Raw genomic sequence first — 144,179 nt, 5'->3', positions numbered from 1 at the left:
AAATATCTAATACTCCCGTCTTGTATGATATAGTGCTTTATAATGGTTAGTAAAAGGGGCTACAGCAAGTAAGTTGGCTGTATTTCACTATGAGCATCTGTAGCCATCAACTCTTTGCTTTCAGCTCAGGGATCTAACCATTTTACCCTTCCAAGCCATGCATCTCTACTTTCATTCCAGGGCACTGAAGGAAAAAGGCTTGTCACTTTATTATTACTGTGGCAAATAACCAGCCAAAAAGAAAAAAAAAATTAAAGTACTAGCATTTAGACATCAGCAAAAGGGGTTGTCTGAACTAGTCTAGCTGTTCTGTTTGCTCAGCCCTCTATTTTAAAGTTCTTCATTCACTACAAAATATCTTGTAGTCCCTTTGTATCTCAAATATGATATAGATTCCAAATGACTGTAATTAGGCAGAAAAGATATTTCTTAGGGGATTTTGAACATGAACATGAGTAATGGTGGCTTTTCTTGTTGTGTGCTAGGATCATGAGGAGGTGCTATTTGAGTGATGTGGTTCAAACATTACTGTGCATGTTGAATCCAATCTTCCTTGGCAGTCTTATTGTCTTATACTTTCTTAATCCCCATATAGCCACCTTTTTGTGCTTGCTGAGTGTGGGGATCTTTAATTCAGTATAACCTGGTAAAGACTGTTCAGGTGTCAGTATAAGCACAGGATATCTTAATGTAGAAGAATTGCCTCAATTGCAGAATTTTTCTTGCTAATGGTAAAGTAGAATAGATCACAAAGGCCATTAAGAAGCTGATGATCCTGGAGGCGATTAGCTGAAAAAGCCAAAGAAAAAGACAGAGTATATTTCTCAGTCACTGTGATTTTCACACACTGGAGTCCCAAAAAGCAAATATTCTCCTTGCAGATCTGTGTATCTATTTTGTATATGTAATTTATGTATGTATATAATATATTAAACAAGCCATTTACAATGTAAAAGTGATGCTGAATTTTATTTCCCACTGTAGTCCATAGGCATGCACACATGTATTGGAGCAGTTTGTCTAATGTTTTCCTTAGTACATACGGTCTCTGTGCAGGGGAAAAGTATGTTAAAGGAAGAGCAAGATTTGCCCAGTCTCATGGGCTGACCTTAAGTCTCACTAACTTGAAGCTTCTTTCATGTTCAATAGATGCTGTGCCTGCACTGAATGTACATAAAGTACATGATGATCTTGCCTGTTTCATGGCTTCATGTGCCAAATATATTTGACAAAATCCATGGTTAGTTACATCTAGCAAATATATAGGTGATTTCTGTTAATGGGGTTCCCTGTTTATCCTGCTATTAAAATGTGTTCTCCATGACCAACAGTCTCCTTCCATGCTGCCTCTCAAAATTACTTGCTTTGCTTAAGTATGTGCTATTACATAACTCCATCAACTGTCAAAATTCACTCAGTATCTATCCCATCGTATATCAAGCTTCAGTAAACCAAGCAGTTAATCAGTAATAACTCTTGAGGTGATGCTAATTTTCTTCAGAAAAGATTGGCCATAAAGGGAGATGTCTTCATTCTAGATTCCTTATTTAAATAAGGGTATGCTACATCCAGTCACATGTCTGTGAGGTTAACTCACATCAGAATAAAAGATGGAAATTACAGACCCTAGGATATACACCCAAGAATAATATAGGGCCCATCAGCAATCGCACTGAAGCTGATGAATATTTGCTGTTGACTTCAGTGGGAGTAAGACAAGGGGACCCGTGTAATTTATAGCGAGATTCTTAATGCGTGCAGTTTCCTTTCATCTTGCTCAGTGCAATTACATTGATCCAGACATTAGATTGTGGCATGCTCTCCTTTATTAATGAGTAGCTGACCTCAGCAAAGATTTATTTTTAGCCTATTTTGACTTCAAAAATGCCATTTTATACAGCCTATAATGTGTCTGCTCTATCTTCTCCTATGAATGCTTTGCAGTATTAGAAAAATCAGTAATAGTAACCTTTTTGCCCTGTGGTTCTCATCTGCTTAATACTATTGAATTTGGAAGGAGACAAGACTATTATAAATTTAGAATTTGAAACAGTACTGTGCCTCTATTTTTCCATAAGATGGACTGTGATTCATCATTATGCAATGTCTAACATAATTAATAGTTATTATAGTCTTTATTATGGATCTGTAGATATATCTAAATAATAATAATGCCCCGAACACACCTTTCTATTTTGACTTGCTAATTGTTAGTGTTGTGCTATTGCTCTGACTGGCTTTATAAACCAACCCTGTAAGAACACAGGGAAATTGCATATAGTGGCTATCTAATATGTAATTTTCTTCAAGCACCCATGTTTTTTACAGCAGATTTTGCTTAAGGGAGTAACTTCAAACTGTTCTTCAGATTTAAGTGCTGTGTGGAAAGGATTACTTTGGATTACTGTTCCATTTTTCAGGATATTGATTTAAAGCTTTTATTAGATTGATTAATGATGTATCACTAGTATCTGCAGGAGACTTAAGACCTGGTCTTGATAACAGAATTTGTTTTCATTTCTGAAGCCTTAATTTAAAGCATTAAATAACATATCATACTTCTGAATGAAGCCTGTTCAGAAGAATGTCTGAATATGGTCCAACACCTTAAAAGACGGAGGAGTTAGAACACAAGCAAAGGCTGGAGTATTCATGTCCCTGTCTAAAACAAAGGCCTGGGTAGTCTCATCTAAGGTCTAAATTGCAACACTTTGATAAAATTCTCCCATTAACGACCCTATGGCCTAGAGTCTTGTAGTCATTCTATATTCCATATTTTCTATATTCATGTTCTAGTGGAACAGATTAAAATTCTTTTCCTTAAAATATTCTTTTTAGGTAGTTAGTAGACACTTTTGTGTGAAGATCCAGGAATTATAGGGCCACAATTTTATTGACATCACAGAGATGTGGTGGGATGGCTCCTATGACTGGAGTCTTGGAATGGAAGGATACAAGCTCTTTAGGAAGGACAGGAAGGGGAGATGAGGAGATAAGGGGAGATGAATGGAGAGTCGCCCTCTGTCAATGACCAGCTGGAGTGCATGGAGCTCTGCCTGGGGATGGATAAGGAGCTGAGCAAGACCTCTACTGCAGGTGGGGTCTCACAAGAGCAGAGGAGCAGAATTACCCCCCCCTTGACCTGCTGGCCACACTCCTCTTGCTGCACCTCAGGATACAGCTGCCTCCTCCCTGGCAGTGTTCAAGGCCAGGCTGGTTGAGGCTTTGGATGACCTTGTCTAGTAGAAGGTGTCCCTGCCCATGGCAGGGCAGTTGGAACTAGATGATTTTTAAGGTCCTTTTCAGCCCAAACGATGCTATGATTCTGTGGTATAATCAAACAGTTTAGTGCATACCTTTTCAAACTGCTCATAGCAGAGCATTTGCAGTTTTAACCAGAAAACAAATGTATTCACAAAGATGAATACATCCAGTATTACAAAGATGAATACATTACAAATTACAAAGATGAATACATCCAGTGTTACAAACATGTAACTCTGGACAGAAACAAATCAATCTATCTGTTGTAAGATACTCACCAAATGATAATGTAAAAATTCTTTTTTCTTCACTTATTCATTTTTAAGTTAAACATAGTTGAATATATTGGATAATGTTACAATTTAAATGTTCTGCCTGACCTTGCACACTTATTAAGATAAGACATCCACTCTGTTTTTAATGAGCACTTTGCAGGAATGATCCCTTTGGGATTAACAACTTGGAGGACATGTAAGGAGTAGTGCAGGATAGAAAAAGACTATGTTTGTGTCCAAATTAATGTTAAATGATAGAAGCAGAAACCAAATTCAAATTTCAGTTAAATGGAGTTAATTGATATTGGCTATTTATATGTCAGATGTCACACTGAACATTTGGAAGCTGTGGTGCATATGGCCCATTATGAGCCACGTAGTCAATATGGTTAAAGTAGGTACACATCTGACAGCTGACATTTCTTTTTTTTGGGGGGGGGGGGGAAGCTCTGTATTGTGGAATTTCATTTTCAGGTCTCATTATGTTAACTTGGAAAAATCTGGGTTTGAGGTATGCATTTGGAAGATGCTTCCCCTTGAGTTACATGGCTTTTTCGAATTTTTAGTTTCACTTGGCATATGTAGGAAGGTAGTATAAGGCCAGGATCATCAGCATCTGGCACAGATGCCAAAAATAGATGGATTTGTATTTTAAGAGGAATATAGCTCACCCAACACACTTCTCCCTGATCGGTGCTATGAATGCAAATAGCGTCAGGCCTCTGTGCACTCTCCTTCTGTGAGCTGTGAGGAACAGCAGGAACCATGTGCTGGTTCCTGTCGTGCTCTAGATTTGGTGGAAGTCAAGACCCCCTGTCTGTTTTAGAGGCACAGCAATGATAACTGACAGTATCTTGCTTCTCCCAAGCCCTGCTGAATTTCTACAGATGTAATAATCTCTAAACTAAAAAAAGAATATGATCTGGCACGGCGTCCTGATTTGCTGATGATCCTTGTTTCAGAAGGGTGGATTGTTTCCTGAGTTAATGATATTTTTCTCTCCATTTGGTCCCCACAAGCACTTTTATGATAACCCTGCTACAATTTAACTCTACCTTCTATATTGTCATAGTAGGGTTCATTAATAAGGGTAAGGCCTTGGATCTACTGTATACTGTAAAATATCTCCTAGAGATCAGTTTAATTATAGTCATATAAAATGTAGTGAAACAGCTGTGGTGAAGCTTGTTATTACTGTCACATATTAGTGTTTCCAGGCCTCCTGCTTCATGTGGAAAAGTAGCCAACTTTTGGTTGGAGTTTTTACATTCCAAATGTTTTCTTAGCATAAAATCCACTCATGTGAAGGATTGCTTGGGTGTGACAGATGGCATATTCTGCATGATGTAAAAGGATTTTGGGGGCAGAATTTTTTTTTTTAAAGACAACTTTTTTAATCTATTAAGTGATTGGCAGATTATTTTTGTCCACTTTTTTCCCCCTTCTGAATTTTTATGCTTTTAACACAGGTCTTTGTATTTATTTTCATTCTTCTCTGAAAATATTAATGGTTGACATCTTGCGGGTTTTTTTCCCCATTGTTGAGTGCAGTTCTGTTTGGATTTTATTATTTAGCTTGTGGACAGTGTGAATAGTTTTTCAGGCTGTGTCTAACTTCTGCCCAAAATTAAACACACCAGGCCAGAGAGAGTCAGAGCAAGTAGATCTGAAGTTGTAATAAGTGCTGTTATAGAAACAAACAGCAATTCTGAGGGATCTGACAAGGTTGATTACTCTACTTACCTGTGCAATACAGAACAAGCTATGCCTATTGATGTCAAATGATTGCCGAACTTGTTCCTAAATATACTAGCCATGAAGATTTCACACTGCTTGAAGGAAATCTATTCCATTGCTTTGATATTCTTATCATTAGAAAGATTTTCCTACTTACAAACATAAATCTTTCTTGCTGAAATCTAAAGAGTGTTGCTTCTTTTCTGTAATGGGAATAAAGATTATTTTTTTTTTAAGCCATCTTTTATGTACTCAATGCACATTATTTGCGGATTGCAATCACAAAAGACTTAATGGTTAGGGAGACTTGGTTTGAATTCTTCAGAGCCACCCCATGCTAACTGCATTCATGCAGCATTCAGACACAATATTATAGTACTGCTGTTGAAATTTATCAACTCAGACTTATAACCAAGTTTTTGTTTTAGGCCTTCACAGTGTCAAGACTATTTTTAAGCATATATATGTAGAGTAGCAGTAATACCATTTGTTAGACCAAACAAAGCGGTTGACAGAAAACATTTGAGTGTTGTGGTTCCACAAGCTCTCTTCAGGTTTGAAATAAAAGCTGCAAGCGTCAAAGCTAAATGAAAAATGAGAAAACTGTTTTTGTTCTGACTGTTTAATATATCTAGTTTAACTACCTCAGAGAAGAAGCTATTGCTATCCATGGAGCAGACAGGCCACCTTGGTGTGGAAAGGTATTTCAGGGTGATTTCCTTCTCTTGTAGAACATGAAAAAGTTACTGTCAGAAACAAATGGTTTAATGGATTAAAATGTGATTAAACTCAGCACACACATTCTGATCTTTAATTTAACTTTCAGGTTTATATTTTTATATCTGAAGGAGGAGCCAGGTGAGACTCAGTTATATTTTTCCAAATAACCCAGTTAATGTAATAAAATGTTACTTCTAGTCTCCAAACTTGTCTGTCTTACCTGCTTAAAGTGTCAGAGTTATAGTAACTGACCTTGGAAGTATTCAGGCTTTTGTCTAGTTGAAGATGTCTTTAATTCATTTGTTAAACTAGCACTTGTTTTGAAGAAAGTAAGGATTTATCTAATGTGGTTTTATTGCTAGTACATAATCCTAGCCAGTGTCACCTAATCCCAGCTCAGTTGTCTAGTATTGAAATTTATGCCCTCCTGCAAAACTTTATACACCATAGTGTAGGCTCTTATCTCAAAGATGGTATGTCCAGCCACATACTTCCAAGAAAAGCAAGCCTGTTGAATTTATTGATTTGTCCTGTTACTCCATCGCAGGTGGCTGCACACTCATGATTGTGTGAAGCACTAAGTGTATTTCAGTGTATTATTTATAGCTGCTCTGTTGTTAAACTCTGGGTTGACAAATCTCAATAAATAATCATGAGTGTTCAGTGATAATTACAGCTCCAACAATAGACTCTTAAACAGGCATATATATCTGTCATACTTTATAATAAGGTGCTATTTTAAGTGGTTAATTCGTGATTAGGAGATATTAATAATAAATAATATTTCCCAATAGGGTGCACAGGTCATTAGTTACATAAGTCATGGCTGTAGCTTATTCTCATAAATCACTAACTCCTACAGTCATTCTTTTAAATGTATATGCAGCATACTATCTATGATAATAACAAGAGGACTTAAAACGTCTCTTAATGACCTACTAACCATCTATAAATGAACCCTTAATCCAAAGGAGGCCTCAATCACCCATCATTTATTTATCTATAGTTTGTTCTTTATACCATTACCATTTCTTATTTTCTGTAACATACATTTCGCTGAATGGTTGTAAAGCAGTATTGAATGATTTGACTTAGATTTGTAGGCCTATTGCAGTCTTGGGAATATGACTTAGCAAAACACTCTCCAAAAAGTGATCTATTACTTTCATTGTTCTTTTTTGTAACTCAGCTAGTTTTTATTGGTTATGGATTATATTTCTAGAATTGAAAGGCCTTCTACCTATCTTAGCTACTTACACTAAGGTACATAAGTAATGCTACTTTAAGTACAAGAGGGAATATCTTTGTAATAAATCTCTTTTGCCAGCTGTGAAGAATCTGTGAGGTTATCATGTTTCACTGAATGATAAGCTTTGTACCAGTTTGTTCATTAATAAATGCCATGAATCAGACATCTAAACAATTTGATCTTGTGTTGCTTAACTCTGGCTCTTGTTTGAGGCCAGATACTGTGCAAACTTCAACTTAGGTCAAGTGTAACAGTTGTTTTTTCTGAAAAAGTTATCACTGTAAAAATAAAAGCATTATGGCTTTGAATATCGTACCAAATGTTCTTAGTAGATACACCGGTGACAAAGGCTCATTCCAAAGGGAACTCACAAGTTGTAGTTTTATCACATGTTGTTTGGAGGACTGTTGATATCCATAGTTTTCTTTGTATAGCTGCAAACCTCATTTTGAATCTTATCCACCCAGTTGTTAAAATGCTTTCCATTTCCCTTACCAGAAGTACTTTTCCTCAGCTAATGTTGTTTTCTTTGCAGTCATCAGATCACCTGGTTCTGCTCTATTCTTCCCTGAATTGCTCTCTACAGACTTTATTTAATCTACCTGCCAAAGACATTTTTCTCCTTTTATTGATATGGAGGCACTAGACCAGCCTTCAAGAATTAAAGGAAAAAAGAAAAAGCTACTACTGTAAACTGAAAAGGGAACCCAAAATATTAGCTACCTTAAAGTAAGAATAAGATTTGCTTGTGGCATATATCATGTATCTAAATGTGATGATTACCTGGAATTATACAGTTATTTTCTCCTCTGTGATATTGTAGGATTGTATAGATTAGCCTAGCAATGTGTTTTGGGATCCTATTCATGGTGTAAGTCCAGAGACTTCTACAAAATTAAATGGGGAATAATTTGTTGAAATTTTTTTTCTAAATAATGTTGCTTTTTGAGACTGACACTCATCCATCATGGATATTAAGTGGGAAAGGGGAATCTTATCCTAGAAGGAATAGCAAGGGAGAGGCACGGAGAGTCAGATATGGTGTGGGAATTGCTGGGATGCTGCCTTTCGGAGAAATGCTTGTGCTTCTGGGAAGACAGACAAATGTGTGCAGTCTACCTCTTCAGACTAAAATCCTGGGAATAACTATCCCTGTAAAGCCAAGGAGTTATGGTAGAGGTAATAAAGAGACCGTGTCTGACTTCTGTACTGCATAGCAATGCTGTTGTTCTTGAAGGTGGACAAGACTATTATCCAGTGACAGAACTCAAGGGGTGGGATGTGTGTCAAGTGTGATTGTGTGGGGATGTCTTAGTGTTATGTGGGCTCTCCTAACATGGTGAGATTTGGCAGAGGCTAGGAAGCAACGGTGTTGGAGTACACCTGTGTTCCTAATAGTCATACTGTTGAGTTGTCAGCTATATTGATTTTGGGGAGACTTAAAATCAGAATTTCATGAAGACATCCTGATATGGGCCTAAAAGATGAGGGATCTTTAGATTTAGCTTAAGCTATCTGCATTATCCTTGAGGCAACCTTAAATTTAGTTTGAATTTGGGATGCTGCAAATTCCACCTGTACTTGTGGATGGAAGCCCTTGTAGAAAGGATCTCAGGATGATTTGGCTAGCTGTCATTAGTTGTGTGGCAGTGCTGTGAGGACAGATGGCACACATGGAAGGTGAGTGTGCACTCACCAGGAAGGAGGTGTTTGTTCTATCACAACTGTGGTCTCAGAGTTTTTCTAGTAGAAAAGTAATATGCAAAGTTGACAAGTTTATTCTTAAACACAGCATCGAACTTGTTTCTACACTGGAGTCCAGCCATTCTACTACATCCTGGTACTGCCTGTCAGATCTTTAGGACTGCTCAGCACAAGGCTTAGGACTGAGGATGTAACTAGCTTTATGACCGTGCTAAAGGGAGAACATACCTTTGTACATGCTAAAACCTTATCTGAAAATTCTGTGCGGAAAAACGGCCTGCCACGTTGTAGCTGAAATACAACAATGAGGTTAATAAACTAGTGCTAGTAATGAATTAAAATGTGAAGAGACTGTTCTAATCTTTCTCCTTTCCTGAAATTGAAGCTATAACATAAGGCACTGGGTAATGTGAAACTACAGTCACAGTTCTTCAAGGAAGTTCAGTGTTAATTTTGTTCTTGAAGTCTCTGAATTTAAATTGTTGTTGACAACATCTGAGCTGATGAAATATTAAATCTTAGTAATCATAACAGAATATGCACACAAAAAATAAACCATTTTCTTGTCACTTGTAAAACTGCTTCACACCATTCTGGGACTTGTTTTCACCAAAATGGTCAAAAAATTCCATATTTTTATCATTTCTGAGCAGTGTTCTACATTTAGAGCCTAATCCCCAAATCTGCTAACGTCCTGCTAATCTGCTAATTCATGTGAACCATCTTTTAGAGAGGGTATAATACTTTTAGCCATGTACAAGTTGATGGAGAGTTGTACTCGCACAGTGCAGAACAGAGTTAATGAAGCAAATAGAATTTCTGCTTGGGAGTCTGTTTCTCTGGTGTTAGTGGAGAGATCACTATGTGCCATAATATAGAGATGCTTTGGATTCAACAGGCTGAAGTCCCACTTACTTTAGCACTTGAGATTAAACCCCTTGTTTCAGTGCTCAATTATTTCAAGATCGAGCTGAAGAAAGTAGCTTTCTGCTTAAGGACTATGAGCTGAGGCCCTGCTCTGATTTTGAAGGTACTGTTTATCCATTACCTTAAGTGTAATGTGTTATGTCTAAGAGTACTGTTCTGAACATTTGGGAGATTCCTCTGCTGGTATATTGCTATAGTTTTCATCACCAAATAATCTCATAGTATATAATGTACCATATGCATGATGCATATTGCAATATCCTGTCTTTTTTAGAGCATAATGTATGCACATCACCGGATTGGTGTATACTCTACTATGATATATTTATTTCTGAACAGCAATATTTGAAGTATGTTCCCAGCAGACCCTGAATAAACAGTGAACTCGAGTGGCCCTGGAGCAAAGAACTGAGATACAATATCAATGTGCTTGTGTTCACACATTTAGCCTATGAGTGATGAGGGATTTAAAGGCTTTTTGTATTTCTCTGTTGAAAGACTTGGGGGGAAGTGCAGGCAATCCACGTGTATGTTGGTCTAATCTCTGGAGAGCAGGAGAACCTACTAGTAGTGAAGCTCAACTGGGAAAGATGCAGTTCATTTGCTAGACTGGCTGTTTTCTTGGGATGTTCATAAAAAAAGTCACTCTGCCACTTTGTGCTCTTATCCATCTCTGGAATGTATGGATGTTGCTAACCCTGAGCCTTTGACGACTGCTGAATGAACAGGTGACACACTGCTGAGTCACTCCCTAAAACAGAGAGAACAGATCTGATCACACAGTTTGGTGGTGCGGAATATCTTCTCAAAGATCCCCTCCCCAGAAAACCCATCAGATAACGTACCTCTATTTCTGTCTCCAGTGCTGAACTGCATTTTTTGCACCTGTTAAATATTAACAGAGTGCCTTATCCTAGGCTGGCTCATCTCTGTTTATGCAGACACATAGGTAATGGTGCTTTGGAACAGAAAGCTATGTACTCCTCTGTCAGCCTTTTGCTAGGAGTGCTGCAGTAAAATTAATTACTTCATCTCCCTGTTCCAGAAAGGTCATGCGAACTAAGAGTTTTGCTTTACTGAGCTGATTTGATCTGCATTATATGCACTCTTTTGAGGAAGCTTGGTCAGCCTGAAGAGTATGACAGGGTAGCAAGTGCTTTTATGCTAAAATTGCCATCTCTCTGTTGTAATAAAAACCCTCACTTTGTCATGATGACAATGACCAGCAGCTCTGCTGGTTTTCACTGTCATTTCCAGCCTTCATTCTCTTTGTAACTCCTGACTATAAATCATCTTCAGTACTCACTATACACAGCACACGTCAAGACATATAAACTGCTGATTATTAAACTGTTTTCCCCAGTCCCATTCTGCATAAAAGGCCACTGTCTGCTGCCTCTGGTTTAGTAAAATATTTACCTGTCAACAGGAAATTATTCCTTCTTTTGTATAGAGAGAAGATGAGATTACTTTGTCATATTCGTGTAATACTCTGTTCATCTGGGAAATTCTATAGCTCATTGAACTTTGTGTAGCACAGTAATATTTGATGCAAAGAAAATAAATCAGCTTCAAACTATTAGTCTAAGATAGTGATAAGAATGGAGATAGGAATTTCCTGCATCATATAAGGTATTGTGTGATTTTTTGTTTGTTTGTTTCAGGTCCTCGTTACAAGTTCTGCAGCAGTAGTCCTAGCTTCCTCCTGTTCTGTATCCTTCCAGTAACAACTATGGGGTGATGAAATGTAGACACTGGACAGGGTCTGGGCTGTAAATCATATAAACTATTCTGGTTTTCCACACTGTAATTTGTATTCTTGTATTTCTTCCCTTTTTTTGGTCCCCTACCTTACTCCTCACTACAAACTTCCTCTTTCTTTGCTTCATCAGGAGTCTTCACCTGCATAAAGACACTGCCTCATACATACTCTCCACACAGATTTTGGCTTGTATTTTATGAGAAAATTGGCAGAATTCAGCATGACACCACTTACAATAGCTTCTATAATTTTCTTTTTCCCTCTGTTGCCGCTTTTTCCTCTCTGATATTTTCCTTTACCTTTCCCTCAACTTTTTTCCTTGTCTTTCTTCACTCACAGCTGTAAATCTGATCTTTACTCTTGAAACAAAACAAAACAAATCAAATATTGTGCTAACATTATTTAATTTTATTTTTTAAGTTCTGTCTTAGATGGCCTCAACTGTTGTTCTTAAACCATTTTCAGCTGTGTTCTAGTTGAAGAAGCAACAAATCCTGATTTCACCAGCTGTGACCTGTCAGGAAGCTGCCGTCAACATTCCATACATAGTGAAACTTTTCCTCCACTACGCCTTTCTGGCACATCATTTTCTAGGATGGAGTTAACAGCAGCTTTCTTCCCAGGATTTGGGATTTAGTCCATGAGCTTTGTCTTCAGTCCTTTGCTCGTCTTCTACAGCTACTCTTATTCTCCTCTGCCAACCTAAATTAAATTGCAAATTTGTAAGCTGCTTACACATCATAGTTCTGTCCAGCTAAAATTCCTACCAGGTTCTTGATGAAACAACATCCTTGTTTCTAGGCTTGACATTCTTCTCGTATGCATGTGACACAGTGTATTCTGTGCCTGTGATTTTCACCGTATTGCCACTTTGCATTTCCATAATCTGTCCATTTTTGTTGTACTAGAAATACAGGACTTGCTTTACTTTTCACGCCTCAGGAATTAGATCAGCAGCTCCCTATATCCTGTGTATGTATTGAGATGACATCTTCCACCTTCAGTCTCTTGGTGATTATCTTCATTCTTTCACTTTCTCTCATGTTGAGCTTACTTGTTAGTAATTGTTAATTGAGCTTTACACACATTGAAGGAGTTTGACTTGAATATCTTCAGAAGCATGTGATGTATAAAAGGAAGGTTAGACATGTTCTGCTTGGGTGGTGCTAGGTATCCTGTCTGGATAATCTGGAAGTCATGCTATCCCTATTCTTATACATACCTTCTTATGTGAAGACATCAGAGTATAATAATAACACATGTTAATTAGACAATTTATTGCTTTCTTCACCCAGCTAATGGCTGGGTTAACTGAGCAAATAACAGATATCAGATTCTAAGCTAAAAGAAGATTTTCCAGTTTGTTAAGCAACTTTACTAAAATTATAAACTTGTGGTACCCACAGGAACAGATCCAGAAATACTCAACTTCTGGTCCAGTTTTGCAGTGAGATATTACTAACATGAAAAATCATCATGAATAAGTAATGTGACTCAAGTTTTCCCCTGTATGCACAGTGGTGTTTCTAGGTAGTATTGATACTTTGTTCGTTTCCCCATTCCCTTTAGAATTGAATTTCTAATGTCTTAAAAATGTAGGGATTTTTTTCTTTGTTGTGTAACTTCACAAATTCGAAGAGCTGGACATCAAGTATAACTCGTGCCCAGTATATTTGTGCTATTGTAATTAATTCTTGTGAGATGGATTTGCCTAAGAATGACAAACTCTTTGGAAGAGCTGTCTCATGAATGCTATTGTAGTCCTATTAAATCTTGTGTAACAAATCTTTCTTCAGTTAGTTTTAATTATGAGTAATTTAAACAGATAAAATGCAATCTTACGCTACTAATAACTGAACAGTCCTCAGGCTAAATTCTGCTTACCTGGTCTCTGAAGCAGAAAATTTATCCTCCCTTGGTGTGTGGATTTAATTTTTTGTTTGTTCTCTCTTCAGGGTGGAGGAGTTTGTAGTGGACTTTGTGTTGCAATGCTCAAAGACAGTGACCTCACCATGATACCATAACTGTTGTTACACACATGCAGGATATAAAGGCTGTGTATTACAGACATAAGGTGTTTTTCCTTAAGATGTATGGACTGCCTCTTCCACTGTCTCCTTGAGCCTCCCTACCCTTTCTGGTATTTTGATGCTGAGAATGTAGCTTTGCCATTACAAAGCCTCTTCACGGCTTTAATGGCAGCATTCACCTTTGCTTTACAATAAGATCCTGGTGTAAGCAAAGAGCCAGAGATTGATTGAGGTTGGAAGTCGTTGTTGGTGATAGTCCCATTCAATCCCTCTGCTCAAGCAATATTAACTAAAGCAGGTTGCCCAGTACTGTGTCCAGTCTGGTTTTGAATATCTCAAAAGATGGAGACTCCACAAGATCTGTAGGAGACTTGTTCCAGTGTTCAACCACCCTCAGAGTAAAAACCATTTTTTTCCTTTTGCATATGAATAGAACTTCCTGTATTTCAATTTGTGTTAATTGCTTCTTGTCCTGTCACTGAGAAGGTTTGTCTTCATCATTTTAACTTCCCCAAATCAGACATACACACATGGTTAGGATCCCCCTGAGTCGTCTTCTCAGGTTGTACAGTCCCAGTTCTCTCAGTCTCTGCTCATATGTCAGATGTTCCAATCCCTTATTATCACCTTGCACTTCATGTTGGTCAAACTTACTGATGCTCAGATTTTACTTATCTGGGAAGTTATTAACAGTGCTAGGAATACTTGTGTGTAAAAAATTTTTGTCTATGATTACAGTAATCTGAATGGGGCAGCAGGTACAATCTAGTACATATTTGAAGGGAAATACTGAATTGGAACTTTCTCTTCAGTCAGTCCAAAGCATTTAAGGCAGTTCTACTTTGAATGCTGTGTCCTTCTAGCACTCTGATCTGCATTGCACACCAGTTATCCTGATTCTAGACTTCAACTGCCTGCACAGAAATGTTTTAAAGGGGGGAAAAAAAGAAAGATGGTTTTAACGTGCTCGTCCTGGTATCTGACCTCAGTATAGCTCTCACTGTTTAATCATGGCTCTGTGTCTTACTGGAATCCTAACCAAGAAATCAGGTCAGTCAGGTCAGTTCCGATTTTTTTTTTTTCCCAGATTTTTATTCTTAGCATTTACTGCTTTTTTAAATCTGTACATTCATTTCTGTTGTTTCTTCTGTGTTACATTTTTTGTCTTTCCACAATTTTACTACTTGTGTGTTAAATCTAGAGTCTCTTTCCATGTATGTAAGCCCTTCTTCATGCCTTTTTGCATTGATTCCCTCACTAGAGTCCTGCTCCTTCTTGATTTTTTTTTTTCCTTGTCTTTTGTCTTTCTGCTTCTGGCAGTACTACAAACCTCTGCTACCAGTGTAATTAAAGATCTTTTGACCTATCTTTTTTTCTCCCCAAAATTGTTTGGGTGTTTATATTGGAGTACTCAGTTATCTGTCTTTTATTCTTTTCTCTCTACTTTTTTTTTACAGGTAGCAAGAACTTATTCTTGGGTGTTAGAGTTGATACCAAAAGCAAAACATTCTGACACTGAGGTATCTAGATCAGAGGGGTTTGAAAATAAAATCAGACTACAGTAGATCTTCATGCAAGATATCTGTACCACTCCTTGGGGTTAATTTAATTAAAAGATACTCTTAGTGAAAAGATTAATGCTGCAACAGTCATTCCTGTGCCTCAGACTTTACAGTATTAGTGTAGGGACACCAAAATGGCAAAAATGAGACTTAACCGAATCAACTTAGTAGGCAGGACTGAAAAACAAGTAACCCTTAAAGAATGCCTACAATCAATGTGAATTATGATGACCCACCTCTAATGTTACCTTACAACCTGATTCAAAATTATGGAAAGACCATAACTGAGGTTAGGAATACAGTAGGAAATTTCTTTTTAGCATTTTCTTATTCTTTTTCTTAATTATTTTTCTTTTTCATGGCTGTAATGTTAATTGGAGGGACACCACTGAATTAAAACACTGTAAAAAAAGGTATTTCCCAACACAGACTAAAATTAGATCATTTTGAAACAGGTGTCATCTTTTTTTCTATAAAGGTATTGTTCCAAACTCATTATTTATGTAATATTTCACAAAGCAAAGGTCCTGTTTTCTGTGGCAAAAATAAGATTTGGGCTGTTAGCATGTATTGGATTTTGATTCCCTTAGTCACTTGAAAGCTTTGGAACTTTCATCTCACTTAAATGTTGTCAGCTGTGGAATGGGAAGGAATCTTCCATTGACTGTAAGTGTTGGGTGGTGTGTGTGCTTGGGGTGTCAGAATTAAACTCTTAAACCTGACAGAAGCTGACATTCTCTTTTCTCACACAGCCATTCAGTACTTTGTGTGAACTTCTGTTATGTCAGCACAAGTGTTTGTGAAGTTGCTTAATTAACTGAACCAGAGACTTAATGCAGCTTAAAACTACCCTTGGAAAATGTGTTATTTCTAACCTGAATCAGTTTGTTCCATCACTATGCAAATGATTGTGCTGACATGGATTGGGTGTAGCAGAGACAGTTATTGTTTGGTGGCAATGATTGTTTATAGCAGCTTCACCTGTTCATTAAATGTGCATAAGGTGTGTCAGTTCCCTTTTAAAGTCAGAACTTCCCTAACTTACCTTGAATGTGGAAGTAATACCACTGCCTTAACCAATTTCAATATGTGTATTTGCAGAAGAACGGGCTGTGATGAAATGTAAGTTGCTTTGAAGAGCTAGGACACCAATGACCTGTTAGAAGGGAAATACTTAATAGGGTTCATGTTACTTTAGAAACTCAAAAATTTCATGCCATCTCAAGCTGTTCTGAAGTCTTGCATATGCAAAATGAATATATAAAAATAAACATGTTTAATTTTCCCTTGCCCCCCAAACAACAAAAAACTGATAAATAATAAATAACCCTTTGCCATTGTATCTATCATCACGTATTTTGGACATTACTACTCGCATTCATTTACTACTGACAAAGGTTAATCAACCTCAGCAGCATGTTATTTGTTTCCTGCAGGGTAGGAAGAGTATCAGGATCAACAGGTACACCTTTATCTTCTCTCTGTCCCACATGCCCCTCTCTGTTACTAATAAAGCCGAAGAGGTTGTCTGTGTACATGCTAGATGTAAACTTTGAAATCTCAAAGTAGGAACTTCTATTATTGAGACTTTTTTTTTTTTTCAATATTGATATTGTTGTGAGTGTCTGCAGTGTTTTTCTTTTGCAGCAACTGAAAATTAAAGTTCAGTGGAGACCTCTGAAGGCGTTAAGGGAATTATTCTTGGAGGTCTTTATATGCCCTGGGCTTGATTTATCTCATTTGCACCATTCTAACTGAGAATAACACTGACAGAGTGAGAAAAGAATCAGGTCAGAAGATGTTAATTTACATTTTCAGCTTCAGAGCAAAACACAAATATAGTCTTCCAGGCAAATGTTAATAAGCTTCTGGTCTTTAAAAATTTAAATAATTTACTTAGGTTCTACTGCATTTACCACATTTCAGAAGAGTAAACATTAACAACTCTGCAATATAAAATAATTCAAAAGCAGTGAAAATGGGAGCAGCAGTGAATAAAATGTGCATTTTGACCATAAAATATTAGTCAAAATGAATGATACTGCATAATTATTAAATGTAAATCTAAACATAAAAGATATTTCCCACTTCAAATTTAATTTTAAAAAGGCAGCTTCAAGTGACAGACTTTGCTTACCTCTAACTTTCTGCTAAGTCATGCTTTCATTTGCCAATAGTATTGAGAGATATAATGGATGGCAGATTTTGGTCTATTATTATTTCTAGTAAAATACCTTTGAAATAAGCGACTTTGAAATTATATGAGTCTTTGTGGCATTTCAATATTTGAGTTGTTATTATAATCCTATTTATTCTCTAGGTGTAATCCTGTTCTCATTTGAAAGTGTAAAAAAAGTGGAGGAAATTAATCTCATTTGACTAATGTATAAGTAAAATCTGTCTCTTTAGCACTGAAGTCTGACTTGTACCTGCTGTTATGTGCCAAGATGTGTAAGGGTGATGGGTAGCTCTGGGCTACCTCTTTCAACTCTCTCCAAAATGAAATTGAGTGGACTAAATGTTATGGCATTAAACCTTTCTCAAGTTTGGATTCTGGGTTTTGTTACTATTTTATACAGAACAGTTAGTGATTATCTACAAGTAGCTGCTCATTTAAACATGTTATAAAGCATTGACACATTATTTGTCTGAATTCATATGCTGTTTTATTATGAAGATTTTAAACATCTTTTTCTAGTGTCATATTTATGCAATATCAATTTGGCATTCTAGAGTGCGATTGATAATTTTTAGTCTCTTTTCAACAGAATTATTTGGCCTTTCTACTTTCTTATGTCTATCAAATGGGCTTTCTAATAGTAGTAATCTGTGATACACATTTTATGGTGTATGAGACATCAGTAGAGAAGCACAGGGATGTGGAGTGCCAAATTCTCGATGGAATTCTGGAATCTGAATGCAAAAGAAACTGCCTTTAGGCTCACTTGGAAAAACTGGTTTATAGTCTGGTTATAGACTGTGGGTTGTGCTTTACTCCCATTTAAGTTAAAGCTCTCGCATTTTATTTCTGTGTAATCAGGCCTGTAGGATTTTATGTGCTGGAGACTTCTCCATTCATTCCTCACATCTGGTAAAGCTCACAAAGGAAGAAGCACAGACGGGATAGCAGGCAGTGTAAGAAATATAAGTAGCTTAACTGGGTGTTCCTAAAGGTCCTGCTGTTTCTCTTTGCCTCTGACAGGTGTTACTAACAGCTGAGGTATATTACAGTTTCACAATTGTGTGCTAGGTATTTCTGAAGAAAAACCTTCTTTAACAAAATTTTCTGTACATAAAAAAATGCCTTAGACATAGTTGAATCTTACACATTATATATGCACAAGCTAAAATCTTCCATTGTATCAAAATATTCCAGCTCTCCAAAATTGTGGCTTTGGTTTAGTCTGCTTGCTCTTTAGTAGTGTCCTCTGGCAAGATGCCAGTCTGACAAATATCTATCTTATGAACAACCATTTCCCTGAGAAATGCTGATCTAAACTTAAATTATACAACCAGGATTCAATGGATTTAAACTTAATTCTGGTTTTACATTTGGGATTATAAAATTTTTGTTCTAATTTGGAAGAGATTTTATCTAAATTACTGTTTAAAATAATTTAAAATGTTTGTAGAAAGCTCTTGTTAGAAAATAGTATTTTCTAAAGGTTGTAGGTGGAATTTAGATTTGGTTTTTACCGTCAGATATTGTTAATTTTTTTGGAGCGATAGCTTCAAATGGAAATAAACTCTCATTCATGGTTCTTCAATAACAAGTCTGTGTGCTACTCAGCCAGTTTTTACTTGGGTTTATTCCAGTTGATGTAATTTGTTTAATCTAAATGTAATATAATATTGATTATACCTGTAAGCATGTACAGGAAAGAAAATGGGTATGTTCAGCAAGAGTTACCCTGTGCTGAAAGAGGTTAATTATATTTTAGCTAAGAATTAATTCTAATTATTTCCTAAGGTTTTTCCAAAAACATCCTTTTTGTTTTAAGAGGTAAGGATTTGCTTGCAGGTTTTTTTTGGGTTTGGAGAAATACCTATATATTTCTAAATGCATTCTAATTTTTGTGAATCAATGCATTTTACAAGGTTTTCTTGTTTCCACCAATTCCTTTGTTAGTAACTTAGCTTTTGAGAATAATTTACAAAAGAAAGTATAATACACTATTTTATAAATGGAATATCAAGAGATGATATTTCACATTAAGTCTGACTACTTTAACTTCACTTTGATCCTAATGTGCTATTGTAAGTGTTATTTTATTCCTAAACAGAACTGAGTTTAACTGTGATAAAGGCTACAAATATATTCTTCTCAAGTGTACTGAATATAATGCAGTATATAATTTAGTTTAAAATGACAATTTAATAAGGGTTTGTTCTGACAGACTGAACATGTAGTCAGCATGTAGTTTATGATTACAAATTTTATCTATTCTGCCAATACAAAATAAGTATGTCTGCACTATTTTAAACTAAGAACCATATTTAAGATGCATATTGACTCGGAGAATCTCTGTAGGCCTAACACAAAAACTTGCTGTGACAGGATTTCTTCTTTTGTGCTAGAAGAGTAAAGCCATGCCATATAGTATGTGTCTGAATTGTGAAAGTTTAAATTACTTTAATTCTGTGATGTGGACATATGTCATGTGCCTCTCAAGTGTAAGCTTCCCTCTTGGGTAGCAGTTTGCTGCTACTGTGATTGTTATTGTTCCATACCACGAACAGTGCTTTGAAACTTGGGTAAACAATAATTTCATATTTTTCACAGGCTATTAATAGTTACTTATATCGTCAAGAAGCATTGCAATCAGGTTGCGAATTCATGTCAAATATATTGTCTCATCATTTACTGAAGTCAAAAGAAATCAATACCAAAATAAAGTACAGGTTTCTATAGTCATGTAATCAGTGCTGTGGGTATCTGGAGGTCTGGGGTACGGGTGTCACTGAACAGTCAGCTGCCCACAGCACCTGGTAGCCCGCATGTCCTTTGGGATGGTAGCTGAATGAAACAGATCTGTCTGAAATACAAACCACAGCAGTGACTGGGTGGTAATCCATTTTAAGGAGGCCTAATTCCTTATTTTATAGCTTTTGTTACACACTTTATAAATAGTTTGGAACATAGCTTGCAAGGGAGGTTTCCCAGTATGTAGTGTGGAGTGAGCAGCCAACATTAATATTTTTAAAAATACCTTTTCTGATCCAGTACCCTTCTGAAATACTTTAGAAAACGTGGCAACCTTATGGCATTTTTTTGGTAATGCATATATCATGTCAGACTCATAAATTATTCCTTCTTTGGTTTTTGCTCTAGCATTTTTCTTGTTTCCCCATCTGCAACTGTTTACTGAAACAGGCATAGCTGATCAAAGATATTTGGGATTTGGTTGCTTCTGAGTATTTGCACCTCCCTAACTTCTTGTGGATGCAGAACTAATTGTGTTCTTATCTTACAATAATGAGAACACTATTCCTTGTTGATTAGTTCAAAGATTTGAAAGAAAGCTAATAGCCTTTCTTTTTCTTTCTATTTTCTTTCCTTTCCTCTATGAATTCTCAGCATGAATTTAAGGGTTTGGGTCATATCTTTGAAAAAAAGTCTTATTCATAGAACAAACACAATGCGATGCCAGCATGCAACCCTGGTACCTTGCCAGGATGAAATAACCCAGGGGGAGGGGTCCTGGCTCTAGTTTTGGTTATCTTAGATTTAGTATGGGCTCTGACTTCATTTCATTGACTTGTTTGCCAGTTAAGCCCTGATACTACATAATGTTAAATGGACCAAAATTACCTATAAGGGTCTAGTTGCCTTGCATCACCACTCATAGTCTTGCCTGTGGTCTTCAACGTTTTATAGGCTGGATCTGTCATTCCTTTAGTGACAATTTTGTGATAACAAAATATCTGAAGAGTGAAATAACTCAAATTATTTCATGCAAGCACTTTGCTTAATCACAGATTTCACAATGTATTAAACACTCATTTCTTCAATTTCATTTTCTGGTGTATTCTACTTAGTTAACGAGCATCCTGCTGTATTATTTTTCCCCCCAGGGACATACTGAACCATGTAAGGAGAGAGGAAACATTTTCTTTTGTGGAAGTGAGATGGCACAATTGGTGCATCTGTTTATATAGACATACGAGATGACAGCCTGTTTGGGAGTGGGCATTAATGACGCTCATAATAGTCAAAAACAGTTTGAGACAAGAATAGTAAAAACTCCAAGGCTATTCTATCAAGGGCCCCCCCCTCAGTGACTCTGCCTCCCTAACTGTTGCATTGAGTGCAACAGAACTTTGACAAAACAACTCAGTTCTGTGTGGGTTTGGAAGAGTCGAGGATAAGTAAAATTTCCTATGTTTATTAAATTCTGGAGCTTGATTTATTTGAGTCTATTTATATCCATGTAACTAAACAATCATCCAGGGAAAGATAAAGTAACTGCTTCAGACTTCAAGTTCACAGTTAAAATTAATTTTTTCCTAGTTGTTTTTAACTTAATAGCCTACAAGAAAGTTTGAGGGGCTTCTTAATTCTAACTTCAGTATAGACTGGAATGGCATTATGAAGTTTTATGAATAATGATCTCAAGTTAATAGAAATCAATTAAGTTTTCATATGGAGAGGATAAATGATGTCTCTTGATTCCTGGCATTTTAAAGGAAGATTACACAAGCTTCATCCTGGTGAATTTCAAGACATTAATTCTGCTTAGGATCGTGCATGTTTATAATAGCATGCAGCAAAATTTAGATTCAAGAACCATTTTCGTTTTTAAAAAGGTACCTCTGAGGCTGAAAAAATAAGCAGTATGTAGTTGTTGGGTTTTGTTCAGACATACAGCATTTATACTTAGCTGGACTAAAGCTTGAGTCGTGTCTCTTCTGAGAAGGTGATAGCCATCTCACTTAACTTTTCAAGTATTAGTCTTCCTCATGTTCTCAAGTAAAGCAAGTTGAACTTGCCTTTTGAAATACTATCCAAACATGTTGATTCTTTATATTTTTGAACCAAAGGAAAAGAAAGATACCAGAATGATTAGCAGCACAGTATTTCTTAAAACTTTCTGATGTAGGGATACTTCTGAAATAGTATTCTTGAGTTGTCATGGAGGAAGGATTGGTCAGGAACAATAGGCTTTAGATAATAGGTTTGATTTCAGCACCCCTACTTTCTTGTACAAAGTATGTCTGTGTTTGATTTATGGTTCTTTCCTCCCTTAGTAAAATCTACTTGGAGGCTCTTTGGATCATTTAAGCTTTTGGCTTCACTCCAAATAATAGGTTTAAAGTAGTTGGGGGGTGAAAAGTGTGATCTGGTGCTTAAGCACACATGAAACAACCGATGATGACCATGCTCTTTACAAGGTGTTAAATTCCAGTTTAATACTTTTAACCACTATGGGGAATGATGCAAGAGGTCTATTTCTACTCTGACTCAAAATACTGAGGTTCTAGAGGAATCAAGATGCCTGTTTGTCTCCTATTTTTTGTTGCCATCTTTGGCAAAAAAACAAAAAAGTCATGATATGTCCATCTCTTGTAAACCAATATAGAATGTGTTTTGATCTCTCGCAACCTGTGCACAATTTTCCAGCCAGCACTATGTGCCAGTCTGAGCTTATCCTTATCCTTATACCCAAAACTATTTAGAGGGTGTGAATTCTACCTCTAAGTGAAACTGCTGGGGAGGTAAAAACAGTATGTGTTTTGACTCAGTCACACAGTGTGGGTTTCAAATGATGAAAAGGAAGAAGCTTCTGTTGTTCAAAAGCTCTGCAGGGCTGCTGGGGTGCTGGTGAGCAAGTGCAGGCTGAAGTGCAGAGAACTTTCTTGTGTCCTTTTTACAGACTCAACAAAAGCTCAAGAGTGTGTCAGTCCTCAGAGGCTATTAGAGCCATTTTCATGGGTAGAAGGCCATCAAGGAGAAGAAATAAAAGTATGAATAGAACCAAGCATGTTTCTGGTCTAGATGCTTTGACCTTTCACAATCTCTGTTTACCTGAATAACCATAGCCATTCAAAATGCTATTCTAATAGCATCTGACCAAAGTTTTACCATCGCTTTCAGTCATACATGTCTATTATAATCCATGTACTAGCAACCTTCACATCTGGTTACTGCCATTCATTATATCCAGGAAAGATGTCATAACCTGTGGGGGAAAAAACACAGTGATTACAAAGTTAGATATCCTAATACAGCATGGGTTAGTGGAATTATAAAACTGCAAGTTGTAATCTTTGCCCTGGCTATTTATTGAGTATAGCAAGCAGCCCAGGGTGGTGATGTTCAAGTTAGAGCTGATTCAGAAAAACTTAATATGAAAAAAATAATTTCATGCAAAATTTGCTTGTTGAAGAATCTGGTTTTCCCCTGAAAAGCAATTTCAGCTGACAATTTTCAACTAGCTGTATACAGTGCCTAGCAGTGGTAGTCATGCTAGCTAACTAAGCAGCTCATTCCTTGGGACATAGAGATTACCTGACTTGCAGGAGGAAAAGAAAAAGTCACAGTACAGAATATCCTTATGGGGTAGACTGGCTGGCAACAAAGTTGTGTAATCTGGGTTATGCTAAAAATGAAAAACAGCAAAATATTATCCAGGCAACAACAACAACAAAAAAATTACAGACCTTCCATTGCTTCTTTTCAAACCTTACTTCTGGTACTTTTAGTCCTCCATTTAACTAGCGTATTTTTACATGTATATGGCTGTCATTAAGTAAATACTTAATACCTATCTCAGGTTAGATCTCTCTTAGTAACTCTTTAACAATTTTATATCATCTGCAGCCAGATGAATAAATAATTTCACTGCTCTCACACCTAGTGCAATTAAAGCAAGCCACTTACTTCTACCTACAAACAAATATAGATATTTTCTATGATTTAAAAAATATACATAAGTAGGCTGTTAGATGCCATGGAGTTAATGACAGGTCTGTTAAGAGACTGCAGATATCTTAGAGTTTACTTTTATCAGGGCCTCATGTTGATAGACTTATCTCTCTCAAATGTTCAACCTCCTTTCTCCTTCTCAATATTTTTATAGGCTTTCCCAATAAACGTGTTTACAGTGCAAGCTGGTGTCTACACTGCAAAATTAGAAAACAATAATAAGAGATAACAGCAGGGAGTGATTTATCTAATCAATAAAATAATGACCACAGGCTTCATGCAGGGTCAGAAACAATGCTTGGCAAGTAACTTTGCCTTGCAATCAATTCCACAAGAGGATTCCTTATTCCATTCACAGTGGAATAAATCACATCCTCAGCTTTCTCTTACTCTGAATGGTTACCGCTGCTTTATGTATCTATGCAGTTTGCCTTCCATAACCAAAACTTGCTTCCATCAGTCAGTGACAATGACTCCACTGGGAAGCAAATGTAGGTTTTAGGAGATGCATGCTTGATGTGCGGCAAAGAGGACAATTGCGTTAGCTTAGGCTGTTTCCATACTCCTAAAATTTTTAAGAGCAGACTACCAGTCCTGTTTAACTTCCTTATAGTTCTACCTTTCTTCCTATAAAATGGTTTTGGTTGTCCTCCGCAGCACATCAACTTGTAACCTCAAAGAGCATGTTGCCTGCTGTCTTACCGCACTGTCCCTTTCTTCTTGCCCACAATTTATTGTGGTGTAGTAGGTGATTAAGGTGGCAGCAGCTACCAACTCAGTTAAATTAAAGGTTTATTGTCAAAATAGTAATTTAGTAATTTTTTACTTTTTTTTTAATTTGTCATGTCTTTGTTTTCAAAACACAGTGTGTAATCACTTCTTTCCTGTTTGGTAACTTTGCAGGGGGAAAATCATGGTGGTAAACACAATCAACCAAAACTTTAGAGAATTTTTAAGTTTTTTTGGTTTTCTCTGAAAATAAATATTCTTTATGAAGAATTCATATGATACTCCCAATGGAAAAAAAGCAGTAACAAATGAAGAGAAAATAGCATATTTGTACAGCAATGAGACTGGAAAAAAAAGTAATTTCCTGGGGTGGAGGGAATTTTACACCTATTAAACACCACAACCCCTACCCCCAAAAAATCTTGTATAGGAGCAGAGAGACTAGTTTCAAGCAGTTTTTCTTTCACGTGAGCAGTTGTTCTGGATTTACCTTCGGACAGATATTGTGCCCCTGTACATAGTGAAGGTTAGAGCCATGAATGGGTATGAGAATGAGCTCTTCTCGGGTGGAAGGCAACGAAGAATGACTTCATATTTTTTCATCCTGAAAATACTGCTTTGAACAAGGTTCTTAACATGCTAAGTGTTGATCTGAGCAAAATAAAATTGAGATACTTTTAAATGGTGGTAGCTGAATATGCATTGCCTCTGTGCCCAAATAAGCTATAGTTATTCCTATTTATGCAAGCTGCCTTTTGCTGAGCGTAGGCAGTGTTGTTTTTCGGATGGAACTGACACTATTGGTATAAGGAACACTCTTGCTTTCTAGTGCCTCCTGCCTCTGCCATCTCCTGTCTCTTAAGCCATTTAATGCTTTTAAAGAGTTTCTCTGTAACACTGCCAAAGCCAGTGTTTGCATGGATTGTCTGCATTAATAATTGCCAGTCACAGAAAGCTAAAGCTGTTTGGGCTACTGTTCTCTGGCACTTTATCTTTTAATTTCATTTTTTTAACTGCTTTGTTGCATGTGTGAATTGTAATGAGACAAATGAATTTCAAAATTTTGGAGTGGTTTTGTGGCCCATCATTTTTCTTTGGTAGTGGGGTTCCACTTAGTGTCTCATTGGAATGGGACAATGTACATCATCTGTGATAACACAAACAAGACTGAGGAGTTTTATAGCTCAGGGAGCAGAGCAAGCAATGAGTACGCTTGCAAAATCTTATGGGTTTTGGTCTCAATTCTAAAGATCTTATTTCATAAAACCATGTAAAATATGCAAGTTAGGTGAGGTCTGATTTGGTATATCTCTGAAGATACATTACCCAACAGTCATGAGAACTCTGTTTATTAGTTGCAGTAAATACACGAGCTCTCTGGATGTTTCTTGCTTTGTAACCCTTCTGCAAAGACATCTATTTCCCTGTCCCTATCTCTTCACATTAATTTGATGCTCCCCTTTTTATTAAATAGTCTGCCATCTTTTCATACATGATATATAATAAATATAAATTTAGTATCAGAGTTAGGATGAAACGCGCTTAAAACATTTTAGTGACCACAGAATTTGCATTTTGTGCCATTCAAGATTTCTGCTGAAAGTTGATCATCCTTGTAATTGAAAGCTTGTACATTCAGGCTGGGGAGGCAGGAGTAGCTGTAAGACATACCGTTTCCTTCAGCTTTTTGTTCAGAAGATAAATTGCTTTCACTGCATTAGTAAATATATGTAACTATAAATTAAGTTCCATATTTTGGTTCATGTGTGAATAGTTAGTGGTGATGTATATGTGGAGACGGGTGCTGGTTAACTCAAGATGTGTGGTTCAGACAAATACTATTGTTTCAATTAAATACACTTATTTAAATCTGTGGTTGGCTCTTATGGATTCATGTTGCTATTTAGGTGAAAGCATTGCTAAAGCATTCATATTCCTTACTGTAAATAAAAGATTTTTCTGCCTTGCAAATTGCTCTTTAAGATCAGGCTTGGCCAAGTGTTACATGCAGGAAGAGCAGCCTACTCCAACTTGGTGGCTGTCTGCAGAAATAGGTCAATGGACCTCAAGGACTTCTCCAAGTGTTTTGATGATCAAGGATGCCAATTAAACTCATCAGAGTGAAAAGAGCAGGTTTATTTTACTGTTAATAATTAAAGGGTATAACCAAGTCATACAGAAAAGAAACAAGAAGAAAAACACAGAATAGTACACTTGCTTATTTTTTATAATTAACTGTATGTAGTAATAATTAAGTCAGTGCACCTAATCATTACTACACGACGGGGAGAATAGTGATTAAGAAACATACATCATCACTTGCATACGTTACCAACATCCAGACCCACAGATGCTGGGTAGCCCCGGTTGCAGTGAGGATTTGGAGAACCTTTCTCTGCAAGTGGGAAGTCCTACACGATGCGTTCATCCTTGGGTGAGGCATCCAAAGTTGTAGCAAGAGGGTCCAGCCTTATATACCAATAAATCAGCAAGTCACAATGACTTGCACTTTTCTTTGAGCAGAAACATCTGGTTTCATCCTCCTGTTGGATTCCACCCAAAGCCTGGCCAGGGCTTGGAGGAGAGAACCAAAGGGATTTCTAACAAGGCCGATATTTTGTCTAAGCTACATCTTCCATCTATTTCTATTTCATTAATGATCAGATATTATTTAATAAACGCTAATGGTAATACAGATTTTACTAATTACCAGATACTAATAATGGATAATGTTTGGCTGTGAGGTTCATCTAGAGGTGAACTTTGTTTCCGGGCTTATTATTCAGGCCCTAGCACTACACCAAGGTTAAATGTAGATTTTATTATCATATGAATTCTGTGCAGTCAGTGTGTATTGTCATATGACAGTCATTATGAAGAAACAAATCAGGATTTGATACCTAGGTTTGTTCACTTATGATTATATAATAGATTAGATGGGCTGTATTTTTAAAGAACTAGAACAGCTGTACAAGGTTAACTGGATTATTTTAATGACTGAGAGATTTCTGCCCCCACAGTCTAGTCCTGGCTAAAAATATTTATGTAAAATATTCCTTCTATTGTTAACATTTAGTTGTGCAAAGCTTGATAAAAACCAGAATGAGTCAATGTAATAGATGTTTATCAAAAATAGACTTCACAAAAAATGCATGCATCAGTAACATTTAATTTTACCAGGAGCAGATCTATTTTTCATGCAGCATATCAAAATGAAGAATCCTCTGCCACGAGAGAGAAAACATAAACCAGTGTGTCATTCTGTACACATTCCTTTGCAACTAAGTACTATGTAATTTTAAGCTTGAAGTATTGTCCTTTTTAATTCTATTATGAAATTTTTATCAGATTGAAAGAAAAAGAAATTCCAGCACCACAAACATAAACCTATTGCACATCAGGGCAAAGATGAGAATGGCAATAGTTGTTTCTGGAAGCTATGTTCCGGTTGCATGTGTCAAATTAATTGCAGGGAAATTAAAATACTGACATCATTTTTGAGGGTAGATTGTTGTAATAGTTCCTTTGAATTGTATTTGTTGCAAGAGCTGAAAGCCCGATTTGAATACAGGTTTGCAGGGAGAGGAGGAATGGCGCCTTCTTGAGTATCGAGTATCCTGCAATGTGGATACACAATGATATGTTGTGTGTGACCAGAGTTTAACTGGCTTATTTTGGAAGATTTGTTCTGCTGCTCTAAAAGAACAAACTGCAGATCTCCATCATCATTAGGTACTGATTGCTCTCGGTTATATCCCATGAGACGTGATGATGATATCAGAGCCCTTTTCTAGAGGCCACAGTAAAACAAGCAACTATAGGTTACGTACCAGGTAAAAGATTAATGTATGTTGGGAGCAGTGTGGAAATGAGCAATATTAGTCTGTATGCAGTGTCAGGTACAGCAATCTATGTTCCATGTTTCTTGCCCCTTAAATTGTGGTGAACATACAAGTTGCTGTTTATTCACTTGGGTAATAAGGATCTTTAAGAGCATGTCTGGGACTTAAAAATACTGTTCTGTGTGAGAATAAAGATCTTTCTTTGGCAGAGAGAAACCAGCGGCTTCCAACTTTCAGAGACCTAATTATTGGGATACTGAAATGTTTCCTCTTTTGTGTCTTCTTTTTTTTCATTCACTGTTTAAACAGTTAAATATCTATTGTGCTAGAGAGCAGCAGAGAAGCACTAATTTTATAGCTCAGTGGTTATAGTGTTCATGTGGGCTATGGAAAACCTCTGTTTATGTCTGCTGCAATTAATATTTGTTCATATAAAATCAAATCAGGCCAGTAGAAGAGATTGAGAGGGACTAATCCCAAAGCAGTCAATGGCTCATGGAGTGAAACCTGCCTGGCAAATGTAAGGCTAAGCAGCGCTGGGATCTGAATGTGGCTCTCCTACTGTTTAGGTGAGCCCTTTGATCAATAGTTTAGTGATTATTGCAGGGCTAATGCCTCTCCCGTTTTGATGGCCATCTGTAAAAATCAGAATTATTTCTCAGTGGAGTTGTTAACAAAGTTATTTTGTTCATAAGAAAATAACTTTTGGCAAAACCACCTTTTTTTTTTTTTTTTTTTTTTTTTTTTAATTTGAAAACAGTGAAGCTTTATAAGGTTTCCTGGACAGACACCAAGCTGATGTGTGATGAATATTTGAACCAGGGAATATGTGAGTAGTTATTCGATTTATTCAGGGAGGTGTGCAAAATCTTCACTGGGATTGTTCTGTTAAGGATGATATACTTGAGAACTGTGTCACAAAATGTGAAACTCGGTGTTATTCTATCCTAAGGAGCCAACTGAAAAACTGCAAAGTCACAACCCAGCTCTGCAACTATCCATTTTCTGAAGATAAGCAGTATGAACATTGCCTTTCAATGAGGGAGAAGATTATATTTAGCATAAGTGATTATTGTGCCCGAAACAATTGTTAGTGCTGACAATACTGTCAATCTGGTGCATGAATCATCAGAGCATTAAACACATTTAAAACTGCACCAAAACCAAAGCTACTAAGATTGCCCAGTGATGGCTTAATTGGCATTCTGTAACCATAATAAAGCTCTAAAATTATCTAATATTTTATCGAAGTAGCAATTGTAGCCCCTCTGTCTTTTAATTGGTTTTAAATTTTCTGCCATAGTGGTGGAGATATTCATAAATAAAATTTAAAAGTACAAAAAGAAATGTGTAAATTAAATATATAAATGTGCAAAGAGTTGCAATGTGACATGGTAATCATTCGTTTAATAATTTGCACTTTGGCAATAATGAAATTCATAAACAGTCAGGAATAGCTGTATTAAAACATGCCAGAAGAAATGATACTGTGGTTATCAGGTGTTTTAAATTCAGTTTGTCAGCTCCTGGGGGGAAACAGTTCTTGTAGCTGAGGAAGACCAAATGAATAGCAAATCAATATATTTCAGAAATGATCTTTGTAACCTTTACATGAAGTAATAAAATGTACTTAAGGGGAGAATGATGAGTCTCAGATCAAGTGCCTGGCAACTGAACACATGTGAAAATTAATATACTTTGAATATAGATTAGTTCAGTTTTGGTAGCTGAATTTTTGTCAAACCCTAAATTCCAGCGGATGTAGGGTATGTGTGTATGACAAAAATTTTAAGGTTCCTCAATTTGAGAAGCATATCTTGATGTTGAAAACCCTCAAAATGTTGAGGTTCTTCACTTCAGTTTTCCACTTTAATTATGTATACGATATTGTTGCTGTTGCATATATTTTCTTGAAGAATACCCAGAACTTTAAGAATTTGCAGATTCTCAACTGTATTGTTAGAGACAAGCTATTTTTTTGTTTATTTCAGATTTTTTTTTACAGAAATAGGTATGAAGATACTCAGAAGACATTACATGCAACATTGCCAGCAGGGGAAACCAGAACTGGATCTGTAAGCTGTTTTTCTTTCTAAATGGTTAAGTTAAAAACAGGTACCTAAATTTTGTACAGACATGACCAAAATTTCAATGTGGAGGTTTTCTGTTGGTATGACATCAGAAAATGCACTATCTAGTAACGGTGTTAGAGATGTGCCTCCACTTGTGTTACAACTCATGTTAAACAATGCATTAGTATTAGTGGATATTAGTCTTAACAGAAGCACGAGTATCAGAAAATGGCAATTTTGTAGCAGCTTTGGAAAATGGTTTCTTTATTGTTTCAATGTCTCTTGCCACTCTGATGGTGTCTTCTGACTCTATGTTGTTTTAGGAGTGGTGTCATCTACGGAATGTCCAGTTCTATGCTTGGGAGGTGCATTATTTCTCAAAGTGTCTGGACACTGGTCTTGGTTCTGTGTTTTGAGATTAATAAAACAAATCATTAATTGTTTGATTACATTTGGGACGGTGGTGGGCTGACCCTGGCTGGATGCCAGGTGCCTGTCGAAACCACTCTATCACTCCCCTCAACTGGTCAGGAAGAGAGAAAATATAACGCAAGCCTTGTGGCTCGAGATAAGGACAGGGAAAGAGATTATTCAACAATTACTGTCACAGGCAAAACAGACTTCACTTGGGGAAAAATTAATTTAATTTATTACCAGTCAAATCAGAGTAGGTTAATGAGAAATAAAAACTACATCTTAAAATATCTTCCCACCGCCCCTCCTTCCTGGGCTCAGCTTTGCTTGTGATTTCTCTGCCTCCTCCCCACCAGTGGACAGGAATGGGGGTTGTGGTCAGTTCATCACCCGCTGTCTCTGCCACTCCTTCCTCCTCAGGGACAGGACTCCTCAACTCCTCACACTCTTCTCCTGCTCCAGCATGGGGGTCCCTCCCAAAGGAGACAGTCCTTCACGATCTTCTCCAACGTGGGTCCCTCCCACGGGCTGCAGCCCTTCAGGCACAGGCTGCCCCAGCGTGGGCTCCCCACGGGGTCACAGCCTCTTCAGTTGCAATCCTCTGCTCTGGTGTGGGGTCCCCCCGTGGAGCTCCCTGGGCGCAGGGCACAGCTGCCTCCCCACGGGCTGCCCCACGGGCTGCAGGGGAACCTCTGCCCCAGGCCTGGAGCACCTCCTGCCCCTCCTCCTGCACTCACCTTGATGTCTACAGAGTTTTTTCTCTCGCATATTCTCACTCTTTCCTGCTGCAATTGTTGTTGCACAGCACTTTTTCATTTTTTTTCCCCACTTCTAAAATACGTTATCCCAGAGTCGCTACCAGAGCTGCTACTGATGGGCTCAGCCTTGGCCAGCAGTGGATCCATCTGGGAGCCGGCTGGAAGTGACTCTGTCGGACATGGCGGAAGCTTCTGGCAGCTTCTCACAGAAGCCGCCCCTGTAGACACCCCTGCTACCAAAACCTTGCCACACAGATCCAATACAGTGTTTCTTGAGAGGGATGCACACATTCATCCTTCCTGTTCCCAGGGTGCTGGACTTCATAGTACAAATCTAATAATTACCCCAAGACTAGAAGTGCATTGTGAAAGTTCAGATATTTATTTTCAAAACTGTTTATAAGACCTGAGTCCTAGAAGGGGAAAAATATTGTTTAACCTAGAGCGTAAGTATCTTCTTTTATAATGGTGAAATATGCTGTCAGGTCTACTACAACATTTTCACCACAAGCACTGTTATTGCAAAGAGGCCAGTCTCCAAGGATTGCCTTTGATTAGTGTGCGCATACATGCAATAAGACATAAGTGTGATTCCTTTAGAATTAAATTCCAGGAAGAGAAAATAAGGGGTGAGGGGGAGGGAGAAGATTAAACTGTTCATACTTTATCCAAGTTTGATAATTACCTTCTTGGATTAATTTTGTCTAATCCATGTAGCTATTGATTTGGCAATAATTTCTGTTACATCACATAATTAGCCATGCTATACCATCTCTTTCTTCGTTTTTGAATTATATTTCCCAAGGCTTTTTGTACTAAAACATTGCTGATTGCATATAAATTAGAATAATTAGTAGTTTTAGCAGTAGATGGCACTGTAAGGTGTTATCTTAATTTATGTGATTTTCACTGAAGAGCTGAATTCTGTCCAGCTTTCACAATGGAAAATAAATTGTTACTGCACCTTAGGCACCTTTATAGGACAAGTTCTGATAGAAATAGCTAGTTTACTTTTTACTTATGCTTTCAAAAAGACCGAGCTCTGTGACTATTTCATTTGGAGGCACAACATGCTTTTTGGTGAAGGTGGGGAATAATGGTTTCTTGGTTTTCGAATGGTCAATTTACCTTTGTAATTAATTGGTCCTGGTATTGATTTCAAGCATTTATCCACACAAATGGAGCAACTGCGTGAAGAATCTAGAAGCTGAATTGTTGTGATTGCTAGTATTAATTCTTCAATGGCAATATTATAAAAGTTGTATTTTCATGTTATATATTCAAGATATTCGAGTTATTCATATGCATGTTGATGGCATGAATGGATTTGTAGTCTTATCTCTTGCAGCCTAGAAAATCTAGAATGAATTTCTGGGAGAAATAAGAGATTAATAATAGTATTTTATTTGTTTGTTTTTTAAAAAGTCCCAGATGCATGTTTTGAAAGTTGAATGAAAAGACTTCACTTTTTATGTTCAATAGCTATCAAACTTTTCACCATGGAATATTTTTATGGCTCACAAATGCTTTTTTGTGAAATATAAATGTTCAAAATCATTACAAAGTATTAAGGTTTTTGCCTTGTTTAACTTAACCGATAACAAATAAGACTGCTTTCTAGAATACAGTATTCAGTCATTATTTTTACTTGTATGTTCACATGTTTTATGCCGCCTTTTTCCTTAGGTCATATTATCCTTTGTGCTAAGTGAATGCAAGAGAAATTTAAATTTTAGAAAAAGAAATATTTTCGAAAAAACCATTTTGTTTTCTATGTACTGTGCTTTCAAAATATTAATGCCACTGCATCAGCGATCATATCCCTGTGAATGTCACTGCCATAAATAACCATAGTGTATCTGCTGATGGTTCTTCTACATTTCCAGAAGGTATTAAAGCCCCAAAATTTGGAAGATAACAAACAGCAGAATTTAAAAGAAAAAGCGAATAGGAAAACTATTAAGAAGTCTCGACATACATCATGTTTTCTTTTCCAGATAACAACTTACTTTAGACTTTAGCTGAAGGGAGAAGAATTTTAGGTTCTTCTGGTTTTAGCAGCCATAACTTTGAAAGTGTTTGTGGTTTTTGTTATTATTTAAAGGGAGACTGAAACAAACCTTCCATATTAAGTAAGGAATCAGAACTAGCAAAAGTTTATTTTTTTGCCAATTATAACTAAAAATAGCAAAGGAAAATACAGCACTTCTGCAGTACCGTAGATCATATAAACAAATGACATTAGAAGTCTGCTTTAATAGAGACTCTAGGGAACATTTGTCTCCTGGGATGACTTATAGTAAATGATGCAATATTACCTTGTCCTAGTAGAATTATTAAATATTTGAATGATTGACTCAGAACTTTTGTTTATGTTTACTCTGAGCTTGGACCTGTTATTCCACTTCTGAGTTGTATTCCATGCTGCTTCTCCTTACATCTTAATATAAGCTATTAAATTGTGAACGCAGAAGAATCTGACTTTCCTCAGTCCTGAAAAGACCTAGGGAAATTGTTAATTTTATACACAGATGTAGACCTGTTCTTTTCCAACAGAGCTGTTGCAATAAGTAAATTTCAGCACAGGTGTTTTTTACAAGACTGGGAACTTCAGAAATGTGGATCTGTCCCCCATTTATTTATCTTCAGGAGATGAATTCTCTGATGATGTATTATTCTAACACAGACCCAAATAAGGACTTTTGGAAGCTTTTGCTCCTGTAATGTAAATAACAGTTCTCTACTAATGAGATGATAATTTAAAGAAAATACGGAAATGTGGTAATACTCACATTCTTGTTAGTGGTTGGACGCTGATAAATATTAATTTTAAGTGTTTTTTCCTGGTAGATTTAAGGAATGTGAAATTGGCTTTTAAAGCTGTTTTTTATTTCTTTTCAGTGTTCTGGACCTACACTTTAATTTTGATGTTGCAGTTTGTGTGCAGAATAAATGCCACAGCAGATGCATGTTTAACCTATTCATACATGTTCAGGGTTGTTTTTTTTTTTTTTTTTTTTGCTTGTTTCAGGAATTTATTTGGTCCGTGGAGCAATGCATAGTTTGGACTAGTCAAATATGAGTGCAAAAAGTTTCAACATATATTTCGCCCTTGCCATATGAATTGGGCAAACATCATTATTTTCTGCTTGTATGTGCCTAATCCAGTGGTTCAGATGAAACCGCTGTACGCGGTTACGGAAAAGTAACTGTTTATATACTGAGATAGTGTATTCAGCGTACATTATTGTTGCACATCAATGTAGATTGCAATGTTTATCTCAGAACAAGAGTGATGTTACCAATATATACCTTCCCCTTGTGGAATTTTTGCTCTTGGCAGGTTCTTTGATTCTGTTACCTTAGTAATGCTTTCTTTCTTTGCACAATGGGTTTACTGAAGCAAGAGGTGCTGTGACCTGACATGTAAGAATACAAGGTTTTAAAGTTTGTTCGCTGATTCTCTGGAATATTTTTGCTTCATTTTCAGGAGGCTGATTGTCATTTTTGCATGCAAACCTCTTGTGTTCTCTGTTTACTTTGACTGCTCTGTGGCCACACATCACAATATCCGGACACCACACATGAATTGGCTATAGGCAATCCTCTCATTAGTTTTATGGTTTTGCTTCCCATTAATTTCAGTATTCAGCCAGAACAACTCTTTCTGTTTGTTGTCCTTCATTATACACGACCCTAGGTGTCCCCCTTTCTTCATTTCAATGATTATTTCTGGCAGAAAGTTGAAAACCAGCCTATGCTATAGGTGACTGTTGTAGCATTTGGCCATCAGAGGAGAATCTCAAGTGTCATAAATGGAGAATAATGAAGCACTGATTTGATACTTGTTGATTTCAGATGAATCTATGCTGATGCATGACAACTTTTGGTCTCATTAATATGCTAAACATTTACCCATCTAAGACTGTGATCAAGGCTTGTAGGTATATTCCTACATCCCTTCCAAAACTTGAGTTTGAGTAGTGCAAATTCTGCTTCTTCCCGTTAGATTTTGTGCTGGTAACGCTGTTTATGTTGTGATGTATCACAAATACACACAGAGTTTTGCTGCCTTTAAGGCTCATAGTCTATGATCCATATGATCTATCAAATCTGTTACCAAAGCATTTAGCTGGTTTGGGGAGTGTTTAGTACTTTCACAGGCAATTCTTTGACTATCAAGGCATAATGTTGGAAGTGATATCAAAACAGAGAAATCTTTGAGGCATCAGGAGAAAGAATGTAGATTTTTGCAGCTTGTTGTATATATGAAGAAAGTTCAAACAGCATTCCATCAATAGAGCAACTGAAAAAAGAAAACCAAGCAGACACACACAAAAAACCAAACCCAAACAACAAAAAGAACCCCAGCACAGTTATTTTTACAAACAAATATTTGAAAACTTAAAACTTAGATTTAACTTGTTCCTGCCTGAAATTTCCTGGCATGCTTATTAATTGTTCACTGAAATCTATTTGGGGCATTTGCTTTCTTTTATTCCCATACATTGACTTCTTTTTGGACTGGTAAATATGTGAACAATCTGGCTCCTACTAGGTCATGGAATGTGTAAACTGTTTATATATGCCTGTTGTGTGAGACTGAATGATTGACTGATAGACTTCTTCATAAAAGTTTGGCACGATTCCTTGAACTGCTTAGTGATTTGGTTGTACTCACTTGCAGAGTAAAGCACTATGAGACAGTATAAAGCTTATCCCCTTGGAAATTAATTTGTTCTTGACTGTCCAGTCTACAGTCAGAAAAAGCACTTCTCAAACCTGTTCTTGTCTTCCATATATACAAGCTGGATAACTGTTCTAGAAATATCCTTTCTCTACTAGTGCTTCATACTCTTGGTGTATTTTTGTTATTTCTCTAACAGAGAAATGTCTTGTTTTACACAATTATTCAGAATTAAAGTAAAAAATCCCCTACAAACATTGGTTATACTTAAGACCACACAGCCTATATTATTTAGTCTTCCATGTAAAGAAAACAGAGCTTTTCAACAACCGAATGTCACTACAAATGCATCCCTTTTCAGCCCTGCTTCTGTTTAGAAGCCTACCATACAAATAAGGATGAATTTTCTGCATTGGGACAAGAATGTCTCATTCAGTGTCTAATATTTATTTTGAGACATTGTGTATATAAATGTATTTGAATGTACTTATGTATATATTTGTGTTTGCTTCAGAATTCACTAAGACTGAACTTATGTTTAGTGTCATTGGCTTCTTTTCTGAATCCCCAAAGCATCATTTTGCTTCAATAAAGTTTTTTTTTTCAATAAAAAATTAGTCTGTGATAGAGGAATTATGCCCTTACAAGAGCATCTCCTAACTGTCCTCAATTGAACAGTGAAATTTCAAAAGTAAATGTATATCAGTGGGTGACAAAGAGCTGTCACAAACAGCTAATGCAAGGTAGGAAATTACACTGCGTTTCAGTGTTTGTTCAGGTAAATGCAACAGTAAAAAGCTTAAATGCTGTTAGAATCAGGCATACACACGTGAATGTGCCCACACAGAAAGAAAAAAGCTGAGAATAAAGTTAGTCTACAGGTAACTTCCAGATGAAGCTCTTTGCCTCGGTTCTGCTTCTTGTTTTCACCAGACAAGATTTCAGAAACTCAGTAAGAAATAATAAGGAGATTATAGTTAAACTTCAGAGGACTCATACTGACTGTTCACATGCTTCATCCTTTAATGACTGTATCTTCAAAGAAGCAGTGGCATCTTCATCTTAGAAGAGGCTTTATGAAGTCACTTTTTAAGCAGTGCTCACTGGTTTTTGATATGCTGGTCAAGCAGTGACTCTAAATGTACTCATTTAAGATTACAAGCCTAAAATCAAACCATTTCTAAAGTCTTCCCATTGTCTTCAATGAGTTTTGGATTAAACCATTTATCAGGCATTCTTCCCTCATGCTTAAATCATACTCCCGATTTCTGCATTCTAGACTCTGCGCTGTTATGTCCGTGCTTCTTCATCTCTTGCTCTGTGTCTGCCTTTTCTTCACATGGTTTTCTCTCTGTCCTTTTCTTCTGCCAGCCTCTTGCCACTGCAGGCACTTCCAGGGACAGCCTTAGAGGAGTAGACGACTCCTCTTTTCCATTTGCCAGCATTCCTCTACCTTATATCAGATAGATCTGCTAGATAGCTAACTTTTAGACAGCTTGCCAACAAACTTTGAACCTGATCTTTCAGAAGAATAAGAGCTGGCATGCTGCTTATTGCTGGATATCCTTGTATTGAAGTGATGACTTAGGCTTTGATCATACAACAAAGGCCATACAAATACAGTGTCTACGATGTATCTTCAGACTGGAACTTCAGATGTCAAACTCTCTTGCTTTCACTACACTTTCTGAGGCCTCTGTTCTCTGCTTTCAACAGACAGTGAAAAAATAATTACCATTTCCCTAGTGTAGGATGCTTTAAAAGAAATCAGTGTCGTTAAGTGATTGTTTTCTTGGCGTAGTGATGTTTTTCAAGACACTGAATGTGTGTAGTTATGAACATAGGTATATATGTGCTTACTGTCTCTCAAGTACTTCAGTGCAGAGAGACAGATACCACTGTTTGGAATGTGTGAAGTACTTTTAAGAAAAAGTGAGAACTGTACAACTATTGCTTTATAGCAGTCCGATTTCCTACTGACTTACTGTAATCCTAAAACTAACTCACTAAGACGCTTTTTACCTTATCAAAAAAGTCCCAGAAGTACATATCATGCAGTTCTTGCTCTTGCAGTCACATAAATGTATTAAAATGTCTTAGGCATCTCATTCATTTGGCTGTGCACGGTTTTCTTTCTGCTGTTGTGTTTCTCATAGTGCACTTACAATTCAAAACCAAAGAAATGGAATATTTAAAGTTGAATAAGGCCTAACAATTTTTTGTTTAACTGTAATTTATTAAGAGGAAAAGATTTTGATTATTTTTTTTTAAAATGATGTCATGGAAGATGAAAAGGGGGAGCCTGAATCTTCTGTGAGTAGTTCTTCATAGCTGAATCTGTAGTACTGTAAGGGGTTCTAGCACACAGGTTGAACTTGTCTTGGATTCAGCTACTAGAAAAGAAGGTCTGAAGTTCAGAAGGGTTGGTTGTATCTGGCCTATTGATTACATAATTTAATTATTATCTCTCATATACTTTATATGTGGTTAAGATGAATCTGAATCATAGTCTAGGGATTTTGAGTCAGGTTTCTGAGCCAGGAAAGTAATCTCAAACTGAAGCATTGTGTGAAAATAAAATAATTTTAAAATTCCTTTAAAATTTGTCATGGATGAAAATTGATTCCCCCCCCCCCTCCCCTGCTCCTTATAAATCTGTTCTGCTTGACTCTTTGGTGTTTTTTTAGGGTTTTTAGGCAGTCTGAGGATTTACTGATTGAAGAAGCTTAATTGTATATCTGGGAAAGGGTTTTATTAGATATTACATAAAACAGTAAAAATGTGCCTATTCATAAGGTGATTTGTGCAACTAGCAAATATATTTAAGAATGATAGACTCCTAAAATATTCAGCCCTAGAGCATTAATACAGGTAAATATCATAAATAATTATGTTAAATTGGTTCCCAAGGAGGTGTAGCAGTATCAAGTTGCTATGGAAATGTTTGGTCCCTGCTCAGGGATGCCAGCACAGCTAATGCAATCTCTTCCAGTTACATCACTTTAGCCAGATAAAAATCAAGATAGGGTAGAAATATCAGTGATACATGTGGAATACTAATCAGAATTTTTGGAAAAGGACGTGTAGAAAGCATAAAATTGATATGTTTTGAGTTATGTCAACTGCCCAAACTTTACTTCTTATCCAAATTGTTTCACAGAATGGAATAATATTTTCATCTTGACAGCTGGAAAGACAAGAGTCATATTAAGGTGTGTCTAGACCTTTAGTGATCATGTTGCTATAAATCAACTCACCTTATCAATTTTTAACAAATCTTCAAGTATCATTTATTTCATGTGTTATTGTTATGGAATATGTAACTCTCTCTGCAGCGGAAATTTGTGATCTCTTTAGGATTACTTTCTGAATTATGCAATTATACCATGGTACTGAATAGTGAATAGACACTTGTCATGACCCAGGCTGGGATTCCAGAGAGTCATAACAGTTTTATGATCCCCTTGGGTTAAATTAAGGTGGAACAACATCAAATGACCAGTTAAAATATTCTACTTGCAGTAGAAAACAACTTAAAGTTGGAAAAGGATAATAAGCAGTGAGGTCTCATAAATCTAAAAGAAAAGAAAGAAAATAGAGAGAAAGAAAGTCAAAGAAATCCAGTCACCACCCCTAGATCCAACGCTGTCTCAGGTCCGGTAATCTTGGGTGGTGGGTGCACACACAGCAAAGTTTCTGTTGCTTTTTAAGTTCATCTTATCAGCTGATTAGCAAACTAGAAAGACAGGCAGGTATTCCACAAACTCATTTCCATGAGAGACAAGGAAAAAGGTGGAGCGTGGGTTCTGTGCGTGCACTGAGGAAGAATGGGTTGCACCAACCCCCTTTTCCAATTGAGTTGGTGGTCATGCTTGCCCTGCCCATCTCTTTTTTCTCAGTTCCCAGATTTTTGCTGACTTCATGCTTCTTGAGCAATCATCCGGCTTCTGGGGCAGAAATGATCACCTCTTATCAGTTCTTATCACCTCTTCAGTGGTGAAGTCATGAAGACATTAGCGATGCATGCACGGTGTCTGACCTACACAGTAGAGCCACTGAGTGTCAGGCTTACACAGTGGAGCCAGTGATTAGTGGTCCTTGTGCTTAATGAGAAACATTTGGTTTCACTCAGTCCAGGTTTCCCCTCTTTGAGGCCTATCCAAGGAGTTTGTCAATACAACTGCAAGGGAGTGGGGGGTGCATCCTTCAATACATTCCCACTTCTTTGGGTGATTTTCCTTAGACTAATCACAAAGACCACAGCTTGTCCTTGAGGTTTTCTGTGTCAATGAATGCTTGAGGCATTCCTTCCTTCAGTTCCTTACAGCACTGAATGATGTACTACAACAGCCATATAACGTGATGTGTGCCACTCTAGTTTCATAATGGATTTTCTGTCATACAGTTTGAAAATAAAGAAAATATTGAATAGAATCAACATGATGGCCTCAGTTCCCGCAAGTAACATGGAGTCCATAATCTCTGATTGACTGAAGATCGTACTACTGAAATGTTTATCTTGGAGTAGAACAGCCTATTCTTACTGCCCAATCGACCATTCCATCTCTATGTTACTGAAATTTTCCATAATTGCTGTGTGTACTCACAAACTTGTAGCAGATATTTATTTGTTGAGACACTATTGCATTGTATTGTGTTTTCTTCTTCATAAATAAGAATAAATAAAGGCTTTGGAGCAGATGTTAGGTGTAAAAACAGTGACTATTACATAGGTTATGGCCATTTAATTTGTAACAATTGTCTTCAACTTCAAAGAGTGCAAGTAGATTCTTAATTAGGTTGAAATTTGTCATTAGTTAAGATTGCCATAGCTTGACAACAGACTAGTACTAGAAAATGTTTAGTTCCTCGTATACTTGGATGCTTACCATGCATAAAAATGATGCTTTCTATTAGAGGAGAAAAGGTATTATTATTCAATAATATTTTCAATAATTTTACTGTTCTCTTTAGGTCTTGGCTTTCTTGGAATTTGGGAGATTTAGCTTTAGTGGGATTTAAGGTAGTCCAAGCCAATTTCACTTGGAGTATGTGATAAGCGTCTGTGAAGTGCTCCCTGATTATAGATTCAGATTAGAAACTAGAGTTAGTATCAGTAGTGACTTCAGAACTTCTATTCATCACTGTGTTCCTCACAACAGAAGAAGCCTTCCTTCTCTAAGCTGCATTATGTCATCTTCAGTTTCTTAAATTACTTTGTCCAGGTAACCATATCTTTTTCCAGAGAACCGTTTTTATCTATGATTATATTCTGGTGATTCTCCTAAGCTCTTTGACTACCTACTGCAGTTTTCATAAAGTAAAACAAACATGAGATGTTTGCTTAAAATTTGCATAAAGACATTGCAGAGCACAAGATTTACATAATGATGAAATAGGCTGGAGGAAATAGGTGAATCCCAAGGATAGGGATGTATACTGCAGGATAGCATAAGCGTGGTAGAACTCTACTGGGGACTGGGAGCAGTGTTGATCAAAGTAGATAGGTAAGCCAACAGTGGTGTCATTAAATAAATATGCATTAAACTGCTACTAGAACTTCCTGTTCTATCCCAGTACCTATTCCTGAGACTGTTGATCACAATTCAAATTGCAGCTGAGGGGTAAAATGTGCATCTGAGTTATGAATGCAAAATGGCTCCCAGTATTTTTGGGAGCTCCATGGAAGACTCAAAATACATGTGCAGGTTTGGCAAAGCTTGCAAATTTTGTGGGAGCTAGTACTTCTTCTGTTTGAAACACTGGGATGTATGGTTGCAGTACAGATCATCTGTATCTTATTTTGAAGATTGTACAGACTGACTTTATGTAAAACATAGTAGAAAAATAAATTAATTGCATTGTGTACCCAAAGTCTTGAGATGTACAAAACTCAAATTGAGGCGTCAGGATTTTTGCTATCTCTGCAAACAGTACTTCCAGCAAATACAAAGATGTTCCTGAAACATTGTTGTCATTTGTTGGGAAAAAAAAAAAAAAAAAAAAAAAAGAGTGAATTTTGAATCTAGGTAGACTGTAAACGAGACTTAAAGGGATTTTTTTTTTTTTCACTATGCATTTTGTCAAAAGAGGAAAGTGGCATATTTAAAATTTTAGGAGTATCCAAATGCTTATTTATAATGACATTTGAACAAGATGATGGAGAGATTCAGATGGTCAAATAAAAATATTTTCTGCTTTTTAATCACAAAGTTGATAAGAACTATGACCGTGATTTAAAAATAAGAAGTACCCACTTCATGATGCAAAGGCATGTTTCAGTGCCATTTGGTGCCTCTAAATTGAGGTTGTGGTTGGGGGGAAGGGAGACAGGGAGGGGAAAGAGGAAGATAATGGGAAGCGATCTCTGTGTGTCTTCAAATATCTAGAAGATTTGAAAGGCACTTTGTTTCGGTGGATTGATGCAACTTGGTCAGGAATATCAACTACAGTTAAAAGTGCTCATTCCATTCTCAGTCAGAAAAAGGACTGTATGAAAGCATTCAAAAGTAATTTTTCTTTCTTGACTCAAAGTAGTGTGTATGTCACAATCTGTCAAGTGAAAACCTGTGGAAATCAAGTAGTTAGGCTGGCAGATATTATCAGAAAAGTTGTTATTTAATAAAAGAAATACATGAAGTTGTAAGATACAAAAATTATCGCATAACCCTGTTGCTGTTAGCAGATCTTGTAAATCAACCTGTGTAGTATCTGAGGCTATAGCAACAGCAAGAGAGTGTGTTTTTATTTCCACTCTTCAGTAGTAAATAGTGATTAAAGTCAAGCAATGCTAGCAGTTTTTGTTGACTACTCTGCATCAAATGTGGAGGAAAGCACTAGAAGCTTGATATACTAAACCTGACTCAGAAGAAAACATTTGCTGCTTCCTAGCAAGGTTTCTTAAAGAAATGATATAGAAAAGGATGAAGGTCTGTCAGATCTGTAGAAACCTGATGTGGTGGCAAGACAAAGAAATGGTTCTGTCAGGAGAACCCAAGTCTGAAACTTCAAAAGGACCAAGGTACTTTCTATGACAAATACTTTGCATAGCACATTCTCTACTTTTTATTAACTTCTATATTTCTCAGCTGTTATAATGCCACATGCAACTTTGGCAGTTTAATTTTAAGATGCTCTTTGAAGTTCATATGAGAGAGTATATTCTGTATAGGGGGAAAATGGAATCATTAGGACTACTTTGCTGGGAAATGGAATATTCTATCATCACGAGATGAGTGGGAGCGATGTATGTAGCAGTGGGAGGGGAGAAATAAGGATAGGAAAAAAATTACATGCTGCACTACCCAGCTGTACCTTAAGCTTTCTATAATCCAACTACATAGTGCAACTACATGGGAACTGGCTGATACTTTCTGCGTTGCTAGCTGTGCTTTCAAATGGATGCCAAGAAAGAACATTTCTAATGCTGCTTTGTGGGAGAATTTTAAAGATTGTAATAGAAATATGAAAATAAGCAGAGAGAGTGAGAAACTTGACCCTAAAGAAGTTGTCAGTCTGTTACAGTAGAACTGGGATACACTTTGATCTAGAAGAGAAGTTGCAAGTAACAGCAGTTGTGCACTTAAAAAATTAAATACAGAAGATAAGGTGTTTCAAATACAGAAGATAAGGTGTTTCAAGTGCTACTTTAACTTATTGATTTTGGTAATACTGATGTTTTCTATTGCTGATAGTTCATGAAATCAGTTCAAATTAATAAAAAATATAGATTTTAAATAAAGCCTTTGGAAGCAGAACTCTATCACTTTAAAGGAAAAACTAATTTCTTTACACACCTTCCCCCACTCTGATTTTTGATGCAGGATGAAAGCAAATTTTAAAATAAACAACCTCTAATGCTCTTAGAAAAAATAGAATCTTTGACTTCTGGTGTAAGGCCAGCAAGTCTTGCATCCTTTGTGAGATAATTAACTCTCTAATACCTGGAATTAATATAATACTTTGCAAAGTATGCACTTACAGGAACAGATGGGGGTGATTAAATGGTGGCTTATTATTCAGTCCCCTAACACCAAATACCATTGTTTGATTTCCATTTAGTAATGTTGGAGCTGTTTTATTTGTATGTGTTCACTTTTTAATTACCATCATTTCCCATGTCTGATATTTTCTTTCATTTTTAATACATGTGATTAGTGCTTCAGGGCCTACTACCTCACTTTCACCATACAAATGAGGTTTAAATTCTTCAGAGGTTACAGTATTCATTTTTTGATTGTTGAGACTCAGTTCTTTTTTATTGTCTTCATAAGATTATATTATTTTAAATATTCTTTACTAAAGAATTTTTTTAAGATACTGAAGGATACACATGTTAGAACCCTGTGGAAGATTACATACTACCTGCTTCAGAGCTCTGATTTAGAAAATTCATGGGTTTTAGTACCTCATTTTCTGATTTATGGGCTAATACTTGACCTGTGTCTGATTTCTAAAGGTTACTTTTCTGAGTGCTTTTCTCTAGATACTAAATTTATGCTACTTTGCAAAGTATATAGATTTTTAAAAAAAATCTAAGACCTTTGAAAATCAGGCTGCAAGGGTATAATCTTAAATTAATCATTATTTTAGGGTATTAATCATTAATTAATTTTAGTGATAATACTAGCTGGTGGCATGACCATCATAGCTTGGGGAAGACGTTACCTGTTCCACAGCTTCTAACAAAACCTTTAGCAGAGGCACAAGTAAAAAACTGTCCAGAGGCTAATCTCTTGGCAGTCTCTAAATTCAACCGAATGAGTTGGAGCAATCTGGCTCTCAACAATTTATTTGTCTCTAATCGTTTCAGAAAATCTCTACTGTCAGTGTTTGTGTCTTTCCATGTGTCATTATACTTGTATCCAAGATTTCAGAAGAGGTCAGTGTATTGTGACTGAGTTGGGAGCTAAGTGTCCAACTTTACCTGCCTAAGATGTTTATCTCAGGCAGAGGACCTTGTGGTTAACACTGCAAGGAGAAACTCAGCATTTGGGCAATTTAGTTTACTCAGTAATTCTTAAAATTCTGCTTTCCCATCATCTAGCTGCATGGGTGTTGATGATTATCGGTCCTGTTGTTTTAGGTCCCTGAATACCATACAGTTTTCTCTAGTCATTCCAGAACAGAACTCTTGCAATATTTTGCTGTCTAACTCAAACAAAATCTGTAAGTACCAGAGAGATTCTTCAGATAATTCTTATAAATTGATAAGCTTAAACTGGTTAAGCATCAAATGACCAATTTTTTAATTAAAAAAATAAAATTAAGCAAACTCATGCTGTTATCATTTATGAAAGGCTTAATTAAGACCCTTTTTTAATTGTTGCAGTAAGGAGTAGCTGAGAAATTAAAAGCAGTAGCAAACTGGCAAACTCGCAAACATTTTGTAAACGAGCTTCATTTAAGGAACATTATTTGGAATATATTTAGTACTAAAACTTCAGAACAATGGTAACAAAATAAACGTTGCTATGTTTGTATCTATGCAATTTGCATTTCATAAAATATTAAAATACTACTCTGTTGTTATACTATCATAGTTCTGTTTGGCTATATAGGTAACTTTACCTGATTACTTCTGTAATGAGTTGATCAATAGTTGAATACAGTTTTAAAATGTGAGCAAGTGTGATCTCCAGGCTACTTGACAATGCACATTTTGCCTTAAGTATGACCAAAGTGTATTTCATTTTAAGTTAGGACCTTTCCTATAGAGGAAAGATTTAGAACAGCCTGAATACAAATGCTGAAAAGAAAAAAAAAATTTGATGGTTCTTCATCAGTAATATCTTTCAACTTAACCCTACCCTCCCTGCTCCCGGGTCCCATTAAATAAGTGGTAGCCATCTGTTGACCAAATATGTAATGAAAAGCAGTGATCAGGAATGGTTTATTTTGGAAAGCTAGAAAACAATTCCTACACTTCTTCATGTGGAAACTGTCAGTAATCATAAATCAGCAAGATATATCATGACCTGAAAAGAGTCCTCTAGCATGGATCTTGTGAATTGAATTGGGGACAAAGAAATGCCCTCTCTATGCCATCTTTCACTGTAGAGCATGTCAGTAGCTGGAAAAATGCCTATTTTTTTGAGAAATCCCAAACTCAAAAAATCAAATTGCCAATAAAAAGCCATGTAGGCAGCCTTTATAAAGCACAGGAGCGTACGGTATAGGGAGATGGTAAGTGAAAGTAGAAGTCTGACTAAATTATGACATTTTAGTTTCTTATTTTAATGTCCTGTTCCTTAGCAATCTGCATCACATAATTCCCTATTCCCTCTTTCTCATCCCTCCCTCCAGTTTTAAATTTACTGTGCAAGGCCAAATTATTTCAATGACTTCAGTGAGCAGCATTATGTCTTTTTATCACATTGCTATACCTTATATTTGTTCTTAATAGAAAAAGCAGCAAACTTTTCTGCTGAATCACATACCATACCATGAATTGTTTGCAGTTGTTGTTGGTCTGTTTCCATTCAAGGTGAATTTCCATTGGCATTTTTAACACTTTCTGCTGTGTTTCCTGTGCTTATGGGTGGAGGGTCCTCTCAAACCAGATCCCTTGTGCTGTGTGAAAATGCTGGAAAAGCATAAAAGTCTCTTTTGAGCAGGCAAAAGATCTTGGCCTGATGCACACAATCTAACAGATGGCTGTACTGGCTGGCCCAAATAGAAAGATTCCTGTCAAAGCCCAAGCCTGGAAGTGGGAAAGGCAAAATCATAACAGACAGACCTAAGGTAGCTACTGTAATATAATCAGATAAGGATAAAGTTAGCTTAGCGTGATCTCTGTCCCATTTACTGTAAGTGTGGGATTGTTGATATTCTGTTTCTGAAGGGTGAGATTTTTAAGACCCTAATGCCTAGTGATTTAATTACATGGCACCTGGAATTGGAATAAGAATTTTTAGTATTCTTTAGAGAGAGAAAATTATAGGGTCAAACTTCTAAAAGTGCTCAAGACTTCCATGCTCTGTCTCCCTCCTATTCTTAAGATGCTTAATGACAACAAACTGAGCTTACTTCTTAATCTGCAGATTTATTTAGGTGCTAAAATAAGAGCTAAACTCCTTTGAAAAACTGGCCTTAATACCAGCACTGTGAGAACTACTTATGTATTTAAAAAGGCTTAAAAGTCTAAGAATAGAGTTGCAGATTCTTTTGAAGGAAAGTGGTAAAAACCATATTTGCCCTGTTGACTGATGCACTTAGATTATTTTTAAAGGGAGGAAAATTGGATAGAGTATCCACACAATTTAGAGTTTCTTCCTGTACTTCCTAGAGTTTCTTCAGATGACTGGTTAGGGATTTCCTGCTTGTGGGCTCAGTTCTGTGCTACAAGAACAGATAATATACTTGTGCTCATTTTTTGGCAGAATACAAACTATGAGGATATATATGAATTATTTGCTGGTTTGCCTTGACACAATTGTTCAAATTGTTCAGTGCTGCTGATCATTGGTCATCTTATTGATCACACCTGCATATCTCTTAGTATAATTATGCTTTAACTTAACCTGACAAAAAATGAAAAATGATTATATGAAATTCATGAGTGAAACCTATTTTACATTAAAAGTGATCTAAGGCTTTTTGCTGTCAAATTTCTGCACATACACTGTTTTTTTAAAAACATTTTGTTTTGAATCTTGTCAGCAAGATACTTTTTTTAAAAAATACATGTTTCTGCTGGTTATCTCTGCTTCTTTCAGCATTGCTGCTTTTAATTTTCATTGTTAGGAGAAGCAAATCTACCCTAGTAATTGTTGTAGTAGTCTCAGCTACACTTGCAAAAACAGACACACTACCTTCTGAATTAGCATATATGCCTCAAAATGCCTCTGGAGAAACCTGCAATTTAGTCAATATTTATATTTACTCAAACTCATGCCACAATAAAGTGAAATAAATACTGTTTCGTAATCTAAGACAAATATGCTGTCCCCTACAAGGACAGTACTTCAAATATGAGCTTGTTGCGATACCTTCTTGAGTGCATTTAACTGGAGAGAGCACACACACTAATTTTGAAATGTTTAACCAATCTTTATTAAAGAAAAAAAAAGGATATTAGACAGAGTTGACTGGAGAGCAGCAGTTCTGTTTTGTGGAAGACTTTATTTTAAAATGTATTTGCTTTGAGTGACCCAAGTATTTTGAAACTCTCTGGGAAAGAAAATGATGTTCTGGTTTGAAGCTGCTGACCTGGCAGCCTGCCTAGGAGCTGTCGATGTCAGGAGCTCATGCTTAGTCTTCCAGGTCATCCAGGCTTTCAGCCCACCAGGTGAGCTGCCAGGAGCTAAAGAAGCAAGCTAGCGAGAGGAATGGAAGAAGGTTTCTTACAGAAACATGATTTGGCATGTGGATCTGGAAATGTTACTTTGGATGGTTGAACACGTCCAGAATTAAAATGTTTTATGCAACATTTCAATTTTAATAAGTCAGCAAATGCTATGCAGTAATTTTTTTTTTTTTTTTTTAGCCATCTTTAATTTTAGTTTTATCTTGGACTGGGGAAGATTATAGAAGTGATATAGCACTTACAGCATTTATGCAGTTTAGGCCTGGACAGAGTAGCTTTTGATTTTGTGGATTAGCTCTACTTGTAGAACTGATCCAGGGAAAATGCTTGCTTCTTACACATTGTACTTTTACAGCATATAATAGAGGCATAGTAGTAAAACAAAATCCTCATCTGTGTTTACATCCTAATTTTTACAATAAAACTGTGCATCTTCGGTACTGAGTGCAAAATAATTGGTACAGATACAAGGAGGCTGAATACCTGGAAGACCACCACTATTCTCTCTATTAAGTGATGTACAAGATTCTGCCAACCTCTTAATGGAAGGGAAGCTGAAACTTGGTACTGAGTTTGTGGGAGCCCGAAGACAGCTTTTATCTCTTGCATGACAGTTTCTGCCAGATGAATGTTTAAATTCCCTCCTACCCTCTATCCAAGTAATGAGCTGATAGGATGATAGAAAGAGAGTACTAAAGACGACAGGCAAGCAGGCAAAAGGAGAACAATTATACAGATGATGTTGCTGGAGATGAATTAAATTGTAACAGAACTGGGAATTTGCTTCTTTAAAATAGTTTGTTGAAAGCTCTGAGATTTGAGGAAATAGTGTCAGAGGGAATGAAAAGAACTGTCTCAGTGTGGTATGGTCAAATGCAAATTAGCAAGGAAGTAAATGATAAAGTTATAATGCTTGCTCCATACCCCTTGTTATTAATCACTGTAAATATCTGTGTGTATTTTGCATTAAAATAGCCCATTAATGTGTAACTAGTTGACACAATGTACATTTAGGGAGGGCAAAGAGACATTGACCATTTGCAATAAAACTGTAAATCCAGCCTGGTTTCCTAGGCGTTATAACCAATTTGTTTCAACTGCTGGGCAAACATTCAAACTGCAGATCATGAAAAGACTATGGGGTTAAGTCTTTTTCAGTAAGGTAAACCTGAAAAATAGAACAGCAATAGAGACTAAGGTATTTTTTTATCATCACTTAATGTAATGATAAAATAAATAGATAAAATAGATAAATAGATGTGATGCTAAAAATAGAGTTTGGGCATTTATAAAGCGTTGATGGGGTTGAGCTAATGGTGATTGCATTCAGTAAATAAAGGAAAAATTAGTTCCCTCAGCTGTAATTTGAAGACCTTCTGCTAATACTAGAATATATTTACACATTTTAGGAAGATTAAAACTATAAAAAGGAAGTTAATCAGTTTGCATTAATCATAGTCAGAGAGAAACTCCATTGACACTTGTGGGAATGAAAATACGCATCACAATCCATAATTGGTATGGTTTAGTTTGCTTTGCAGAGTTGGCCTTTGATTTAATGTATCAGTTAATTAGGTAAAATAATCACATTTTTGAGTTAAATAGATATCCTAGGCATATGGTAGATGTTAATGGGAAAATATGAAGATGAGTAACCATACTGTAGACAGTACTGCTGCTCAGTGCTAATATGAGGTATAATGTTAGACAGTTACTTTACTGGACCTCAAATTATTGTCATTACTTAGTGTTTTCCTTTTAAGCATGTAGAAATTTTGTCAAGTATGACAGGATTATATGAAGAAATTTGTAAAAGTAAATGTCTAAGAACTAAGCTACAGTCAAATGTATAAAATGTTTCTGTGTTGGTCTTAATAACATTAGTCGATTAAACAGGAGCAGACCTTTGGAAAAAAATGTGGATTCGTTAGCATTGTGTTGTGGTTTAACCCCAGCCAGCAACTAAGCACCATGCAGGCGTTCTCTCACTCCTTCCCTGCTTCCCTGGTGGGATGGGGAGGAGAATTGAAAACAAGCGAAAGTCATGGTTTGAGATGAAAACAGTTTAATAATTGAAATAAAAATAAAATATAGCAATAATAAATAATAATAATAAATAATAATAAAAATAATAGTTGTATAGAATAATTTAAAAATAATAAAGAGAGTGACATGAAACCCAGGAAAGACAAGTGGTGCACAATGCAGTTGCTCACCACCTGCTGACCGATGCTCAGCCCTTCCCCTAGCAGTGATCCACACCTTGTGGCCAGCTCCCCCCAGTTTATATACTGGGCATGACATCATATGGTACGGAATACTCTTTTGACCAGTTTGGGTCAGCTGTCCTTGTTGTGTCCCCTCACAACTTCTTGTGCCCCTCCAGCCTTCTTACTGGCACAGCATGAACAGCTGAAAACCCCTTGACTTAGTTGTTGCTTAGTGTTTATCCTAAAATCATCAGTGTGTTATCAACATTATTCTCATACTAAATGCAAAACACGTTATACCAGCTACTAGGAAGAAAATTAACTCCATCCCAGCCAAAACAGGATCATCACAGACGAAACACCACCACATGGTACATATGATAGAATTTTGCTGAAAGGAAGCAGAACTGAGAAAACCTCTATTCCCTTTGGGCAGCTTATGTTTGAAAGCAGAAAACCAGGGGATCGCATACCTTCAAGATCTAAGGTGTTGTGACTTTTAAAAGGGTATATCTACTTCTGGTGTCATAATTCCATGCTTTGTCAAAAAGGAAATCTACAACTCCTTTTAATGCTTTCCTTTTTGGCTGCCTAAGCCTCATTAAACAGTCAGCTATTTGGATCTAATCTTCCCAGAATAAATTCCTGACTCTGTTGTTCTTAATTGGCAAAATAGTCATCCTTCAGAAGGGTCAGTGATTCTTCTCCCCCAATATTCAGCAACATTAAGACTAATATATGATTTCTAAAACCATTTTGGAATCAGAAACATTTGTTTCTGATTTTTACATGGATAGAGCACAGAAAACAAGTGCAATCTTCAAAGGAAGCATAATTTGCAGGGGTAGCTGCTCTGCAAGGTGTGTAATCCCCACTCAGTAATCAATTTTCTTGTGTGGGACATCTTTCCCTTGTTGATCCTTTTTCACTCTTAGCTGATTTTCTCATCTCCTATCTCAGGGCCCTGAGCAGAACTTTTGTATGCCTTATTGGTGATGGTTTCCTTCAGACATCTCATTACCATGTCCATAGGAAGTAAAATTTTTGTTTGGATGAAACACTTTTAAATATTTTCCTTAGATTCATAACTCCTTAGTGCTGAAGAAGTGTTATCTCTGTGAATTTGACAAAAGTGATATGCCCAGTAAATTTGCAAAATACCCTTTGTGATAAGTAAATGAACACTTGGCTTATAGCACTGATCAGAATATCTTTTGCACACTTATGCCTCTCATACTCTTTATTTTGTTAGTGTGTCTGCTGGGGGTCATATTTAATGAATTTATGTTACCCTGTATCTAGTTCTTGTTTTGTGTTTTTTTTTTTTGTTTGTTTGTTTGTTTGTTTTTTTTGTTTGTTTGTTTGTTTTGTTTTGTTTTTCCTGATCAAAAGCAATATCTGCAAAGAGTATTATTTTTATTGAGATGAATTCTGACTGCCAAGACATTGTATTTGCAAATTGTGTAGCTCTTACAAGTTCTCAACCTGTCAAGTTCTTCTCAAGTACTTTGAATTTAAATCTGATAAGCACAAAAGTATAGGTCCAACTTTTAAGTACAGAAAAAAGTGTTTATTTCAACAGGAAAATATATAACTACAGTGGCTTATACTAATAATATAAGACATCTAGGCACAGTGTATAGATTTACTAGCCCAGAGGTCTTGAGAATGGAGCTCTCAGGTGTATTTGGGTGTCTAATGAAATAATCTTTATGTTACTGCACATATGCGTTTTGCATAGAACAGTAGGTGACTACTTTTTACTATGTCAAGACAAGTAAACAGAAAGTAAATTATAATCCAGCTGTGGGGAAAAGTATATATATATTGGGTTTTGTTAGGAATATTTTCCATGGTACCAATAAAAATTATTTATTTTAATAGAAATGTTTCATGAAATAACTCAATAGATTAACAGGTTTTTTAGTATAGGAAATGATTGATAGTGAAGGCAGGAAAAGCATGCTTTATTTCAGACATATCATTTCAAAGAAAGGAAGAAAGCAAATCAGTAACTGTCATAGTATAAAGGAGGCTGGAGAATTTTATTTAATTATATGTATATATTAAAAACGAGGATTTTCTCTATTGTCAGTACTTCATAAGGCTTCTATTTGACTGAAGTTCTTTTCAGTCTCTCCCTCATTTTACACTAAATTATGCTATGTTTTATAGAATGACTTTTTTAAAAAAAGTCTTTCATTATCAGTGATAACTGCTTAAAACAAAGGTGATAATTGATCTAAAAGTAAAGATCAAAGTGTAGAAATTATTTTGTTTTAAACATAACGGTTCTCATTCTCGGGATCTTTCCTCATTTCTGGACATATTTAAATAAAAATAAAACATGGTTTTCTGTTATATGATTTCAAGATTTGGGATTTAAAAGCATATCAACCAATATAAAACTTTGATAAAATCCAGAGCTGAAAACTGAATTGGATCCTTACCTCATGTTCCAGCACAATATGGATTTGTCTATTCAAATCTGATACCATAAAACATGTTAACATGATCTGGTGAACCCTGATGTAGTATGTCATGTGAATCTTTATCTTCCTAATCTATCACAAGGCACTAATATTCTTGAATATGCTTTCAACCTTAAATTGTTATGCATTATAATATAATGAAGTTAAAAGAATTATCACTATAATTTTTCTGTTTTCCCCCTCCCCCAGCGGCAAATGTGGCCACATGGGGGTAAAACTGAAATTCTTTGCTTTTCCTTTTGGCGAGATGTAAACAATATATTGTATTTTGAGTCAAATCATATCAAATGAAACAATTCATTGAACCAAATCAAGAAGCGTTTCATTATGGATCTGTCTGAACCTAATTAGTGCCTGCCTAATGAGGAGGCACCAAAGTACCTCATGGGAGTTGTGTAGGTGTGTCATGCCCTCCTTTCCCATGATTTTCCTGGCTGGCCTACATTTCTTAAGCATACTGCAGTTTCTCCTTTGGCTAACAGTAGCAGATCACACACATACGTGTGCCCCAGAGAGCAGGTCTCAATGGAAAGCACAGCTCTGCTAACTGTTGACCAGGGGAGAGCAGTACATCTTGAAAGTCAGCAGCTCTTAAAGTACAATTTTTAACTATCTCCATTACACTTTAAACTCTAGTTTCTGATTCTGGAAAACTTTTGTGTTAATGCCACAACTGCATGGAAGACTAGTTCTGAGGCTGTTGCTGTTCTGTGCTTAATAAAAATGGGGCCCGATCTGGTGAATTACCATGTTCCCCCTTGCATGGAAACTCTAAAACTTAACTTGCTGGTTTTTAACCTGCTGGAAATTATGTTGATTCTGATACATTTAGTTCATGTTGACCTTATAGGATCAGAATTTGGACCTTGATGTGATCTCACCTTGGGTACTGTGGGCAGTTCTGGGCCCCACAGGTTAGGAAGGATCTGAAGGTCTTTGAATGTGCCCCGAGGAGGGCAGCCAAGCTGGTGAAGGGCTGGAAGGCAGGTCCTGTGAGGAGCAGCTGAGGACTCCAGGAGTGTCTGGCTTGGAGAAAAGGAGGCTGAGGGGTGACCTCACTGGGGAAGTGAAAAGGTGTTGTTGATCTCTCCTCCCTGGTATTCAGTGATCGGACATGTCGAATGGTTCAAAGCTGCTCCAGGGGAGGTTCAGACTGGACATTAGGCAGCATTTCTTTATTGGGAGTGTGGTCAAACACTGGAACAGGCTTCCCAGAGAGGTGGTCGATGCCCCAGGCCTGTCAGTGTTTGGGAGGCATTTGGACAATGCCCTTAACAACAAGCTTTAACTTTTGATCAATGCTGAATTCGTCAGGCAGTTGGACTAGATGATCACTGTAGGTCCCTTCCAACTGAAACAGTCCAGTCTATAATCTTCAACATATGCATCCTCATTCTGAACGACCAGACCTTGAACAAATACCCTAGGGGGGTGAAAGTATTTATATCTTTTTTCATGATTCTTTCAATTGTTTGGTTTTCTTTACCCCCACAGCAAGATAACATAAGAGGTAACAATTGAAAACCTGATAGGGTTCTATGAGGCTTGAAGTGTGCCTAAATGGACACCTCCATCTGGAAAAGAGGAGCTGTTCAACTAGCTATGACTTGCTTGTAATAGTGCTTACTCCATCTTACCAGTATTGGTTTGCAGTGGGGATAGGAGGTAACTGTTCAACTGAAATCTGACCATAGTGGCAACATTTGTTGTCATATTGGTGAAGTGTTTGAGAACAGCTTGAAAAATAGCATCGTAAGGTATATTGATGTTTTGGAAACTAGGAGAAGTTACAGTTTTCAGAGTTTTAAATCTCTCTTTTTTTCCCCCCCCTCATTCCAATTTGTCTCCACAAATTGGAGTAACACAGTGAAGATAATCACAATATATCTTATCAGACAAAGGAGGGAGAAGAAGCATGTGCCAGATGATTCAATGAGCAAGGAGATGCAGCGGCCAGATGGGAATGTTTAAGTAATGAATGGCTTGGGGGTAGCAGGAGGGAAGCAGACATACTGTACAGATATTTATTGGTTGTGAATAGATTGAAGTGTTGCAGGCTGAAATTATTCATTTCAGTCATTTTACTGAGCAGCCGGAGGTGGTATCCTGAAAATGATAAACATCACATATGTGGAGTTTCTTCAGACATTATGTGAATACTGCAAAATTACCACAAAATTTTACCACCCAAATCACAAAATATGCCCAGCTGTTCTTTGCCAACATGACTAAGAGGGAAAAAAACACAGGTGGTGTAGTTACAGAAATCAAAATAAACACCCTTTCCCTAGAGTACTGGGCAAGAAGAGATATGCAAAACAGAACTTTAATGTTACTATATTAGTGACATTGCCATGTTTTTCTTTGCACTAACTTCTGATTCTCCATATAGTTTGTGGTCTGAGTACTGGGAAAAGGAAGTACAGCAAATAACAATAGTTTTCATTATGAGTAAATATTAGAGCTGGGAAAATATTTTGGAAGGAAAATCTCTGTCAACATTTATTTGAATTTCTAAGTAGCTTTACCTTGATCATATTTGCATTCTTTTTTTCCACTTGCAGAAGGATCAAGTTTTAATGGAGAGGATATCCTCAGAGGTGAATTACAAGGTTGTTTGAACAACTGTTTGAGTTTGGCATAGAAATGCTGTCTTCATAGTAAAGATGGTGTAGTACCATCTCTTCACTTGTTCAAAGATGAACAGCTGTGAACACAGTTTATTTTGGAAGTAGGTGTAGTTGAGTTGGACTCAAAGTAGAGTGCACACAACTGTCAGGTGGTTTGAAATCTAGGTGTCACAGAAAAAATTCTTAATGGAACAAGTCTGAATATGTGGAATTTTTTTTGATTTGGGTAAATTTCTGAGGAATCTGATATTCCTGAGTCTGGTTTTGTGCACCACAACTTAAATTCTCCAAAGAGTTTAAAACTAGAAAAAAAACCCCAAAAAAAACAAACAACCAAACCTTGACCTGCTGGCCACACTGCTCTTGGTGCTCTTCTGTGTATTCCCCCAGTCTTCAACAAAAAGCTTGTATGGGCTGGATAGGAATGCAATGAGGATTAATGTGCAAATTTCTCATCAAATTTTCTTCTGAGTGAACGTCAGATTGATGGATCATAAAGATTAAAGTTCCTTCATCTGTTTATCTTAAGTAAACCACATTTCTTGGTATTACTGAACAAAATTACATGTCTACAACTGTAACTAGGTCTGATTTGGTCCCCTTTCGACTGGGCATACTGAGTAGGCTTCTGCACAAGTAAAGAGCATGACTTAGTCATTTGTCCAAATCTATACCTAAATTCTCTGCCATCAGACTGGAAGATATCACTGGTGGGAAGAGAAGATTAAATAAAAAAGGAAACAATCCTGCACTTTCAAATGTACTTTGTGAGCCTGTCAAGTTTCCAAGCCCTTCTGTGTAGATTTTTTTCACATTTTCAAATATCACTCTTTTGCTGGAATTGTTTGCATAGTTGTATTCAAGTGCATTTTTACCAGAGTTTGATTCTTTGTGTACCAGGTCTCTCTCCCTTTTCCCTTTTCCCTTTTCCCTTTTCCCTTTTCCCTTTTCCCTTTTCCCTTTTCCCTTTCCCCTTTTCCTTCTCTTTCTCTTTCTTTCTCCTTTCCAAGAATCAAGGAGGGAAACCTTGCTTGTGAAGAACTCTCTGGTGTTAATTCCCTGCTGTCTAAATCATACTTCTCAGGTGAGACAAATAATTGCTTGGGAAAATATATGCAATATTAAATTTAAAAATCAGCAAAAAGTGTCCACACTGTGTTAGTACCAGCTACTGGTACTTTCAGGCACTGATTTGACAAAATAAGTATTCTCCTGGTTTAGATCAAGATTCACTAATCTTAAACAGATAGAATGCAGTTGTGTTAGAGAAAATATCAGTAAGCCTGATATGTTACCAAGACTTCTAGCTTGATCCTGATTCTTTGACTGTTTAGCTTTTTTCTTTCTCATGGTGTGGTATTGATGCCAATATTTCAGCTTTTACAAGTCTTTTTTACTGAATGTAATTGTCCCGATACTTATTATTTTTGTTAGAAGGATTTTGCTTATTTGCAATCCCTATTTTTCTAACATTAATAGATTTTTATCATTGTTAATTTTTTTTCTTTCTACATTTCAGATTTTCAGAGTCATAAATCTTAATAAACTCATGCAATGGTTATTTTTAAAGCAACCAGGCTGACTCAGCAAAAAATACTTATAATTGTCAGCAAAAATACTTATAATTGTCAGCTGCATTGATTTTTCTAGGAATGTTAGAGCTTGACCTTCTCTAAAGGAAGAAAAAAACCCACCTCAGTCACTATATTTTTAGCAATTCAGAAGTGGACGTGGCTTTCTATAGCTAAAATTTAAGATATTTTTCTTCACTGAAACATTGGAGGGACAAAAGTTTAAAATACAGGACAATAACAGATTAACGATACTCTGGCTAATTTAAATGAATACATACGAGAATAAGATAGAGAAAGAAAGTCACTGAGATACTGGGGAATATAATTTATAGTATAAAACCAGGGGGAAACTATGTATATGATGGATAAGTAGCATACATTTTAGGAAGGTTAGAAATTTGCATTTTGGACAATCTGAAATGAGATTTGAAAAGATCTGAGACTAGTAAACTTGGACCATAAAATAAATTAATTAGATTAGAGATTAAGGGGTGATCATACAAAGACACTAATGAGGAGTAGAGTTTGTAACTAGGCCAGATATTCACATGGGGACATTTAGGCTATGGACAAGTTTTGAAGCTCAGAACAGCTATAAAGAGTGAGGGATAGGTATCCTAATAGTATAGGGGCTAATCTCTCACCTGAGACAGCTGTGATTCCAAATTTATTTGGTAAAAAAAAAAAAAAATATGAGATTGTCTTGGGACACATAAAGCATTGCAGATCTCCGCTTGACGTGATAGAGAATAACATCGTTAACCATAGCAAAAGTAATTTTTGCAGTCTATTAAATATAACACTGCAAAATTTTATTGGAAACATCTTTAGTTGAAGGTAACATTATTCATATAATTAATTTAAATACATATACATTTTTTTAAATGGATATTACTCATTTTAGTATGACCTTGAGAAACTAAAAGATATGAGAAAACTAAGGTGGATCAAATTTTCTCTTTAGAAGATGTATCTAGGTGAGAATAAAATAACTATGAAAAGCCTATTGCATATCTTCATTTACTAAAATTATTTTAATTTTGTCAGGAGCTCTCTGATGTCAAATACTAATAAAAGGAAAAAAAAAGGAAAAAACCCAATGATAATAATAAATATATCTAAATGAGAAGAAACTTGAAACAATATGTTTTGGAGACATACAAGAGAGCTAAGTGTGAAAATGATTGATTAACAGGGAAGTTTAATGACCCATCACTTTGAAGTGAAGCAACATAGGTGTTCTCATCACCAAGCTGATGTTCTGATATTAGCATGATTTTAATAATGAACTTTGTATCAACCATTTTCTATTCCAGTATAGTCAGGATTTTACTTCTTTCTGCTGGCAAATAAAATACAATGGCAAAATGGGATTCTAGGTGCCTTCCATTCCAGATTTTTGTAATTATTATATCCCTTGTCTAACTGGGACCCCTTTGTTACATAAAAATTAGGTTAAAAAAAAAAAGTGGAATTAAAATAGGTGTCTGAAGGAAAATATATTAAAAGAGAATGAATGGTGAAAAGATAGATTAAAAGAAGAGCATTAATAGCTACCGTAAGAATCCAAGCAAAACCTACTGAGGCAGATCTCTTGAAGGAAAGCAAAAGCAGACATTTATATGAAGATTAAAATTCCCCATGAGTAAGAGTTTTGTGCCTTGGTATTAGTGATGAAAGGAGGGCAAGGAACTCTGCTTGGTATGCAATAACAGTTCAAACAGTCTTATACATTAATCTTCTGTGTCAGGTAGTTTCCTGATACTGCATCTCCAGAGCCATCCTCTGCAGCATGAAGATATATACTCAGAGGAAAACTACAACACAAAAAGGAACAGATCAGAAGGAGGGGAAACCTTAAAAAATCCAAACCCCAAATACCCATGTGACAGAAGTATGTAAGGCAGTAAATAATGAAAGGGAAAATCAGACCCCCCTCTTAGACTGATTTTAAAAAATATTTTCCTTTAATATGAATAAAGCTTCCTGCAAAAACTGAAAGAAGATTAAAAATTAGACATGAGATCAATATTTAATTTCACAGAAGGTCATACATAGGCACAGGATGTCTCTTCCTTAAGATAGTTTGCAAAGCAGCAAAAAAAAAAAAAAAAAAAATCTGTCATTGAAAAATATACATTTCTGTCCTTCAGGGAAAAAAGGGAATTTTATTGTGCAGTTCTGCTTCTATTCAGTTAAAATACTTTTTGGAGATTTTGTTTAACAAAATTGAAGTAAAACTCAGACTTTTTTCCTGCTCCCCGAGGACAGTCTGGTATGGCTGCATCTATTTATGACAGTATTCCTCATCTATATGTGAATCAGGTGGAATTTCTTCCATTTAACTGTAGTGCTTGTTTAGAAAATGGTTTCTTTCCTAATTTTATGGCAAGATATGCAAATATTTTTCTATAGTTTCAACAAAATCTCATGTTTAAAGATCACTCACTATGTAATACAGTGAAATAAAATTAGGGTTAAATTACTGAATTTTCTACTGTTATGTAAGAAAAATGTTTTAAAATGGACCTGGGCAATATATTTTTAAAGTCAGTTCATATAAGAACAGAGCTATAGGGGAGCAACTGAAAGTATTTTGAACTTGGGTCCAATTATTGAATATATTTTTTCTGAGACAAAAATGACTATTCCTACTTGAAACACTGGAGTGAAATTAATAAAAGTTGAGGAAATAAGGAAGTGGAGTCCCTTCAGGGTCATGCTGAAAAATAATTTATTAGTACGCAAGTCCTAACGAAAAGGTATAATTACTTTTAACACTATGAGTGATATTGTACTATGAATACAAAAGGCAAACAAACAAAGTGTAGTATTCCCTATTTTAGGTACAATGGAAAAAGAAGATGATGTTTGAGTTTCGCACCACAATGATATAGCTCAAATCCAAAGAATACCTCAGGAGCTAGCAGAAATCATAGTTGTTGATTGAAAGGTGCTGAGACATCACATGGTTCTTGAGATAGGTTCAGCCTTGTTCAGCTAGATGATATTATATATAATGATAAAATTTTGCACCTACTACTCTCCACCTGGCAACTTCGGCTTGAGTCTTACAAGACTAGGAATCTCCTTAAACAGCAAAAATACATAAAATTAATATACTGGGCACTATCCCATCCATTCTTTCTGGAGTTGAAAGAAAATCTTTTGTGGTTCTCAGCATTTTGCAGGACTTGGACTTGAATACAGAATGTGCCTTACTGAAATAATGTAGAGTGTGAGTTTGATAAATATGCTGAACTGGACTGTATACCTACTGAAGCATATTTTGAATACTCCTCCCAGAAATGTCACATATAAATAGAACTGCTTTAAAATATTGCAGGCATCTGGTTATGTAGAAAATCTTTGTGCCTCTCTGGTTTCTTGTATGTTAAAAAGTCAATTATTGTGAACTATCTCTGTAATTTCTGGATCATTACCCATTTTTCCTTAAGCAAAAATATCCTTGTTCAGAGATTTCTTAGTGTATAATCTGGTTATTCTATATTTGTAACGCTTTCATGAGATTTGAAGTATATGTTACCATGCCAGTAATTATTATTGAGGTGTCATAAGTTGTTCATTTTATTGTCTACAGAAGATACTCCCTTTTTTGTGTATGGATAAGGTTGAGTTGTTCTCTAGAATAAAGGCAGCTTTGGTATCTGGTAATGATATTAATGAGACTATATCGGGAATTTGATGAAGAGGTCGCTGAATCTGTGTATAGAATTTAACAGTCAAGGGTATTCAGAAAATATGGTAGTAATACTGCACTTCTTACAGAATAAAACCATCCTCTGAGATCATGATTTTATACTTGACAGAAAAGTTTAGTGACACAGCATAATTTTCTCGCATTGCTGAGAGTTTTCCCCTTGGTCATTGCAAGATGGTCTTTCTGCAGGTGAAGTACAATGACATGCTTTAAAATGTAGCTGTTCTTTTGGAAAATATGCATGTTTTCTCCACTGAAGAACTGAGGTAATTTCATAAATTTGTTTTTGTATTTCAATTAGAAAAATTTTATTCTCTTGGACATATAACAGTTACAGCTATTGTCAAATGAAATAAACTTACTGAGGATGATAGATAATAAACCAAAGAGGCTTCTCTGTAGGTAGCATTCTTTTTTGAGTTCACTTTCAAAATAGTTGGCAGGGTTTGTAAAAACAAATACTGATTAATGCATTTAGTAAATACAATGTACACATAATAAGCAATGCCAAGGAATATTTTTTGACTGCATGAATATCAGATAATTAGGGTTAAAGATCATATCTAAATGCTTGTTTCTTGTAGAAGACATTTTTCTCAGATGTATTAATTTGAGCTGATATTACGTTGCAGCTCCTAAAAATTAGTTTTGTAATACATTGACATTTCAAATTGCCGCCTTTCACATGTCTTACATTATATTACGGGTAGTGAACAATATAATAAAATCTGATTTCTTTTTCTTTGTTTGATTTGTCAGACACCTTTTTTCTTTTTTTCTTTTTTTTTTTTTTTTTTTAAGAAGCAATTCATGGATGTGTTTCTTTTCTTCTGGATAATGTTTCGTATTTTCTCTGACAACTTTGTTTTTCAGCTTTTAAAGTATTTAAAACATTACTGAGGCATATACATACTTCTTATGGGTGGATCCCTGCTCTGGTTTATTGTTCATTAGTGGATATGAAGAAGAAATAAGTTTTAATTTCTGTTTGTCTATCTTAGTTTCTGTACCTCAGTTTATCAGGTCAGGTGGAGACTAATTATCTTGCTTGTAAAGTGCTTTATGAAATGCTGATGACCAGTGTTAGTGATTAGAATTAATAATTGCTAACACTATTATTGAAGTGTTTTTCTTTGCTTCTGTTAGCAAAGAGAATATTTTATTTTATTTCCATGTTTAGTACTGAAGGCTGAATTATGACATTTTCTAAAATGAACAGTCATCTCCAAGATATCTAGAAGCTATGTTTCCTCTCCTAAAGTTATTTGGTATACAGAGTGCTTCTACTTTTTCCATTTCTGTTCCCTGCAGCACTTTATAGTAGACATTAATTCTCAATTTTGGAGCTCCCTTCAGTCATCCACATACTTCTGATATTTGCCCACTGATAATGAATATGAATGAAATGAAGAGAAATCCCTCATAACTTAAAATAATTATTGCAGAGTCTGATAGAAATGGGCAGGTTTACATAAAACACTGTAAAGTATATTTTTTAAGAACTCTCTCTGTAATTCTTTGAAGAACAGATGTCAAAATGTGCTGTAGTAATTTCTCTGAGAAAGGAAATTGTATTATATTAGAGGCATAAAATCACACAAGAGGCAAATACTTAAATTCTTAAATTAAATTTTATACAGTACTGTGCATATGAATAGAGCTGCTTGAATTATTCATTGTGCATAACTCATTGGCCAAATTTAAGCCTTTTATGTTGAGGCACATCATGGTTTTGATAGCTTTATTTTTTTGGTTATTTATAGTGCTTCAATGAAGTCTTTGTAAGAATAAATGTACACTGTATCTTGCTCTCAAAAATACTTGTACAAAATGATGGTCTAGAAATTCGATGTGGTTTAGAGGTCCATTATTAATCCCCCTTCTTAGAAAAAAAAAAAAATCTTCATATGCCTCATAATTAGCAATGGAAAAATTTGCATAATGATCAACGGCACACCTACATCTGCTCTTGGGTTAAAACATTTACACACAGGTGTACGAGGAGGATAGATTTCAGGGTAAGCTGAAATGCGGAGCAAGTATGAACAATATGATTAACTAATTTTGAAAATAATAAAGTGATGGTGGATTCTCAACAGTTGATAATTGATGGCTACTTTTTGAATTTTCTTGTGCTATTTAAGAAAATTATTGTAGAACAATAAAGTGGACTCTGACAGCAAATAGAAGTGTATAAGGCCAGAATGAATGTAAACTAAAAATCTTTATTAAAATACTGTCAGCACTGCAAACTTATGTGAGAACCCACATAGAATAATTTTGCATTAAAATTTTAGCTTGCCCTGGTAAAGGCAGATGGAAAACACGAATGCATCCCTTCTGATGATAGTGCTGACACTACTTTTTTGCTTTAGCAATAACGTCTAATTCTTTTCTAGTCAGCATATATATATAGTTATGTACCTATAAGTACAAATAATAACAGAGTAAAATAATGAAAGGCGTTTTATTGCAGGTGTCTTCAAATGTGCCATATGTAAACAAAACTGCTGAATTATTTTCTTAGTCTGGTTACTTCATTTAATGACTTTGTGTATAGAGATTTAACAATAATTAGACGAGTTTCCTAAATTGCAAGCCCTAACATTCAAAGCTGGTATCTAGGCTGAAGAAAAAAACCCAAAAGATAGAGTTCAGAAACAAAATAGTGAGAAACTAAACCATGTCAACTCTGAAAATTCTAGCAAAACTGAAAAACTGTAACCAAAGACAACATGTGTAGATTAGGTTAACGACGTCTGTGAAATTGTCCCAATGTGCTATAATATATCAAAATAAAATGTGTATAGAAGATGTATTATAATACTGTTTCATTGTGATGGCATTAAGAGCATTGCAGGGCTTAATGCTTAGATATCAGTGTGTCACCCATTCAACAATTAAATATGTTGTTAGCAAATACTTTGCGGTCACTAAGATTTGAAACACTGAGTTTGTGCTGGACAGATACTAAAGTCAGTTTTCATAGTAGAAGTGGAAGTCAGTAGTTTGTTTTGTCACATAAAATAAGATGTTAGGGTGGCAGACATGATGCTGACACATCGTCGGGGCAGAGATGAAAAGCTCCACTCAACATCAGTGTAACTAATTACAGTTCAATGAGGTTGGGGTCAGGATTTTAATGATAACTGGCTGACGTGAATGCCATGCAACTACCTGATGGAGAATCAGGATTACAGCAGCTCCGCTGACTAGGTGAGGAACACGCTGATTTTCTGCCATGTACAGAAATCATTCAATAGGAACGGGAATTGCAGATGAGCAGTTACTGCCTGGTTCTTAGGTAGCAGTTATGTACAACTCTGGATGAGACCTGACAACTCCAAAGAATCTTTAATGTAACAACAAACAAATTAACGAGCACTGAAAGAAAGGGAGCATGCTGTGTCTGTCTTCAGTGCGTACATACATTGGCTTATCCTAAGCAAAGTATTCTTAGAGCTCAAACCAGTTTGGACTGGTTACCCTTGTAAGCACTACTGAATTTTAACCCTTTTCCTCTTAGACATGAAGAAAGAACACATTTCTATATGGGAAAGCTAAATATCTATCTTGCTAATCTTTAGGGAGATCCTGCGGGTTCATCCCACCAGTATAAGGGGACAAGCAGTGCAATTCAATACTTTCATTCCTATTGCTGTTGCGGTCAGTGATCTTTCTGTGAGAGACCGGAGAAAACGTTTGCAAAAGGGAAAATAGAAGCTGTTGCTGAGGGAGGCAGTAGCTTAGGTCTTTGAGGTGACTGGCATCCCAGATGCCTCTGGAGTAAATTCACTTTTTGCAGGTGTGAATAAGGGTCGCTACCTGAGGGACTTAAGGCATGTAGCATTTACAGGCACTTTAAGTGTTCTTTTATTATAATCAGGTATCTTTCCCAGCTTCACAACATTTTTCTTCATCCCAGTCTCCCAGAGGATTTGCAGCAGGCATCTTTTCCTTACTGTTATGGAGTATTTTAGATTTGGCCCACTGCCAGGGAGATGCAGCTTATCTTTTCTCCTTTGTTCAGTCTAGTTTTTTCTACTTTTGTACACCCATATTGAGATCTCAGTGAATGCTCTCTTTCTTATTCACTCTCTCTCTTGTGCTTTGCTCACTCTTGAGCTTTCACTTGTTATTTCTCTCTCCTAGTGGAAAAAAGCCTAGATCACAAAGATGTTCTAATACTAAACTATTTTTTTTTCTTTAAAGTAACACTTGCTGAAACCAGATAGCTGCTGTGCTCCTGACCAGGCTGGACCATGCTAATCATTTGGTACTTGGAGCTCATGTTAAGCACATTATGGAGCTGGGTCAAACTCCTTGCCAGCACATTTGGAAATTGTTGACAATAAAACTTCATTTTTTTATTTCCAGGTCCCCTTGGAAATCTTGTTGATTAGTTATTACATTATCAATAATAAATAGGAATAATAAATTAACTTTAATGAAGTTAAGTTTGAGTTAAGCTTAACAGAAGTTTTGTTAAGTTTAACGAAATGCTGTTGGCTAGTAGTTGAACAGCATTCAACTGTACGGTGCAATGTATGGTGTAATGATACATGGGAATAAATAAGATGGAGTGGGGAAAAAGGTGTAATGCCCCTTACAAGCGGAGGTGTATTCCTAAGTGACAGTAATTGAGAGCAGACACTTATGGAAATTATCTAAAATGTAATTGTATTACGTTTTCAGTATATTTTTATGCTTAGTCCATGTTCCTTTAGGAGATTTCTTGACTTTTATGATGCTTTTTCTGTCCTTGTCATACATTGTGAACAAGAGAATTACAGAATGGTTGAGGCTGGAAGAGACTTCTGGAGGTCATTGTGTCTAACGCCCCTGCTCATTGGGGCCACCTAGAACAGGCTGTTCAGGACCATGTCCAGACGGCTTTTAATACTGTAAAATATATAAATAACATGAATATGTTTTAATTTACATTCTGTGGGAAAAAAAAAGATATAATTGTTCATTTTAAAACAGCTTTGAATTTAATAAATTTAAATTTTATATTGAATTTGGAATGAAACAAAGAAAAAAATAGAAGCAGACAATAGAAAAAAATTGTTCATTGTATGTCTAGACCATATAAGATGACAAAAAAACCCTGCAAAAATATCTTATTTAATAGTCATATATTCTCTGTGCCAAACTACCTTGAAGACTAACATGTCTCTTTTTATGGTCTTAAAGAATAAATAGTGTTCTAGGAGATGTTTTATATTTTGGATTACTGATGACATGAGTGAAACACTTCAAAATGGAATGGAAATTATTTTTTTTTTAATTTAATTCTAATTTGAGGTAAATGTCTTGTTAGTCTAACATCCTAGAACCTTCAAGATGGCAGACTCAGAAATGGGAATTGATATGTAGCACTATTCCATGGACATAATTAAGAATATTGATTCAGCAAAAGGCTTATGAACAAAGGTATTCTAAGCTCCTTTGAATAGTCCCTTTGAAGCTAACATGCTATCTGAAGCACTTAGAAAGAATCTTATGAAATCTCTAACTAACTGTTGTTGAGGTTATCTTATTATACAAATGGTTGCTTTAGTTAAAAATATTCCTAAACAGAACAGAAATGCAAGACTTTCAAGAGTGTGTATTGGTTCGAGTCTTTATAGACAACACGGCAATTCCTTTTTTATTTTCCTTCGATTTTTTAGTGGTTGATTTTTTATACATACCTTTAATTTCACGAGGTATGTTCTGATTTTAATTGACATTTAACATGATAGTTAAAGCAAGTTACTGTATATTTTATTTTATTATCATAGAATTACTGTACTGTTAAATCCACAATAGTGTCCATATTTAAGATAGTGTTAATTATTTTACACTGCAGTTTGTTATTTTACACTTACCAGTAAATTAATTTGGCTCAGCTGGTACATATCAAATCCAGATCCTTTTGAAGTATGCTTGCTTAAAACCTCATTTCAGTATTTCAGAGAGTATATTGCTGACAAGTGTCATTAGTTTATGTAACTGAATTATCACCTACCCAAGTAATATGCACAGATGCTCCTTTTCATCTGTTGAAAGAGATTCCAGTAAATAAGTACAAATAGCAATTGTAGTTTTCCCCATAAAAACAAACAAACAAACAAACAAACTATTTAAAATAACAAAAGTTGACCATATTTTAATAGATTTCTTTTCAGGGCAATGTAAGCTTTATCACTTAAAAAAAAAAAAAAACCAAACCAAAAAAACCCCAAAAAAGTCTAGAGTTTGTCTACACCGCTTTACTCTGTACAATGATGTAGAATTGAAAGAATCATCTCTGAAACTATTACATTTCCACAGAGAATGCGAATGCAGGTACATTTGTGTGTGTGTTCTATTCTATGCAAGTGATTTTACCCGGCTTTGTGCATTTTGAAATGTTGGACAGTTCTTCTCGGTGACCTCAGTCTCCTGAATCTTTTTTTTTTATACCTTGCTGTCAGCACCTCATTCCCAAGGAAATCTTCTTCCTGCTATTAATTGTATAATTACAATTATCTTTTAGAGTGTCAGACTGCTGTTTGTTCTTTATTCTGGATCAAGGGATTTTTTTACACTCCAGAAAAATTACATTTTGTGTGTTACCTTTAATGGACTTCTCATTCTTTTTACAATAGAAATAGACTTTAGATTATTTCATAGCCCTTCTAATGAAAATGCAATAAATGATAGAGTCTTTTGCTCATCCTTTGTCATCATGAACACTTGTCAGCTCATGCAGTAGATTTTTTTTTTTGTAATTTTTTCAAAGACTATAGACATCTTTCTAAGACACCTAACATAAAATTATTTTTTTAAAAACCAACAAAGTAATGATCCAAAACTTTAAATAAGTAGCATCCTTTCTTTTAGGGGTAATCAATAATTACTGGACAAAAACCTTCCTTTTCATCAGGTAGCAGTACTGTATCAAAACCATTTTTTTCCATATTTTTAGAGATTTTTTCCTCTTTCTAATGAACAGAAAAGAGAATATTTTGAAATTTTCTTAATCAGTGAGATGTATTTTCAGTTCAAAGTGATACTTTAAAATGAAAACCAAATGTAAGAAAAAAAGGTAAAAAAAAAAAAAAAAAAAACACCCACAAATAAAAACCCCAAGATGTTGGGTTTTTTACAACACAAAAAGTTTTAAGACATTTTTATTTTTCAGCTTATTAGGATACAAAGTTTATGAAATTCTTGCAAAAAATAATTCTAGGAAAATTTCATCTCTGCTATTTTGATAGCTGACATTTTATATTAGTCTTTGTCAAAAAATGTAGAACATAAAATCAGCCACTTTTTTTCTGTTATACTTAGAAGAGAATTTTGTATCAATTTGTTCACATGGAGAAAATTCTTTAGCCAGCTTGTTGGGTACACATTTGTGACCCCCCTCCCCCTTCCAGTTATTTTCACTCTATCCAGGATTTTCCCTCCTCCTTCCTTATTTTGCCATAAATTATGTGGCACTGAGCACTGAGGACGTTAAAACAAACCTTTGTAAATCACTGATTGATTTTTCCAACTGTACTGATTGATTGCCTCAAGCAAAACCAAAAACCAAACCAAAAAACAAAACCAATGTGAACTGACAAACAATTTTTATATCTGCCAGGGACACTGATTTACAAGTAAGAAAAAAAGGTCTTTTACTTTCTCAACTCAGAGTAATTTTCCCACAGTCCTCTTATGGATCCTTATAGGTTTTATCTGTAAAGAAGAAGTTGTTACTTTATTGAGATATGATATATTTTAATACACACTGCATTCTGGCATGTATGGGACTTAGGCAGAAAATTTGTACTCAAAAGCAATTTGAGATGATGCATGAAGCCTGCCAGTCCTGCTCCATCATTTAGTGTGGCTGAAAGTGGCTGAGGGGAAGGCAAACAAAAAGCCAGAGAAGTTGGAGGGGAAAGAGGACTTTAGAGGACATAGAAACAAGAATGCAAATACATGGCTGGAAAGTCACACAGCAAAAGAAGTCTGAGGAAGAGGAGTATCATTTCATCCATACAGTTTCTGACAGTTGGATAGGCATGATAACAGCACTGAGTCTGTCTTTCAGGGACATCCAGTTCATAATAATGGGAAATGTTAGCAAAGGGGACAGAGGAGATAGAAGATGTTGTGTAGAGTATAATTGGTCTCTTCATAACACAATAAGTGTGAACTAAGACAGAGAATTAATATTAGAAATGGGAGTGTTGGACCCATGCAGTTACAAAGCAAGAGAATGGATTTTATAAATGCATGTAATCACTCAGGAAAATCCACAGATGAAGTACAACAGAGAGAAGGAAAAACTGTGCTTAATAAAGAACAAATGTATTAGAAAAAACCCCTTTTTACAGTATGTCTGCATGGTACCAGCAGAAGTGTAAGGCAGAGATTCAGCCCAGGAAAGCTGGGACTGGCTGTAGCTATAGACACGGTAGTGTGGTGAAACTTGTACAGGCCCTTTTCTCATATTGCCAGCAGGGAGGTTTCAGACCAGTGTGACAGCACTGCTACCTGAGCATGGGAAATGATGCTAAATATCACCCTTGGTCTCTGTCCAGATTGCTTGCAGAATGCACAAACATTATTTAAAAAAAAAAAAAAACAAACACAAAAAAAAAAAAAAACCCAAAACCAAAACAGGCCAAAAACCCCAACAAAACCAACCAAACAAAGCTCCAAAACCCAAACAACAAACAATCAAACCAAACCAAATAAATAAACACCCAGCAAAAATCCCACCCATACGTGTCTGGACACTATTAGGTTCTGAGCTGTCCAAGATCCACAGCTATGCATGAGCTTGCCAATACCAATATGGGAGTCACGCTTCCTTTTGAAAACTTGAGGATTATTTTCTGTGATTTATTCTTAGGATGGAACTGGTATCTATCCTTTTTTCTCAACCATTGGGTCATGTTTCCTTAAACAGCAGGTTTTTTTAAAGACTATTTATTGTCTAAGATGCAATGAAATAACAATGCAGCAGAATCAGAAAACCAAACAGCAATGTGACAGTTCTCTTCCCTGTACATATTAATTGGTTTTCCCTGAGCTCTTGCAATGTGGGAGGTTTTTCTTACTGTCCAGTGCTTCTGATCTTTCCTGAATGACTAGGAAATTTGCTTTCATCTATCACGTTGACAGCTATAACAGCTGACTTGTGTGTCTCCCAATATTTGAATAAGAGAAGGATGCTGTCACAAATGGATACATGCAGAGAAAGACAGGTCAAGACAATCTTCTGCACCCCCTCAGACTGCCAGAGTTTATTATTCCTGTTCCCTTTGGAGGGGAGTAAAATGGGGAAGTATTTTCCTGTTTTTCAAGCATAACCTGTTAGTTCATTTAGCTTTTTAAGAAATGATTCAGTTATAATGTATAACTGGCATTTGCTCATTTTTAGCGGAGAGCACGGCGGCAGTTTTGCTATTGTTTTGTCAGTAATACTCCTCCTCAACAAGAGCTGCGTTTATTTATATAACCTGTGTCTTAGTTTCTCTTTAACAGTGACCTATCTCTAGTCATTAGCTTCACTTCATTGCTATTTATAGCATAGAATGCAAGAGTCTCTTCAGTGTTGCCTACGTAAATTCCAAGTTTATATATTAGATTGAAAAAAAAAAAAACAAAAACCAAACACCCAAAATAAATGCTTTATATGACAAAACTCAAACCATCTAAGTCTAAAGTTAATTAACTCTCAAAAGTGTTGTGGGAATAATTGGGGGTTTTATTTTAAAATAATTACTTTTAATACCATATAAGCCTTTCATTTTGGAAGGAGCAACTATTGTGCCAGTTGTAACTCTTCAAGATTATTGTGAGAAATTCTTGTTCATATTGCAGTAGCATCAAAACTCTATAGCTTGGGGATAATTTGTGAGTACTGCTATTCATTTAGTATCTATTTAAGAACTTATCTTACTGTTTCATGAATATATCTCAAAGACTTATAGGGCATTTGTGTTTTCTTATGGAGAAACTGAGGTTCAGAGAAGTGAAGGTCCTCTAGTGTTTGTCAGTGGCCAAATCCAACATTTAGATCATTGGATCAGCACAGTCAGTGGTCCATGACAGCACCACATTTGAAAGATAAATACAATAAAAAGAAGGTGAATAAACAAGGAAAGAAAAAGACTAGAAGATTTGAATGTTATGTTTTAGGATGTTTTGAAGTTAATTGTTTCAAGCCAATCAGTAACGCAACACATTTGTCCCATCATGTCATACATCCTTCTCTCCAGCTCATGCAGAATGTGAGTTTCTTACAGCTCTGCTACAGATAGTGACTTAGTTTAGTCTGTAGAGACCCAGTCCTTGTGGAGGCCTGTGAATTAATCCCCTCTGTGATGGCCAACATATTTTCACAGTAATTATAATCACAACTTGCCATCAGTTTTTCATAGAGCCCACTGCGCACTGTGTGAACACGGGAAGAGGCAGAGCTTTCCTTTCATCACACTGTGTCTGCAGGTGATCCAGCGAGAACCTTGTTTATTTAATTAATCAATACAATCAGTACTCTGTAAATTCATCTAACCAGAATTTCAGCAGCATAGCAGATTTGCTTAATGGAGATAATTTATAGAAAACAGTGGTGGAATAATTGAGCCTTGAAGAGGATTACCTTATTGTTAAACCCTAGGGCATAGAGTAGATTATAATAATTTTGCTAAGCAGCTTTTATCTGTCTAGATTTTTGTAGTGAGGATATGATGATCATATATAAATGCACATGGAAGCATCTATTTCACCAACATTGGCAGTTGCAAACTATTTGTTGCAGCAAGCTGTGATTGCAAAATCACTGAAGGTGGGAAAGTCTTTGTGTGAGTGCTCTATAATGCAGCTGAAGGATTCATTCTCTGATCTTTTAGTAGTAAACAGCTATGGCAGAATATTTTAAGCATTCATTGAAAATGGTTTTGTACTGTTACATATGTCCCCTTCCCCAGGGGCTCCTATTTGCTGTAACTTTTCAAGTTTTGTTTTTGTCAAGCCTCGATGTTATCTCTGTAATACTTGAACAGCTGAGGGGATGCCACAGCCAAATATTTCTTGTTGTGAGGTTGAAGGTGATGATGCATAGAATATGTGAATTTCATTTGTCATTAGCGATGACATTCTATAGTCAGTGACAAATCAGTAGATCTAGTTCATGTATAATTACTTCATAAGATAAAATATTTTTTTAATGAACACTTTTCTGTCATGCCTCATACCAATATAAAAAAAATCTGAATCAGTCATAACTTTCAGCTGATATGAAGTATATACACAATCCAAGATAGGTTTTACATAGATTCCATAAGCCCCTTTTCACATAGTATAGAAAAGGGACTGGTATAAGATAATCGATTTCCCCTCCTCCCCTCAACCTTCTCCTTTCTGGACCTGACCCAAAGCTTGCAAAGTCAGGGAAAAGATGCTACTGTATTACGGAGTCTTTCTCATCAGGCATCCTTTTCACTGAGTCATATCCAGTTATAACTAACTTTTTACTCTTTAAATTTTATGCTGCTTGAATTTTGAAATGATAAAGATCTGGTACCAGATTTCCCATTAAGCAATCTGGTTTATCTGGCTGACATCAAGTGATCAAATCTGTGCATTGTTATGTCAATTGCATAAAAGTTCATACCTTCAATTAGCTGATGCACAAAACCAAGCTTCTGAAGACTTAAAGAAAGAAAAGTGTTAATTTCCTGTCTCACATTACCATCTTGTTAATTCCTTGCACAGTCTTTTCAATGAAATACAATTTAACAAACCAACAGGTTAATAAAAAAAAATGCAAAATGAATTCTTCATTAACAACACTAATAATTATCTCTTGTCTGTTGAGTTCTGTTGAGACTTTGTGTAATATTACACTTTGCAATGTTTCTTTAACATAACATTTTAATTATATCAGTGATACCTTACTTCCATAACTTAATCTGCCAAAGTCATCTTTTGCCATGTGCAACAAGAAATCTTGTGCAGAGGGCTAGCTAAAAGATGCCAAAATGCTTTAGGTTTGCTTTTAGTGTCATGCAGTTCTTAGTAGGGACTACAAAAGTAGTGAAATTCTGGTGGCTTCAGTGTATAAATCCATTCTTCACAAACATTTAATCTTTTTATTAGGCTGTTTACAACTTTGCATAATTACTTCTATTACTAATGGTTTTGTCTATATATGTTTGTCATACTTTATATTGCTTTTTACTTTTTTATCATTTTGAAAAATGTTGAGACAGTTTCTGTTTAAATCAGTAGCATTCTTGTTTCTTTAAAAATACACCTTAAAGTCAGTTTGTTTATGGCTTTATAGTCAGAATTTATTTCAGTGAGATTTTGTTTCTTTCAACATAATATGAAGAATTATTTTCATGCAAGATTTCCTATAGTCAGCAATGCTTTGCTTAACCTTGTGCTAAAATATTGTGTTTACACTAAAAACTTTTAAAAACCCTATCAGGATTGTACATATTTTTAAAATAGATCAAAGGAAATTGTATAGTCCACTCTGCATATTGAAAATAATGCACCTAGATGATGCATTAATCCAGGAAGATTAGCCTGGATTATTCCTGGCTACCTGGATTATAATTCTGCAAATAACAATGCATATGCTTAACTCATGATGCACAGGAATTCACTTATCATATCTACACTCATGGTTAGAACAAGGCACAATGAACTGAATGGTCTTATGTATTGTTACAATACGTAAAAACACATTATGATCTCTTCCAGAATTTTTCTTGCATCGTAAGGACGATTTATTCCAATTTTTACTCTGTTCTATATAAAAAATTGAAAGGAATTCCTGGAAATAAAAAATTAAATTTATATTCAAGTATCCTGTGGATTGCTGGTGTCTCCCAGTAGATGAGCTGAGAAGAAACTGTATCACCATTTATTTGCATCACTGTTACAAAATATTGATCAAATGCTTTTGGGCCAGCAAAATTATGTGAAACATAACTTGCCTTCTTGGGTTGGTTTTTTTTTGTTTGTTTGTTTTTTCACCTTCATTGGCAGTTTATAATATGGACTATAAATAGGGAAAATGGGGGGCTAACATTAAAAGTTTTGGTGCTGAAGAAAGCCAACAGGATGCTGGGTTGTATCAAGGGCATCACCATCAGAGATAAAGAAGTCATTAACCCACTCTACTCAGTGCTCGATAGGCCGCGCCTGGCCGCACCTGGAATACTGTGTTCAGTTTCGGTCCCTGCTATACAAAAAAGGTGTGGACAGGCTGGAGAGGGCTCAGAGAAGGACCACAGAGATCATCAAATCACTGTGAAGCCTGCCATGAGAGGAAAGGCTGGAGAAACTGTGTTTGTTCAGCCTTGAGAAAAGAAGGTTTAAGGCAGACCTTATCACCATGTTTTGGTATTTAAAGGGTGGCTACAGAGAAGAGAGAGACTCCCTTTCTACACGGAGTCACATGGGACAGATGAGGGGTAATGGGAATGAGTTAAACCAGGGGGGATTCTGGCTGCACACAAGAAGAAGAGTTTTCACCCATCAACCACTGGAATAATCTCCCAGGGAAGTGGTGGATCCCCCAACACTAGAAACTTTTAAGATTTAACTGGCCAGTGTACTGGGCTTGTCTAGATCATGTTTTTGCCGAGAAAGCTTGAACCAGATGACCCTTGAGGTCCCTTCCAACCTGACATTCCATGATTAGAAATCTCTGTTGCCTCATTGGTTCGCTTTTTCTCATGAAGTCAATGTTAAATTGGGGCGTGGGGGTGATGTTTGTGTGAATCACCTTTGAAGATCAGCTACAAATACTACCTCGCAGTTTCTAGATTCTTGGCATGACCTGGGATATCAGGTTTTTTCAGAATATTATCAAGATTATCAAGAATATTATCAATATTCTTGATCCTTCCTGTTTCCTTTTTGTGGCATGTTAGTTCTGGCTCCTGTTCTTCCATCAGCTCTGAAGCTTCTGAAAGGTAATAGAGGTGTTTTGGGGCTTTGCTGGTAAGGCAAATGTTTTGCAAACCTGGACTGTTGCTGTTGCATAAGGTTGTAGAGGACTACATGGTACTTGCTTCCAGTCCACTAGGTTTATGGATGAAATACAGGGATTTATTTGTACCTGATAATATTGCATCTCAGTTGCTGCTTGTTCTTGCATCCCAGCAAGCATTCAGAATCTCATACAGCAAGTTACTGGGCTGGAAGATAACATGTTATGCCTGTAACCTTCACTTAAGTAACCTTTGCAGGAATAAACCCTTTAAAATAAGACAAAATTAAGCATCATATTGGTTTATGAAGGCTTTAATCACTGTAGATGTGGGGTCAAGTAAAGTTCAGTTTGAAACAAATTAAGAAAAAAAGGAAAGATAAAATCAGCCTTTAAAAAGGGTCAGAGACTAAGCACTTATTTGAAAAGCATGCACTCATCTGAAGAACAACATAGCTAATTCATTTGCCAAAGGGGGAAGGCGAGGGAGGCAGGGAATTGTTGGGGGGTGGCGATGTCTTTACAACTGATACATACTTTATGGACAGAGTGGGACTGGTACAACTGTTCCATTAAGTGCAGGTATTTTTCTGGTTTAGGCCTCTGAAATCAATGCCACCAATCTCATAAATGAAGCAAAATTTTACTTTGAGAGAATTAATGCAACCCAAATGAGGTTGGATATAGATTTAATGACGGAATATATTTATATTATGTATCTAAAACGATATGATAAACTTGTCTAAACGTAATAAAGTTCCAACCCAGAACAGGAAAGCTGGATTAATTTTAATGGGCTTTGTTTAAACTCAATGAAATCCACAAGAGAGACTTTGTTACGTGGAGAATTACTGCATAGAACAGGAATCTATATAAAACTCCAAGATTTCTGAGACAAAGTCTTTAACTAAGAGAAAGATATTCTAAAGGGAAACATGCTAAATTAGTAATCACCAAGTTTTTTAGTTAGAGCAAAGAAATGCTGATACAGTTTCACAAATCAGATTGTATTCTATACACTACATAAACAATAACATCATCTTTAGGAAAAATGACCATTAATTTCCCTCTTTGGAAGACTTTCTTTTCTCAGCTACTGAAATATACCTAGGCTTTAACCATTTGCTCCAATATCCTTTGAGAAAGGGTAGCACTTGGTCAGTACGAGTCCTGACTAAATAATAGGGGGAAGGAGAATTGATGCCTGGTTAATGATGACAGGAACGACTCAGGAGAAGAAAGAGAAAAATAGTGTAAACTATTTTGAAGTAAGTATTGAACAGTTTGAACCATCAGCAGAGGCAAAAACCTGCAAAATCACTGAGAGTGAAATGTGTCCATCAATAACAAATACCATTACCATACTTCTGGAAAATCAGATCTTTTTCAATTTTATTTTTTTTTTAAAAAAGAGGTCCTTGCCCCATTGCTCATAATTTCTTTTTTTTTGTTGTTGTTTTGGGTTTTGTTTGTTTTTGTGGGGTTTTGGGTTTGTTTCTTTGTTTTTTTTGTTTTGTTTTGTTTTTGGTAGGTGTGAGGGTTTTTTTGGACTAAAGGAAAAGAGTGGCAGATTACTTGGGATATCTATCAAAAGGGATTAAGAACAGGCTTCACACTATTATTAGAAACTGTCTGCCAGTAATCTGTGAAAGAACCAGCCATTCTCTGAAGAAATGTACGTGCCTTTATTAAGACCAACGAGGCTGAGCAGGAACTTTCACCCATTGGAGTTTAAAAAACAGCCTAAAAGACTGAACCTGACATGGAAAATCTAAATATTCTTATTGTGACTCCCTGTACACATGCAAGCTGTTGACAAACTTCACCTCTACTTTCATTCTTTCAGAATAAGTATAATCAAGCAGAACTCAGAGGACAGTGACAATTCCTTAATAGTTGTTCAGTTGGTTAGATGAGTTAAGGTGTTATTCATATACATTTTATGATTTAATTCATGGGACCGCCCATATGGAACCTTTTTCGAGATGAAGTAATATCATAGTATAAGAAAAATAATTCATTTAAAGAATCATAGTAGTAAAAGATTATTTCTGCAACTGAAGCAGTAGTGTTACTCTGAAAGGCAATTGTATGAATGAGTTTCAAAGTCCTTGTTGTCCTATATTTGCATCATAAGTTTTCTAAAGAGACTCTTCAGTCCCCTGCCGTGTATTGTAAAATTTGATTTTCTGTTCTTTGGGAACAAGAGCAATTAAGATGTAGAGCATGCAAAACATTTCTGGTTGTACAGTCATTAAAAATGATCTCTCTGGCCCTGTCACGGCACTGCTGGGAATGTTGAAGGGCCGCTGCAGTAATACCAGAAAACAATCCTAATGCTGCTCATCTCAGACACTGTTAGAGAGTTACAAGGTAGTCCTGGATGATCCAAATTTTCTCCTTCTTATTGAGAAGATATAAAATATTGAATGTGCTCTGTTTATTATTGTGGATAATATAATCTTTCACTATTTGTATTTCATTCAATTCCACCTTCTTGTTCCAGATTATTAAAAAATTTCAAAATGAAAAATGTATTTTATGACCTAATTATTTTAAAGCATAATGTAGACAAAGTGATGAAATAGTATAAGTGGCTTTAATGTAGACTGGCACCTGTATGTTTCACATGCTTTATAGCCTTACGTATAACAGGTACCTACAGCTCTTGTCTCTATAAATACACCTCAAAGTGGTTTTACCTGATGTTTTTGGATAAAAAGGAGTTCTTGCTCATAGACTTGAGTCTCTGTCTCCTTTTACTAGAAGTGGTACCTAAGAAAAATATCGATGAAAATCTGTCTGAGATTGAAGTTCTGTTCCACACTTAGACCCGTGAAGCTACAGAGTAGATGATGGAAACTTATGCTAATGTTTTCAACAGAGCTTTACAGGCTAAATACTCTGTGCCATTTTGCCTCCCCACCTGATGGAGGAACTTGTTACAACAGAATGGATATTCACACCATCAGATTTCAGGCATCTAACAAGTTCCTAAAGGAGGTGCCTAGGCTGTGAATATAGCAAAGAGGGTTTTGTGTGCCAACTGATTTTACCAGGAAATACACTCTTGGTTCAGGTACTTAAATTAGAAATTAATGTGCATAAGCATTGTGTCCTGCTATTATGTTGTTACTAAATATATATAGCCACATTACAGTACTCTCCTTTTGGATTTCATGCCGCTTACATGACATACCCAATGTTTATCAAACCTTTTCAATTGAAAGTGTTTCTCTAAAGAGGAAAGAGAAACAAAGGAAGAAAATATTACATGTAAAAATGGATGAAAACCCAGTTTCTGTTTTTCAAAGTTTAGGTCTTTTGCCATTTGTCATGTAATATGTGACAGGTAGGTTAAAAACCTCTGTCAAGTAATGGAAACCAGAAAGGGGAAAGACATTACTGGGCTCCAACCTGACTCTCCAGCTTGTAAAAATCTGCATCTGTCTTAGAGAAATGATCATAGAATCATTTAGGTTGGCAAAGAACTTTAAGATCATTGAGTACAGTGGTAAACCTGCCAAGTCCACCCCTAAACCATGTCCCTAAATGCCACATCTACACATCTTTTAGATACCTCCAGTGATGGTGACTCAACCACTTCCCTGGGCAGCCTGGTCCAGTGATTGATAACCCTTTTGGTAAATAAATTTTTCCTAATATCCAATCTAAACCTCCCCTGTCACAACTTGAGATCTTTTACTCTTGTCCTATGGCTTGCTGCTTGGGAGAAGAGACCAACACCCACCTCACTACAACCTCTTTTCAGGTAGTTGTAGAGAGTGATAAGGTGTCCCCTCAGCCTCCTTTTCTTCAGACTAAACCCCAGTTCCCTCAGCTGCTCCTCATAATACTTGTGCTCTAGACCTTTCACCACCTTTATTGTCCTTTGGACATGCTCCAGCACCTTAACATCTTTCTTGTAGTGAGGGGCCCAAAACTGAACACAGTAATCGAGGTGCGGCCTCACCAGTGCCGAGTCCAGGGGGACAATCCCTTCCCTGTCCCTGCTGGCCACACTATTCCTGCCACAAGCCAGGATGCTGTTGGCCACCTTGGCCACCTGGGCACACTGCTGGCTCACATTCAGCAGCTGTCGACCGGCACCCCCAGGTCCTTTCCCACCAGGCAGCTTTCCAGCCTCTCTGCCCCAAGCCTGTGGTGTTGCAGGGGTGGTTGTGACCCAAGTGCAGGACCCGGCACTGAGCCTTGTTGAACCTCATGCAATTGGCCTCAGCCTGTCCAGGCCTCTCTGCAGAGCCTCCCTACCCTCGAGCAGATCAACACTCCCACCCAACTTGATGTTGTCTGCAGACTTACTGAGGGTGCACTGAATTCTCTCTTCCAGACCACTGATAAAGACATTAAACAGAACTGGCCCCAGTACTGAGCCCTGGGGGACACCACTTGTGACTGGCCACCAACTGGATTTAACTCCATTCACCACAACTCTTTAGGCTCAGCCATTCAGCCAGATTTTTACCCAGTGAAGAGTACCCTTGTCCAAGCACACTCTTCTCCAGGAGAATGCTGTGGGAAATGGTGTCAGAGGTTTTACTAATTTCCAAGTAAGCAACATCCATGGCCTTTCCCTCATCCTCTAAGTGGGTCACCTTGTTGTAGAAGGAAATCAGGTTAGTCAAGCGGGACCTGCCTTTCACAAACCCATGCTGACTGGACCTGATAACCTGGCTGTCCTGGTCATTATACTGAATCACTGATATCCAACACTCTTTCCTCTCTGAATTCAGTCCTTTCTATATGATCATATTTGCTTCCCACAGCAGCAAAATAAAATGCTACTTTTCCCCGGTAACTAGCTTTTATGTTAGGAATCCTATTCCAGTAGTTTATTATTTTCTATTGATACATACTTTAAAAAAAAAAAAAAAAAAAAGCTGACAGTCCAAAACTTGATATAAAATTTGAGTTGTAATGAAAGAACTTTCAGCGTTTACACAGTGTCAAATAGCAGAGCATGTTTGTTTGCTTTTTGTCTTACTGAGACAGAGCCCAAAGCATTTTACCTGTCTGTTATGAAAACAAATAAGCATCAAGCCATGATGTAAAAATTGTTGCATCTTTCGCATTGGTAGAAAAACAGCTGAGTTGTGGTTGTTGTGATGCTAGAGAAATAAATTCAAACATTTCTCAGGTGTCAGGCATCTCTTCTGAGCAGATGAGTGCTCAATGAGGAGTTAGAAGTCTTGGGTATATACAGGCTTGTGAATAAGAAGCTGCATATTTTTCATAGGGCATTAAGTTGCTATTCAGAAGACCTAGCTCTGCCATGAAGAGTTTAAATATATATATATATATATATATATATATATATATATAATGCATGGCCAGTCAATTTACAATGGCTTTCTAAAAATTATAAGCCGTTTTTTTCCAAAATTTCATTACCAGTACTCCTGTTAGTGGCATCTAAGTGACCTATGATTCCCAGATTGAGAAATGGGACTTTGTGAATTAAACTACCTTTGCATCCTACCCTATTTCATAATGGGGCTACTAGATAATGTGAACTACTAGAATGGTGACAAGCATAGGTTACAGTATTGCATCCTCTTCTGGTGACAACATTATTTGAGTTCCATCTCTGGTCTTAAAATTTCACATTTACATTCAGAAAGCTTGAAAAATATCCTTGGATTCCATTACCCCTTGATAAACAGAGGAATTTGAAAAATTCTTTCAATCATCTTTATTGCATTCAGTTATCTTTAGTGTAGACTTAACTTCAAATTGCTATAACCCAAGATGCTGCCAGATACTTCAGAGGTTAAAATTCTAATAATGAAACAGCAAGATATCCCAAATGAAGAATTTCTTCCTTCTAAATTTCCCTTTCAGTTAGATTTCTAGTCCAGTAATGCAACTACTTGTTTGCTAAGCTGTTTTCCAAATTCCTTTGTGCTCTGTGAACTTGTGGTCAAACATATGGGTGTCTGTCAGTATCAGCACATTTGGACTTTCTTAATTTATATAGTATAAATCCATATTTTTGCTAATACTCTTGAGTTTTGTATAACTGAGTACTTTATATTAAGAGCTATTCAAAGACTCTCAGAAGAGGGGTAATTGTGTTTCATTTGATGCTGAGAAAATCAAAAAGACAGCAAAAAATATATTAATGGTTATATTTAATGTGTAATAGTGCTGGGGAAAAAAAAATCACATAGCTATCTACAAAGCAAGAGATAAAGTAGTGTGTGTCTCAAAGGTATTTTGACAAATAGATCTACAATTCCAAAAGGCAGTTCATCAAAATGTTCTATGATGAGTTGTTCACCCTCTAAGTTCCCTAAAAGTTGTTACCAACATCTTTCATCTGCACACTTAAAATCACAATAGCAGGTTATTTCATTACCACCCTTAAATAAAAGACTTTATTACTTTCCCTCTGCACTATTGACGTGTTTAGTTACCTTAATATAGAATCCTTTCTTCCCTACAGAGAACTGTCATACTGAGCACCGTGTTGTAAACTTCTTCCTAGAAATGTTCTGGATATAAAGTACTACTTCTGTGAATCAAACAATAGTCTGTGAAGTAACCTTCAGTTATGCTCCAGTATGTTTCCTACAGGAGGTGACACCCAGGGCTCAGACTTCTGGGACAGCAACATGTGCCGATGCCATAGACAGGGAGAAACACGGATCTGATACTTGCTTATTGGTATATTATAGAAATTATAAATACCGTTTTATCTGGCTCATACGTTTCTCCCCTCCCCAGTTTCTGTTTGATTAGTTTCACTTTTCCAGTTTTCACTCCACATTAGTCAACTGTATTTTCCACAGAAGCTCTTGAAGCTGGACCACAGTACACTACTGTTTTCTTTCAGTCAATGAAACTATCTTAACTCTCTTAAAAGTTTCAAACCAGCATCCCTCCTTTTCTCTCTTTAAGTCCATCACAGCTGTTGTTCAAATGTTGAACAACTTTGTTGTTCAAATGCTCTGACTTCCATCTTCAGTTGGGATACAGACACCTTTTTCTTGACTTTGACTTTCCTAAAAACATCATCCCCTCTCTCTGTTTCTCTGGAATGGAATTCACCAGTCAGATTGCCCTTTACAGTTCTCTCTAATTCTGTTCAACATGTTAATCAAGGTCATTTTATCAAGCCTTTGTTTTCCTGTACAGTTTTCATGCACCTTTACATCACGATGGTCGCACTTCATTCATCTCTGTCAACACAAATATTACTAGCTTTTTTTTCCTCCCCTCACTCCCATTTTCAAGCATTTTTATGAAGTGTAGAATAATTTTCTTATCCCACTTTGGTTAACCATGTTTAATCCTTCCTAAAAGCCTGTGTTTTGTTCAAGAAATTAGAGAATTATGAGAGCAGGAAAACAAGATGACAACTGCTAGGATGAACCACACGGTGTAGGAGTTACAAAAAATTTTAGAGACAACTTTTTCCAAATTATCCCCTGAATTGCCCAATGTTGCCTGCTTATTGTGTATATCTTCTGTTCCACTGCTGGCACTCCAGGGACCTTCTATATTGTACTACAGAGTGTTGGAGTGATCCAGGTGCCTGCTCATAACTGCAAAGAGTTGTTTGTGGGTTTCAGAGTGACTGTTCCCATAGCTTCTGCATGAACCTCAGCCATTGCTTTCTCAGTCACTGTTTCTGAGCAAATTACTGAATACTTGCCCAGCACACACAGTTCTCTGAGAAAGCATCCCATAATGCTGCAAGTAGGTGTAGTAGGTGTTCTTTTGTAGTTGTGTACATTGATTTTCCACTAAAATCTGTACTTCAAACCCATCTGCTAATGAGCGGATCCTATTTGTGTGGAATTTATATTCTTTCTGACACCCATCATTTCTCTTTTGCTGAGTGCAAAGTTGTTTTGGAACAACACCATCAGAAATGTACTAAATGGTCTTGCTGTCATTCATTGCTATAGGGCCTGTATGAATAAGACAGTTTTCTTCCCAACAGAAATGTATACTAACGGTCAAATGACCTGCAAACACAATCCAACTCTCATTAAAGTTACTGGGAATCAGGTTTCAGACTTGTCTGACAACTGACAGGACAACACTTAGCAAGAAATTTTATTTAGGGAGAAAAGAGTTACCATCAGCTCTAAGAGGCTTTAAATAACTTTTTCTTCTTTCTGCTTCCCTTATTAAAAAAAGCCTTCTATATTATAACATTTGAAGACTCCCCTTTCCCAAAGCACTTCTTTTAGGTATTCCTTTTCCCTTTACTCAGCCTCTAAAACAAACATAAGCTTTTGCTCAGCATCATACTGCAGCTCTTAATTTTTGCAAATGGTGAAATAATGTATTTTAGCAGTTCAGCACAATATTTTGGGTGAGACATTGCCTAAAATGGAAGGCTGAAATGTTTTGGTTACTTTACCATGATGCTACTCCTCAACGCTCTGGTGCAGAAGATACTGTAATGTTTTTCTTCTTCTTTTTTTCTGCTTTTTATTGTTTCTTAGCTTGGTTATGTCCAGTTCAACACTAAGTAGGCAATGTTATTAAATTCTAATCACTTGGTTGAACAAAAGCCTGCTTCATAAATCATTCTTTAATAGCCTGTCTAAAATTTCTTTAGGGTGCTACAACTGCATTGCAATGTTGTTAAGCTGGCCAGACTCTAATTATAGAAATTATACATCCAGCAGTTAAACCAGTAAACAAACCTACTCAGACTGGTGCAGTAATCTTATGTCAGTTAAGATCTTTCATGTTGATTCTGGATTTCTGTCACTCTGTAATCCTGCTGTGTCCTGAAATATCTACTATTACATATCGCCCCTGTACTCCTTGGACTTCACATAGAGAGATGTTTGAACTGCTGATTATAGGCTGCCTCACTAGATTACTTCTTTAGAAGTACACGAGTGATCTAGAAATTAACTCAAAAAACATGACATAATTAAAAATATTCTGTAACATGAGGCAGTACCATTAAATACAGTACAGAAGGAAGAAAAAAATCATACCCATAATATTTTCTGGATCATTATTTTAGTCTCCTGGTTATGTTATGTAAAAGCTAAATAATACAAGAAATACTACTAGCACTGCTGGTTTAGAGCAAGGAGTAAACTTACAGTAACTGTAAGGTTGTTGTCAACCATTATGTTATCCATGACATAACCATTCTTCCTTTAGTTTGTTTTTTGTTGGGTTTTGTTTTGGTTGGTTTGGTTTGGTTTGTTTTTGTTGTTTTTTTTTTTAAATAGTGGTTATTTCTATCACAAAGTTTGGCAGCATTACACTTGAACCCCAGTTCCTGGTTGAAATGTGAAGGGATCAGATAGTTTACCAAATGTAAATTATTAATTATTTTCCAACTTCTTATTGTTGGTATCAAAATTTCCTTTTAGCAACATAAGATGTACACTAAGATGATGATAGGAAAGAATTGCAGAAGGAGGGAGATATGGAAGACAGCAAGAAGGCTTACGTGGTTGCAGAATAAAATTAAAAAATTGGTCTTGCTTTTCTTTCTTCTGTTATTTTTTAATTCCTTTATCAATTTTTATTTATGACACGTTTCTTTATGTGTTATGATCTGGGTGTCCGATCCATCAGTTATCAATTTTATGGGATGCAAAAGCTATCTAACAGAACGTGGTTCACTCTTAGTTTTGTAGAAACCAACATAGTTAGAGATCAATGTTATTCTCAATGAATTTAATTTAATAATCTGACTCAGGATATGTATCTGGGGGGCTGACAAATGTGAAAGCTGTCACATTCCCCAAGACTTTGAAACAAAAATATGGGCAGGCTGCTTCCTTGATAATTTTGTTGAACAACAGAAGAGTCTTGCATCTGTCTTTATGGACTCACTGAGCTGTATGTAGGATGATCAAGAACCTTCATGTTTGTTTGGGGTTTTTTAACAGTTCTCCGTATGCTTCTTTACTTCAAAGGCAGTAATCAAGTTTGTCTCTAATTCATATTTGTACCTACCCAAAATTTCCTTAAGTTGTCACATTTGTAGGCTGACAGTCTTGAACTGGATGAACTGACAAGAAGGTAGTGGTCATTTGGCATATAAAGTAATAAATGTTTCCCAGTGACAATCCAGTATTACCAATGAGTGTTAGTTTCAGACACTACCTTGACACAAAACTACGTTTATTTAGCCATGAGGCTAAGACAAAGTTTTGTCATCTGGGATTATTGTACAAAAAGGCCAAAGAAGGGCTTATGTTCTTTTTCAAACCACTGAGTGGGAAAGAAGGTTTTTTCTGAGCCTCATTCATGCACCAAACACTTCCATGCACACATGAGCATCCACTGACCCTAGTGAGAAGAAGCAAATCCCAGAGCTCCCAATATTACCATTGTCTCTGTGGGCTGGAGGCCTCCACTGCCAGTACACTCAACTGTATGAAGATTAAGGGGTAGATGGGGTCTGCTGCCACAGGGATGAACTCAAACTGACAGCTCCACTGGCTGCTCATCCTGATTTAAGTCCTGGCAGAGGAGGAATTACTAGCAGTTTACTTTTATGTCAGCATAATCAAATGAAATCTGTTTGAAGGGTAATAGCTGGAACCATAGTTAAGAACTTGTCATAGAAACAGTTCAAGAAAGATAAAGGCAATGCTAATTATTTTACAAGTAATTTCACTGAATATGTTGCTGTGAAAAAGAATCATGGTTAACAGTCATTTAATTTCCCAGAAAATTGGAGCCAGTCCAGTTTATGCTGATCTGTGAATTTGTTTACTCCAAATTCTTCAATGCTTGATACTTCATTCATTCAAAACTTTTCATAAAATGATTCAGCAGTTCTTAAAATGTTTTTGAAAACTTACATATTGGGTAACTTTTATGAAGCCATTAGGCAACCCTTAGAGAATTCTGATAACAATTAAAGAAGGATGACACCACAAGCTGCTTATTAGCAGCATAAGATTTTCAAAAGAAGGAGTTCTTCCTTCTTACAGGAAGATGAGACTACATCTTTGTTATGTCCCCTAAGCACTACTGCAGTGTGGGTAAAATGATACTGAGAGACACTGAAATTGTATAATTTCTCCTAGCTTTGAATCCATTCCTAAATGAAGATTCCTTGCAATGAGTGAATACAGTGTTTATGGAGCAGTTTAATTTCTCCCAAATTGCATAATTAAAATCAAAGTACAAAAAATAAGTCAAGTATTTAGCAGTTTCACATAGCTCATAGGATCTTTTTTTGTAATATCTGCTAGCTTGCCTGCTGTGAGGTAAACTTAGTCATTTCTACATGCAGACTTCTACCACACGTAGGCAGGGAAAGGGACTACTACCAACTTCATGAACTTTGCAGATCACTCAGAAAACATAATTTAAGCACTCACAAAAGAAAGGAAGGGTTAAATAATTCTTCTTGCCTTTGCTCTGACATTTGCATTGCCTTGCTGATCACTTGCAATCTGTGAATTCATGGGTTGTACTGACATAAAATTTTTGTATTTGTATTCATTGCAAATATTTACGTGAGAGGCTACCTTTTGCTGCAAAGTTCTACTTGGGTTGATGTTATGACAAGCTTATAGTAAGTTAGCAAGTTCATCTAATGAGTACAAGGCACTGGAATACCTTTAAGTAACATAACAATTAGATTAAAAAAATCTTTTTAATATTTGTTACTGGTAAATTGAAACAAATACTGCGTGAAATCTAATGTATTCCAGTCCAAAGAACATTTGCTTCTTATCATGCATTTCAGCAAATGATATGTACTAAATTTCAGTTGAAATCGGACCTTGGGCAGAATGTATAAAATTCCAGAAGTCTACAGTAGATATACAGAAGTCAGCCTGTTTTGGGGAGGTTTTTGGATTTTGGTTTTATTTATTTTTTCTTTCTGTTTAGGCTATTTAACAAGCATAGTTCATTCCATAAACATTACATCTATCTCTTTAACGATAAACCACTAGTAAAGAATTTGCTGAAGAGTCATGGAAGCGTCATACACTGCTGCTCAGATTGTGGACATCTCTCCATCACATATATCCATGTATAGCACCTGGCTCACCATATCTGCCCATGGGTCCTTGCTGAAAAGGTTTCCAGAGGTTTCCACTCCTGCTACAGTTTCACACACAGTGATCAGGTCTGTTTTCTGTTGAGAAAATGGATCAGTAGCAATATGTTGTGGTGACACCCAGAAATGTGTCATCTCTGTTTCTTTCTGGAAGAAGCAGTTTATATCAGGTCTCCTGACTTTTGGTCCCCTTCTTGCTTTTCTACACCACGTTCCTGGGGAGAAACTGCAAGCGCAATAAGGCACAGGCTGCAATCAGCAACAAACAAACCCTTCAAGAGCTTTCCATTAATTACCCATTTCAACAGATTTTCCTGCATGGTGACTCATTTCCTTTCAGAAGTTGTGTGCTGGTGTGATTGACACCTTATTTTATACCAAGAAGTATAATTTTGCTTGCTGTTTGGTTTTGTGGGAATCTGAGAGAGAATTTCTTCCACCCAGTGGTCATTGTTCAGCTTATTAATTAGCAAGAGCTGAGAAGTTTGCAGTAGGTAGATGTAAGCGAATGACATGAAAAGCAGGTTTTCTCTCTGCTACTACTCCACAAAGCAACTCAGTCCTGCAGAATTGACACTCCTGCTCTCACAATGAACTAGACCAATCCATCTAATGCAATTACAGTATAAATAGTTGCTTAAACATCTGGCCAAATGCACTCCCTCCAGTATAGGTCTATTGTTGGCCAGTTTTCCAAGATCTACAGCATTTTTCTTTGTCTCCATCAGGGTTTGTTTCATGATGGTATTTTGCTATTTGACAGGTGCTTGTGTAGTCAAGTTAAATGGAAAATGAGGGGGAAAGAAAAGACTATCGATTTGTCTAATAACAAGTCAATTGCACTTAATAAGTGCTCTTCCTCAGGTGAGTATAAAAGGATAATAAATCCCAGTTTCAAAGAGAGTGATTAATTCAATGTTGTTTCATGCTGTCATTTTTGTACGTAAAATGACTCTATGAAGTAATCTAATAGCATTTTACACCTACTTCTTGTGTGCTCCAAATGCTGATGCTAGCTCTGTTGAGCAATACTAGTTGTTTTAAAATAGCTAGTTATTTTTAATTATCATAGCTGCTTTTACGTAAAGAGAAACACATAGTAACTCAGGTTTTTTGCCATTTCTTGGATGCAGTTGCACAAATATGCAAGCTTTGCATGTACATTGAAAGTGTTGACTTTTCTTTGTATACATAGTTGTACGCATTTACTAATCCACTGAATAGTAAGCGGAAGGTTAAGCTAAATGAAGAGATCAAAGATAGATTTGGAGTAATGTATGATTCATGAGAAATAGAATTATAAGAAGGAAAATAATGGACACTCATGTAATTACGGACATGCATAAACTAAGTGGATACATACTATGAATCCATATAAATGCCATACCATCATTTACACTTATTTTCTAATGTGTGGTTCTGTTTGAAAACATTGATTACTTAATGTGGAAGCTGGAGACTCAGTATTTTTGTGGGGTGGGTTTGTTTCATTTTAACAAAAGCAGTTGATTCATTCTTGTATTTGTTTTTATTTGGGTTTTTTTGGTATTTTGTCTCCCAACCAAATTTTTTATTGCTTCAACAGAAATATGACTTCTGAAATAAAGAAATCTACCAATTTCAATGTTTAATACTCATTAATTATATCAAATCCATTCTGGCATTTCGTAGACTTTCCTCTTTAACATGGACCAGGTCAAGAATCATTGTGTCTGATCAAAATTGGCAACAAAGTTTTTCTTTCCATTTTTTTATATGGTGTATTAGTGTCAACTAAAAAGCCTCAAGTGTATTTTGTGCCTTTCTTTTTAGGAAGTGGCAAAGATTCACGCTTTCTATTTGGCTTCATTTCTGCTGCACATGAAAATTTCATTCATTACATTTTCCCTAGTGAGGAAAAGTCTCTGAGGGACTGCTTCCTAAATGTAGAACATTATTTTGGGGTTCAGTGGCTTCATTTGTTTTATTGAGGAATCAAAAAGGTAGGAGAAGGAAGTTAGGTAGGGAAAAACCTTCAGCATCTGTGGGAAATTAGTCTTGACCAGCTGCCCTCCTAAGAAAGTTATGAGCTACAAGGAGCAATTTCCTATATTTGAGAAGATGTTAAGATTTATTGGAATACACATTTAATTAGGAATTCTTCAGTGATGGTGAGAGTTACTGGTTTTGTTTGGGGTTTAGGGGTTCTAAAAGGTTAGGGGTTCTTTAGGGGTTCTAATATTCCCACCCCAAGTGGTAGAGGGAGAACTTACAAAATGCATTCAACTATTCCTTCTAACATTTAATTTTTCTGTTTTAATACATTAGTTTATTTTTTGTCCCTCTTCCATTCTCTGTATGTTTACCCTCTCCTTTTCTCATTATTCTATATTTTAATCCAAACTTATGTTTCTCAGTATATTCTGATGTTTGTTCTTTCCTTCTCCTTCAATATGCATCATGCTTCAGTTTCTCCCCATCTTCCTTTTCCTCCTGTGATATTCCCATGCTGCTTCCTCAACCCTTTTTTCCTTTGTCCTGTCTTTTCCAATACCTTTCTCCAATTCATCTTTCTCTTCTGTGTCATTACTGTGCTCACCTTTCTAAGTCAACTGTTTCTCTGTATCCCATGTTGATACTTTCAGGTGTAAAAATATTCTTTTTTGCTGATTAGAGGGATTCATTTCTCAAGTTTTCATGAAAAATATACTTCAGGTATAAAATATACTACACAAAACAACTACTCCTCTAATTAGTATACCAAATAGGCTTCCCTTGTTGTTCAACTGCAAAATATTTTCATTATATCACAAATGGGAGATGCTGTGGCATGGAACATACCCTAAGACATTTGAATTATGCAAAGAAGAAGCTATTCCTAATTATTTTAAAAATGTTATGGGTTTTTCATTTTTATATCATAAGTTTACATTCATTAATAATATTAGCAGACAATACATACTTTTTGTAAAAAAAACGTAACTTTTTCTTTATTCTGTCCCAGCTATGTCAATAAATAGTCTTCTCCCTTTCAGCAGGGGAAAAGAAAAAAAAATAAAAATTGATGTTTTAAAGTTATTTTCTTCAAAATTAGGTTTTGACAGTTAACACAGCTTGCAAAAGATTTGAGTACGAATGACCATGTGTTCCCAGACGGAAAGCTGTCCTAGCAAAGGGGTTTTGTCATATTTAAACAGCCCTGGTGGCAGTTCAACAGCTCTTAGAGTCAGTTAACTCATAATTAGAAATAATTGAATGGCTTGTTTAACTAGAACTAAAAATAATATAGTTCTCTTTTGCAACCTGAAATTAATTTGATTGGCTAACCTTAAAATTTTCCTTGCAGTACAGTTTTTAGTCTGATTTTGGGTTTATTTTCATTTGTTGGGTTTTTTTTTAAAAAAACCTTGACTACTGCTATCACAGTTTTTATATTTTGTAAGGAATTAAAATTATCACTCCAATACATTTGAAGTCCTTGAAACATTTTAACAACTATTGTGGTATACTCAGCAGAAGAGGGCTGTTTTACTACTGCTACAGGAACAAACAATAACAACCTGTGTTGTAAAATATGATAGGCTTTAAGAGATTGTGCTTTCCCCTCCTCCTGCATTTTCTGAACTCTGGGTTTGTGTGCTATATCTGAGTCTGCAGAGGAAAATGAAAGGATTCTGGCAGAATGTAAATCATGAGATGATTAACATTTCAGCCCAATTTCTTTCCAGCAATGTGTAGTCCTAGCAGAGATGATTGATGGGACTTGGGATTCACAAGATAGATATTATGGGTCATTCCCCCATATTTCCTCATTTTCTTTCCCCTTTTGCTAATCCTAGTTTCAGATAACATCACTCAATCAATTTCACTGCTGATCTAGAGCTGTATTCTTCTAATATCAGATATAACTCTGGGTAGATATATGTTCTACCTTACTGCTTGTTGTGCATGTCCCCTTTATTTTTGTTTATGCTCCATATATGGCAGAAATATTTACATTAAAATCTCATTGGTTTAGTCCTTGAAACTGTACAGTCTTGTTTTCCTGTTGCCTTGATATAAAATCCTTCTTTAGTAGATTCAACTTTTAAACCACAGTGAGTATTCTTTCTGCACTATATGGAAAATGAAGGGAAGGAAATTATATTTTTTTCTTCCCCTAATTGTTGGGGGTGTTATGTGACATGATAAAAATATATTCTATTGTTAAGTGGTCTTAACATTCTTTTTTTTGTTTGTTTGTTTCATGGGAAGGATGAGGAAGCGAAGGGCAATAGGAGACTTGAGGCACTGGATTGTCACATATTTCTTCCATGTCTATTCATTTCTAAAAATTTAAACCAAACCAAAACAAAATTCTTAAGATTTATTTTTTTAAACTTGAAACATAATTTGAAATGACTAGTTGGTTGACATTGAAAAGTACATAGTTTGTGCTAGCAGTGGGGCTAGGACAGCAACGTGTATGAAAGGCATCCTGTAAGAAAGGATTTTGCTAGATGCCGAAGCTGTGTCTGTTAGAGGCCATGGTTGTGTGCAGAAGGCTCCAGTCTGTATGCCGTGTATGGGTGCCACCCCATTTGTCAGACTGTTGTAACAGAAGCTTCCTATAGATACATATCAACTGTGCTGTATATGGAGAAAAGAGTTACTCAGTTATTCCACCATCTTTCCAAAGGCTTGCATGAAAACTACAGAAGGAAACTGAAAGAGAATTGGTTTGTATGCATGTTAAGTATTTCTGCAGATTGTAGCTATGAAGGTGCAGAAGGTAAAGAGTGTATGGGTCAGATATAGGGTAATCTTAACACACCTTTGAACCACAACTGAATCTTGGCTCTGATTTAATCTCAATTTCTGAGTTTCTCTTTATTGTAACACCACATGCTAATTAATTATAAGAAATAATTTATCTATTGGTGTTTTTATACTATCACTTTAGTATTTAATGAGATTCATTGGCTCATATTAAATGTTATTTCAATAATATTTCCAAGAACAAAAGAATATATTAACAATATTATTAGAAGAGTTTGTAGATAGGCGTATCTTCCCTACAGCTTTTGTTTGCAGGTATGAAACTATCAGTTTAATCTTCAGTAGTTTTGTCTGACAGAGGAAAAATTTGCTTATGAAGCTGTGGTTATTATTTTTTTGTTTAAGGGGTGAAAGGTGTATTGAGATGGAGGAAAATGAGATTTGGATTTAATGTTGCGAAGAATGGCATGTGTCAATGAACCGATTCTAGATGACTAGTACTTAGTGGTGCTTTGTTATTGACAGCTACCAGCATCTCAGTCCAAAAGGACAGTATCACATATATACCCTGGCTCTCTTACAAAGCCAGCTTCTTAATCAGTGCTGTAGGGGTGACACTGCTGACTACAAAGTCTGTTGTGACTTCATACTCAAAGTCATACACTTAGTCTACATGCCATATTCTGTAAGAGAAATAAAATAGCCCCAAACTGCAGAAATTTCATCATGAACTTGACTTCCCTGCATTTCAGTCCCGTTTCATTCAACAAAGTAGGTGTCAAAAGATAAAGTCTTATGCCAAAGCGTTCTATTGCTCTGGGATAAGCTGCTGAATATTAGGTATCGGGGCAGTGTTATATTGAAAGTAATAACATATGTTATTATGAAAGTATACATTTATTATTATTTAAATGTTCAAGTATTAGTCCTGTTTAACATACATGCATTTTTATTACAAATATACAGAAACCAAGTAGAAAATACTACACACTTGTTACTCCCATACCATTTCATTGTCCTTCTCCAATGGATATATATGACTAGATATAAAACTGGCAGAAAGTCCTTTTTATTTTTTTTTTTTTCCCCATGAAAGCTTCAACAAAGGGATTTTATTACTATCAGAACAATCTGCTGGAAGATATCTATATTTTATGTCATATTTTAGTTGACTGCAATATTAACAGATTGTTTTAATACCTGCGCAACAGAATATGAAGCAGAATATGTCATTCCAAGGAAAGCCAGGAAAGGACATCAGTTTAAGATTTTTCTGCTCTGAGTTTTCTGACTGAGAATAAGCATGGAGTGGGAAGTTCCTCCCTGTTTGATTGTGGGTTTTGTATTCAGGAGAGGAGCTCCAAACTCCTTTAGCTGAAGCAGCAGATCTCTCGAGCAAGTTGGTAGTTTGTTTGTTAGGAAGAGTTACTTTAGAATTGCTTCAGGCAGCAGCTGGGTTTGATGGATCTTTCTCTTCCACTGAACTGCCTTCAGACTGAAAAACAGTTGAAGAATATCATTCCCTGGTTTTAACAAGTTGTTCCCGAGGTAACTTTATAACTATGGATACCCTATAATAGATACCTGAGATTTTTACCAAAGTGAAAAAAATCAGCTTCCCTTTCCGCTCTTCAGAAATGTCGTATTTCAAGCTTTTGGATACTGAGCTCAGATTCTTCCGGAGTTCAGTGTAGAGTGTACATCAGTGTGTATCAGTGCCCCTCACTCAAAATGCTTTTGCAGTTGTAATTATCTTGACAAAGAGGAAACGTATGCTAATGTGCTTCAGCTACAAGAAATTGTATAAAGCTACAAGGAAAAAAATATTTATTGTTAGAAAGCAAAACATGTACTGATATCAAACTAGAGTTGTGCAAATCAATCCTCTTTCTAGTGAGAACAGACAGATTAGACTGGAGAAATAGAATGGCCTGAAGCCAAGTTACAAAAGGCAGAGAAGCTAAGAAAGATTGATCTTGCCTTATTTCTGAAAGGATTAGATTTTAATTTAGTAACAAAGAAAGTGCCTTCAAATTTTAAGCTTTTTTTAAGTATTATTCCAAGATACTTTCCATTAAATTTGTTACGACATTAACCTTTTATAGTGCATAGTGGGAAGACAGTTCATAGACTTTGGGCTGAGAACTGGTATCTGAATTTGATTTCCACCTTAGCCCAGGTGACAAAACCCACGTCCACGGGAGGGTAGGAGCTGTATCCCCATAAAGGGAACAATAGTTTGATGAACTCCCCATAAAGGGAACAGTAACCATCAAGATGCTGTGCTCTGCTCTCCAGGGGGCCATACCCAGTCACCACCACAGTGAGAACTACGCTGCTGCAGGTTCAAGACTGTTTATACTTGCTGTTAGTATGGAGCTGGCTTGCACAGTGACTCCTTGTTGTGGATGGAGTGACACACTTGACTCATAAGAGAGAAGTATCAATATGTTTATTGATATAAAACAGCAATTTATCAAAGTTTGATGGTAAATGCGACTGTGGTTTATCAAACAAGATTTGATGACAAGGTTCACTCGGTATTTACTGCACAGAGAACAGGGTCAGACAAAACTGTCAGGGAGACCCTCCCGTTGAGTCCCGAGGTTCAGAAAGGACCCCCTTGCTTTCTGAACTCCTTCTCAGAGGGCAGTTTAAGTGTGGCTGGATCCAGACTTAGTCAAGGGTTAATGTATAAAGGATTGTATGTGTGCAATCAATCCTTTGTATCACTTAGAATTTCAAAGTTTATCATGCTGTTAATCACTTACTGAGAATCTGTTGCAGCAAGGGCTCTCAGCCTCCAGGGTAACTGTGAGGTGTGTCCCTCCTCAAGGGGAGATCCTGGTGTGCAGCTGCTGCCGTGCTGAGAGCTCAGCGGGCCCTGGGCTGACCCCTATGGAGTGAGATGAGTGACCCATGGTCAGATTTACATACCGATTACAGACGTCACTTTCTTCCAAATCTGGCTGGAGTCAACACTGACCAGCACTGTGGTTGGGCGGGCTCGTTGCTCAAATGATCCCTTGGCTATTGCGGTGTTACCTGTGTGCCCTGAATCCACAGGACCAGACACATCCATTGCTACTGCCCCTGGGGGCTGTCACTTGGGCAGGAAATACCCGTCAGGTTGGGGGGGGCAGGGGCAGGGTCAGGGTGGAGCACATCCTTACACCCCTGTCCAGTGCAGAACAGATTCAGTTTTAGGGATAATCTCACAGAGTACTTAGGTCAGACAAACTGGGACTACCGTAAAGACTCTGGATCCAGATTTTCCAAGTTGTCCATATCTTTGGTGCAGTGAACTTGACATAGAAACTGGTTTTCATGTTGGTGCATATTTGAGAAATCATCTTGTGCCAAATATGGTGGTGGTGTGGGTTTTTTGTTTTTTTGTTTTCTCTTCCCTGTGAATTGACTTTTAAAATATGGTTTGTCATATCTCTGGACCTCATTATCTCTCTGTAAAGTAGGGAAAATATTGCAGCAACCCAGCAGGGATAAGATTTGAAAGAGGCCCCTGTAATGGGCTGAATCATACCATTATTTACCAGTGTTATTGACATTACAGCTATTACCATCACTTCTGAAAGAGAAACAATGACAGACTGGATTTGTGTACCTGGCCCTTGCTCCCCCACTTTGGATGAGGTTCTCTAGAAAAGAAGGTTATATACCAGTCTCACCTCACACGTGTGCAAAAATATGATCAAGATGCTTCAAAGCTCTGACACTATATTCTCTGTTTAGTTTGGTTTAGACATGTTAGTAGTACTCTAAGGTTTAAAAGTGACAGCAATACAAGCTTATAAAAAACAAGCACAATCATGCAGAGGGTTGAAGCAAATAGTTTTCAGCAGTGGATTAAGGCTGATAGATACCATATAGGTTGGTAACACTGAAGATCTATTTAAACAGGATAAGAGCTACCTTTTTTTAGAGACACATTCCTTTACCAGAATATGGAATGAGTATTTGATGAAGTGGTATAGTCCTTGCTCTTCATTTTCCCCTGCTGGGTGCTGTTGCAGGAACAGTAACATCCTATGCTGGAGTTTTCTTTCTGATTGGCTTTCTAGTTTTGTTTTTTGTCTGTGTGCAGTTTTGAATCTGATTCTTTTTAGTTAGAAGATGAGAATGACTAGTGATATCAGGTCTCTTAGTGATCCTGCTGAGATAATGCAGGCTGGTTGGAACTCTGTGGTATTAAAAATAATAAACCCAACAAAAACAACCCCCTTCTTATAGAATTAATCTTCCCTGTTTTTTAGAAAGCAGAATATGCCTGGATACATTTATCAGTAGAGTACTTGTTATTCTCTAAGGAGTGGCAGACTGCTGTCTCACCCTCTCAGCTGGGTACCACTCAGTGCTCTGGCTGAGCTCACAGCACGGCTGCCGCATTGGGTTGTACTGGCAGCCTTGCCTGGGGGGCAGAAGGAACAGGGCAGTCTTTTTGTGCCCCATCACACTCCCAGAAGGGAAGCAGGGTTTTTCCTTCATTAGCCAACTGTTCTGTGCCTTCATTCCTTTCTCCAGTCTAAAATTTTACAGATACAGCTTGGGAAAAATGAATTATTAATAAATGCAAATTAAATCCCAAGTACTGTTGTTGGGGCAGAAATATATTACAGAAAGCCTGCAAGCCACTGGAGGTTTTAACTAAAGAAAGTACATTACTGAAAGTCATTATCAAATATAAATACATAGGCCTGAAGATGAGCCCTTTAGTATCTAGATTTAGTTTTCCGGAGTATTTACTTATTGTAGTCCACATTATGCTGACTTTATAGACTGTCAAGGAGGTGATTACTTATTTCCCAAATGGATTTACTACAAACTCCTTTAGCCTCGTTTGTTTGAAATTGTGAATTTTGCAGAAATCACTACCTGATGTGTAATCAATTTAAATTGCTTCAACTCACAAAACACAGAGCTTTTACCTAGCACTTACTTTCTTTCTTTCTTTCTTTCTTTCTTTCTTTCTTTCTTCCTTCCTTCCTTCCTTCCTTCCTTCCTTCCTTCCTTCCTTCCTTCCTTCCTTCCTTCCTTCCTTCCTTCCTTCCTTCCTTCCTTCCTTCCTTCCCTTTCTTTCTCTTTTAGCAGTAGTATAATAATTTTCAGCATAGTATAATAACTACTAATAAGCAGGTATTTTTATTAGCAGTTGTATAATCACCAACCCTCATAGTCCACTATTGGGTATTTCCTAGTATGTTGTAGGTTTGTTATCAAAAAGCTAAGATAATATGGTCTGTTAACTTGATGATATTTATAAATTACTCTTCTGAGAAAATGTAAGAAAATAAAATGTCAGTTCTCCAAATTCCAATGATTTTTTTTAAAAAAAAAACCCACATACCTAAACATGTCTTTAGGTTTTGCCACTCATCTAACTCTGTATAATCTACGTCCCTGACCTCATGTATATACGTAATATGCAGGACATACACAAAAATTAATTATATTCCAATATTAATTTGTTGTGGTTTTAAAATTCTTATTTTTATATGTATTATTTTTCTTTTTATCTGTCTAACCACTATCACTACATTTAAATATCCGATACAAGTTACTCAGGTGGTGTCAATCAGCATAGCTCTACTGACTGATTCTGCCCATTGAAACCAGCTGACGTTATGGTTCTTACAGTATTCTTTTAAAAAGTGATAGTGAAACATTCTCTTTGTGTTAACTTGAAGGGCTGCACCACATTTTGTTTTTCTGAAAGTGATTGTAATGTCTCATAGGCACTTTTTAAAGCTTTTCCTGTCTTGCAGTATCAGCTCGGAAGTCCTAACTGGTGATATAATTAGTTTTAGGTGACACATGCTACATGTCTCACTACTTAGGAACCTGGTTTCCACTTCAGAATTGATGCTAGCACTGAGACATTTGGTTTCAGCTGAAACAATGATACAGTGTTATTTTGAAAATTTGCTCTGCACTCAGATTAGAACTCTCATTTAAGACCTCAGTGTAGTTTTGTAAAAGAGCTAAAGCAGCATATATCCTTGGTGAAACCCAAATTTGGAGGGATATTATGACTTACTAACTGGGGAAAACCCAACATGCTCTTTTTCCTTGTCTCAACATTCTTTTTCTTTCTAAGGAATGAGTGGAGAATCTGGTAGTTCATTTCTCTTCCTCTCCTGTTTTTTACAGTTCATGTGAGCTCTGGCATTGAACCCAGGGAAGAAAAGGTCATCACTGTGGGAATGAACTGCACATGGGACTGCATTTCTTTTAAACAGATGGCAGCCATGTACTGTTGCAAACAGACAAAGCTGTCTTGCTGCATCCATGTGTAAATATGATGATTAGGGCATTCTTCTGGGAGCTGAAAGACTGAGATATGGTTTCCTTCAAGCTAAGAAGGATAAGAGGCCTTGCTTCCCACTTCCTGACTCTGTGCTTCAGCCAGAAAACTGTTATGTGGAAGATTAGCACAGGCATTGCTACTGCTGCTATCTTTGCTTGAAAATAAAGGACTGATCCTTCTGCTTCCTGAACAGAACAAAGACAATACATTTTTAGGTAGATGCTTATTCTGAAGTGAGAATTTTGGAGTCATGATCCTAAACAGAAGCAATACCTGAATGCAGCCCCAGGTGAGGCCCTTAAGTTTTGGAGAGAGGATGTGTCTGTATTCGTTGTCTGGCTGAAGGCTTCACAGTTCCCGGTGCCACACTATGGATTTGGATTTTGCTTTAAGCAGGAAGATTCTTAAAATGTGAGGTGTTGCACCACCTGACTTCAGATACACAGGTTATTCTTCATGTGTCTGGCCTTTAAGATTTCCTTGAGATTAAAAAAATGCCAAAATTTTCCATAGTTATTTATCAAACTAATAAGGCAAAGCAGCTGGGCTAAACTGCCCTGCAACATAAAGAAAAGGAAAGTTTTTCCAGTTGCCTGAAATGACATTTTGATTTAGGGCTAAGGATAGCTACCCATTTTCTAAGCATGGTAAAAATGTCATTAGCTAAGAGTCCAGCCCTCAAAAGTTAAAACAGCAGGGGAGTAATTTGCATCAGACCATCAAATAGATTATGAAAGACCATCATTAAGTTCCACACTCCTTTTTTTTTTTTTTTTTTTTTTTTTTTTACTGGATCATAATCATAAAACCAGCATATAAAACTGCCTGCCTGGTTTCTGACATGGCCCACATAGATTCGGTTCACCAAGGTCTTACTCTATCTAATCTGACAAGAGTCCAAACTGCTTTATTCATAATAAATAAAGGCACTTGTGACATAACACAGCCTGTGTTCCCATGTGCTGTGCTATTTTTCTGGGTTACCTGGGATGTTGAAGGTTTTTTGATTCTTATTATTTTGGGTATTTTTCTTGAGATATTTGTGCTCAGGTGGCTGAAGAAAAATGTATTTATCTAACATGACAAGCAGCAGCTAGTTTGAATCCAAAATGAAATGTCAGTCAAAATAAAAGACCATGTTATGAAGTGTACTATCTTCCCTATGACTAAGGTTTGAACTGAATTTTCATTATGAACTCTTGATGATTGATACTAAAGTTTCAGGACACAAAAGGGAACCTTTACAGTCCTCACACTCAGATAGGTAGGCAAAATCCTCTTGCAAATAGTGAAGGTATTCCCTCAGATGCTACCAGGATGAAGGGAGTATAAGGGCTTAATGAAATTTTCAGGTTCTGTTTAGGTCAAAGATAGTATGCTGGATGTGATAGAATTCTTCCTGAGTAGCCACATAATGTTAAATAGATATGTGCTATGTTGGAGCTGTGTTTGCATGAGGATCCTGAAGAGCAGGGATGAGTTTAATGTTGGGAATAATTTTTGTGTTGGCTCTTCCAGAAGAGATATGTGACTTAGGGAAGATCTTGCAAGTTCTAGCAGCCTAAAAAAATTTGCACTGTTACCCTGACCACAGTGATATTTCAGTTTTAGATACAGCACTATCTAGCTACAGATTTTTTCAAATGTTTTCAGCATGTTTTTATTATTATCTGAATGCACATCACTGGGTCACTTTCTGTCTTTTATATAAACACAGAACCAATCTGAAACATTCATTGTGATTGTTTGTGTCTTACTTCCCATTCATAAAACTGTGTGTGGCTGAGCAACAGAGAATCAGGACCCATTGTTTTGCCAGCAGGCTTGGAAACCACATGGTACCCTAGTTCCGTGTCTTACAATCATTATCTGCAAACTAGGCATGTAATAAATCTTCATACAACTTCCATAGCTGATTATTATTGTAATCAGGAAGAAATCTTCCTCCAGCATCATAATGTTTTCTGTTGTAGCATTAAATTGCTAGAATTTAAATTACATTGCTGTTGTTGTTAGTAAAAGGATTCCAGATTTAATATCCAGTAGGTTGAGGCACTAATGGTGAGCTCTTTGGTATGGGCTGGAAGCAATTCTGAAACAATGCCTTTGTGATGAGAGTGTTTGCCTCCTTAGAACATCATCTGGGAGGCATCTATCACCAAGGTGATTATGCTTATCAATACATTTTCATCAAAGCCGGTGGAAAGATGGCCTAATAAGCAATGGTTGCTAGAGATACACGGCATAGTAAAGCTCTTTAGTTCAGGTTTGCATCATTAATCCAGTTCCTTATTGTTCTTTGGTAAATTCATAGATTCAGATATACCAAGATACCTAAGTATTTGTATTTAATTCAGTGGGAGTTCAGTACTTAAGCTATGTTATCTGTGAGAATCTCGAACTTGCCACCCTTGGGCTTTGTTCTTCTGTTAGATCAAGAGGGAGACAGCTATTCCCTCCCTGTGGGAGATGGGGGACAATAAATGTGTTAGCCATCATAAGGTATTCAAACACTCTAGAAGGTCGAGAGGTATTCAAGCTAGAGAAATAAAATTAATAAGCCAATTAATGACAAGTGATATCTTGGTTGCAGCTATTCAGTACAACTCAGAACAGTTTTTTTATTTAGACTGTGAGATCGCTGTAGTACTTTGTGGAGCTTGGAAACTTTCCCTGCCCATGTACCACCCTAACACTCTGGAGTCAGTAGCTGCATGTGTTTTGGAGCCAAACATTTGAAATATTTTCTCCCACTTAACCGAAACAACCTGGGAGTAATTGCCACACTTGGTGGCCACATCCACTCTCTCATTTTTTCCTATAGCCAAAACAGCACTGCTGAAAGATGTATGCAGCCTTTCATGTTCCATGTAATCAGGAATGTTTCCACTTGCTTTTGATAATATTGTCACCCCTGGTAGCAGTGATGACATTTTCTTGGAGATATGCCCTGTGATTAGGTCCATTTGGACCCATTATCAAGGTTTAAGGGGTTATACAACCTACTTTCCTTCTTGTTATATTCCCCTGTTACACATTAACCATCTGGCTTAGTAGAAACTGCCTCCTAACAGTTTTTTCATAACTGTGCCAAATTTCTGTTCCCATGGAAACTATTTTAAGAGTGCTTTAAAATTTGAGAGGTGTACCATTTGCTATCTAGAACAGGTCATATTTCCTTTTTCTTTAGTCTTAGTATTTTCTTTGTTTTTATTACTGGTTGGTGTTGCCACCTGTCCTGAAAAAGAGGAGAGTCATGAGTTTTGGACACCAGTCTTGTCTCTCAATTTCCACTTTTCTATGTTGTGAAGAATTTTTAAAGGGTTTAAAGCAGCTTTAGTGCATCATTTAAGAGCCAGCAAGGAAACTACATGCATTGATAGAAGGCAGAAGAACAACTTCAAAAATGTGTAGTTTTAAGTTTTTTAAAGGGCATTTTTTAAAACATTAAAATTGCTTTTGCTATCTGTAATTAGATAGGATTATTAAATATAAAGGGAATTGTTCTGAGTGTATCTCAAAATACGTGCAGTGTCTACACATGTATAGTGCTTAAAGGAGTTATGTAGGTCCATTTCACACAAAGGTTTTCAAAGCTATTCAGCTTTGAAAGATATTACCCAGCGGTTCCATAGAAGAAATAAATTTTTGTTTTCCTTTCACAGGAAACTGATCTGCTGCCTTTGTTAAATATTTTCTAGAAAGAGATTAAATGTCACAGTTCCTGAGGTCTACTCAACCATTGCACTAAACCAATGCATTACTTAATAATCCCATCCTAGATTCCACTCACGCAGCCACAGACTTGGGACTAAAAAGCAGAAAAAAACCCAGAAATTTTAGAGATGTCTTTCACTTATGAAGAGAGCAAAGGTTTTGAACATTTCTGTGTTTACATGTTGCCATAAGATGCTATTTGTGGTATGCCATGAAAACATCATCTGTCTTCTACTGTCTGTTGACAGGTTTTCTGTGAATTGTTTACATATATGTAGGATTCAGAGAGGATTCTATGAGGATTAGGAGGGAAGAGGTAGCCTGTCATGACAGTATCTCTATTTGGACTTAATATTAAAAGATTTAATATATGTTTCCTAACCAACATAAAAAATGCTGCTCACTGCTAGAACAAAAAATTTGCTCAAGGTGTTTAATGGGCAGAATACTAATTTCCAGACCACTGGTTTACCTTAGCTTCTCCCATAGAGTCCTTTCAGAAAAGCACTTAATCAGGGGGTTGAATTAGAGCCCAATTAAAAGGTGCTATGGGGCTTATGTATGTGCTTAAATATTTTCCTGAACAGTGATGAAATTAGGAATCATAAGCCTATTGCTAAAGCTCCAATTCTGTGAACAATCTGTGCTTATGTACTACTGTCATTAAGAACGCAACATGGGAAATGATAGGCATATAAGCTTTGTAAAGGTTTCAGAAGCTGATTTATTCTTTGCTTTAGCTAGCAATAGTTAGGGAAAACAAAGTACTTCTACATATTTCTCTTTTTCACCTTTAGCATCTTTCAATTAGATCTGAGGTTTTCTCTAAGAATCCTGGGATCCCTTCCCTTCTCTCTGGCATGGTTTCCTTTACAGTCAAATTTCTGCTCTCTTCTGTGCTGTTCTTTGACCATAAAATGGCTAAGAAGCCTGCCTATTATCAACCTCAGTTTATGGATAGATTCTGAGACTAGCCTCACTGTAGTTACATTTCTCCTCAAGTCGGTAGTGTGTCATTCCATCTTCTAAAAGATCAAGATTTAAAGATGCTTTACCCTGGGCTCCTTCTTGAGACTGTTACCCATTAAATAAATTATCATAAAAGTGATGTTCTATTGTTTAGCATAAGACACAAAAGGAAAGGCAGAAGAGAAGGCAGTCAAGATGTAAGATCAAAATGGAGTTTGCAGAATGAAACAGAGAGTCTTGGATCTCAAAAATAAGTTGTACTAGGATTTCTGGAATCCTCAGATTGGTACATCAAACTAAAGGTCAACAACTGCTATTTAATCTTTTGTGAAGTCAGGGTCTGGTATCAATCTGAAGGGCAACACAATATAATTAATTATTAACCTTTAAAAAATTTGTGTAAACAGAGAAAAATAATATGATTCCAACAACCCCTGCGTAAAATTTGGGATTTTCATGCCCACTACAAAATGTTAATACTGAAGTCTGAGGAGAATGTAAAATTATATATTTTTCAACACATTTAGAAACAGGGACAAAAATTAGGTGAAATTTTTTACTAGGCAGCAGATACAAATCCCTTGGAAAGGTCCCACTAACATCGTGGAGTTTTATATCAGACTCTAAATATGTCTAATTAACTGAATGAGACAGAGAATCTTAAATAACAGGTGCAAACAATTAAATAATCACTCAGGCTCTTGTGCAAGATGTGATTTTAAAAAGATACAGCCTGAATTTTTTGCATTTTATTGAAGAAAACAAGAAAGGGATAGATCCTTAGAAATACCCTTTATATACCCTTTCTAACAAAGAGAGGAGAACGTGTGTCAGTACCACTTGTTATCTCAATGAATAGGTGAAGGGCAGGACAGGACTCGGGGTCCAAGGGGAGTACGAGATGCACATTTTTTGCTTCTGCATCTTATCTTACCATGTCATATAGAAATTCCAAGCAGGTCTTGTATGTCTGTTCAGGAAGAGAGATAAAATGAAGCACAATAAAGTCCCAAAATAACAAAAAAATTCTCACTAAAAGTACAGGAAGAACAAGTGTAGGAAGAAAACTGCACTTGGTGAACCTCAGTCATGAGTCAAGATTTGTTATATAGTCTGGTGTGCATCACTAGACTGTATCATCTCTGAGCTGTTCATGTGGGAAGTGGCCAAGAGCAGGGAGCAGAATCTAAATGAAAAAGTTAATTGATGGACTTATTTTATGGCAAAAACCAGCAGTATGCAGCTGAAAGGACTGAAAACTTTTCATTCTAAATTTACAGTTTACAGACTTTATAGTATTTTCTGTGCTGCAGCAGTATCTGCTTTAAGCAAAAATTAAAGCTGCCAAAATATAATAAAAACAGTTGATATGAAAATAGTTGAGAAATTCTTGGTAATATACAAATACACAGGAAGATCATCCAAGTGTAAAAAGGAAATTAAGAATAAAAGTTTGGGGAAGAAAGAACAGTTCCGGTTAAGGTTAAACTAGAAAAGGTTCTCTGGAATATAATGGGAGAATCTACTGTAATCACTTAGACTTGGGTAGGTAGATTTGTGGGGGAGAGAAGAAAGAAAAACTACAGTATATTATTTAGTAACAAAAATATCTTCAGGAAGCTTCCTTTCAAAACTGACTTCTCACCAGCTCCTGTCCTTATGTGCTGTTTTGATACAGTAATCAACGCCCAGCATACGGTAGTATTCATATTGTACAACACAAGTGCATCTCACTGTGTGTATATATTCCTAATGATAAGGCCAATCTTTGTCAACTATAGAGACCTTTGTGTTCCACTGTCAAAAAGAAAATTGAACATGTAACAACAGCGTTAATGTATGGGGTCAATAGTTAGGCTAGCATTGTGGAAAGTATGTCCTGAGTAACATGCATGAGAGATGCCTGTCTGTGGTGGAAGAGCAGTAAAGCTGCCTGTGTTTCAAGTTCAGGGACAGTCATTGGATTTCCGAAGCAACACAACTCTGACCTGATTCGGGCTCTGTTTGCAGGAATAAAAGGAGTTCCTAGATTTTCAGTACATGGGAAGGGATGCCATTTAAGGCTGTGGGCAGTTTCTTCTCATTTTTTAGCAGAGACACGTCTACAAAATAGTTTAATTTTCACTGAAATGATCGGTCCTTCCATCTCAGTTGTGTACTGTTATGGAGCGGGACTAGGATACTGGGAATAAAGACCTCTCTCCTTCCCGTGGGCACCGTACACGCCACTACTCTCCTGGTTCTCTGCAGTGGAGTAAACATACAGTATGAGCTTGTGCGATTAATAGGAATATGACTGTTCTTGAACTTTTGGAAAGTGAGAGCGGATTTAACACAGTCTGCCTCCTCCTTCCGATATCAGCCTTAACAAGACTCCAATGCAAAGGCAGCCCACTGCTCTTGGAGCAGCAGTGGGGATTGTGGCAGTTTGGCGTGGAAGGTTGGTAGAACCTGGCAGGATGATCTGTGCTGAGAGAATAATAGAATAAATCACTGAAGCCAGCACTGCTGGAGATGTTGGGTATTTACTGTCAGAGTTCGCACCCCAAGCCTGAAAAGACTTGCAAAGGTTTAACTTTGCAGAACTCCTAATCCTGCTCTTGGCTTGGACTGTCCATTTAAACACATGTAATTTTTTGAGGATCAGGGCCTTAATTCCCAACAGATGAAACCGTTGCCAGAGGAAACAACCTTGAGGTATTCAGAGATTAGGATTCAGAAGGTGCCATGCCAGTAGGGGAGGAAAAATAAAGGGATTCAGAGATACTTAAAATGGCTTCTTTTTCCGTTTCAAGCATGCTTCATCCTGTTTGTGTTTGGATGTACTCTACAAAAATGAGAATCTGGCCAAAGAGCTGGATTGCAATATGTACAAGACATGAATCAGAGTTTTAACCCATTCCTGGTGTATAAGTGCTGTCAATATGCCAGCATATTTACCTCCCACACATTTTTTCATTTATACATATTTCATGAAATTCTCGTAATTGTAGCAATTAAAGATATCTTTTAAGAATAGTAGGTTTTCTTATTTAAAGTACCATTCCCTTGTAGGGATAGTCATAAACATAATTTAGGACCAAATGCCGGAAAATGTTATTATTCTATAGAAAAAGAATGTATTATCATACTGCAATTACATAATCATGAGTGCAAGTGTATGACAAATGGTGTGGAATAAATTGTGGGTAGAAACCACTTCCAAATAAGAAATAACTACTCATGAGTAGCATATCTAATTGCTTATCTGCCCTACGAATCCCTATGGAATAGAAGGATAGGAAAGAATTAAGTAGTTGCATCAGCTTCTCTGAATTCAGAAGATAAAAAGGAAGGTTGAAAATGAGATAGAAGATAAATACGGAAGTGTGATGAAAATACCAAAACGTTTTTTTGTAATGTTTTTTTGGTGACTTGGTTGTGGCATAACTGCCCCCTTAGGTTGATGTTATATATAGCTGTAGTGGGCAATTCTAAGCAAAGTTAAAACTACTTAGTAGTACCTAGGTCAGGATAAGAAAGTGATTAAAAAAAAAAAACTTTAAAATTTGAAAATTAATCTTTTTTTGTGCCAAAGAAGGACTTCTATGAGACTTTTCTGAACAGATTCTTCAGTGGGTCACAGCAAGATGATTCCATGTGTTCCAAATACAGTTTTCAATTTTTTTTTTGTTTACAGAGGCATCCAGTTACGAAAAATCAAAAAGCAAACTGCCCTACTTGTCACTCCTGCCTTAGAAATGAAAGGTAAGTAAGTAGAGCTACCCTCTTCCATTATCACTCCATGTACCCTGTTAGACAACTTTTTCCTCAGGAATGTGGTTGACGACATGGAGATGACTCTCTCGAATAGGGCAAAAGGATGCTTTAGATACGGAAATTACTAGAATGAACAGCTTAATTTCCAGGCATAAACTTCATACAGTGCTTGAGTAGGGAACTCTTATTGTAATGATAGGAATGGAAGAAATGTCAGATTCTTGACCAGAGGAAAATACTGATCCCAGGTGAGTGCTCAGCTGATTGAGTCTTCTATGCCAGCTGGACAACATCAGTAATGGCCATTTCCCCAAAAGTGATACAGTCCCATGCCAAGGTTCAGTCATTGACTGTCTCCCTGGGGGCCAGCCAGTTTTTGCACCTGGTCACCACATGGTAGTATTGGAATTGATAGAAGAAGCTAATAGTAGTCAGCTGCACACAGATGATTGTCATCATCCATATTCTGTTAAATTCAGTTCCTAAAGGAAGTCTAGAAACTGGGAAGAGTTTGACTGACTTCCTTGTATATCAATTGTCCAAGCTGAAAGAATCACAGATGAACATGAGCAAAAAGAAGGAAAAACTTATCAGTTTCTTTCACTTTTTGGAATATTGGATAAAGGACTTCTGGGTACAACATATCATTAAAATTTGTAGCTTCCTTGGGACTATGAAAAAAATACCTGAAAATGAGACAGCTGTACAAAACTCTAAGTCGATGATGAATTTCCCCCCATCCCTGTCTTTGATTTCAGTAGACTGAGTTTCAAGGACCCTGGGGTTTGACTAGAGCTTGGAGGTTGCATGAACATAAAATCACAATGCAAAACCAATTTGTCTACAGAGTGTCACCTGGATTAATTTCAGAACCTTGTGAACTGGCAAATTTAGCATGATTTTGTGGCCAGGGTTGTAAAATGAGACAGCTTTATTTGTAAGTGGATATGAGGTTGAAATTACTGTAAAACCAAAAGAATGATAGGGAGGTGTCTCTACCTGTTTCATGTATTATTGTTCACATGGTTGATTTTTATTACTGATGTCAGAATAGTTTAGGACATTTCATGGTTTCAAATGAGATCAATAGACGGAACATACTGGCACAGTCTAGGAATGGTGCTTTCAAAATGAATGTCCTGATTCACATGGCTTTAGCTGAAACATATAGTGGCACTAAAGTCAAATATCGTATACTTATATTCTTTGACATTTTGAAGTCTGGGAGCAGGCTAGAAGATAAGTGGAGGCGGTGGTGAGTTTTTTATCCTCACTGTTTTCTTGCTGCTCAGTGACGTTGACTTCTGAGGCACTGTTTAAGAGAATGTTTGTATTGTCAGGCGCAAGAGGCTGTGTGTGCTGTGACACGAGCTCTTGCATCTCTGCCACTGAAAACATATCAGTTATACAAGGAGTTTTTATAAGCCCTTAAAGAAAAAATCCCCTCTCTGAAATTTAACTGAGAATTTGACCGAGAATTTGATTTATGCACCAGATAGCAGAAAATATATTAACCTTTCAGCGTCTTTATTCTGCCGCAAGCTGCGTTTATTTTAATTGATTGCCTCATTGCATTGTTCCATGAGTAGTTGGAAGTCTCTTGCTCTCTGCTTGCTGGGTTTACTTACCCAGCTGAAGTAAAGAAGAATTTAAGCCTGCATTTGTCAGACAAACTACAAGTGCTTGTTTGAGCCTCTTGTATACAGCTCACATCAGCTAAACTAATCTCTCTAATTTGATGGAAATTACTTCACCTGACAAAATCTGCTCTTGGCAAGGTTACCAGAATAAAAAGTGAGTGAATGGGAAAGTATGAATAAAGATGAAAACGTATGCCTCTAAATAGTTAAAGGAACTCATGCTATAAAGAATGAAAAAGACAGACTTCATGAGGGGCCAGGAAGAGTAAGCCAGGCAATCTTAGATTATCATTGTGCTGGTTTTGGGGGTAGCCTTACACCAAAGTGCTCAGCTGGAAACAATACATTAGTGATTTCAAGCATTGTGCTTTCCTCCAGCACTCAGGAGTCCAAATGAATTCAGAGGAAGTGTGTGGTTCTTTGGTGCAGCACCACCAACAGAGCCAGTCAAAACCAGTGTCACTTTGAAAAAAAATGGCTCTAGGTGTTATTATAGAAACAGTTTGTGAAATGCTGGGTGGTTTCACAATAATAAAAGAGAATAATAGGAGTAAAGAACAAGAATCAAAATGGCTTAATGCTTCAGATTTCAATGTACAAAATTACATCTAAATGCCAAGTACATCCCTATTGAGATGCAAAAAATGTGCCTGAGCAAAGTGAGGCAACTTCTGCTTTCTCAAGAGACTGCACAGACCACTTCTGTCCATACTGCTGCCCAGAGTAGCTTTGACGATAACATGAATGTACATGCTATTATAATTTGACTGTTGTCCACTGCTGAATGCCAAAAAGCCTAGGGTACAAGTAAGTCCGGCTCATTCCATGTATATCTTTCATCTGTTTCAGAATATGCAATATTCAAAGTGCCATGCAGCAGGAGAAAAGAGCTGGGGAAAATTTCTTTCCCTAGGGAATGGTTGGGAAAAGTTCCAATGTTGATTAAATTTTTTTGTTCTGCAATTGTACTGTTCATCAGCAGCTTCATCTGGCACCATGAAGGACAAAGGGATTTTTGTTGTGTCTGTGATAGGAAAGGATCAAGTTCCATAAGATGATTCATTAATTAGTTTGTTGGGATATTTTGTTATTTCCAGTTGCATCTGAGAAGGGAACACATCTGATGATAGTTCAATAGTTTGATGCATGGGGAAATGTGCAGATCAATACTTGTCTGTGCAAGTCAGGAAGGTTCCTTCTGAAGAAGATTGAAAGCCCACTTCTTTAACCTCTTCACATCAGATAAGTGACTACTTCATGATCTAACAACTCCCAAGTAGGTATGTGAAAAGGCGTACAGGAGAATCACAGATTGTACATATCGTTTGGTATCTCTACATAGCATTTTTGGAGGTAAACATATAAACCCTCTGAAGTGATGAGAGTTCCTGTGACTTCCACTAATGTGGCAGCAAGCCCAGCTCAGTGCACCACCCTCTCAGCAGAGCTTGGCCTCAGTGTCATGCCAAATGCGTATAAAGATTCCGGCTGATTCAAATCACAGGCAAATTTCCATCTGTCTGATGAATTCTGGATAGACATTCCGATAATAGTAGCATGCAGTAAATAGATAGCAACAATTTTTGAGATTTTTTGCTGGAAGTGCCTGGATATTTGGATTATAGAATTAGACAAAGGGATATTTGTTTATTTGATTTAATCACCCACTTTTTTGAGTGTGTAGCTAGAAAAGCAGACAGCAGGGTGAATTTCATCAGATGCTATAAATGCAAATGTGTGACTCCTAAGAAAACTTTCATAAGAACTGCTGTATTAGTCCAGCACTGAGGTCCATCTTGTCCAATATCCAATCTACAGCTGCAACCAGAAACACTTAAAAAAGAATGCTATAAATAGACTATGTATAGAAAGATACTTCCCTGTTTCCAGTTCCTTCCAATCAGTGATCTGAGGATGGGGAAAGAGAGCTGATGTTTCTGGCACTTTTGATTAAGGAAATGTGATGTTGACCTACTTCTATTACAGACATTGTATTTTCAGCTTGCTTGCAGTTTTGGTGGAAAGGTTCAAAGGTTAGACAAAGGTTAAAACACTGACCTTGAATTAAGAGAAAAGAAACATGCACTTACTGGTTGTTAATGTAACAGTGCCACACCTCTTTCTGTTGGCATTGTTAAAACCAAAGCAATCAAACCCTTCCACCCCAAAACTTGTGGAGCGCATAACTCCCAGTATTTATATTTATGCTACCTGAAGTCTCTAAGTTCCCTTATTAATGATGCTGAATTAAATATATTGTAGCTATTTTATAAGTCTTTTATAGCTAAAGATCGCCTGTGTGCTTAATTTCTGGGTCTTATTTTACAGATAATTTTTTATATAGTTCAAGCAAGATCACCTGTTTTACTGGCCAGTCTTCTGTACTGGCTTCTGTAACAGTCACATGATTTTTCCAATAAGATGCTCAAACCTCCCTCATTCTCTGGGTGTATTTGAAAGTAACATAAATGGGTTATGCTAATCACATATTATGAAGTGCATAGTATTTTGTAGATCTAGGCCAATAACTGTGCTAATAGTATCTATTAATCATTTTGTAGTAGCTCGAAAGTACCTCTGTAGAAGACCAGAGCTTTTTTTCCTGCTACATGCTCTAAAAGTTTAGCAAAACTGTGCATACTCATTTTTCTTAAATCACAAACAGTATTTAGCAACTGCAGTCTTGTGAGTATGCTGTGTCTCAAACTGCAAAGGAACCCATTTTTGAGTATTTTAATGCTGTTCTATGATTTATTATTTCTATAACTTTTTCTGTAGGGCTTTCTCATCTGACTGCTTTTTACTGTCTGATACAATAACTACTGGTTCATTTTGAATATTAAACTAGCAGGACCCTAAGTATCAGTATTTTTTCTTAAGTAATGTTATTATATGTTAATTTTTCTGTTTGCTTATACAATAGATGGAGACTAGCACATGTTCTGCATTCAACTTCTGTTTCTACTCTGGTCCTAAGACTCAGTACTGCTCAGGAGTCCTATCTATCTTCTTTGTTCCTCTGTTGTTCCTTGCACAGAATGGATTTTCAGGTTGTAGAAACAGAGGCAAGGAGAGATAATGTTGAACATGTGTGACAGACCATCTGTCATTCTTTTCAGTTCTGCTGATGTTCTGCTCTTTGAGAAAGCGAAGACATGTAAAGAACACACAGTATCAGAAAAAAAACTCAAACAGCTGTAAAAATGTATAGTTTTGTTGGTTTTCTTTTGAAGTATGAAGAACAAGTGAGGCTGATATTACATCATTATCAGAGTTTTAGTCTGGACAATCAAGTTTGTCAAATGTTTGCATTGGATTGGAGTATCATCTGGTCTACAAAGGCATGAAAGAACATATATCTCTGTAAAGTAACTGTAAAGTGGGTGTGAGTCAAAGGGACTTCATAGTAATATATTTCTGTTTGATAGTGCTACAGCAGCAAATATATAACAAAACAAGCAGATGGACATAACTGACTATCAGTCTGATTTTCTGAGGTTGTAACCCTGAAAAACTAAACAATCAAACAAAGAGAATTGTTTCATGAGATTTCTGTATATATAGAACCAGCTCTTAAGTATTATTATATAAAATTAACAGTTCAGGTCAGAGACAATGCAACAGAAATATCCAGCTCAAAGTAATTCACTATAGTCTAAATGAAACGTGATTAATAATGGAGAGCTGTTCATGTGTACGAAGTATCTACCTTGTTTGTTAAACTTGTTAGATATACCTAAAGTCGGATTTCTTATTGGTGGACTTGGACTATTGTGAATGTGGTTGTCATTTATTTAGCTTTATGATAAGAAGGATCATTACATAGCCTTTAGTGTTTATTGAGCATGCAGAAAACACCACGATCAGAAAATACCTTTACATGTATAAATGTACAGGTGTAAATGTTCACTGTAAGGGAATAAGCTATGTAAGTGTATGAAAGAAATTGTGTTGGAGCATCGTGAACAGGGGTCCTGTCACCCTGGGAGGGAGCCGTGGTGCTTTGCTGAGCCTTTGCTTCTTCCTCATCTGCAGCATCCGTCTCTCTCGGAGTCTGTCTTCTCTTAGGTAAGGAAGGAAAGTTGACATGGCCACATACCTCAGCTGACACAGTACAATTAGCTCTGCTAATGAACTGTCAAAGTATCACAACCTCGATATTTAATGGCCGTAGCTGTTGTTAAGATTTTTCCAGCAGGCTAATTTCTAAATCTCCTGGCTTTTGGCATGTCCCTTGGACATGACTGTGAGGAGCCGTCTCCTGGCCAGACACTAATAACTGCAATGGGTCTGTCAGCAACTTTTCTACCCTTGTGAAAGCAATGCCCTCAGCAGAGGGACAGATTAGAGTTTAAATATCACAGAATCATTCTTAATGCTGTAAAGCATTTCAGTTCACAGCTGTATTTTATACAAGCGTATAAAGGGGAGCAGCGCATGCCATTTGTCTCCAGCTGCCAATAGAGCCGAGATGTGACAGTAGACGAGCAAATCCAGGATGATGAAGGGCTTCAGGGGATGACTCGTAACCTCACTTGCTGAGATTGAAGGAGACTATGGCATACGTTTTATAATTTTCCGAGTAAAATATGATGCCCTAATGTTGTGCTAATATGTAGGAAAGCATTATTACTCATGTCACAGTGATCTTGCACTCAGCTGGATGAAAAGGACTCTTAGAAAAGAGTATCTCTGAGGGATCTGATTCTTCTGGCTAAAATTTCTATTAATCAAAATAGACATTTTCAAGTAATCAAAAAAATGCATCAATATATTTCATTTTAATCTTTATTTTTATCACATACTAAGCAAAGTTTGGATTGTGATCTGCTTTTAATACAGGATTCTGAACTACTTATCTTTTCACCAGGAATGAAAAAGTATGTTTTGCTAGAGGTTTGGGGTTTTTTCCTCCTTTTTTTGGGTAGGGATTTTTAAGCAAATAGAATTATTCTAAATGCTGAGAAATATTAATGTTATATGCCCACATTTTAGAGGAATAAAAATCAAATCCTTCTTTGGAAGAAGCACAATGAAATCAGTGGAGATTAATTAATAGGAATTAATTTGGCCCAGTGAATCCTGAGGGAATAAGTATTCAAAAAGAATATCCCAATAACCTTAATTTAAGTAGATCTGGGCACAAAATTAATTTTTAATTTCCCAATAATTTTTTTTTTGTCCTGAATTGGAATGAATCATTTAAAAAAATCAAGTAATGGGGAGCAACAATTGAAACATTTTTGCACGATAAGAATAAAATAATTAAGTTTTGGCTTAAATTTTGGTTTCAAGACTTTTGTTCTTTAAAAAAATTAAGCTGTATGTTTTTGTGTAAACCATTCAAAAAAAAAAATGGAAATGTCTGGTTTAGAGTGCTTCTTATTTTTCTAGATACAATTTCAACATGATTAACATTCATTTCTTATATATATTTTGTCAAAATAATAATGTTTCTGTTTGAGCTTTTGGAGGCTTAGTGCCTGGATTTGATTATATAAACCAGTCAGGTCTGAGCTCTATTTTAGAGCTTTTAGTTCTGTTTATGGAATCTATCAAAGAAAAATTAACCATAAATTCACACTTTTGGAAACAGAACAATTATTTTAGGAACCTGACCTCTGAGATAATGGGCTACGTTTTCAGTTGATGTCAATTGATGTCACTTAACAAAAGACAAAGTCTCTGACCCAGAGTTGAATAGCGTTTGGGAACCTGGAATTTCAACTAAATGTTAGTGGATTTTCTGAAGAAGCCTCTTTATTGCTCAGGAGTTGGTTGCAATTCATATAAATATATACTCTGTCAAAAAAATAAAATGAATGATTTGGTATGGTTACAGTAATAAATGTCACAGACTTCATTCCCCATGTAAAAGGAGCTGTGCAATCAATACTGTCTGCCACAGAAGTCCACAGACCGTGGGCCATGGAGCCCTTGCCTGTGGTCTGGGGAGAACCAGCTGGTCAAAGGAAGCTGACTATCCTGGTTTCAAGCTGACAAAAGACATTAAAACGTAACTAAAATAAATTGCTCTCCTTTTGCTTCTAAGCAGTTGCTGCAGTTGCCACAGGCTTATTATGCAGTCACAAACAGTAAAGGGGAAAAACATCCACGAGCTTATGTGTCAGCATTGCTGACTGGAAAAGTGTGAGGATTTCTGTACTTCCAGGCCACCTTTGTTTATGATGATGAGACTTCACTTTCCAGCGCTGAAATCCCAGGCTGAAATTGCTCTATATTCCTGTTAGCTCTCTCAAGCTTCTTAATAAGCTCATTGCAGAATCAGGCTGCAAGAGGCTTCATGTATAAATGAGCATGTTTTTGCCCTGTGGAAGACTTCATGGATCCTTGCTGTCAGCAGTTTTAAGGGTGTCTAAACACAAAAGGGATCTTTAGCTAATGCGTTACCTTCTTCCTTGTCCTTTATTTTCTGTGTTGGCTATCTACCCTACAAAGAAGTTGTTTCCACCACTGGGTGAACCTAAATCATATCAGATTGACACACTATCCAACAGAAAGCTGAGATATATTATTGTCAAAGATGATGCTCCCACTTTTGCTACTTCTGAGAGCATTACCCACTTTCACTGCCCTGACTAATCCCAGAACAAAAAAGAAAAATGTAAGGCGTACCTGAACAAAGTTAAAAAAACTTTAATAGAAAGCACGAGCATTCATGGACCTCACATCACCAGTCTCAGCATCCAGGCTGGAAGAAGTTAAGTGCTCAAGTCTAGACTTTTGAATTTCCAGTGGACCCTAAATAACAATTACCATCACTGGAGCTCTGTTCTCAACATCTGCAGAGTTTCCATACCCAGATGTGTGTATAGCCAATTGTTTCCATTCTATCCGTTTCCTCTATATTAAAGAATTTGACATTAGCTTCTGCATTTGCAATGAGTTCTGTGAGCATTGGATGCTGTGAATCATTAGCTGACCTACTTTTTATCAGCTTTTATCTGGTGCCTTCTGGCTTCTTCAGAATATAAGCTTTTCTCTGTGTGTGACTCTCTCTCTCTCTCTCTCTCTCTCTCTGCTTAGTTTTCAAAGATGTTTTTCTCCAAAATATTAACGGGAACCAGAGGGACAACAACATCAAAGTCAGCATGTGTTTCTTCTTTGTTTTTCCAGTTTTAGTTGCCCTTAGGTAGCATTTTGAAATGACTAGTGTGTGGTGATACGGGAGGTTATAAGCAAAATATCATAAGGCAAGTTATTTTGGAAATAGAAGTAGTTTGTGGTTTTAATACTGGCTTCATGGAGAGAATCACCTGTACAGACCAAGAGTTCAGGTTGTGTTGACTCTGCAGTCTTTGAGCCGATGGTAGTTTATATAGAGATGGGTTTTTGTAACTTGCCGATATCTGCAAAGGCTTTTTCTCTGCAATAAATAATTCAGTTGGTACAGTGTGTTAATGTTGTTAGAAAAGCTCATATATGTGGCTGTCCAGTTCATCCCATTGACAGAACTTGCTACCAGGGTTTCTTAACTTTTTAAAACTTTGGTCACTCAGTCTGAAAATTGCATTGTCAGGTATCTGCCCGAGGCTGTATTTTTCCAGTATCAACCAGAATGATTCAGCTGTTTCAAAGAATGAATTTAATAGAAAATATGTTTTCTCCTCCATTAATATATAGGTTAAGACAGCCTAGGACCTACATGTTTTATAGTAGGCACTAGAAACTTAGCTAAAGTGTCACTCTGGTGGCAGAGAAGTACCTTCTCTTGTCTTCATGAGAAAAAAAATGTTTAGCTTTGTTATGAATCTAGGTGGAAAAAGAAAATCATTAGCTACTAGCCTTCATGAAGACTACACAGATCTTGTTCCAGCCCAAGGCACCAGGAGCAGAGGACACAGTTTTCCTTCCTTTTTTAATGCGAGAAGAGGCATCAGTGGAATAAAATACTGGAAAGAGTCTTGGTAAAAGGGAAGAGAGTAAAACTGTGAGAGAGAGGAGTTGTTACTAGAAACCAGAGATCAGAGAGTAGGACAGGCATTAGCTGGATAGAGAAACTGGGATGGAAATCAGGACGGGGGGGGAATAGGGTAGGAGACTGAGATTAGGAAGTAGAAAACACAGAGTTAAGGTGTGAATTATGAGGAATTTGACCACAAACTTCAGGATAATCCACACTGAGTTATTCTGAGGCTGGATCAAGATCCTGGCACTCAGCTGTCTTGTGTCACACTTCACATCCCTGCTGTCACAGCTTCCATGCTCGGTTTCTCCTTGGCCACTTTTCTCTGGCAGCAGCTTCTGCCAAATGCTGTCTCTTGTGACATCCATGCTCTGTCCAGGAGCCGAAGCTGTCGCAGCTGAACCCTTCTGTTCCACAAAGCCAGGCTGCCCTGGTCTTCCACACTGCTGCCCCTCGTGCGGGGAGTGGGGAGGGCACTGGCCCCAGCAGCTGAAGCATCTTCCCATCTGCTGCTCAGCCTCCAGAGGCATCGGCAGCCTCTGCCGCATCCCAGCTCTGGGTGTTACAAGGCAGGAGACTCGAGAAGCCTTTTTGTCTAATTGAACAATGCTAGCTGCTGAGCAGCTTCACCTGCTCTGCGGAAAAGGCTGTGCTCTTGATGGAAGCCTCCAGCGGGCTGGATTCAATGTCCCAGGCCACCCTAGACTAGATCTCTTCAGACTTTATTTACTGTGCCTCGCTCGAACATTAGAGTGAATCCAGGATCCTTTAGGTCCTCTCGGGCTTTCTCTGGCCCTCAGCATTATCATGTCTGATTGCTCAAGCAAAAAAAAAGTCAAAGTGAGGTTATGCATGCTGCTTTAGAGACAGCATTTCCTAACTCATGTGTGCTTGACTTTATAACCCTAATGCTCTTGCAACATAGAGGGTTTTTCTGTGCTATGTGCCTAGAGCTACAGCTGATTCATATTGATAAATCTCTATAAAAACAGGGAACTGGGTTTATAGAAGTCCTCTTGTGGCTTGTTTTTATAGTACATATGCTACTTACACAAAGACACTGGTGTCTGAACAAAAAGTTGTACATAGTATATGATTATCTTGGGTACATACTTAATATGGCTGGAAACTTACTGCAGAGTGGTGAATAGTTACAGTTCCATTGGTACAAATATTTTTAAAATTAGCTTTTTGTATTTTATCGACAAGCAGGTTAGTATGGTAAAAAAGTCACCTACTTAATTCTCAAATTGTGTTAATGCAAATGTAAATGGGCCAAAGATTGGCATATCATAACCATAATTATTTTAATTTTGTCCCTGTGGCATGGTTAGAAATCAGAGACACACACTTAGATTTGCTCTTCTAAAGTTTTGTTTTATTAATTATTTTAATTTATTTATTTTTCTGGCTAAAAATCTCAGTGTAGATCCGTTGAAATTTCTGTTACTCTGGAGGCAAACATGGTTCTAAGAAACCATCCAACTGTCTAGAAACTATCAGCACTCTGCAAGCTTCAGCTCGAAAAAATGCCTGTCCACAAAGCAATCGTGTATTATTAATTAAAATTTGATGAAGTTTAGAACACTAGCTGCCACAGAAACTTAATTCCTGCCCCATAAGACTGATTCTATTAGAAGAGAAAAGATAAAGAACTTGGGAGCAGATGTGTTCCCAAACAGATATGCTCCTCAAAATTCAGTAACAGGATTTCTTGTCTATTAAAAAAAAAAAAAAAGGGGGGGTGGCAGCAGCAATATAAACAAAACTAACACTGGATTCAGTGCTGAAGTAGCATCACTGTAGGCAAACACCTGCCTGGTCAGCTCACACAGTGAACGTGACACAGGAGCACGGTTCTCACCTTTCCTTCCTTCCAGCTAGGTACATCCAGCTATTTGCAGCACAGTCAGTGTTGCATTGCTCTTCTCCTTGTACACAGATAAGGCACATGCTGTAGATTCCCTTTGGCCATACTCACCTGGAAGTTTTCTGGATGTACAAATTCCCTATTCCCCTCACAAGTGCATGTGTTATGTTTTAAGAAGACCATACTGACTGTCACTGCTGGGAAAGCAAAGGCAACATTTTTATAGTTGAGTTGTTGATAACAGAGCATGACTTAACAGTATTACACAGGTAACTGATCAAAAGAAAATCCTGACAAGCTTCATTGTGTATTTAAAAAAATAAATAAAATCCTTACAAGTCTAACTGTCTTTAGATATTTTAGTAATGTGTATTCTAGAGGAGAGGCTATGAAACAGAAACCTAATGCTATGTTTATTTACATACTCCAGAGGTTCGTAATAAACATTGATTAGTTTTTCTGGAAGAATAAAAGGCATACAATGTAAAACCTTCTTTCTAGAGGAATATACTTTGGTAAAACACCTTGAATTAAAGCCGGGATGAAAAATGCACTTCAAATGTGCATATGCTATGGTAAGAAGTATGGAAATGGCACAGAGAGAAAAGCTTTTTATGCTGCAAAAGAGAAAAGTCCTTCATGCCTCTTGCTAGTAGTCTAAATTAGTTCATTGAAAGGTTTCATTTAGTTATATTATTATATAAACTATATTTTTCATTTGTAGGATAGGTTCTATCACTAAATCTCAGGGCATTTTATCTGCATTAATAAAGTCTCAAGACAGCCTTAAAATTGTTGTCATCTCTTTCAGTAGGGATTCTCTCTTACTGTGTTTGTGCGTGATGTAGCATTAACAGCCCTAATTTTTGGGCACCACACTAGACACTACTGTAGCCCAAATCATCACCATCAATAATATCCATAACAATGTTTTAAAAATCATTCTGAAATAAATATTGGAGTTAGCATTTTAGCACTGAAGGATGTAAATTACCTTTATCTCAGACTTTTGTGAACCAGCCAAGGAAAAATGTAAAACTTACACCGATGAGTAGATTTTTATTATATAGAAATTGAGGCTAATTGAGAGATTAGTTAGGAGATGCATTGATGTGACAGAAATTTGGGAAACTACAGAAAAGAGACACTGGAATTTACTTAACACCTAGATATAGGAAACTTCACCAGCCATATAATGTTTCTACCTATATGAAATACAGATGAAGTAAATCTGTTAAACCTGTCTTTTGGTTGGCTCTCAAATTTACTGGTTGCATAATATTCAGCTAGTCCAAAATCATGGCTCTGATGTTGGCTACCACCAAAAACTGGGAATTCAGGACTAGTTCATTGTTCCCATGAATGTCAGCCTTCCTCCTTCCCATATCTTTTGTTTCATCCTGTTCTCTTGTAGCTAAAACATATAATTTTGGGTTTGAGACTTAACCTTCTTTCACAAAACTGTGTATTTTATTTTATAATGTGTAGGTATTTGCTATAAATGTTTGATCAACTTTTTAATCATACTCAGGTCTTTGTTCTATATATTCCCTTGGAAAAAATAGTAAGAAGCTAGGTAAAAAAAGCCAAACTTGTTCATTCTGAAATTTTCCTCCTATTCCTGTAGGATTCATCTTTTTATGACCATTCTTTATTTCACCTTCTGTCACCACATTCTTTCCATCTTCTTGGAATAATTCAGTCCATGGAAATACAGTTCAGTTTTTGCCATTGCCTCCGTTTCCTTAGTCATTACTAGTATTACAATATATTTTTGGCCTATGCTTATATATGTTGGTGTCCAATTTTTTACCATGATTGTCAGTCAAAGGGATATTGAAGACACTAAACAAAATCTCCTTAACTCAGTGGGGAGTTTCTTGGGATATTTTTGTGCAGTGATTTCAGATAAACTAGTTACTTGTGAAAAATTGTGTTACTGTCACAAATTATTCTGATGTTGTGTCAGAACAAGGGTCAATTAAGGGTATATCAGAATATATATAAGCAAGGTATATAAGTGTGGTGGTGCAATTCTTACCCCTCCTTGTTGGGCTGCTTGGTGCCAGGTGCGATTCCATCCACATTCCTCCAGCTATGCACCAGTCTGTGGAGATAAGGACTGATAAGGAGCCTGGCTCCTACCTCTCCCCATTGCTCAGAAAGGGTAATAATGGCCCATAATAACGGCCCATCATCTCCTGATGGCCTGGCACACCTGTGACTGGGATGTGGTCAGATGGAACAATAACAGGGTTGCACATTCATCAAATTCTTGTGCAACTGCCGGAAGGCACCAGAAGGTATTTGATAAAAGTCAATTATCTTGGACCCTATAAACTGCAACCACCAGGGAGACCCTCTGAGTTCTCCTGGATCGCAGCGGCCTGTGACCAGCATCTCCCCTGAGCTGGGAGCCCCTCAGGTACAAAAACCCTTAAGGTGTCGTCTGCTCCAGACAGAAGGCCAGGGTGAAATCCACCACTTGAGTCTCAATTATTGACCCTTGAGGGATGCCGAGGAATTGGGAGTATTTGCTCTAAATTTGAGAGGGAAGTTTTCTTTGTGCTACTTCTCTTCCACCTGTTCTTTTGCTGTTTATTGGGGAGTGTGTGTGGGTACATCCCCTTGTTTCTGTGTGTTTGTCTGTTTTGTGTTCATTCTACTTAATCCAAACACCTTTGTTTCTGTATGTATATGTCTGGTTTGTGTATGCGCATGTATATATGTGTATAAATTAAGGTGCCGCTAAGTTAGAGTGAATCTTGTAATTTTAGAATCTGTGAATAAGTGCTTTTCTTTCTTTCAGCATTTCTGAATTATTTTGTAATGATAAATTGCTGTTATTTATTAATAAACCTAGATTTCTTACTAAATCTTTTCCGTGTCAATACTTTCATCTGCGACAGTAAGACACACATGTGAAGGAGAAAAGAAATCTCTCTGCTGAGCTCCTCCTTTGAGAGACTGGACAATTGCTGTAATTCCCATAAATACCTATTTTCTACCTATTCTTATTAAAAATACATGCCTATTCAATCTTACATGGGCTACTGTGCTGGAAGTTTCAATTAAATGTGAAAGCTTAAAATCAAGGAAGTATCAAAGGAGTTTCTTGAATCATGGCCTCACTTTGTTGTTTGAGGCAAAGATGTACATAAACCAAGAACATGTGTTTCAGCTAACCAGGTAAAATAAAAAGTTGTTGAAAGTCGTTGAATCTTTTCCCTTAACGTTAGTTATGTGCAGTAGAATTAAGTGAATAACCTTAATACACACTTAAGACAGATTATAGAAGTTGGGGTCTGACACTTTGAATTTAATTCTATGTGAAGAATACAATGAGGTATTTTTAAATCTTTTTAATCTTTGTGAATACAGATTCTTACTTATTAGCCAAATGTTAAATAAATATCAAAGTTATTCAAGTTCTATTTCCAAATTTGCTGTTCCTAAAAAATCAACATTTAAGAAATATCAAATTATGAGACTGTATTTCAGTTCATCTGTAGATAAGAATTTTTGTATAATTTTAGAGTAGATATCACAGGCTGCCCAGAATAAAGCAACTTTATGTTTTTGGTCTTTTCTAAAGATCACAAAGTGACTGCTGATGGCAGGTATCCAGGATAAAGTTTCTGCCATGCTGCCTTGCATTGTCTGTTCAGTCAGTGAAGGGAAAATTGTAACTGATAAGGGCGACAGTTCATGACCCACATTCACGGGCTTGTGAACAAGAGGCTGTGAGTAGCTCTTCAGTTTGAATATACTAGAGACTCAAATAAGGGCATAATTATCTTGGGCGGGGGGGTGTGTCATTATGAGAAGCAAAGCTATGATTTTTGGAAGATGACAGAGCAGAAGAAATGCCGTGTTCTGAGAGTGAACAGATTTATCTGGCTCCCAGTGCTATCGACATTCTTTTTCAGTGGCTGTGCATTTCCCTAATACTGCACACGACCACACTGATGAATGTTCACAGATTTTTCTGTTTTAAAGTTAATAGACAACATGCAGACATTAAACTAACGTTTCTTGTTCCTTACTGCACTTACTGCATTCAATGCAAGACATCTATTATTACAAGGGCAAAACATTTATTGTAAGAAAAGCAGACAAAAAGATGCACCAAATAATGTCACCTGAAATGTGTGAGTTATTTATAAGGCCAGACAATCTAAGCTTAGCTGTCTGTATCATCAAACTTCTTTATAGTCCGTATACAGAGCACAGCACAGTACCATGGAAAGTTATCCTTTGTGCTTGAAATGAAGTCTTGCATTCTAAAGTATTCACATTAGCAGGTTGGTTTTATTAAGCTACCTTGGATGGCTTAGCGTAATATTAAACTGTTTTACTGCATGGTTTTATGAAATTAATATATATTGATCTGAGAGATGAACATTGCAAAATGGAAATAAATATTTAAGTAGGTAAGATAAAAAGAAAGAAATGCTGAAAGAGTAGAAATGGAAAACTGTATTTTCATTCATGTAAGTAACACACGTCCAGTTTTAAACAGCTAAGATGTACACAGAAGAGTAACAACACCTTCCAATTTTGGCACCCTTGCAAGAAATAATATTATAATAAACGAACCTTAATATTATTTATAATCAATATGACTTTGAGCAGCATGGCTTAGAAGTTATTAGAGCAATTTCTTCAATTAGACGTGATCTGGAAAATATCATGAAGGAGGAGAAAAATGTAATTAGGCAGCCTGAGATACTTTGTTCATATGTCATACTTTTAAAATGGAAGTATTACAGAATTACTCACTTTTGCCTAATATGTCCTTTGAAGTCTATTATTTTGCCTGAGAAAATATTCTTCTGGGTAGCTCACTTACAGGAGACAAAATTTAGAGAGCTGTACACGCCAGTGTAAGTTAGACACGAGGTGTACATTGATTAGAAGTCTTTTGGGAGCTGTCCTTACTTCAACAGGTCTGTTTATGGCTGATGCAATGAATCCCATCTTAGCCATCAAGGTTAAGCTCAAAACAGGTATAATAAACACAACGATATATACTCTATGGCTGCATCACTTATTCTACTAGACACAAAAAGGTAATTCAGTGCTCTACAGTCTGTACTAATTTTGTCTAGAATGTTGTGCCCAGAGCTACACATGACTGATACAGGGATCTATGCACACACTGAGCATTTCCACCAATAGTCAACCCTACTGCACACAGAAATTGGACTTCCACAGTGATTTCTCTGTAGCAAATATGTGCTTGTTGATTTGAATGAAAAAGGGTTGAAGGTGTAAAGCTAAGCATGAAGAGCAGGGTATGTGTTTGGAGGGCTGGAATCCTCATATAGGATCAGGTTGAAGACTGTTTTCTCTTCTGTCTTGGAAATCAGATAGAAAATAGAAATAACCTGTCTTCTTTGTGATATTTGGGCACTGAAGTCCTGACTCTTGCATGATGGAATTACAGTATTGTAACCTTGGGAGCTGTGATGAGTTGAGGATATTTGGTACTTCTTGAGCTTGAGGCCTGTAAGAATAATTGTAAAGTTCCAATGGATTCAAAAGCAATGCTCAGCATCCTGCAGTTGTGCAGAGGCAAGCACTGAGAATAAGCAATACACTTGATTATGTTAAGTAGTGCTGCACTTGAGAACTGACTTAATTCCAGATGCGTTTGATCTTGCCTTCCGAATCTTCAAAGACTGACCTTTTTTGACTTCTTATGGGAGAGAATAGCCTCTGGGTTCAGCTGGACCAGGAAAACTGATGACATTTTAAAAGAACTCCGTATTTTAAATCTTAGATTTTTAAATTTTTTTTTAAATATATATAATAGCAGCAGGTTGTTTCCTTAAAAGCATGAGCTCTCCGCAAAATAACTTTTCAAAGAACTGCATTTTCTCCTTGTATTTTCAGAGCAGGATTGGACTAACAAGGTGTGGATAGTAGGGGGTGTTGCTTAAGAATAAGCATTAGCAGTGCATAAGCAATGTGAAGTTTGTATTCATATTGGTAGCTTCTCACAAGTCATCCAAACAAATCTGTGACCCAGTTCTGCAGTCTCTAACTCACTGAAACCAACAGCAGTTTCTCTTTTTCAAAAGTAAGACTGAAAAGTACATGCTTTCTAATGCAAAATGAAGTCTTACCTGTCTCAAAGGGGCTAGATTCCAGTACTTCAAACTGAAATACTCTATGAGTATCTCCACTGAAATAAATGGGAGGTTGTGCAATGAAATGGTATTCAAGGAATGAAAAAGATTGTCAGAATCTCTCTGCTACCCAGTGGTGCATGTTTATCGAAGCCCGCGTATCTTGTAGGAAATGTTGAGATCATCTGTTAGTACCATTCTTCCATTAACATAAAAAATAAATCACTAAAAATAATATCTTATTGACATTTAATTTTCAAAGAAAAAAATAGAGACAGACAGTGTGTGGGTGTTTGCATGTGTGAGAGATCGATCACTCGGATGCTTGAAGTTCCTTTAATTTCTACAGAAGTGTTTTTAGCCCATGGCTTGTGGGCTACTGCTGGACCAGAAGACAACAGAAGGCTGTCCGTACAGTAATGACAGTCTGCTAACTGCTGACTGTACCAGCTCATGTGTAAGTTGTAAGTCCAATGATTGTGCTAATGTTTTAATTATGAATATTTTTAGTTAAAATGTTATTCATATTAACATTAGAAGTACAAACTGATAAACAAAATTCAACACAGGCTATTCTGCAGGTTTCATTTATTTGTTTTTAATTAAGTGGAATTTCAGTTAAAGGCTGAAGAACCATGATCTGAGTTACTGGGCTCCAAGGGTATTAGTGCATATTGATATGAAAGAGCTCAGTTTCTTAAGAATAAAAAGATGAGGGTGGTAGTAATAGCATAAATGAGAGTAGCTCTGCTGGATTTGTTACAGTGGCAGCAATTATATAGTTTAAACTTGTCCTGCATAATTAGGAAATATAAAGATAAATTAATGTTGTCTTTAATTCAGTTGTCTGAAATGTCAAGAGTATGAACATCCTTACCTTCACTGCCAGCAAGGGTAGCAAAAGGGTGGAGAAGTCACATGAATAGCCAGGAACAAATCTCAAGATTTTATATCAATAAATCCATACTTAGAGGCTCTACGGGGGTCTCCAGAGTGGAGACTTGCCTTTATCCTGGTGTAAGAGAAGTAAAACTCAGAGCAAGAGAGGTTTTTTAGCTCTGTGACAACAAATTGGTGAAGGATTTGTCAGTGAGAACAAAACATTTTCCTTTTGTGTTAGGTTGTGCCATATTTATGCTTAAAAACCAAAATACTTTTTATGAGTCCACATTAATTTTTATTTTTTTTTTTAAAGCAAATTATATGCATTTAAGAGTCTAAGTTTGATTCTTTATGACTGAACCATGGGTCAGTATGTAGAAGCTGAAAAAACATGTTGTTTCCATATATGTCCAGAGCCACCACAGTGATAAACTTTCTAATGTCAGAAATAAGCCAAAATTGTAAGTCATAAAAATGTCTCACAGTAGCAGTTCTACTGTTGAGTATAAGAGTTTGGTATAGCTGTGTGAATTCTATAGACAGTACTTTACTTACCGTTCAGGAAATCCTTTTCTATTAATGTATGACCAGAGTAATGAGAGACGCATTATTTGTACAATGGATTTAGAGTATTTTGCAAGGAGCCTTCCTAAATAAAACTTATATACTGTCACCACCTCCTCCAAAGCAGAGTTACTCTGTATTTATATTCTTATAAATGAGAACAGAACCTGACACAGGGAATCTGTGTCATTGAAGTGCTGGGAAATCGGCAGGGTATATTTGCTGGCTCAGGACCCTTGTAAAATAGTTTGCTATCCCTATGCAAAACGTATGCATAAAATATTAGACCTTAAAATTGTGCTGGTTTCTAACCAATAAAGTCAGTAATTCTTTGTTATTTGTCAAAATGCAAAAGTCTCTCTAAAAGTTTCTTGACTTTCCTGTGTGTGCATGGGTATAACAGGTATGTATCTCCAGAAAGGATACTGTTCTTTTTGTTGGTATGTGTGTGTATATATATTTCACTGCTCTTCAGTTATGTGCAGCATTACAACCACCGCATTCAGCTGTTTCACTCTGGTAATCAGAAGCAGCACAGCACTGCAATCTCCAACTCTTTTACAGAAATTATCGTTTTCCTGTGTTCTCACTTTTTTCCTTGTATAGATTGCTGTTGTAGCATTTCCTACCCTCATTAACAGAATTTTCATGAGGCTAAGCTGAATTTTGGTCTTAGCTGTCAAGTATTTTTACTGGGTATCCTATTGTTTTCTATTTCTGGACCAACAGTGCTGTAACATACTTAGATAAATGTTGAAGACCTAAAGAAACAGGTTTTGTGGCAGTGTGATAGGGCTGAAAATGACATTTCCTCTTTCATAGCAGAGTATCTAGTCTATCGTCTTGTACAATTTCAGGTGTTTTTCTATAGCAGGAGTGAAAGAAAAATAAACGTGGGGAAGGGAGTGGTGGTGGAAAATAGTAAAAGTGAAATCAAAGAACTTGCAACATGTTAGTCAACATGTACTTCATTTGAACTAAAAATAGCCTGATGTTTTTATTGCTACTGAAAAAATCAGTGTGTTTAATAGAACATTATGCGGACTGAGATACTTTGCTTCTGATTGTGTAATACTGACTTAAGTAAAGAAAATGTTTTATTCATTTTAATACTCCAAATGCTTAGAAATCAATATGTGATGATGCACTTCATATCCATCTAGAACCAAGCAGATACACAACAGATTAATTTCTCTGACAGAAGAATAGATTGACAGTCTCCAGCAAATAACTTGTATTATAGAAATATGTAGAGAATATAAAAAGGACTCTGAGATACTCACAGTGCTGTGTTAGGTCAGTATTAAAATGTCATTTTTCATAATCTAATCCAAGTGATTATGGAAAAAAAAAACCAAAAAAAACAGTACTTGAACCAAAATAAATACAAACACCTGACTGAATTAACAGGTTAAACTCACTGGTCTCGTCTAAGACATTGTACCTTTACTGAGTCCTCCTTTGAATGTAAATGTCACTGAGACTCCTGACACTTTCTATTTCAAATAAGTGAGCAAGGGATCTTAAAATCTATAGTGCAAGAATGTAGTCAGAATTATATCTTTTTGTGTACACTGTTCTATATGGCTTCTCTGCATATTTATGGGTAGTAAATTATATGCTCTCTATTGGCAGAAACAGCTTTACCTGATCTCTTCTCAGCTAATCTCTTGATGCTTTTTTTTTATTTTGTCCTCCCACCCTGTCCTTCCTTTAAATATTATCCTAAATGCAAATGAAGAGCTGTATGGACAGCTCTATTATGATTTTTGTTTCTTTGTTTTAAAGAAGCACTTCAAAGAGAGTATGAATCAACAGAAGTGTGAAAGCTAGTACTTTTTCAAAGCTATAAAATGTCATTTTGCCTTTCCTCAGTGTGTCTGATGTTATGATTTTAAGATATTGTTGACACACAGTCGACATGATTTCAGATATTGTTGACTTTGATTGCAAATACATCACATAAACTTACTTGCTATATATGGTGGATCCTGGCTTCCAGTTAATCTGGAATAATTGAAGTTAATTTTTTTACAGTCTTGGAACTGAGGTCAGTATAAATAGAGATCAAGATCTTTATTTGATAGTCTTCCTATATTTCTACCACTCCATTTGATATCTTGCACCCAGTATCCAACAGTATATTTAGTGATTTTGGGCAGATTTTTTTACAGTCTTTGATACAGCTTGTGGAGTCTTTCACATGTCTGAGCTTTGTCATCTGTATTTCATTATGTTAAAGGAATTTTTCCCTGGAAATTCTTAATTAATAAACCAGATACGTTAAAATTAGTCAAATATTGTTTGTAGTTACAGTATGAACGACCTCTCCCTCCAATTCATAATATTCAAGATTTCCCACTCTCATTGTTTGTATAGTTTCATGGAGCAATCTTCTCGAGGAGGTTGTACCAAGTGTTAGTCAAAGTCAGGTCAAAAAGATATGTTACAAGGAGCTGATAGTCTTAAAATATTAGGTAGCTGTACAGTGTGTGTATGAAACACCTGTTCCTAACAAACTGTGGCCTGTTTTTCGTTTCCAGACAGTGGAGCTACATGGAAGATGTTAAATTAAATACTATAGACCATACTCCTTCTTTTTGCATGTGAATAATTTTGTTCTCAAAGTTTGCCACGTGCAATCTGGTATTTCAGCTCTGTGTTTATCTCCAGAATTAATACCAGGTAAATTTGTTCCCTTGATGGCAGATGGTTAGCTAGCATACATGCTTTTTCATTTTAATTAATTGCTTCTCACAACATTTATTATCTCCTAGTCTCAATCTCTTTTGTCTCTTAATATTACTATAAAAATCCTACAACATTGCTCTTCTCAGCTTTCCTTTAACACATAGCAGAGCACATACATGTGCAGAAAGAGAAAATTGCTTTCATATTTCCCGTTACATGTTTAACGCTTCTGAACTACTTAAATATATCCTAAAATGAAATTTCCCTATATATTTGTGCAGTATTTAAAAGCAAATCTGTTTATATTCAGGAAGGTTGAAGTTATTTGTGGTGTAAGGCATCTGTGTCAAGCTATATTGAGAGCTAGCAGTGAGTGGAGTCAAAATATTCTGTATGAATGGCATCACACCCGAGCAGCAGGATTTGGTGTGGTTGTGGTGTAAACCACCTTATGGGTATTGGGATGGCCTGGTTTTTTTTATCAGTTATAGTCTTGGACTTTCAGGCAGGAATTGATATTGGACCTCAACCCAGTGTTCAGCTTGACTTCTGGGGGAAACATATGAGCAAGTGCTTATGTATGTATAAGTAGCAGTTTTAATCTATGCAGGATAGGGGCTTTGCAATGAAACATTCTTCTAACTGAGTAATTCTGTTATTCCTTGGACAGAACCAAACCCTTCCCTTTGATGAAAATCTTTTTTTGCTACAGGGCCTAGCATGGCCCGGATCTAAGTGGGGAGATGGGCAGGCATCCAGCTGCTGCTTTGGAGAGTCCACTGAGACTACAGCAAGGCAGTACTTCTGAGGTAATGTAAATAGAGAAAGTTAATAAAAATTTATATCTGATGTTTGGGTTTAATCATTCATGATTTAATATAATCAGATATATGCTGTGCTAATTAAATCAGATTCCAGACATATGCTTCTCTTAAAGAGAAAAATTGATATGACTGAGAGTTTGCTATGTTTTCTGAACATTTTTTTACCTTCCAGAGTGAAATCTGTATGATTTGGAAAAAAAAAAAAAATAAAAATCCCACTAACAAAACTAACAATGGATTATAGTGAAGTAATATCCAGATTATACAAAATACATGTTCATGAAGGAGTCTTGAGTACTGTTTATCCAATGTACTCTGCTTAAAACAAGGTAAACAATGTATTGTTTTATTTCTAGATACCAAATATTTAAATCACCCACAATAACTCTCTTACAATTACTTTGACTTTTACTTTTCTTACAGTTAAGATTAATGTCTAGAGTACAAAGAAATGATGATTCCTCTATGGTTAGAGAAAAGAGGATATAGAAATCTGCAGGTAGACTACTGTCTCCAAGATAATGTTGGTTGTCTGCAGCACTCTGCAATAAGCCAGCTTTCTCTCATTTTTACCTATGTTTAAAAACAATCCTCTAATTAGGCAAGCAGGAACAAATAAAAAGCATACATAGCAGCTGTGCTCTGAAAGCTGCTTTATGCATCCCAAAGCAGGCAGTCAGTGGTCCAGCTCTGGAGAACGTAGTCGTTTGTAGCTCAGTCTGTGATATGGTTTTAAATGAACTTCGCTGGCGGGACAGGCTGCCAAATTTTTCAAGACACCTGAGCGACGCAGTTCCTCCTGTAATTTAAGGAAATATCCAGGATCTTGCTGCGTGTGTTATAGAAAAACATTGTCAAAACTCTGAAGCCCAGCTGGGATTCCCATCAGTAGATTAGTCCCATAGGACACTGATTCTCTCAGAAGTGGCTGGAAAGGGCAGCTGAACATGGGATCCTTTCGTGAGGGAACTGTGTATTTTGGAACTTATTTCATGGTGTTTCAAAAACTTGTGGGTATTTCGTTTGCCTTTTTTGGTTTTGGGGGGGATTTTTAAAATATTTCTTCAGTAAAACCAAACCTATTGCAAAAGGGTCCTTTTAAACAAAATTTACCTTTGCAAAAGAGTATAGAATTATCTGCTTTTTCACAAATTATCCCTTTTTGCAAAGTATTGAAGTCTATAAATTGTGGGATTTTGAGGGGATTTTTTGTGTTTTAAAAGAAAGAGGCCACAACAAAAATAAAGCCATTTCAAAGAATTTAAATGAAAGATTTTTTGTCTAGTCACAGATAACTTTTTGGACTTTCATTTTACAAAATGTTCTAAAACTTCAAGATTTAGCCTACTAAAAGGAAATATTCAAAATTATTCATGCATTTTCTTTAGTTCAAGAGTTTGGTTAGGGGGCAAGTGGAGATCCCTGCACTCCAGACAATGTCTTCTGCTCAGATACCAGCTTCCATCTCCTTTCACATATATTCTATTTGACTTCCCAGAGACATTCTTGGGAGCATTATCACAAGATGTCTGAAGTTCTTGATGGCTGTCAGATATAGCCTTTATTTGGTACAGGCGAATCTTAGTCTGGAGATGTTGTAACTTCTGACTTCCTTTCATATCATGGCACTTGTTCCCACTCGTGGTAGTGCTTTAACTACAGGAAAGTGTGCATTCACACAGATGAATCCTGTCCATTTACAGCAATTAAGCCACTTTAATTATACCAATAAGAATTCTAAACACAACTTGTCAGTTATGCAGTAGTTTAAATCCAGGCTATAAATACCATTTTAATTCCTGTTAGTTTGAACTGCACTGACATTTATTATTAGAAGGCTTATTACAGGGAAGTTTTCAGAGGAGTTCTTCAAGAATCTTTTTAAGATTTGCAGCCAGTTGAAGATATGTTTGAGCAGCAGATTCAGTGAGATTCTGTTTTTCCGTCTGACTCTTACAGGTGAGACCCTCATCCAATATTAGACCCAAGGTTAAATTGATTACATGTGTCTTCTTAACTTTTATGAAAAAATTACTAGAGAAATTTTTTTAAGATCTTTGTCCCAGCTTATTTCATATAAAACAAAAAAATATTTTGTTGCCATTTTATTTCCATTTCACATTGTTGACTAAAATACTTAATACACTTAAAAATAACTTAATAATTTAATACACTTAAAAAACACTTAATAAAATGTTGCCAGCTCTACTCAAAACTCTACTTCATTACGAATTTTTAATACCAATGTCTTTTAAATATTTGAAATTTTGTGCAGGGGAGAAAGAGGACTCTGGCAATCAGTACTTATCCACTTCTTGTCACTTTAATAGGGGGGAATCTGGAATTGTTGCCATTTGCCAACAGAAGTTCCGGCACTGATAATGAACTGTTTTCCATAGGAAAGGACACACCTACAGGTGGACAACCTGTAACGGAGCAGTCTTTTTTTTTGTTCCCCCAACTCTATTTCTGGAGAGCTCACCTACAGGGGGAAGATGATGGTAATTATTTTTGTATGTTAAAGGTATTTATATCGATATATAGTGAGTTTCATGGAACACAGTTCTGTCTTTGTTCATCTATGATCCGCAAATAACTGTAAATGTAACTCTTCATAACCAGAAATTTGATATATATCTTATTCATATCCATAAATGGAGCGGGAGGAAGCAACAGGTTTGGAGCAAGAGCTGGACCTTATGTACTACTTTGTCATCTTCTATCACAAAGAGAAGCTTTTATACCCAATATACATATTGTTGCCATTGAAACTCTGTTCAAGAAGCAGCCTGTTGTCATCACAGATGCAGTAAAGGTTGAGAATCTTGAGATTCAGGAATATTACTGAATTGGTTTAAACACAGTCTGACTATATCTTGGTATGCATCTTTCTGAGTGAAGCTGACCTCCACCAGAAACACGCTTTAGTTGTTTCTCTTTTTTTAAAAAAAAAAACCTGTATAAACTCAAATATCTGTCCTTTTATTTGAAATTAAGTAGGGAGAATCTGTGGAAGAATCATCTACAAAGTTAGTGCTTTATTTTTTCTAGATTTCAAGGGAATATGATAGGCATTTTTCCTGACTTCCTTTAGAATTTAAGTTCTCTAGTCCCTGGCATATACAACCACAATTGGTGACTGAGACTTTATGGGGATGGATTTTACTAGCATTCTTCATGCATTCAACTGCATTCATTGGAATCACACCTATGAAATGAGGAAGTTTTGTTCTTCCCTATAAATATATCCAAAGCAGGAACTGAAGAATATTGTCCTTAAGGGCAGCAAAAGTAAATTTTTGTGACATTTTAAATGAATAGGCTTATTGCTTATGTAATTTACTAGTAAACCAGCCCTCTGTATCCATGTCACTATCATCCATTCTTCTCCCCACACCTCAGAAGTCTGATTTTTCTTGGATTTTATTAAATGCTTTTAAAATACCTTGCTCTCTTCCAGTAAAATCAAATACTGACTGATCCCAGCCCTCCACTTAATTTAACATGTCTTTTTTATTCTCTGTTGGGTTAAAGTTTCTATTCTTTAGCTCAACCTTTGTTATTGGAATGTATATATTGCAGAATCCTATTTCTTTGCTATACAGTATGCCAGATCTAAGATCTAATAGAGTTATCTTATGAAAATTTAATTCAATACATTCATATACAGGTGATAAGTTTGTAGGCAATTTCCTTCTGTTGCCATCCTCTTCAGATGAAAAACACTCCTAATGCAGCAGATAAGTGTGGGCTAGTCATACTGTAGCGGTGAGATTTTCACATTCTTCTGCATAAAGTCAGTGTACTATAGCACTGGATGTCTTCTGGAAAACGGCCTAAGTGACAGCACTTAGCATCCACATTCTTAATATTCCTTGAAACTGAAATCTTGGCTATAAAAAAGTCAACAGCAAAGCTACTGTTGATTGGAGCTGAACTTAGTTTTGATGACTGAGATGAAAGGAGAGCAGCTGGCACTGACTGGGAGGGAAGGAGGAGAAGTAGACTTAGCTAACAGACTTGAAAAAAATGTTTGCTCCTTAGTTTTTGAAAAAGTAATAAGAGCTTTACTTCTAACAGTGAATAGAGGGACCCAGAGTAGGTGGACAAGAGGAAGCTCTTACTATGAATTCTAAAATTCCTATTCTTTTTGTATACTGTATAGATGAGAGTATGAAAATTTTATGTATTTTCATTGGCTGGATGTTAAGACTGACTTCTGACTTATTCCCTGTCCCCACGAATTTAAAAAAAACCCCACGTTTCTTGCTGATTTTAAAAATCAATTTTGCCTTCAAAATGATAAGCTCTTATAGAAAGACTAGGAGTTTCAGTGACTTTGATGGTATAAATCCATTATGTGTTGGGATTCTAGAGGACTTTCTGCGAGAGAATGAACATGTGAGCAATCCTGCGTGAGAACAAGACTGATAAGAGCCTCAGCCTGAGCAAGAATGCGATAAGGATGTGACCCTGAATGAGGGGGGAGAAACTCGACGAGACAAACAACCCCCAGAAGGGGTTGGGATGGAAGAGGAGGTTCCACAAGGCGGGAAGCCTGGCAAGGCTGATGTAGCACTTTTATCCAATCATAAAAAGGTTCAAAGCGCGGGCTAAATTAACTGTCCAATCTTGAGGACTTGTACTGCATGTTACTCACGTGTGCGGGAGAACATTATAAAAGGGCTTTCTTGGTTGTAATAAACGGGCATTGCTTGATCACATTGGTCGTGTGCGTGCTCAGCTCTCCCGCAGTTACGTACTTCTAACATAACATACACAAAACTTCATAAACTGGTTGTATTTTATTACCACTTGACTGTACATTAATTAGCTGGAAAGCCCTTTATTTTCTGTAATCTGGCTATCAAAATCTTCTCCCCCACAAGTATGCCTGAAATGCCAACCATTCTGCCAAGCTGTTTCTTATGTTTATTGTACTTCTGGCATTATTTCTTCCATGTAGGAGGAAAAATATCATCCTAATTGGTACACTTCATAGATCCTGTAAAAATTATTAGAGTAAAGCTTGCATTCTGGTTGGATTTAGATTTTTTTTATCTTTTTTTTTTTTTCATTGAATTTCCAATCATCTATTACTTTCAACTCTAGGAATGGGGCAAAGGAGATTAACTTTGCCCCAAAACTTTAATGCGCATGTTTCCAAAACGTATTGCCCAAATGATAGAACAAGACAATGCTCTTCAGAAATACCTTTATTAATGAGAACTGGTCTAGTATTCTTCTTGGACCATTAATTTAGTGGTCAGAGTGGAATTTAATGGAATATGTACAGGATCTTTCTGCATCTACAGATCCTTTTAGAAAACATGAAGTGAAGAAGAAATAATTTTGCTCTTTCTCTATTGAAATTCCAATATTGAATTATTTACCATGGTTATTTTGACTTCAGATTTAGCAAAGAATAGACAATGTAAGCATTAAAAGCATTATAAATGTATTATGAGCTCATCACCTGGACACTGACAGGGCAGAAAAGAAGAAATATTCAGTGTAAACCTAGTTTTATTGGACTGAACTGAAGATTATATCAGCTCATATTTCCAATATACAAGGTGAATAAAAATCAAGTAAAGAATTGTAACAACTTACAAAAATGAAAAAATAGTCCTAACATTGGGTCCCAATCTGATGAAAAGTAATGGAAACCATAACAGAAATCTGCCTTCTTAATTAATTAAACTGTTAGGATTATAATGAAGAGACTAAAGTTGAAGAGCTTCCTTTGCTTAAATCATGGTGTGTAGGCTCTCTTTTCTACAAGAGTAATTAAATCTAAATCATAAATTCAAAGTGATAGAGCAAGTCCATAGGTCTTTCTTCTTGGAGTGAGCAGAATTAAGAGGCAATATTTTACATTTTTTCCCCTTCCTCCAAGGAAAAGCACAATGATAAAGGAAAAGATTCTGAAACCTTCCAAGTGGGATGAATGACTATATACATGTGACTAAAATGCAATTAGAAGAGCTAAACTTAGCTCTCTTTCCTTTAGTAGAAAAAATGTGTTTAGCTCTATCTGCAACGGGAGAGTCAAGCAGCTGGTGTGTTAAAGCCATTGCCAAAGTAATCAGATGTATGGCATTATTTTTTAATGTATGGTATCAAGAGTTTTGTTTTCCTGGCCTGAAATATGAGTGTTTTACTATTAAAGCCGGTCTGAAAAACGGGATAGGTCTGTAGAAAATTTCAGCTTTAGGAAAATAACACTGAATAAAGAAAACTGTCTCCTGAAAACCGTAAGACGGAATTGTAAAGTATCGATTCAGTGTCTCCAAGATTTGTCAGACTGGTGCCTCTTGCTTATTCAATGGTGGGTTAGTCAGTGTGTCCAAGAAGTGTCCTGGATTCTCTTGCTGACCTGTCTTTTGCTCTGGTTGTGATCATCAATGAATACGTAGACCAGACGTGGAACATAAGACATTGGAGAGGATGAAGGCATCTGAACTGAATTCCCATATAGCACTTCTAGAGTTGCTTAAGTCGTTTGTTTGGCAAGAGTAGGGAATTCAAAGAAGAGAAATAGTAAATGCTAGGAGCTTAAAATAGTTCATCTGCAGTAAAAAAAAAAAAAAAAAAAAAAATCTTTTTTTTACAATACACACTTACTTGAAAAAAGCGTTCAGTCATGAAAAAATAAATTTAGCTGAAAACCAGATTTTCCAGTAAAGTCAGTTTCAATGAAAATTTTCTCATCAAAATAGTGACTATGTACTATTTGATTTGGCTCACAGTGAAACATGGGGCTGTTATTGACCATATTTTTGAAATGGGTTTTATTTGAAACACTCATTTACTTAGCTACTGGCATAATCTTCCAAGAAAGACTTTCTGGAGATTTTGTCATTCTTGTCTAAGTAAAAGTAATAATAAATAAATAAAACAGGTGGAATTAAGTAACCAAACTGAAACCAAAAGATACCCAAAATGAAGCTGTTGGAATGTGTTTGCTTTTAACAAGCCCCTCGAAGCCTGAAGAAGAGAAATGCTCTCTTTTCAGTTCTGCTGTTGAAATCATTTTGCCAAAACTTCTACTCCAAACTTGCCTGGAGTAATAGCAGTATTTCTGTATTTTCAGTGCAGCATCAATGATAGTTTAAACAGCAAAAAGTTCGGTTACTTCTCACTTCTGCATAATTGCAAAGGCCAGGAAGAAATTTAAGAAAAGAAAATACTAATACAAATCAATATCTATTTTCCACTGCAGATTACATTGTCAGAAAGACCTTCACTGCTGCAGAACACTGCCACAAAAAAATACATTTCAGAAACTATTTTCAGGTTTGTTGGGAAGTAATGATTCATTTCCTATGACAGCTGAGCCACCATTTGAAAATTAATGAAACTGTAAGCTCATTTAAAAACTTAATAGTTATTAAGAGTGATTGCAAATGTTCCTAGGGAGATAGTGATTTTGCTATCCACTCACTAAACATCAGTCATGTATATGATTAAGTACAAATCAGTGGGGGAAAAAAGAAACCACGGTTAGAGTTCAAAATCATGGCATTTTCTGAAATTTGAATAGTATTCCCTATTTACTAAATGGAGCACCTGAGATGCACACTAGCTTTGGACTCTTAGGGAGTCTGAAAGAGTAGAATGTGTCCAATATGCTTCCAAATTACAGTTAATTAATACATTGGCTCTTGAAATTCAACAAGGAAAATGAGGTTATGTGATACAGGAAACTTATCTCCATCTCTTGAAGGTTTGGAATGTATTCATACATGCAGAATGTTTGTACTTTCAGGTAATATGAATAACTGCCATTTAGTAACTGGACTTTATAGTCTGTCCAAAAATGCACACTGGGTAATCAGTGCAGGTCTTTAGTGGAGGACTAAACAATCTAAAGGGACTAAGGAAGGGTCTCTGAGAGCGATAAAAAGCCTGGAAACTTCAAATATTTGAAGAAAGGTATATCCTGACATCTTCATGAGAGGCCTGTAGACTACACACATTTGTAGTGAGGTCAGGCTGTGAGCTCGGACACAGGCCCAACTGGTGAGACATCTGCAGGGAAAGGGATTTTTTGGGTTGAATCAATCCATTTTTATGTCCTCAACATGTTATGTGCATTCACAACTACTTTTGGGAAATTAGCATGGTTATAGTTTAATCTCCCAAGTGTTTTTTCATGCTTCCCTCCCCAATCCCCCCACCCCGAAAATCAGTAGAATACACCACCTTTAAGCCTTCTGAACAAAGTGTTTCGGTACATGTTCATTGTTTTTATGTTTGTATTTCATCCTCTATCCTTCAAATCCTGCTGCAGACATCCCATAGAACTGCTCTTTAAAAGGTTTATGTGTATATGTGTGTTTCTGCTAAGCTCTGTGTCTCTGAGACAATGGAACAGAATTGCATAAAAAGGAAAAACATTCCTTCAATCTATGGAGGACCAAAAAATGAAAACATGACAGTAAATACCTATTTTACAGGGGTTTCAAGTGAAAATAACTTTACAAGGACATTTCCTAATGCATATCTTCAGGGAACATCATTGCTTGTATGAAAACATGCATCTGGTTCATTACTGATATTTATGCACAATATCAACTTAAATGACCATATATTTCAATTCAATGCTTTTCTGGTTTCCTCAAGATTAGCTCTATGATTCATTGTAGGCATAAAAAATTAAGAGGCATCTAATTAAACATATAATTCACTGAGATTAATTGTGGGAATTAATCTCAGTAAAAGTGAACATCCCAAAGTAAGATCTTTCCCCACTGAAGATATACAACATGAAAAATGGCACAATATATCTTCTTTTATCACAAAATCAGATAAAAGTAAAACATGGTAATTGTTGTTTGGTATAACAAGACATAGCAGAGAAATGAGAGAATTAAGGATAGAAAAGAACATATATTATCTTAACTGTTTGAATTCATGACTGGTTAATGTTAGACCCTAGGACTAAAAAAAAATCTAATCATGTCCCATCTACGCTTTCCAGGAAAAGAACTCCATTATGTGAAATAATTTAAATAGGGCGATGGAAGGTTTGTTGAAGGGCAGGTGTATGTAAATGGTATAGAACAGGACTGTCTTTTGAGATGTTTTGAGTGTCCTGGTCAAACAGGCTTGTCATTGATCACACATGCTGAAGCTGACAGTGGTTTGATTAGCCAGCTAAAGCTGATCCTTTTGCCAATGGATGTATTTATGTTTCCCCATTCTTGCTGCTTCTATTTTTATCATTACTTTTGTTCCTTTTTGATTCAGGAGTTCTTTGTAGATGACAAATATTTTTGTGGTAACAACTCATGTGACCTGAAAGGACTTTTAAAGTATTTTATCGAGTTCCTAAAATAGTATTGTAGGTTAGCCAATGTTTAGACTTGCCCCAGGTCAAGTTGTATCGGTATTCAGAAACCACTCACAGGACTCTATGGTAGTGGTTTTCACTGCAAGGTGTAGGGGTGATTTCAATCCACCCCATATGCACTGTTACTAAGGTGGTAATTCTTTAGTAGTGTACTTCAGAAAGGGGACTGGAAAATGCAATAGCTGCTTGAAATAGCAGTGGGACATTTAAAAACTCAAGAGTGCAACTTGTACTGAAATTTGACAGGAAGTTTAACCTTGCCTTTTTACTGTGTATCTAGTAACCTCAGCTGCTGTAGATCTTTTATGTTTCACCACAAATATAAGAGCAACTTATCAAATGCAGCACTTTCCTGCTTTTTACGCTGGTGGCTGTTACAGCCTTGAGGTCAAGCATTTTCAAGTTGAATTTGGTCAACACTTTTCAAATGTCAGCATTTTGAAATTATTTTTCCTCTCTTCCTTTGCTACATAATAAGAGGGAAAATGTCAGATCTACTCACAAGGTCATATGAGAAGTCAGACCAGGGAGACCAAGTTGTATTTAGTTTTTGAGTTACTTGTTGCTTTGTATCAATGGTTGCAAAGTTTAGACATGACTTTTCAAAAAAAAAAAAAAAAAAAAAAAAAAAGCAGCTATCTAATCCTTATCTAGAGAAAATATCTTGTGTCCTGCTTGGAAAATGCTGGAGAGATATTGGATCATAGATCAATAGCATATAGATGTATATTTTAGTATTGTTAACAGGATAATTAAATTCAACTAAATTTTAAAAGTCTTCTACTAATTTCTGCTTTTTTATTTACCTTATAAAGGACACATTAGGTCAAGTCCTGGATCATTGCAAAACAAAGAAATTCTGACAGATTTAATTGGAAAATTTGGGTTAAAGGAAGATATCTTGAGAAAGAATTTTAGAGAGTGTTTTGAAACTAAATAATATGATCTGGTAAGGAGAATCATGGCAAAAGTTAGGAGAAGAAATCAGTAAATTGCAAGATTTTCAATGTCTTTTTCTGATTTAAAATAAGTCGTTGGCTTCTTAAAAACAATAGAAGGTTGAATAAGTAGAGATGAGAAAGTCTGTATACAACATTGCTTTTGAACTGTGCAGCAAAGGGTGATGACAGGATGGAACGAAAATTTGTTTTGGATGGGAAAAAGAACATACATTTGAGAATGAATATTAAATGGGGAGTTGAGATATCTTAGGTATTTGACTATAAGAATGAATGTTATGTGGAAAATTGAGTTACAGAGAGGTGAAGCTGCTTGTTTAAAGTCAATTTACAAGTTGATAGAAAAATGTGGAAACTGCTGGTTTGTGTACAATGGAGCAGGTTCGTGTCATGGTTGGACCGGCCCATGGTCTTTACAGTGGTAGGCACCTGTTTTTGCTGTTCCCTGTGCAGACTTTTGCAAGGAAATATGCTCAATAAGAAGTTCATTGTGCACTTGATCAGGTACCCCGTTCTTGGATATTCATGGGCTCAGGATTGTAGGACACAATCAATTACGTCCTGCTTGTCATCTTAACCAAAAGCATAACCTTACTGGTATTTTTCTGGAGCTCTTTACAATTTCTAGGTTAATGATATCCTTAACTGTCACACGTGGACTTAAAACAGTGTGGTACTTCTGAGAATGAATTATTCCTTACTGAAAGCAACATATAGCACTGCTCAAACAAGGCTATAAAGCTCTGCTGGGATGTTGTAATTCTCTTCTATAAGACATCGCTTGCTCATTTTGGAATCATTAAAAATCAGCCACCAAATCAATGAGTCTCATTAGAAATCTGTCTTTTTGCTTAATGCTATTGATTTAATCTGTTTTAGAAATCCCTATTAACCATTAGCCAATTAAACTCATGACAGTTATATAGATTAGGTAAACCTGACTACTATCTCAGAGAGCTCAGAATAGATTAAGTGATTATCATGTAAGATTCTTTTAATTAAAAGACAGTTTAGATACTTTGTACCCTCTAAAGCTTATATGATAAAGCCTTCATCCAACAGTAATTGTATATTAGTAGCTCATATATTGATATGCTGAAAACTAAATAAGTGCCTGATAATTTAAAAAAAAACCCAAAAAACAAAACAGTCTGTGCAGTTGATGGCATATATGACCTGCATAAAACTGAAAGGCAACGATTTGCTGAAGAAATTTATCTCTGTGTGACAAATGCATTATCCTAAGCCTGGCAATAAGGTTTAAATAGGTCAATAGTGCGCAGGTGTAACTGATGGAGCCAATGCACCCTTGTACTCTTCTAAACCTTACAGCATCTGCCCACACACTCTGTAGTGATCCTAGTAACCAGAGCCTTCTCTTGACTCATATCTCCAATTTATTCAAATTCTGGGTTTGCGTGTTTGTCTCAGAAAGGTAGGGATGAACTGCGGAAACCTTTTCTCTCCCTCCTGTCTCTCCCTTGCTGACCCTTTAGTCAGCAGTTAATAGGTTCAAATGGCCCCTTGCATTGCAAAAAGCAGAAATAGGAACTAGGCAGTCTATAAATTCCATTCCATCTCCTATTCTGAGAGAAACTTTCTAGTCAAAACCAGCTGTATCTCAGTGATTTTTCAGAATAAGAATTCAAGTAATACTAGACTTGGGACAGAACAGTTCTTTGGGATACAAGCCTGAGTTTTCTAAACAAATTACATTTTGAATATTCAGTACTGTTCCTTAAAAACTTGCTTAGTCCTCACATTTTCATCTGTCTTTTTAGAAAAAGGGAACTGAATATTCTGTTTGCGTATATTCAAAGATTAAAAATAAGCTCTTTTTAAACCATTGTTCCATTCTTTTAATTCATATTTGTAGAGACTGCAAAACAGAGGAAGAAAAATGTCAGTTCTGGCTTATTTGTGTTTACCACATAATTGTACTGAATTATTGATGGTTCTCTGTGAAATCCAACTGAATGAAATGCCCTGAAATAGTAGTGTTTGCTTTAAATAAGGTTTAATCTCATGTTTCTTGTTCACTAATAATTTGAAAAGAAGACATTTTCCTTGTGTGGTAGGCTTCCTTAGCTCTAAATACTCTTTCTCTTCTTTTTGAGTGCTTTTCAAAAGAGACAGTATGTGTTTCCAATGCAGAACACAGTGTACTGAGAAGCACTGCTGGAAATGAATTAATTGAAAAAATTCTAAATCATTTGTTTAGGCTCAATCTATGAAAAGACTTGCGTGCTGTAGTGCTCAACACCTAAACTGATATTTAAATGTATTTTAAAATTCAGTCCCTAGTCAAATTAGGCTAAAAAGCATTCACTCTTTTCCCTCATGAAGTGTTCCTAATGAGTCTTTTTTCAAGGTGTTCTTCCTTCACATTATAATTGTTTTAAGTGTAATTATACTATACTACTATTACACTGCATTTAGACGTGCTCCTTCATTGTTGTTCCATATGCTTTTCTGAAACATCTAGTTTCTTCCACTTTAAAAAGGAGCATGTGATACATATTTCTGTGAAAACTGCAGATACAGGGGTTTATGACTTCTTTAACTACCACCAAATTGTTGCCAATAGTGTTATAATTTTGCATGCTCCCTGCCTCCCTGTCTCTCTCTCTTTATATATACAGATATATGCACAAATGTATAGGCTTATGTATGTATAAGCATGTATATGTCCTATCGCTACTTTGCACATTTGTGGACTCCTTGGAATGAAAAAGGCCGGTGTCTCTGGAATTGTTACTGTGATTGTGCAAACCTGCCAAGCATCTGTTATAACTGCTGGTCTTACTTCAATGAATAACTACAGTTGTGCTGTACAGGCATTTCCTGGATAAAAGAGCTTGTGCTGAATTTTAGGTGTCCATGTTCATATGTCTACATCTAATGTAGTCATCACAGGTCCTGTCATAGAGGGTAGAGTAGAAGTGGGCACTTCCAGGGATGTTTAATCTCCTGTAAAGATAGATCACTAAAATAGTTCAGCAAAATGTGTTTTAAAAGTGCCTTTTCTTTCCATTATCTATAAAGGGAGTCTATAATTAGATCAGACATAGATGGTTACATCACAGAAGTCTATAGTTAGGTGATATGATTCCCACACTGAAATTTGATGTCTGCAAATTTTAGATCTAATTCTAAGTGCAACACACATTTATAAAGAACACTTTGAAGGGAGTTGGGCCACAGATATCTATGGCTCTTTTACTTTTTGCTGGGATTACCAACAGCTTTGATTTCTCAGCCTAGCTCTTGCCCATACAGGGAATTTAGCAGCAACCATGAAAAAGTGAAAAGTTTAAGAAGTTAAGTAGAAAACAATCTTTTAAAATTAAAACAGATATATACCCTGCTTTAAGAAAAGGAATCTGGAAATTGAGACAGTATCAGTGCCTGTATGGCTGCGAAAGTTTACTTATAATAATCTTATAAGGAAGTTAACCTCATACCCCTTTGGTGCTATATAATGTGTGGAGAACCTTGAAGTGCTAAGGCTTGGACAATGGGCCCAAGCCAGAGTTGACCTATAGATAAATCCTGTATATTTCATAACTGGTAACCATTATGCCAACAGGTATTACACTAAGTTATAATAAACCACCTATCCTGATGTAAAAGGTGGAAGTGTTGAAGCCTGAGCAACAGGCCCTGAACCGAAACTGTTAACCCGGAATGTAATCCTTAATGAAATGTGCATGGAGGATGTAGCTACCTTCAATGTATCTTTCCCCTCCTTTGTATGTGAATAGAACAACAGAGTCATGGAGGCAGGTGTCTGTCCCCGAGACCTGATGTGAGACCTTGGGCATAATCCCATCAGATAAGCAGAGAAACTCTTTCGGCTTCTTCCTTGAGCCCTGGACAGGCTCTGGGGGGAACCTAATGTGAGACCGAAACCAGGTATTTCCTCTTAAAACAAAGGTGCCAGCTCTTCTGGCTTGCTGATTTTTAGGTATATAAGGCTGGGCCCGCTCACAGCGACTTTGGAAGCCTCACCTATGGGTGGACGCACCGCATAGGATTTCCCACTGCCCAGAACAGGCTCCAAACTCTCGCTGTAACCGGGGCTGCCCAGCCACTGCGGGTCTGGATGATGGTAATGTATGCAAGTGGTGATGGATCTTTCTTAATCACTATTCTCTCTCTCAGGTAGTCATGATTTGATGCATTACCCGGTATTTTCCTATTTCTTTAAAGTGCACTG

This window comes from Athene noctua, chromosome 11 (genome assembly GCF_965140245.1).
Source record: "Athene noctua chromosome 11, bAthNoc1.hap1.1, whole genome shotgun sequence".
In the NCBI taxonomy this organism is placed as follows: Eukaryota; Metazoa; Chordata; class Aves; order Strigiformes; family Strigidae; genus Athene; species Athene noctua.
The sequence above is the reverse complement of the archived record's forward strand: the minus strand, read 5'-3'. Positions refer to the sequence as shown.